The following is a 112,335-nucleotide window of genomic DNA, read 5'->3' as shown; positions in this document are numbered from 1 at the left end:
TATCTAGTGCACAGCATGACCCCTTCTTATTTCTGGTCCCCAGAATGGCTCCCTTATCTCTTATCTGGTCCCCTGCATGGCTCCCTTATCTCTTATCTGGTCCCCTGCATGGCTCCCTTATCTCTTATCTGGTCCCCAGCATGGCTCCCTTATCTCTTATCTGGTCCCCAGAATGGCTCCCTTATCTCTTATCTGATCCCCAGCATGGCTCCCTTATCTCTTATCTGGTCCCTAGCATGGCTCCCTCATCTCTTATCTGGTCCCCTGCATGGCTCCCTCATCTCTTATCTGGTCCCCTGCATGGTTCCTTTATTTCTTATCTGGTCCCCTGCATGGCTCCCTCATCTCTTATCTGGTCCCCAGCATGGCTCCCTTATCTCTTATCTGGTCCCCTGCATGGTTCCTTTATCTCTTATCTGGTTCCCTGCATGGCTCCCTCATCTCTTCTCTGGTCCCCAGCATGGCTCCCTTATCTCTTATCTGGTCCCCAGCATGGCTCCCTTATCTCTTATCTGGTCCCCTGCATGGTTCCTTTATCTCTTATCTGGTTCCCTGCATGGCTCCCTCATCTCTTGTCTGGTCCCCAGCATGGCTCCCTTATCTCTTATCTGGTCCCCTGCATGGTTCCTTTATCTCTTATCTGGTTCCCTGCATAGCTCCCTTATCTCTTATCTGATCCCCAGCATGGCTCCCTTATCTCTTATCTGGTCCCCAGCATGGCTCCCTTATCTCTTATCTGGTCGCCAGCATGGCTCCCTTATCTCTTATCTGGTCGCCAGCATGGCTCCCTTATCTCTTATCTGGTCCCCAGAATGGCTCCCTTATCTCTTATCTGATCCCCAGCATGGCTCCCTTATCTCTTATCTGGTCCCTAGCATGGCTCCCTCATCTCTTATCTGGTCCCCAGCATGGCTCCCTTATCTCTTATCTGGTCCCCAGAATGGCTCCCTTATCTCTTATCTGGTCCCCAGCATGGCTCCCTTATCTCTTATCTGGTCCCCAGCATGGCTCCCTTATCTCTTATCTGGTCCCCAGCATGGCTCCCTTATCTCTTATCTGGTCCCCAGCATGGCTCCCTCATCTCTTATCTGGTCCCCTGCATGGTTCCTTTATCTCTTATCTGGTCCCCTGCATGGTTCCCTCATCTCTTATCTGGTCCCCTGCATGGCTCCCTTATCTCTTATCTGGTCCCCAGCATGGCTCCCTTATCTCTTATCTGGTCCCCAGCATGGCTCCCTAATCTCTTATCTGGTCCCCTGCATGGTTCCTTTATCTCTTATCTGGTCCCCTGCATGGCTCCCTCATCTCTTATCTGGTCCCCAGCATGGCTCCCTTATCTCTTCTCTGGTGCCCAGCATGGCTCCCTTATCTCTTATCTGGTCCCCAGCATGGCTTCCTTATCTCTTATCTGGTCCTCTGCATGGCTCCCTTATCTCTTATCTGGTGCCCAGCATGGCTCCCTTATCTCTTATCTGGTCCCCAGCATGGCTTCCTTATCTCTTATCTGGTCCCCAGCATGGCTTCCTTATCTCTTATTTGGTCCCCAGCATGGCTCCCTTATCTCTTATCTGGTCCCCAGCATGGCTCCCTTATCTCTTATCTGGTCCCCAGCATGGCTCCCTTATCTCTTATCTGGTCCCCTGCATGGCTCCCTCATCTCTTATCTGGTCCCCTGCATGGCTCCCTTATCTCTTATCTGTTCCCCAGCATGGCTCCCTTATCTCTTATCTGGTCCCCAGCATGGCTCCCTTATCTCTTATCTGGTCCCCAGCATGGCTCCCTCATCTCTTATCTGGTCCCCTGCATGGTTCCTTTATCTCTTATCTGGTCCCCAGCATGGCTCCCTCATCTCTTATCTGGTCCCCTGCATGGCTCCCTCATCGCTTATCTGGTCCCCTGCATGGTTCCTTTATCTCTTATCTGGTCCCCAGCATGGCTCCCTTATCTCTTATCTGGTCCCCAGCATGGCTCCCTTATCTCTTCTCTGGTCCCCAGCATGGCTCCCTTATCTCTTATCTGGTCCCCAGCATGGCTCCCTTATCTCATATCCGGTCCCCAGCATGGCTCCCTTATCTCTTATCTGGTCCCCAGCATGGCTCCCTCATCTCTTATCTGGTCCCCTGCATGGCTCCCTTATCTCTTATCTGGTCCCCAGCATGGCTCCCTCATCTCTTATCTGGTCCCCAGCATGGCTCCCTCATCTCTTATCTGGTCCCCAGCATGGCTCCCTTATCTCTTATCTGGTCCCCAGCATGGCTCCCTTATCTCTTATCTGGTCCCCAGCATAGCTCCCTTATCTCTTATCTGGTCCCCAGCATGGCTCCCTTATCTCTTATCTGGTCCCCAGCATGGCTCCCTCATCTCTTATCTGGTCCCCAGCATGGCTCCCTTATCTCTTATCTGGTCCCCAGCATGGCTCCCTCATCTCTTATCTGGTCCCCAGCATGGCTCCCTTATCTCTTATCTGGTCCCCAGCATGGCTCCCTTATCTCTTATTTGGTCCCCAGCATGGTGTTGCACCCTGAGGAAGCATTTCTTTGGCGAAACGGTCGTTGGGGTTTGGTAGGTAAGGTCTGGCACCCTGAACACCATTTGGTTCCAGGCATCTGCACATAGGACTTGTGTTGTATCATGGTGTATGCCTCTTTTCTGGTAACAATCCTTAAATTACAGTCCATCTGCTGCTGATTTATATCCTACTGATCCAGTACTTCCAGCCATTTTATCTACCTGTCTGTTGTATTCTGGTGCCTTCTTTCCTTTTTTCATTTTTTCTGTAGATAACATTTATGACCACATCCCAGTACTGGGAGGTCATGAAATATTACATTACATTAGGAACATTTCCTTACAGAAGGACGAAACTCCTGAAAAGTCCCGACTGTTTCTCGTACGCCAGCGAGCGCTTCATCACTGCCCTAACGAAGGCGGCTCACAGCGGCTAGGAACGGACAGCCCCAGGAGGAGAGGAATATGTTCTAAGGATGCCGCATTGAGTATCATATCTGTGTTATTGCTGCATCGGGTGACTATATAGTTCCATGTCCTGCATATTATACTTTTCTACTAAGTGAATAAGTCTTTGGATAAAATGGACAAATAAACCCAATCCCTGTGAAAGTGTTGTTTTACCTACATGTGAATTGGTCTATAGAGCTGGGGAATACGGGGCCTCTAACTAAACACAAGGGGGTCACCTAAAGGTGCTTCGCACCTCCTGTCCCTCTGTACGTGATTGGATGTAACATCACATTCTCAGTAGCTTCTTGAAGGAGTTTACCGTATTATAGGATGTTGGTAGCATCGGGATTATCTGAAGAGCCGGAGGCACAGGAGGAGCACGGACAGCGAGGCCTAAAGAACAAGGAAGCCCTGAAGATGTATAATAAGGGGGAAGAATCTATACAGACATTAATATTGACTCGGATAAGTGCGAAGAAATGTCCTTGAACAAACAAACGTTTACTTCCAAATGGTTCCTAATTGTACCGACATTCATTCATGCCAAGCTAAGAAGACGTCAACACCTGCAAAATATCTAATGAATTAAAGAGGTTCAAGATATGTTCCAAGGAAAAATGAATGGACACTTCTTGTGTGGTCTCCAAACAAGATCATCTATTAATGTAGTCCCCCTTATGTACAAGAATATAACTACTATAATACTGCTCCTATATGCAAGAATATATCTACTATAATACTGCTCCTATATACAAGAATATAACTACTATAATACTGTTCCTATATACAAGAATATAACTACTATAATACTGCCCCTATATACAAGAATATAACTACTATAATACTGCTCCTATATACAAGAATATATCTACTAGAATACTGCTCCTATATACAAGAATATAACTACTATAATACTGCTCCTATATACAAGAATATAACTACTATAATACTGCTCCTATATACAAGAATATAACTACTATAATACTGCTCCTATATACAAGAATATATCTACTATAATACTGCTCCTATATGCAAGAATATATCTACTATAATACTGCTCCTATATACAAGAATATATCTACTATAATACTGTTCCTATATGCAAGAATATATCTACTATAATACTGCTCCTATATACAAGAATATAACTACTATAATACTGCTCCTATATACAAGAATATAACTACTATAATACTGCTCCTATATACAAGAATACAACTACTATAATACTGCTCCTATATACAAGAATATAACTACTATAATACTGCTCCTATATACAAGAATATATCTACTAGAATACTGCTCCTATATACAAGAATATAACTACTATAATACTGCTCCTATATGCAAGAATATAACTACTATAATACTGCTCCTATATGCAAGAATATATCTACTATAATACTGCTCCTATATGCAAGAATATATCTACTATAATACTGCTCCTATATACAAGAATATATCTACTATAATACTGCTCCTATATGCAAGAATATATCTACTATAATACTGCTCCTATATACAAGAATATAACTACTGTAATACTGCTCCTATATACAAGAATATAACTACTATAATACTGCTCCTATATGCAAGAATATATCTACTATAATACTGCTCCTATATACAAGAATATATCTACTAGAATACTGCTCCTATATACAAGAATATAACTACTATAATACTGCTCCTATATACAAGAATATAACTACTATAATACTGCTCCTATATACAAGAATATATCTACTATAATACTGCTCCTATATACAAGAATATAACTACTATAATACTGCTCCTATATACAAGAATATAACTACTATAATACTGCTCCTATATACAAGAATATAACTACTATAATACTGCTCCTATATACAAGAATATAACTACTATAATACTGCTCCTATATACAAGAATATAACTACTATAATACTGCTCCTATATACAAGAATATAACTACTATAATACTGCCTCCTATATACAAGAATATAACTACTATAATACTGCTCCTATATACAAGAATATAACTACTATAATACTGCTCCTATATACAAGAATATAACTGCTAGAATACTGCTCCTATATACAAGAATATAACTACTATAATACTGCTCCTATATACAAGAATATAACTACTATAATACTGCTCCTATATACAAGAATATAACTACTATAATACTGCTCCTATATACAAGGATATAACTACTATAATACTGCTCCTATATACAAGAATATAACTACTATAATACTGCTCCTATATACAAGAATATAACTACTATTATACTGCCTCCTATATACAAGAATATAGCTACTATAATACTGCTCCTATATACAAGAATATAACTACTATATTACTGCCCCTATATACAAGAATATAACTACTATAATACTGCCCCCTATATACAAGAATATAACTACAATAATACTGCTCCTATATACAAGAATATAACTACTATAATACTGCTCCTATATACAGGAATATAACTACTATAATACTGCCCCCTATATACAAGAATATAACTACTATAATACTGCTCCTATGTACAAGAATATAACTACTATAATACTGCTCCTATATACAAGAATATAACTACTATAATACTGCTCCTATATACAAGAATATAACTACTATAATACTGCTCCTATATACAAGAATATAACTACTATAATGCTGCTCCTATATACAAGAATATAACTACTATAATGCTGCTCCTATATACAAGAATATAACTACTATAATGCTGCTCCTATATACAAGAATATAACTACTATAATGCTGCTCCTATATACAAGAATATAACTACTATAATACTCCTCCTATATACAAGAATATAACTACTATAATACTGCTCCTATATACAAGAATATAACTACTATAATACTGCTCCCTATATACAAGAATATAACTACTATAATACTCCTCCTATATACAAGAATATAACTACTATAATACTCCTCCTATATACAAGAATATAACTACTATAATACTGCTCCCTATATACAAGAATATAACTACTATAATACTGACCCCTATATACAAGAATATAACTACTATAATACTGCCTCCTATATACAAGAATATAACTACTATAATACTGCTCCTATATACAAGAATATAACTACTATAATACTGCCCCTATATACAAGAATATAACTACTATAATACTGCTCCTATATACAAGAATATAACTACTATAATACTGCTCCTATATACAAGAATATAACTACTATAATACTGCTCCTATATACTAGAATATAACTACTATAATACTGCTCCTATATACAAGAATATAACTACTATAATACTGCTCCTATATACAAGAATATAACTACTATAATACTGCTCCTATATACAAGAATATACCTAAAAAAGACCCCAGCAATTTGAGTGTGGGCGAGAGAAGAGCACTAGACTGTCTCAAGAAAAGAAATGATATCGTTATAAAAAAAGCCGATAAAGGCGGTAATGTGGTCGTTATGACCACAGAATATTATAAAAACTAAGCTCTGAGGCAGCTGGGCAATTCTCTCACCTACACCAAATTGCATACGAATCCTGTCCCTAAAATTAGAGAGAATCTACAGGGTCTACTTAGAAAAGCAGTTGAAAACAATATTATTTCTAAAAAACGTGCTGAAAAATTGATTCCTTTGTTTCCTTCTAGCCCGCGATGGTACTTCCTGCCGAAGGTACATAAGACCTTGGAAGCCCCTCCCGGGAGACCTATTGTCTCAGGAAGGGGCTCAGTCACAGAACCATTGTCCAAATATCTGGAGTGGTTACTGCGACCCCTTCTGCAGGAAGTGCCATCGCTGGTAAAGGACACCAACCAATTTCTTTTGTTTTTACAGGATTTAGTATGGTCAGACAATATGCTGCTAGCCTCTATAGATATAGAGAATCTCTATACTAGCATTCCACAAGATAAAGGGGTGGAATGCATCAGGGAGATCTTATCGCACTCCGGAAAGTCTGATAAAGTGACCCAATTTATTTGTGAGTCCTTGGCATTTATATTAAAAAATAATGCATTTCTGTTCGACGAAGTGTGGTACAGACAGATCGGGGGTGTGGCCATGGGCACCCCCGTGGCCTGTACATTTGCAAATCTGTACGTCGCCTCATTCGAGGAAAAACATGTGTTCACCACCTCCAATCCTTTCCTGAAGTTCGTCCGGTGCTATCTCAGATTTGTCGATGACGTGTTCATCGCCTGGGATGGCACCGCGGCGAACTTCAGGGAATTTGTAGAATACCTTAACGAAAAAAATGATATGAATCTTAGATTCACTTACAAAGTTGATTCGAAAAAAATGGAATTCTTAGATGTTCTTATCGAAACTGAAGGAGGGGAACTTCGTACATCAGGTTACAGGAAGCCCACAGCCTCTAATTCTCTGCTTCAGTTCTCGAGCTACCATCCTCAACACACAAAAACCGCTTTACCTTATGGACAATTTTTGCGTTTGAGACGCATTAATGATACCGATGAAAAATTTATTTCTCAAGCCGAAGAACTGAAGCAGAGGTTATTGGCTCGTGGTTACCCTGTATTTATCATTAATACAGCATTAAAAAAAAGCCCTAGTACAGGATAGAAACAATTTACTTTCAATTAACAAAAACAAAAAAGCCAAAAAAGATATTAAAGTAAAATCCTCTGACAATCCAGCACCTAGGTTCTCCTTTTCCTTCAAATTTAGCCCCCTCGAAAAAGTTATAAGAAGAGCAGTACATAATAGTTGGTCCTTGATAAAAAGTGACACCGACCTTGGAAAACTGGTACATGATAGACCTCTAATCACATTCAAGCGGTGTAAAAACCTGAGGGATGCAGTCACCAGTAGTAACTTCTGTTCGAATCCAAAAACCTCTGACTGGCTCACAAAATCTGGCCCCACAGGGAACCACAAGTGTGGTACATGTATTTGGTGCCCCAATATGAAAATAGGAAAAAGCACCCTTATTGGGGGAGAAATTATACATGTTAACACCTTAATTACCTGTAGAACCCAGTGGGTTGTGTATGCGATGACCTGTTCATGTGGAAGGTTTTACATTGGTAGCACAAAACGTACCCTTAATACTAGATTCAGGGAACATGTTTATTCAGTTAAAACTAAAAAAGGTGCACCCCGTTTTATCGAACACATGAACAGTGAGCATAAAGGCATCTGTGATAACTTACTCTTTCAGGGACTCGAAGTTATCCGCAGCAAAGAAAATTCAGATAAAAGAAAACTTCTGTTACAAACAGAAGCCAAATGGATAATAAAACTTAATGCTGCCGGCAACCTAGGACTCAATGAAAGAGTGGACTACAGTGTCTTTTTGTAATTTATAATCCTGTGTTTCAGGTTAATGTACAACCCCTTTTTTCCTTATTCCTTTTTCCTCCCTTTCTTTTCTCTCTTCATAGATACATTTTTATAGAGAGAATAATTTTTGTAATTTTCGTAATTTTTGTACTTTTCTACATTTATACTATTGTGATAGAAATCTTTTATACTTGTAACAAATCCTTTTTCATTACGAGTTGTTATCTATTGTTTTTAATGTAACAGTTAGCACGCACCTGTTCCGGGTGCGTCACCCAGGGAGGTGTGCTCTTAAGGGTGACGCATCACGGAACAGGTAGGGTCTGAAGAAGCGTGATACGCACGCGCAACAGCTGTCACCCAGCTTTCCACTGATGAGCTAGTCCTACCTTCTGGCGTCCGTGCTCCATGTCTCTGCACCGTTGAATAGAAATAAAGAAAATTGCACCGTATTCTGGTGAGTGACGTCCCTCTCTTTCTCCTTTGTGCATAACTACTATAATACTGCTCCTATATACAAGAATATAACTACTATAATACTGCTCCTATATACAAGAATATAACTACTATAATACTGCTCCTATATACAAGAATATAACTACTATAATACTGCTCCTATATACAAGAATATAACTACTATAATACTCCTCCTATATACAAGAATATAACTACTATAATACTCCTCCTATATACAAGAATATAACTACTATAATACTGCTCCTATATACAAGAATATAACTACTATAATACTGCCCCCTATATACAAGAATATAACTACTATAATACTGCTCCTATATACAAGAATATAACTACTATAATACTGCTCCTATATACAAGAATATAACTACTATAATACTGCTCCTATATACAAGACTATAACTACTATAATACTGCTCCTATATACAAGAATATAACTACTATAATACTGCCTCCTATATACAAGAATATAACTACTATAATACTGCTCCTATATACAAGAATATAACTACTATATTACTGTCTCCTATATATAAGATTCATGCATCTGATCTGTGTACCTGCTATGTCCAATGGTGGCAGACACTGAAGATCATGTGACTGGGTAGATTTATTAAACCTTGTGCTCTCCAAAACTACAACTACAATCTCTTTAATGTGGTGTTATCCAGGAATCCAAAAACAGCACAACCGCTGTCTTCAGGTTGTGTGCGGTATTGCGACTTGGCTCCATTCGCTTCAACAGAACTGAGCTGCAATACCGTGTACAACCTGACACAGACTGCAGCATGGACGGCAGGAGGGTCTGTCAGCTTCCTCTCAAGAACAGGCAACAGATAGCTATTGGAGTTCTATACTCAGTCCATATCTTCTTTCTAGGTCAATTGACTTTAAAGGGGTACTCCGGAGGGAAAAAAATTATTCAAATCAACAGGTGCATGAAAGTTATACAGATTTGTAAATTACTTCTATATAAAAATCTTAATCCTTCCACTACTTATCAGCTGCTGTATGCTCCACAGGAAGTTGTGTAGATCTTTTCAGCCTGACTACAGTGCTCTCTGCTGCCACCTCTGTCCGTGTCAGGAACTGTCTGGAGCAGAAGCAAATCCCCATAGCAAACCTCTCCTGCTCTGGACAGTTCCTGACACGGACAGAGGTGTCAGCAGAGAGCACCGTGGTCAGACTGTAAAGAACTACACAACTCCCTGTGGAGCATAAAGCAGCTGATAAGTACTGGACGGATTAAGATATTTATATAGAAGTAATTTACAAATCTGTATATGGAGTCATGCACTGCCCACTCAGTCATGGAGTCATGCACTGCCCACTCAGTCATGGAGTCATGCACCGCCCACTCAGTCATGGAGTCATGCACCGCCCACTCAGTCAAGGAGTCATGCACCGCCCACTCAGTCATGGAGTCATGCACCGCCCACTCAGTCATGGAGTCATGCACCGCCCACTCAGTCAAGGAGTCATGCACCACCCACTCAGTCATGGAGTCATGCACCGCCCAATCAGTCATGGAGTCATGCACCGCCCACTCAGTCATGGAGTCATGCACCGCCCACTCAGTCAAGGAGTCATGCACCGCCCACTCAGTCATGGAGTAATGCACCGCCCACTCAGTCATGGAGTCATGCACCGCCCACTCAGTCAAGGAGTCATGCACCGCCCACTCAGTCATGGAGTAATGCACCGCCCACTCAGTCATGGAGTCATGCACCGCCCACTCAGTCATGGAGTAATGCACCGCCCAGTCAGTCAAGGAGTCATGCACCGCCCACTCAGTCATGGAGTCATGCACCGCCCACTCAGTTATGGAGTCATGCACCGCCCACTCAGTCAAGGAGTCATGCACCGCCCACTCAGCCATGGAGTCATGCACCGCCCACTCAGTCATGGAGTCATGTACCGCCCACTCAGTCATGGAGTCATGCACTGCCCACTCAGCCATGGAGTCATGCACCGCCCACTCAGTCATGGAGTAATGCACCGCCCAGTCAGTCAAGGAGTCATGCACCGCCCACTCAGTCATGGAGTCATGCACCGCCCACTCAGTCATGGAGTCATGCACCGCCCACTCAGTCAAGGAGTCATGCACCGCCCACTCAGCCATGGAGTCATGCACCGCCCACTCAGTCATGGAGTCATGTACCGCCCACTCAGTCATGGAGTCATGCACTGCCCACTCAGTCAAGGAGTCATGCACCGCCCACTCAGCCATAGAGTCATGCACCGCCCACTCAGTCATGGAGTCATGCACCGCCCACTCAGCCATAGAGTCATGCACCGCCCACTCAGTCATGGAGTCATGCACCGCCCACTCAGCCATAGAGTCATGCACCGCCCACTCAGCCATGGAGTCATGCACCGCCCACTCAGTCATGGAGTCATGCACCGCCCACTCAGTCATGGAGTCATGCACCGCCCACTCAGCCATGGAGTCATGCTCCGCCCACTCAGGCTCCACACTAGAAATTATGCAGTATATAGACATTATACTTAAAACTAAGAATATAAAAATCCCATAAAAGTCATGAGGTATAGCCTGGGGTGTCTGCACCGTACACGTTCTAGGAACAAGTTATTTTTGCGGCTTTCATTGGGGCGACACTGTTAAGATGCTCCCGCAATCCAAAGTTTTTTGCGTGTAAGAGCCGTGGTGGCGCTGTTGCATTGATTTCTATGGGAAAACAGTTGTCTCAGACATAGTGGTGAAAAAAGGGTACTGCACAAAAAACATTTCTTTCGTAAATGACAAAAACAAAACCCGATATTTTATCTTCAAGAAGTTCTTTTAGAACACGCGACAGTAATGTGTCGTAATAACAATTAGTAATAAATTAGGACACTTTCACTTTATTGACCCTGTGTTACAGATAGAGGTAATTTTACAAAAATAAGAAAAAAAAATGAATATTGCATGGACACGGGCAAATGACAAGTTTTTTTTTTTTGTTACATTTTTTGTTACAGTAAATTCTTACAGTATATTATCCATATTTTACAATTGTTAGACTTCCCAACCACTTAAAAACATGGGAATGATTAGAGTTATTTTTTTATTTATTTTAATAAGTGCAACAACTGGGAAAAAATATAAAATAATAATAATAATAATAATAATAAATGTTCCTTCTTTATTTAGATTTACACAACTATGCTGGGAGGGACGTTGACATTATTTTACTATTAATTGGATTTCCAGGGAACGTCCGTCTCTTGGTGAATTAGGAAATAAAGCTTATTATAAAATAGAGAATGCAAGAGAACAGCGCCCCCTATAGGGTTAGACTGATTAAGAATAAAATGCTATAACCGAAGCCAGTGTTTCCCAACCAGTGTGCCTTCAACTTCTGCAAAACTACAACTCCCAGCATGCCCGGACAGCCAAAGGCTGTCCGGGCATGCTGGGAGTTGTAGTTTTGCAACAGCTGGAGACACACGGGAATAAGGAGTGTAATGAAATGAGTAGTAGATAGAGTGGTGGAGTTACTGTATATTGTGTATACCGAGCTTATCAGTGAGAAGTGAGGAGCTGGAAAGTGTCTGTCAGCAATGACCAGAACAGTCTGAGAGGAGATGTAGGACAAGGACCTCGCAGAATGAAATGAAGATTTGAATGCCATTCATAATCCAAGGAAGATGCCAGGTTTTATGGGAACTGTAATAGGCGCCATAAGCGCTGCCGCCCAACATCTGATGCCTTCAGCTGTCCGGGCATGCTGGGTGTTGTAGTCTTGCAACAGCTGGGGGCACACTGGTTGGGGAACACTGGCTTAGGTTATGGAATTTTACTAGGTCTAGTAGAAAACCTCCGGCATAGATTGCACATGACACACACAGCGAGTCCGCCTAGGTACACAGGCTTGAGGGTAAGACGCTTGATGGAGCGGAGCCATAAATATTCATTCCCAGAGTTTTGGACTCGTCAGATCCAGCACCTAAAGTACAACATAGACACACGGGAACGCGTCAGCTTTTTGCTTTCCATGACTAACAGCACAAAGGATTGTGGGTAGGCATATGAGATCAAAACTACTAAGGAGACAGCTTGATGCTCGCCCACTCCCTCTGACACAACTGGCACCATTGCCTGGAGCCAAAGAAGAGCCAAACATAGAGTCTATCCAGCCAAACAACAAATGCGATGAGGGGGGGTGGGGTGATATACTCAGTGTTATTGCTACGGTACTGAGATGCAATATTTAATCCAGCGCCGCACCGAGAGCCCTTTTAAAGTGTGATGAGCAGCAATCGTATATTGGGGGTTCTTAGATTGCACCGTCTCACCGTTGCAAACTTCGGGAAAAAAAGTGCATGTAATTGGGGGATGACAACCGGCGGGGCTAAGGCTATTCCTGTATGACATGTGCAATAGTTCCCTGCAGAACAGGAAGTGCACGTAGAACAGGAAGTGCATGCAGAGTAAGAAGTGCATGTAGAACAGGAAGTGCATGTAGAACTAAAAGTGCATGTAGAACTAAAAGTGCACGTAGAACAGGAAGTGCATCCAGAACAGGAAAAGCAGAACAGGAAGTTTGGAAAATAGGCAGGGCTTGAACTTCTTGCTGGGATTGATGATAGAGAGGACCAGACTAAAAGGGGGGCCTTGATGCTGGATAATATTTCTGTTGAAATGTAACAAATGTCATGTGACCACAGCACCAATCCACCGCTGACTTAATAAACATATGTCAATTAAAGTGTACCTATTGTTACAAAAAAATAAAAAATAAATCTGTTGGGTGTTTTCCTTCCTCTGATAGTTTATGCACATTTTTTTTCCCTTTGTCCTTCCTAGGTAGGCGGAATCTTTCTTTGTGTGACGGGTGCTCTGACCAATCAGAAGTCTCCTTATTGCTATTTCACCTGTCTGAGATACTGCAGCTCCATCCCCTCCTCCCCCTCTTCTATGTGACATACTGCAGCTCCATCCCCTCCTCCCCCTCTTCTATGTGATATACTGCAGCTCCATCCCCTCCTCCCCCTCTTCTATGTGACATACTGCAGCTCCATCCCCTCCTCCCCCTCTTCTATGTGATATACTGCAGCTCCATCCCCTCCTCCCCCTCTTCTATGTGACATACTGCAGCTCCATCCCCTCCTCCCCCTCTTCTGTGTGACATACTGCAGCTCCATCCCCTCCTCCCCCTCTTCTATGTGATATACTGCAGCTCCATCCCCTCCTCCCCCTCTTCTATGTGACATACTGCAGCTCCATCCCCTCCTCCCCCTCTTCTATGTGACATACTGCAGCTCCATCCCCTCCTCCCCCTCTTCTATGTGACATACTGCAGCTCCATTCCCTCCTCCCCCTCTTCTATGTGACATACTGCAGCTCCATCCCCTCCTCCCCCTCTTCTATGTGACATACTGCAGCTCCATCCCCTCCTCCCCCTCTTCTATGTGACATACTGCAGCTCCCTCCCCTCCTCCCCCTCTTCTATGTGACATACTGCAGCTCCATCCCCTCCTCCCCCTCTTCTATGTGACATACTGCAGCTCCATCCCCTCCTCCCCCTCTTCTGTGTGACATGCTGCAGCTCCATCCCCTCCTCCCCCTCTTCTATGTGACATACTGCAGCTCCATCACCTCCTCCCCCTCTTCTATGTGATATACTGCAGCTCCATCCCCTCCTCCCTCTCTTCTATGTGACATACTGCAGCTCCATCCCCTCCTCCCCCTCTTCTGTGTGACATACTGCAGCTCCATCCCCTCCTCCCCCTCTTCTATGTGACATACTGCAGCTCCATCCCCTCCTCCCCCTCTTCTATGTGACATACTGCAGCTCCATCCCCTCCTCCCCCTCTTCTATGTGACATACTGCAGCTCCATCACCTCCTCCCCCTCTTCTGTGTGACATACTGCAGCTCCATCCCCTCCTCCCCCTCTTCTATGTGACATACTGCAGCTCCATCCCCTCCTCCCCCTGTTCTATGTGACATACTGCAGCTCCATCCCCTCCTCCCCCTCTTCTATGTGACATACTGCAGCTCCATCCCCTCCTCCCCCTCTTCTATGTGACATACTGCAGCTCCATCCCCTCCTCCCCCTCTTCTATGTGACATACTGCAGCTCCATCCCCTCCTCCCCCTCTTCTATGTGACATACTGCAGCTCCATCCCCTCCTCCCCCTCTTCTGTGTGACATACTGCAGCTCCATCCCCTCCTCCCCCTCTTCTGTGTGACATACTGCAGCTCCATCCCCTCCTCCCCCTCTTCTATGTGACATACTGCAGCTCCATCCCCTCCTCCCCCTCTTCTATGTGACATATTGCAGCTCCATCCCCTCCTCCCCCTCTTCTATGTGACATACTGCAGCTCCATCCCCTTCTCCCCCTCTTCTATGTGACATACTGCAGCTCCATCCCCTCCTCCCCCTCTTCTATGTGACATACTGCAGCTCCATCCCCTCCTCCCCCTCTTCTATGTGACATACTGCAGCTCCATCCCCTCCTCCCCCTCTTCTATGTGACATACTGCAGCTCCATCCCCTCCTCCCCCTCTTCTATGTGACATACTGCAGCTCCATCCCCTCCTCCCCCTCTTCTATGTGACATACTGCAGCTCCATCCCCTCCTCCCCCTCTTCTATGTGATATACTGCAGCTCCATCCCCTCCTCCCCCTCTTCTATGTGACTTACTGCAGCTCCATCCCCTCCTCCCCCTCTTCTATGTGACATACTGCAGCTCCATCCCCTCCTCCCCCTCTTCTATGTGATATACTGCAGCTCCATCCCCTCCTCCCCCTCTTCTATGTGACATACTGCAGCTCCATCCCCTTCTCCCCCTCTTCTATGTGACATACTGCAGCTCCATCCCCTCCTCCCCCTCTTCTATGTGACATACTGCAGCTCCATCCCCTCCTCCCCCTCTTCTATGTGACATACTGCAGCTCCATCCCCTCCTCCCCCTCTTCTATGTGATATACTGCAGCTCCATCCCCTCCTCCCCCTCTTCTATGTGACATACTGCAGCTCCATCCCCTCCTCCCCCTCTTCTATGTGACATACTGCAGCTCCATCCCCTCCTCCCCCTCTTCTATGTGACATACTGCAGCTCCATCCCCTCCTCCCCCTCTTCTATGTGATATACTGCAGCTCCATCCCCTCCTCCCCCTCTTCTATGTGACATACTGCAGCTCCATCCCCTCCTCCCCCTCTTCTATGTGACATACTGCAGCTCCATCCCCTCCTCCCCCTCTTCTATGTGAGGGGCTGCAGACAGGATAAGGATAGCCTACTGTAAGGTGAGTAAAAAGCTTCATACACTGATTCATGCCAAATAATGAATAATAGGTATAATAGATACACTTTAATAAACATGTCTATGTATATGACCAGGGGAATGTAATTGAATCCTTTTTTTTTTTGTCTTCGATCCTATAGAATATTGGCTGGAGATATAAGATGGAGGTCAGACAATGGGCCCAGTTGTGTTTGTGCTGTTAGATAAGTGGCCGTCATTTCACCCGGATTTCTGCGTATTCAGTCAGCTCCTCGGGGGAGGTGTAGATGTCCGTAACACTCTTCTTTGTAAAGTCAATGTTTGCATACTCAGAGTCCACAGTCACAGGTGTTTTCTGCCTCTTACTCAATAGTAGCCGTTCCGAAATACTGAGAAATTGGCTCTAGGGGCAAAATTAAAAAAATAAAAAGCGTATTAGAAATCATACAGTGGATATGATGCAAGCTGAATATACTATAGAAAAACAAGGTAAAGGACTACCTGGGATACGTGGACTTGAACCAAAATATATATCAATAGATCCCTTATATATACTAGTATATATATATATATATAATAGGTCCCTTATTGAGATATATATACACTAATGCAGGTACGTTCACATTACGGAATTTCCAAATGGAGAAATTCCGCCAGGAAATTCTGGTGCAGCAGCCTCCCATTGTAAAATTTCCCACTGCTTAATTACCATTTGCAGAATATTCCACCAAAGGAATTCAAGTTCCCGATCTCGTTCATTCTTTCAGCGGAATCCACTTGGATCTGCGTTGCCGTCTATGGAGATGGCGCGTGTCCTGGCGATCCTATCCCTGACTGATTCTGTCGTATCAGCAGACGTAATCTCCACCCAGAAATATTTCATAATGTGAACGTACCCCTGTTCTTAGGGAGGTGGTGCTCTCCACTGATGGTTCGGCTCGGCATGCTCGGCTCCCATAGACTTTATTATTTTTTTTATTTTTATAATTCTTTATTAATTTTACAGTCGCAATTTCCATCAGCTTATACATATTTCATAATTACAAAATGACAACCCCAATTACCCCCCCCCCCCCACCCCCCACCCCCCTCGGCCATTGAGAGAGAAAAAAAATGGGACCCACATCTATCCGATCCTTTAGATATGCTAATAATATTTGTAGTGGGGGAAACCCTTAAAAATATACACATTACGTATCACACATATTTTAGAACATGCACCAATGAGACAATGTGAGGCTGTTTTCACATAAATTCTGCAGAAGTTTTACCACATTTTAGAAACCAAGACCAACAAGACAACTTATTTCGGTAGAAAAAGCCCCCAACATACACGGAGAGAAGGAGAGATGGAGAGAAGCGATCGGAAGAGGAACTTTATTTAGGTGATAAATATTAAAGGGGTACTCCGCTGCTCAGCGTTTGGAACAAACTGCTCCGAACGCTGGAGCCGGGAGCGTGTGACGTCATAGCCCCGCCCCCTCATGACATCACACCCCGTCCCCTCAATGCAAGTCTATGGGAGGGGGCGTGACGGATGTCACGCCCCCTCCCATAGACTTGCATTGAGGGGGCGGGGTGTGACGTCATGAGGGGCGGGGCTATGACATCACAAGCTCTGGGCGCCGGCTCCAGTGTTTGGAACAGTTTGTTCCAAACGCTGAGCAGCGGAGTACCCCTTTAAGTTGGTGGCCATCTGACTACTGGATCTCTCACCCATCCTAAAAAGAAGGGACCCCATTTTCTAATAGTCCATAAAAACATTAAAGAGTACCTGTCATGATCTTGTTAAAATGTTATAATCCTCCCCGGTCACTGCCCCCATCATGATAAACCACCCCCGGCCTTTATTTTTATTATTTTTTAGTTTTCTACCTTGATATCGCTCTGTATTTTCTGCTCAGTCAGATTCACAGACTGGGAAGGGGGCGTTCCCCAGCAGGCGTGACATCATCTGAAGCCATACAGGGGAGAACTTCCTCCCTCACTCTGCTACACACAGCCCAGAGCAGTTCAGTGTTAGAGGAGCTATGATTGGCTAAGGCTGCACACCCCTAAACACCCCCGCCCCCACCCTCTTCAGCACTCCAGACTGCATTTCCTGATTTTGGACTTCTGCCAAGCCAGCAGGAGTCCAAAGTTTGTGCAAGAGATGGGGGGGGGGGGGAATGTGCTCTGGACAAGTGGGGAGACACCTAGTGGCAGCTTTTTTAAGCACAAATAAAACATAGAAAACTTTCTTTTATTTTCAAAACAAAGTACACTAGAAGATTTATTTTTTATTAACCACAAGGAGGGCAATAGCAAAAATTTGTTTTAATGACCGTGCCCATTTAAAGAACAGCTAAGCATGGTTACCAGTTATACCACTTGTGTGGAATATAATGGGCAGACATGTCATAGTCCATGCACCTTCTTCAGGGTCTATGAAGAGGTGTAGCCCAGCTGAGGTTGGATGGGCTGGTAGGAAGCAAAGTAGGCCTTATCCTACCAGTACCCTAACCAAAGAGTCAAAAGGTCCCTCTTCTTCTAAAATGGACATCTTGGTGGGGGTTAAAGGGGTACTTCGCTTCTCAGCGTTTGGAACAAAATGTTCCTAATGCTTAAAGCCGGCACTGGGAGCTTGTGATGTCATAGCCCCGCCCCCTCAATGCAAGTCTATGGGAGGGGGCGTGACAGCTGTCACGCCCCCTCCCATAGACTTGCATTGAGGGGGTGGGGCGTGATGTCATGAGGAGGCGGGACTATGACCTCACAAGCTCCCGGCTCCGGCTCTAAGCGTTTGGAACTCTAAGCGGAGTACCCCTTTAACAATGGGTTGGCCATCTTGGACAGATGGTATAGTGGCCCTATCTTCTCGAAGTTATTTCTATCGTCTATTTCCATTTCTGATTGCTTCTTCCATAGCTCATCATAAAGACGTAAAACGTACACAACAAAGTACTTACCTTATGGATCATTTTACCTCCACCGCACAGATCTCTCCTGACTGTTGAAGAAGGTATATTAGTGAGTGTTACATGGCGCTTCATGAGATTAGTTCATTGCACATGGCGGCTCGGGATGTTAGTGAACGGTCTCTGTTATATGGAACATGGTACATGCAGAAATGTTCCGAAAGTTGTGTGGTCCAGCCCGTAACTATTAAAGGGGGTCACCACCACATTCGTTCTATTATTTTCATCATATATTATTAGGTTTGGAATATGTTGCCGTTCAAGTAATAAAAAAAAAAAATAATAATAATAATAATAATATTAGTGAAGAATGACAGTTTTCTACTAGACATCTACCTGCGTTAGTAGGAATGCTATACATATCGTAACCACTGAACACTGAACGTGGTTGCCCAACTGGGTGTTTATGGAATTTTAAAGGGGTACTCCACACCCTTAGACATCTTATCCCCTATCCAAAGGATAGGGGATAAGATGTCAGATCATGGGGGCCCCGCTGCTGGGGACCCCCGGGATCTCGGCTGCAGCACCCACCTGTATGGCTTCCGGCAACGCTGGAGGCTTCGGATCCCGACCACAATGGCGGAAGAGCATGACGTCACGACTCCGACTCGTGTGACGTCGCGCCCCATCAATGCAAGTCTATGGGAGGTCCGCCATGCCCCCTCCCATAGACTTGCATTGAGGGGGCGGAGTCGTGCCATCACGCTCTTCCGCCATTGTGGTCGGCATCCGAAGCCTCCAGCGTTGCCGGAAGCTGTACAGGTGGGTGCTGCAGCCGAGATCCCAGGGGGTCCCCAGCAGGGGACCCTCGGGATAGGGGATAAGATGTCTAGGGGTGCGGAGTACCCCTTTAATGATATGAATAACAAAGAAGATTTTTGTTGTACTGAATTCAACTTCCAGCCAAATTACTATGCTTTATGGGAGGGATATTTATTTAAATGAGCACTGTCATTAAAACTAATTTTTGCTATTGCGCTCCTTATGGTAAATAAAAAATCTTTCTAATGTACTTTGTTTAAAAAAAATTAAGTTTTCTATGGTTTATTTTTGTTTAAAAAAGCTGCCACTAGATGTCTCCCTTCCTACTTGTCAGAGCACATTTCCCCCCCATCTTTTGCACGCAGACTTTGGACTCCTGGTGGCCTGACAGAAGTCCAAAATCAGGAAATGCTAAGAGGGGTGTGTGCAGCCTTAGCCAATCAAAGCTCATCTCACATTGAACTGCTCTGGGCTGTGTGTTGAAGAGTGAGGGAGGAAGTTCTCCCCTGTATGGCTTCAGATGATGTCCCGCCTGCTGGGGAACGCCCCTTCCCAGTCTGTGAATCTGACTGAGACTGAGCAGAAAATACAGAGTAATATCAAGGTAGAAAACTAAAAAATAATAAAAATAAAGGCAGGGGGTGGTTTATCATGATGGGGGAAGTGATCTGGGAGGATTATAACATTTAACAAGATCATGATGACTCTTAAACATTGTTATTAGAAGATCTTCTTTTGCTGTTACACTGCAGATTCAAATTTGAATTCAGGAAATGCCCTGCCTGGGAATGAGTTTCCTATCACTAAATGTGTTGGAACCTTCTGGAGTGAAGGCGGAGCTTAATTATAGCCCAGCCAATCCTCAGGAGGAAGTTGGTCAGAGTCAATATAGTTGAGAGTGTAGTGCGGGAGAGTGAGGAGCTGGGGAGCGTCTATTAGGAATGACAGGTACAGTCTGAGAGGACATGTAGGACAAGGACCTTGCAGCCCAGGACTAAGCTATAAGGCACAGGCCTGATTTGACACCCCAACAGACTACATAACATGGATGCATATATTGTTAAAGGGTACCTTTCATCAATAAAACCTTTGCTATATTATAGATTAATGTATGCAGAATAACTTTCCTATTGCATGTTAATAAAAAATATGCTTCTATCTATTTAATTTTTCACTTTGAAAAAATGACCACTAGAGGTCTCCTTACCAGTCTTGGCCGCAAGCCCTTTTTATAGATTTAGAGTCCTAAATCTCAGATTGCAGCCGGGACACAGTCAAGCTCAGTACTGCTCACTGCCTGTCAATCAGACAGGCAGGAGCCAGCACTGTGCTCATAGCACAGAAGGGCATACTCCTGACTCCTGACTCTTAGCTCCGATCTTTCTTCTCTCTGCACATGCAGTTGTAAACAGGGAGGAGAAGATTCAGAGCTGCCAACTGAGCTTGTCTGTGTCCCGGCTGCAGTCTGAGATTTAGGACTCTATCAAAAGTTTTTTTGATGAAAGGTACCCTTTAAGATCTGCAACCTGCAGCCAGGAATTGTAGTGCCTAGGTTTTTGCACCTGACAGCTGGATATTGCTCTATATTGAGACCAAATTAGAGAAATGCAGAGCCAATTGTCTACTAGCAGAGATCTACCGTATTTTTCGCCCTATAGGACGCACCGGCGCATAAGACGCACCCAATTTTTAGGTGCAAAATCTAAAAAATTTTATATTTTGAACCCAATAGTGGTCTTCAACCTGCAGAACTCCAGATGTTGCAAAACTACAACTCCCAGCATGCCCGGACAGCCGTTGGCTGTCCGGGCATGCTGGGAGTTGTAGTTTTGCAACATCTGGAGGTCCGCAGATTGAAGACCACTGCATAGGAGGTAATACTCGCGTGTCCCTGCCGCTCCGGACCCGTCACCGCTGCCCTGGATGTCGCTCCATCGCTGTCGCCGTGTCCCCGTCGCTCCGGAACGTCTCTCCTGCCGGCCGGGTATCCTCGCTCTCCGTCGCCCCCATCACGCCGTTACGCACGCCGACGCACGTACGCGACGACGTGATGACGAGGAAGGAGAGCGCCGGCCATACAGGGGATCCCTGAACGGAGAAGACACCGAGGAGGCAGGTAAGGTCCCTCCCGGTGTCCTGTAAGCACTAACCCGGCTATTCAGTCGGGCTGTTCGGGACCGCCGCGGTGAAATCGCGGCGGTCCCAAACAGCCGGGTTAGTGTCCCCTTCCCTTCGGACGCGGCGGTCAGCTTTGATCGCCGCGTCTGAGGGGTTAATACAGGGCATCACCGCGATCGGTGATGTCCTGTATTAGCCGCGGGTCCCGGCCGTTGATGGCCGCAGGGACCGCCGCGATGGGGGTGTATTCGCCGTATAAGACTCACCGACTTTTTCCCCCCAGTTTTGGGGAAGAAAAAGTGCGTCTTATACGGCGAAAAATACGGTAACTACTGAGGGCTAGAGAGAAACTGGATTTGGCTTTATTGGTTTTTCTCATGATCTTGTGCAATGTGCAAAGTCTGTGCAAGAGATTGGGGGGGAAATGTGCTCTGGACAAGTAGGGAGACACCTAGAGGCAGCTTTTTTTTTACACAAATAAAACATAGAAAACGTTTTTCTTTTTTTTTTCCAACAAAGTATATTAGAAAGATTTTTTATTTACCCTAAAAAATGTTTTAACGACAGTGCCCATTTAAAGGGGTACTCCGGCGCTAAGGCATCTTATCCCCTATCCAAAGGATAGGGGATAAGATGCCTGATCGCGGGGGTCCTGCCACTGGGGTCCCCCCGTGATCTTGCACACAGCACCCCGTTAGAATCAGTCCCTGGAGCACGTTCGCTCCGGGTCTGATTACTGTCGATCACGGCGGGCCGGAGCATTGTGACGTCACGGCCCCCCCCCCCACGTCACGTCACGCTCCGCCCCCTGAATGCAAGCCTATGGGAGGGGGCGTGACAGCTGTGATCGACAGTAATCAGACCCGGAGCGAACGTGCTCCAGGGACTGATTCTAACGGGGTGCTGTGTGCAAGATCACGCCACTGGGGACCCCCGTGATCAGGCATCTTATCCCCTATCCTTTAAGGATAAGATGCCTTAGCGCCGGAGTACCCCTTTAAACCATTATCAAGTTATTGATTATTAGCTACATATCCACAGGAAGTGCCGGCCCATGGAGTGTGTGGGGGGGGGGGGGTCTGCTGAAAGAACCCCGACCTCCGTGACCACTGTGACCAAACGGTGACTACAACCCTCATCCAAACACCAGCATCCTACAGGGCCTCCGCCTCCAACTCCTTCCCCTCAGCTGCTGCATATTCATTCTTAAAAGTCGGTTTTATTTAATAATTTCAAAAAATATCATAAGACATAGAAAAGAAAAATAGAATTTTGTCTCACCTCAATTTTTCCTAAATTTTTCTTGGAGGCGTCTCCACTATATGACGGTGAAGTCTCTGTCTGAATAAAGCTGGAACTTTCTGTCACATTTTTCCTTTGACAAACAAGAAAAAATTTAGATTAAATGTTTATCTAAAGACAGAAAAATGCAGAAATCTCTGCCGGGAGGGTGCGGTGTTTAGGGGAGCGCCGATGTTCCTTCATTCTTCAGACCGCAGGAGGTCTCCGATTACAGAACCCAATTAATAAAAATATCACATGAAAAGTATTTAGAAAAAGCTGAGAAAAGGTTAAACCACCAAGAAAGACCGAAATATTATGATTTAAAGTCACAGGCCCAAAGCCTGAGGCTGCACTACTGAAAGGATCTACAGACAACATTGTCATCTTTCCTGTGGGTGCCGTGTAGTCATGGCGACATCTTGTGGACGGAAATCAACACTCATATCAATATTCACAGGTATTTGCTGCCATTAAAGGGGTACTCCGGTGGAAAACTTTTTTTTTTTTTTTTATCAACTGGTGCCAGAAAGTTGAACAGATTTATAAATTATTTCTATTAAAAAATCTTAATCCTTCCAGTACTTATTAGCTGCTGAATACTACAGAGGAAATTATTTTCTTTTAGGAACACAGAGCTCTCTGCTGACATCATGACCACAGTGCTCTCTGCTGACATCTCTGTCCATTTTAGGAACTGTCCGGAGCAGCATATGTTTTCTATGGGGATTTTCTCCTACTCTGGACAGTTCTTAAAATGGAGAGAGGTGTCAGCAGAGAGCACTGTGGTCATGATGTCAGCAGAGAGCTCTGTGTTCCAAAAAGAAAAGAATTTCCTCAGTAGTATTCAGCAGCTAATAAGTACTGGAAGGGTTAAGATTTTTTAATAGAAGTAATTTAGAAATCTGTTTAACTTTCTGGCACCAGTTGATAAAAAAAAAAACTAAAAAAAAAGGTTTTCCACCGGAATACCCCTTTAAAGCCATTAAAAGGGAACTTATGATCACTTTAAAGGGTGCTCCATTGCTAGACAAAGGATAGGGGATAAGATTTCTGATCGCGGGGTCCGGCTGCTGATCCCTGTGCAGACACCCGGCGTTCTGCACATTGGGGGAGATTTATCAAAACCCGTCCAGAGGAAAAGTTGCACAGTTGCCCCTAGCAACCAATCAGATCACTGCTTTCATTTTTAACAAGGCCTCTGCAAAATGAAAGCAGCGATCTGATTGGTTGCTATGGGCAACTGAGCAACTTTTCCTCTGGACGGGTTTTGATAAATCTCCCACATTATGTTTAGAACGTTGGGTTCGGGAGGCCGTGTTCGTGACATCACGCCACGCCCCCTTCGTGATCTCACACCACGCCCTCTCCATTAATGTCTATGGGAGGGGGCGTGACTGTTGTCACGCCCCCTCCCACAGACATGAATGGAGAGGGCGTGGCGTGAGGTCACAACATCAGCCTCCCGAACCCAACGTTCTGAACATAGTGTGCAGAACACCGGGTGTCTAAACGGAGATCGCGGGGGTCCCCAGCGGCCAGACCTCCGTGATCAGACATCTTATCCCCCATCCTTTGGGGGTACCCTTTTAATGCAGCCGGAACTCTGAGTCATGGGGGCGGTTCCCAGAGTCTTCTCCCCGCCCCATTAGTCTTGATTGACAGATCAAGTACAGGAAGAGATCTAAGTAAGGCCGACGGGGCTGGAAGAAACCACAGAAGACGACTCTAACCACTCATGGTTCCCACTGTATATAGCAGCCGCTAAATTCTAGAAACATCCGGTTTACAGATCAGAAATCCTCCTTACTTTTCTCTGGTTTTAATCATGTAGCCACCGACCGCTACAAGGATGACAAAAACCACCACAGCCCCCACGGGACCGATTTTGGCCCATATTAAGGTGTCTGTGAGGAAAGAGAAGAAAGACAAAGATGAGTCAACTGTGGAAAATATATATATATATACTATCTATTATATAGAGTTCCCGGGGGTCGGAGACTATTTCTGATTTGAGGCAACGGGGCGGGTGCCCAGGCTCCTGCCATTGTGACACTGTCAACCCCTTCTGAAGTACTACAACTCCCAGCTGGCCCTTTCTCACATCTGCCATCTCCCTGTGGTCATCACATAGCCTCAACATGTGAACTGCCCTGTCAGGGGCGTAGCTATAGAGGTAGCAGTCGGGTCAGGGGCGTAGCTATAGAGGTAGCAGTCGGGTCAGGGGCGTAGCTATAGAGGTAGCAGTCGGGTCAGGGGTGTAGCTATAGAGGTAGCAGTCGGGTCAGGGGCGTAGCTATAGAGGTAGCAGTCGGGTCAGGGGCGTAGCTATAGAGGTAGCAGTCGGGTCAGGGGCGTAGCTATAGAGGTAGCAGTCGGGTCAGGGGCGTAGCTATAGAGGTAGCAGTCGGGTCAGGGGCGTAGCTATAGAGGTAGCAGTCGGGTCAGGGGCGTAGCTATAGAGGTAGCAGTCGGGTCAGGGGCGTAGCTATAGAGGTAGCAGTCGGGTCAGGGGCGTAGCTATAGAGGTAGCAGTCGGGTCAGGGGCGTAGCTATAGAGGTAGCAGTCGCACCGGGGCCCAGGCGCCTATGGAGGCCCCAAAAGCACATCTGCCCCATAAGAGACCAATATTATAATTGGCATATGGGGTCCTGTTGCAGATTTGTTTATCGGGGCCCAGAAGCTAAGAGCTACGTCTCTGAGTCCGGTCCACCATTTACAGGGCTGGGGCAAGGATTTTTGCTACCCTAGGCAAAAGCTAATTTTGCTGCCCCCTTGACTTTGCCCATTGGCTCGCCCCACCTTACTACTGGGGTGACACACTGTAACAAACCCCCACCTCATGTAATCACCTTACTACTGGGGTGACACATTGTAACAAACCTCCTCCCCATGTAATCACCTTACTACTGGGGTGACACATTGTAACAAACCTCCTCCTCATATAATCTCCTTACTACTGGGGTGACACATTGTAACAAACCTCCTCCTCATGTAATCTCCTTACTACTGGGGTGACACACTGTAACAAACCTCCTCCTCATGTAATCTCCTTACTACTGGGGTGACACACTGTAACAAACCTCCTCCTCATGTAATCTCCTTACTACTGGGGTGACACATTGTAAGAAACCTCCTCCTCATGTAATCTCTTTACTACTGGGGTGACACACTGTAACAAACCTCCTCCTCATGTAATCTCTTTACTACTGGGGTGACACACTGCAACAAACCTCCTCCCCATGTAACCTCCTTACTACTGAGGTGACACACTGTAACAAACCCCTTCCTCATGTAATCTCTTTACTACTGGGGTGACACACTGTAACAAACCTCCTCCTCATGTAATCTCCTTACTACTGGGGTGACACACTGTAACAAACCCCCTCCTCATGTAATCTCTTTACTACTGGGGTGACACACTGTAACAAACCTCCTCCTCATGTAATCTCATTACTACGGGGGTAACACACTGCAACAAACCCCCTCCTCATGTAATCTCCTTACTACTGGGGTGACACACTGTAACAAACCCCCTCCTCATGTAATCTCCTTACTACTGGGGTGACACACTGCAACAAACCTCCTCCTCATGTAATCTCCTTACTACTGAGGTGACACACTGTAACAAACCCCTTCCTCATGTAATCTCCTTACTACTGGGGTGACACACTGTAACAAACCCCCTCCTCATGTAATCTCATTACTCCTGGGGTGACACACTGTAACAAACCTCCTCCTCATGTAATCTCCTTACTACTGGGGTGACACACTGTAACAAACCCCCTCCTCATGTAATCTCATTACTCCTGGGGTGACACACTGTAACAAACCTCCTCCTCATGTAATCTCCTTACTACTGGGGTGACACACTGTAACAAACCCCCTCCTCATGTAATCTCATTACTCCTGGGGTGACACACTGTAACAAACCCCCTCCTCATGTAATCTCATTACTCCTGGGGTGACACACTGTAACAAACCCCCTCCTCATGTAATCTCATTACTCCTGGGGTGACACACTGTAACAAACCCCCTCCTCATGTAATCTCCTTACTCCTGGGGTGACACACATCAGAGGAGAGTTATGGTGTTGCTGCTGGCTGAGCTAAGTGGTTTAGATAGTGGCTGTATAACTTTCTTGTGGCGGGCAGAGCGGCGCCCCCATCAAGAGGACGCCCTAGGCTGCTGCCTATATTGCCTATAGGCTGAGGCGGCCCTGACCATTTATGAGCCAAAAGACAGTGGTCTCAAACTGTGGCCCTCCAGATGTTGCAAAACTTCAACTCCCAGCATGCCCGGACAGCCGTTGGCTGTCCGGGCATGCTGGGAGTTGAAGTTTTGCAACATCTGGAGGGCCACAGTTTAAGACCCCTGCTATTGGAGAACATGACTTACTTGTGTCCTGAAAGAAAAGCTCATGGACCTTCTTGCCATACAAGTTGCTTGCGGAGCACAGTACAACTTCCGGAAGCTTTGTCTCCTTCTGCAGGGTCAGGATGCTGCTGACCATGTAGCCGTTCCTCTGGGAGTGGACGTATTCCGCATTCAGCTCACTGACCGTGAGGTTCTTCTCGGGGATCTCAAACATGATGTAGGCATCTGGGTTGGACTTCACCGTGCACATACACTGGACGCTCTCCTTGGTCACCGTGCACTTGGATTCCGGCAGAACCAGCGGTGAAACTGGGGGGGAAAAAAAAGAAACATTATAGTAGAATAAGTGGAATTATTAAAGGCGTATTCCAGGAATAAAAAAAAACAGGCCCTTTTTTCTTTCAAAGACAGCGCCCTCCTTGTCTCCAGTTTGGCTGTGGTTCTGCAGCTCAGCTCCATTTAAGTGAATGGAGCCTAGTTGTAATACCACACCCAAAGTGGAGACAAGGAGGGCGCTGTCTTTGAAAGAAAAAAGGGCCTGTTTTTTTTTTTTTATTCCTGGAATACGCCTTTAAAGGGGTACTCCTCTGGAAAACTATTTATTTATTTATTTATTTTTTAAATCAACTGGTTCCAAAAAGTTTAACAGATTTGTAAATTACTTCTATTAAAAAAATCTTAATCCTTCCAGTACTTATTAGCTGCTGAATACTACAGAGGAAATTCTTTTCTTTTTGGAGCACAGTGCTCTCTGCTGACATCATGAGCACAGTGCTCTCTGCTGACACCTCTGTCCATTTCAGGAACTGTCCAGAGCAGCCCATGTTTTCTATGGGGATTTTCTCCTACTCTGGACAGTTCTTAAAATGGACAGAGGTGTCAGCAGAGAGCACTGTGTTCGTGATGTCAGCAGAGAGCTCTGTGTTGCAAAAAGAAAAGAATTTCCTCTGTAGTATTCAGCAGCTAATAAGTACTGGAAGGATTAAGATTTTAATTTACAAATCTAAACTGGAGTCACCATTCATGTTGCATTGGGTTCTCAAAAAAACACCCAAGTTTCTTACGGGCGTGATACATACATACAACAGTGAGGTTGAAGGAGCTATTGCTGTGCCCATACTGGTTCTCCGCCAGACACCAGTACTCGCCGTCGTGTTCATGGGTCACCGATGGGATCTCCAGCACCAGTTCATTCTGGAAGATGACCGAGTTCAGAACCTGTTTGTCCTTGATGATGGTGATGATGGGGTCGGGGTTACCCTGCGTGTTACACAAGATGGTGACCGGCTCTCCTTCTACCGCCACCATGGAGGCGTTCACCGAGGGTTTCCATGGAGGGTCTGGAAGACATCGGAAACGTCTTGTTATTTCACATTTCATCCAAATTCGAGGATTTTTTTTAATTTTTTTAAATTTTTTTGCTTTTTGGAATTTCAGCTGCAAATTTTTAAAACATTGTGCAAATCTTATTTTTCTTACCATTTTTATCATCTAGTGCAATGTTTCTCAAACAGGGAGCCTCCAGCTGTTGCTGTTGCAAAACTTCCAGCATGCCCGGACAGCCATAGGAGTCAGATGTGGGGGGGACATGAATGGTGCCCATTATAGTGCCCATAAAACCTGGCATCTTCCATGCATTATGAACGGCATTCAAATCTTCATTGTTCTTGAGCAGTGTTTGCCAACCAGTGTGCCTCCAGCTGTTGCAAAACTACAACTCCCAGCATGCCCGGACAGCCATAGGCATCAGATGTGGGGGTGACATGAATGGTGCCCATTATAGTGCCCATAAAACCTGGCATCTTCCATGCATTATGAACGGCATTCAAATCTTCATTGTTCTAGAGCAGTGTTTCCCAACCAGTGTGCCTCCAGCTGTTGCAAAACTACAACTCCCAGCCTGCCCGGACAGCCGATGGCTGTCCGGGCATGCTAGGAGTTGTAGTTTTGCAACAGCTGGAGGCACTCTGGTTGGGAAACACTGTAATCTAGTGCAATGAAGCCCAACCTTTGGCTCTCCAGCTATTGCAAAACTAAATCTCCCAGCATACTGGGAGTTGTAGTTTTGCGAAAGCTGAACAGCCGCAGGTTTGTTCTAGATATTCTAAATAAGAAGAGTTGCAATGTAAAGTATAGAGAAGGGACAAAGCAGAAGACAGGAGGTGTTCAGGCTCCCTCTGACTCCAAAAAACAATAATGCTGGATTTAATGTTTATAATATTTTTTAATATATATTATATGAAGACCTTAGTAAGTTAACAGAAATATATATATTTTTATTTTATTTTTTAATTGTTGTTAACTATGTATTATTATTTCATAGAATTTTTAAATATGCATGATTCATATTTTATCATAACTATCATTATTATTTAATATTTAATAATAATAATAACTATTTTTATTATTATTATTATTTATTGTTTAGTATGTATTATTTCATGCACCATATTATTGTTACATAGTATTGTTTAATATTAAAAAATAATAATAATAGTTATTATTATTATCATTATTGTTAAGTATGTATTATAATTAAATAAGTATTTATTATTATATAATGTTTAATAATATTATGGTTAAGTACGTATTATTATTATTATTCAATAAGTATTTAGTATTATATAATGTTTAATATTATTATGGTTAAGTATGTATTATTTTATAATATTTATTATTATTATTATTATTACTACTATTATTGTTAATAGTTTATTATTTTAAGCTTTAAAGGTTATAGTGAGACAAACGCTCCACAAACCACTACTGCCACCTAATGGTTACCACAGTAACAGCACTTTCTATAAGGTTTGAGTACAAGGTCGTGATGAAGACGACATCTGTGACAATTTGGTGAATACATTTAAGGCCCCCCATGCGCATAAGAACATGTTGGCCGAACCTGCTGATTTCGTCAGGACCAGGCGATCATCTACGGCATATGGGGGTCTCCCGACTTTCCCGCCTGAAGATAATGTTGGAGGACAGAGGGTTTGGGCATGTCGCATATCAATTGCCCTATCCCTTTGTTTTCAGCAAGAGAAGCCATCTTCAGAGGAGTCTATCAGTTGGGGGGGTCCTATCCCCTATCAACAGGATCAGGGGTCCAACCACAGGGACCCCCCTATGAGCTCCTGACCAGTGCCCCAGCATTCTTCGTGCAAAGAAAGGGGTTGACATACCCCCTTCAAGGATGCTCTATGAGAACTATGACACCGCAAAGAACCCCTCTAAAGGTGGCCTGAAAGGGGGCAATAGTGTTAGATGCACGGCCATATAAAAGGGTGCAGTGCATGAGTAAACCCTACTCCCTCCACATGCCATCTATTGTGGCATATTCTGTAAATCATCCCCCAGCACAGTGCTAACCTGTTCAGTGCACATTCACTACGTCATGACATAGCAGAGAGAAATGGTGTGTTTGGCCAGAGAAGTAAGGGAAAGGAAGTCAAAGTGTGAGTAGTACTGGCAACTGGCTCTGAGAAAGGGAAAAGAAGTCAATGTATGTAAAGTACTGGACTAGACAAGATGTGCCTCCATCTGTTGCAAAACTAAAACTCCCAGCATGCCTTCGGCTGTCCGGGCATGCTGGGAGTTATAGTTTTACAACAGCTGGAGGCCCATTGGCTGGGAAACCCCCTTCAGGTTGTGTGTGGTATTACAACTTGGCTCCAATTAGTTTAATGGAACAGAGCTACAAGGACAAACCTGAGGACAAATGTGATGCTGTGTTTGGTAGATTTTTCTCATCCCAGAGAGGAATGGTGTGTTTGGCCAGAGAAGTAAGGGAAAGGAAGTCAAAGTATGAGTAGTACTGGCAACTGGCTCTGGGAAAGGGAAAGGAACTCAATGTATGTAAAGTACTGGACTAGACAAGATGTTACGCCAGCTGTTGCAAAACTACAACTCCCAGCATGCCCGGACAGCCTTCGGCTGTCCGGGCATGCTGGGAGTTGTAGTTTTCAAGCAGCTGGAGGCACATTGGCTGGGAAACACTGGTATAGGATGTTAATTTTGCAGTCTATAGTGACAGCATGATTATTTGGACCACTGTATGCTAATGATATTTGGCCTGTGACTATAGCTTTTCCCCATGACAACACTTCCTGCCCCTAATCTGGGACACGTTGTACAATAAGAAATATATTTTCATTATTAAAAAATATATATCGAAAGGAACACTTACACATGACGGCCAGTCCTATGGATTTGTTGATGTGGCCATACTCGTTTTCGGCCGCGCACATGTAGACGCCGTCATGGTTGTAGGTGATATACTCCAGTTCCAGGGAAAGGTTCCCGCTATAATCTTCCTTTAGCAGTAAGTCATCCTTGAACCACATGACACGTGACACTGGGTTGCTATCGATCACACACAGGAAGACCACCTGGGTGCCCTCCGTCGTCTCGGTGGAGGAGTTAATGTCCACAATGCGAGGGGCATCTGGAATAGACAAAAACAGTCTGGTATCAGATTCATTAATCCTAACACATAGGTCCAAAGACTGACGTGCTTCTAGCAAGGAATGCTTAATCATGAGACTATGATGAAGAGCATACCTTTGCTAGAAACGTGTCAGTCTCTGGACCTAAGACTTCATTTTAATTGTCAAGAAATAAAAGATGTGGATTTTAATGAACTATCCAAGGACTATTCTTCTTTGTTCTCTAAAGAAATTGTAACAAAGCAAAGAAGTGCTCACCTAACCTCTGAATTCTTTAGTGCAGGTGTCCAGGAACTCACAAAGGGCATTGGCTCAAACGCAAAATCACAAGAGAATGAATAAGAATAGTCCTTGGACAGTTTCTTTAAGTCCACATCTTTTATTTCATGACAAATAAAATGTGTACAGATAGCAATTTTTAGGTCCAGAGACTGACGTGTTTCTAGAGAGGAATGCTTAATCATGAGACTATGATGAAGAGCATTCCTTGCTAGAAATGTGTCAGTCTCTGAACCTAAAAATTGCTATCTGTACACTTTTAATCTCCATGAAATAAAAATTGTTGATCATAAGGAACTATCCAAGGACTATTCTTGTTTGTTCTCTAAAGAAAATGTACAAAATATGATTCTGCCCTTAGGCATCATGGGAGAGTATAGATGCCTAAAAGTGTATATATCCAAATAGAGACAGCTGTTCATGGGTAACATACATCTTACATCCATCAACCTCTGAATTCTTTAGTGCAGGTGTCCAGAAACTTACAAGGGGCATTGGCTCAAATGCAAAGTCACAGGAGAACAAAGAATAGTCCTTGGATAGTTGGTACAGATAGCAATTCTTTGGGTCCGGAGACTGACGTGTTTCTAACAAGGAATGCTCAATCATAAGACTATGATTAAGACCAATCCTTGCTAGCAACGTGTCAGTGTCTGAACGTAAGAATTGTCATTTGTTCACATTTTAATTGTCATGAAATAAAAGATGTGGATTTTAAAGGGGTACTCCACTGGCCAGCGTTCAGAAGTAAAAGTAAATGTCGGCCACCCCCCTGATGACATCATGGCCATGCCCCCTCAATGCAAGTCTATGGGAGGGGGCATGACGTCCGTCACGCCCCCTCCCATTGTTTTGCATTGAAGGAGCGTGACCATGACGTCACGAGGGGCGTTGGCCACCCCCGCAGAGCGAAAACAGCGCTCGGAACATTTACTTCCGAACGCTGGCCAGTGGAGTACCCCTTTAAAATCCACATCTTTTATTTTATGACAATTAAGATGCTAACAAATGACAAAAATGTGAACAAATGACAAATGGGTAATCCATAAAGTTTCTCATGGGTAATCCATAAAGGGGCAGCTGTTCATGGGTAACCTACATCTTACATCAATCAACCTCTGAATGTTTTAGTGCAGGTGTCCAGGAACTCACAACGGGCATTGGCTCACTCACAAAGTCACAGGAGAGCAAAAAGGAATAGTCCTTGGATAGTCCTTAAAATCCACATCTTTTATTTCCTGATTATTTAAATGTGTACAGATGGCAATTCTTAGGTCCAGAGACTGACGTGTTTCTAACAAGGAATGCTTAATCATGAGACTATGATGAAGAGCATTCCTTTCTAGAAACATGTCAGTCTCTGAACCTAAGAATGCCCCCCCCCACTATAGAGTATAAATGCCTGAACGTGTATAAATCCATATAGAGCCAGTTGTGCATGGGTAACCTACATCTTACATCCATTGTGGCGAAACCTTTATACTCCAACTCAGAGTCCGGGAATGTGACCTTACAGCCCAGGCGCTGGCCGTGGTTTTTATAACTTGGAAGGAACCTCAGGGTAGATATTTGCTTCCAAGCGCCACTGTTTTCCTCCAGCCGGGCGTACACGGTATGATGTTCCAGCCCTTCAATATTCATCCAGGTGACCGTAGGCTTTAGGTCGGGGCAGTTATCGTCTACCAAACACGTGATCTCAGCTTCCGCCCCCGATACAATCTCTTGGGGCTGAACTACAAAGGGTTCATCTACGAACAAAACAGCAACGTTACCCAGGTAATGTAGAAATACACATAAAATACTATAAAGCGGTTATCTAAGAATAGAAAACAAAAAAAAAGAGATAATTTCTTCCAAAATCAGCACCAACCCTGTCTATGGGAACTCTGACAATGCTGAGAACCCCTTTAAAGGTGGCCTGAAAGGGGGCAAGAGTGTTAGATGCACGGCCATATAAAATGGTGCAGTGCATCAGTAACCCCTTCTCCCTCCACATGCCTTCTATTGTGGCGTATTCTGTAAATCATCCCCCATCATAGTGCTAACCTGTTCAGTGCACGTTCACTACGGCATGACATAGCAGAGAGAAATGGTGTGTTTGGCCAGAGAAGTAAGGGAAAGGAAGTCAAAGTTTGAGTAGTACTGGCAAATGGCTCTGGGAAAGGGAGAGGAAGTCAATGTATGTAAAAGACAAGATGTGCATCCAGCTGTTGTAAAACTACAACTCCCAGCATGCCCGGACAGCCTTCGGCTGTCCGGGCATGCTGGGAGTTGTAGTTTTACAACAGCTGGATGCACATTGGCTGGGAAACCCTATTCAGGTTGTGTGTGGTATTACAACTTGGCTCCAATTAGTTTAATGGAACAGAGCTACAAGGACAAATCTGAGGACAAATGTGGTGCGGTGTTTGGTAGGTTTTTCTCATCCCAGAGAGAAATGGTGTGTTTGGCCAGAGAAGTAAGGGAAAGGAAGTCAAAGTATGAGTAGTACTGGCAACTGGCTCTGGGTAAGGGAAAGGAAGTCAATGTATGTAAAGTACTGGACTAGACAAGATGTGCCTCCAGCTGTTGCAAAACTACAACTTCCAGCATGCCCAGACAGCTGAAGGCATGACCCCATCCCCCCAAAAAACAAAAACGTACCTAGTATATAAAGGTTGGCGTGTTCTGAGTAGGTATATTGATTGTAACCTCCCAAATCGGCCCGGAAGTAGTATTTCCCCTGAAGTTCGCTGGTGACTCTTTCAATCTGTATCGAGCAGTTTGACCCTGTCAGGTCCCCTATTATCTTCGTGCGGCCCATGTACATCTCATGCGCCGAGTTGGTTTTTGTATTCAGAACCACGGGAGGAAAGTTCCTGGGATAGGGGCTGTTAAAGTACCAGATACCATGTACTGCCGACGGCCGGACGTCATCGGGATAGTCAAAGGTGCACGGGATGGCAACGCAAGTCTCCTTGAAGGCCGAGATGGACGGGGGCATCCAAGCTGACCAGTGTCTACTCAGCGCACCTTAAATGGAGTCAATCATAGAGAGAAATCAATTATTATTTATGCTCCAAAAACATTTAAAGGGGTACTCCGCCCCTAGACATCTTTTCCCCTAGGGTATAAAATGTCTGATCGCGGGGGTCCGGTCGCTACGATGTCCAGCATTCTGAATATTATGTCGGGCAGCTGTGGTCATCAGGCCACACCCCCTCATGATGTCACGACACGCCCCCTCCATTCATGTCTATGGGAGGGGGCGTGATGACTGTCCATAGACATGAATGGAGGGGGCATGTCCTATCCTTTGCATAGGGGATAAGATGTCAAGGGGCCGAGTACCCCTTTAAAGGGGTACTCCGCTGCCCTTGACATCTTAAAGGGGTACTCCGCTGGAAAACTTTTTTTTTTTTTTTTTTTTATCAACTGGTGCCAGAAAATTAAACAGATTTGTAAATTACTTCTATTTAAAAATCTTAATCCTTCCAGTACTTATCAGCTGCTGTATGCTACAGACGAAGTTGTGTAGTTCTTTCTGGTCTGACCACAGTGCTCTCTGCTGACACCTCTGTCCATGTCAGGAACTGTACAAAGCAGGAGAGGTTTGCTATGGGGATTTGCTCCTGCTCTGTACAGTTCCTGACATGGACAGAGGTGTCAGCAGAGAGCACTGTGGTCAGAGAGAAAGGAAATTTAAAAAGAAAAGAACTTCCTCTGTAGTATACAGCAGCTGATAAGTACTGGAAGGATTTTTTTTTTTAAATAGAAGTAATTTACAAATCTGTTTAACTTTCTGGCACCAGTTGATTTAAGAAAAAAAAAAAGGTTTCCAGCGGAGTACCCCTTTACGCAAAAAAAAAAAAACATCCACTGAGGTTGTGTACATTTTGGTTACCGCATAAATGGATCCAGATGACTTTCCTGTACATAGGCCACATGTACCCTTTATTATTTTTTTTTACATGTCTTTGTTATATTTTTGTGCTATTTATGTGACAATTTAAAAAAGAAATGAATTTGGCCCCCTCTTTGCGGGCGCCCGCCAAAACCCCAGGAGCCGGCCAACTTGAACCGCCGCCATTGTTCTTGTTATTGATGCAGACAGATTCTTCTTGTATGTGTGGGCCGACATCACCACCTTAATCTGCATCGGGATTTGGGCTCTTAGTCATTTACTTCTAAGAAAGTCGAAAAATAGATAACAAAGAAAAAGGAAGAAAACCACACAACAGCGGGTGCAGGTAGGTAAACTCACGACTCCCCTCCTACCCAATAAATCTCCATAGTCAAGCATCTTATCTTTTTCAAAAAGTTTTTAAGATTTTTTTTAATTTTAGGTAATCTCAAGATTCTTCTTATATTTTTGAGGGTTTTCTGTGTGGAGTAGTATAGTGGCTCCTAAAAGATGTTTTTTTTTAAAGGGGTACACTCCCTTGCTCCAGCAATCGGAACATTTTGTTCCAAACACTTGGCGCGGGCACGGGGGTCGCGATGTCACACCGCGCACCCTCAATGTGAGTCTATGGGAGGGGGCGAGGCAGCTGCCTCGCCCCCTCCTATAGTCTCACATTGAGGGTGCCCGGTGTGACATCACAAGGGGCGTGGCCATGACATCACAACCCCTGCCGCCCGCACCCAGAGTTCTAAATGAATGCGGGTGCTGCACAGAGATCAGGGGGTCCCGGCGGCCGGACCCTCCCCAATCAGACATGTTATCCCCAAACAGATTTGTAAATTTCTTCTATTAAAAAATCTTAATCCTTCCAGTACTTATTAGCTGCTGAATACTACAGAGGAAATTATTTTCTTTTTGGAACACAGAGCTCTCTGCTGACATCGCGAGCACAGTGCTCTCTGCTGACATCTCTGTCCATTTTAGGAACTGTCCAGAGCAGCATATGTTTGCTATGGGGATTTTGTCCTACTCTGAACAGTAACTAAAATGGAAAGAGGTGTCAGCAGAGAGCACTGTGGTCATGATGTCAGCAGAGAGCTCTGTGTTCCAAAAAGAACAGAATTTCCTCTGTAGCATTCAGCAGCTAATAAGTACTGGAAGGATTAAGATTTTTTTAATAGTAGTAATTTACAAATCTGTTTAACTTTCTGGCACCAGTTGATAAAAAAAAAAAAAAAAAGTTTTCCTCCGGAGTACCCCTTTAATATTACACAAATTCCTGAGATAAGAGACCTCCGGCAGTCATGTCAGCTGAATGAGACCCCATCACTCCACGAAGGTCCTAATCAGTGAATGAAGGCATCATAGGGCAGGGGCATTAAAAGGGCAGGGGCTCAAGCCCCCTTTTTGCGTCCCTGGTATCAATATTACGGTTGTAGATTAGACATTGATTTTCAAGCTTTTTAGGTTGATCAGTTCTCTTACCGTCTAAAATAATTAATAGCAAAGGAAGAGATTTCCACCGCCATTCCATCTTCTTCTAAACCAGTAGGTATATTCTCTGTAAGAAAAAAGATATAATACACATGGAGTTAAAAAAACGTTATCATAGAAAGAACCAAAGACATAGTAGATATTATCTACTTATATAGACACTTTTTATCCCGTGCGACGAAATGTGCGACTTTTTATTAAAGGGGTAATCCGCTGTTCAGTGTTTGGAACAAACTGTTCCGAACGCTGCAGCGGGCGCCGGGAGCTCATGATGACATAGCCACGCCCCCTCATCACGTCCTGCCCCCTCAATGCAAGTCTATGGGAGGGGGCGTGACGACTGTCACGCCCCCTCCCATAGACTTGCATTGAGGGGGCGGGGCGTGACATCATGAGCAGGTGAGGCTATGACATCACGAGCTCACGTTGCCCGCTCCAGCGTTCGGAACAGTTTGTTCCAAACGCTGAACAGCGGAGTACCCCTTTAAAGGTGTTATCCAGGAAAAAACTTTTTTTATATATATCAACTGGCTCCAGAAAGTTAAACAGATTTGTAAATTACTTCTATTAAAAAAATCTTAATCCTTTCAGTACTTATGAGCTTCTGAAGTTAAGGTTGTTCTTTTCTGTCTAAGTGCTCTCTGATGACACGTGTCTCGGGAACCGCCCAGTTTAGAAAAGGTTTGCTATGGGGATTTGCTTCTAAACTGGGCGGTTCCCAAGACAGGTGTCACCAGAGAGCACTTAGACAGAAAAGAACAACCTTAAATTCAGAAGCTCATAAGTACTGAAAGGATTAAGATTTTTTAATAGAAGTAATATACAAATCTGTTTAACTTTCTGGAGCCAGTTGATATATAAAAAAAAAATAGTTTTTTTTTCTTGGATAACCCCTTTAATTCTGTTTGCAGTCAGTATGTGAGCCAAGTCATGGCTGGTGTAGATTTGCGCCTCAGTTGGCGCAGTTGCGACAAAAGATGCGACAAACTGAAAAGGCGTACATGATAGATAAATTCCTGACCACGGCCTGATATCAGCTGAAAACCTTCTAGGCAAAAGTCGCAATGAAAAGTCTAATGTCACACTTAGTAAAAATAAGTCTGGCACTATCAGGATATTATGGCGCAGTTCACATTGAGGGATAATGTAGCTGCCCGTCCGCTTACACCTATTACTACTTCTTGGTGGTGCTCAGCATAAAGTGGTATATTAGCAATGCATAAATAGAAAAAAGGCTAAAATGTCTTTATTTTCTTCGGTGCATATTCACATTTGCAGCGGGGAGGTGACGGTGTACGGGCAGGGGAGCTGCAATCAAAGTGACAGCTGTTTCAAGCGATCAAGATAGGGGATAACATGTCTGATCGCAGGGAGTCCAGCCGCTGGAAACTCTACACAATCAACGGTCCGGTTTTGTGGCTGTAACACTCACAGAGGTAGTAGATCCGCTGTATCTGTGTGGAAGATTATGTGGGCCGTACCAGGGAGCGGAGTCTAAGGTGCCGCTGGTTTTCACCAGAGCCCGCCGCAAAGCGGGATTAACTTGCTGCAGCAGGCGGCACCCAGGTCGCTACCCCTGGTGCGACTCGTCCCCACATGCGGCTGAGATGAAACGTAGCACAGGAAGGATGAGGCAACTCGTAGTCAGGACAAGCAGAAGGTCAGGGCTGGCGGCACAGATGCGTGGTCAGGAAACATAACAGGAGGTCAACAGGCAGGCAGCACAGAAGTAAGGTCAGGTCACGAAGAGGAAGGTCAGAACACAGGCTGGGCTAAACACAGTAACGCTTTTTCTTGGGCACTGGGCACACAAAGATCCGGCAAGGGGTTATGGGAGATGTAAATACTAATAGAGAAGGGACAGATGCAAACAATAATCAAGGGCGCACCGGCCCTTTAAATGACAGGATGCCAGCATGCGTGTGCCCTAGGAGGCGGGGGCGCGTGCACCGGGGAACAGAAGCAGCGGAGAAGCCAGCAGGAGCAAGGGGTAAGTGACGGCCCGAGATTCGCATGCAGGCACGTCCTGCAATGCGAATCCCAGACCCGCCGGGGGAAGGAGGAGGAGAGCGCTCACGGACAGAGCGAGTGGCCGGAGCACTCGCTGCAACTGCGGCGTTCATGAGCACGGAAGCCAGGGGCCACGCCCCCTCCATTCATATCTTTACACAGCCTTAACACCCCCTCCTATAGACATGAGTGGAGGGGGCGTGGCATGACGTCATGAACACGGAAGCCCCAGTCTTCCGTGTTCATAAACGCTGCAGTGCCGGAGCGAAAGCATCGAGAAATGTTTGCAGCATCTTGTAGAGAGTATAATGGGGGTCCAACCCGAGACTAGCAAGGTGTACCCAGTAAAGTGGCCAGTGAGTGTATATCAGGTTCCAGACCAGAGTCGGAGGGGATTACTTTGTGAGCCATGTACTAGAAATAGGAAAGGATTTCGGAAGTATACAGGATCGCTGGGCGCTGAATGGAACAAAAGAATCAGGACAACAGGACCTTCAGGTGAGTAACATTTAATCAAACAACATGCGTTTTGCTGCGCATGCGCAACTTCTCCAGGCAGGAGAAGATGCCTGTAAGAGCTGCGCATGCGCAGCGGAACTCATTGCATGCTGGTCGATTAAAAGTTACTCACCTGAAGGTCCCGCTGTCCTGATTCTTTTGTTCCATTCAGCGCCGAGCGATCTTGTATACTTCCCAAATCCTCTCCTATTTCTACACTTATCCACAGAAAGGCTGCGGATGGGACTTTCTTTGAATAGATGCTTTACATTTTTGCGCATCAGGCACATGACAGCGCATTTCCTCTTTCTTTTTTTTCAGCCATGTACTAGGACCCTGACACCACTAGACCCAGCACAGGGGCCCAGGACGATCTCCTCCCACTCATGAACTCTGACTCCATAATAAGGCAAATGATTTCGTAAGACGGTAACGATAGTCGCCAATAATACAAATCTATAATAGGAATTGGTGCCTATTTGGGATTACTCATGTGTGATGACATCTCGTAGGGCTGTGATGTGTGTAGGAGGAAAATGAAATCTATTAAACGTGAATTAAAATACATTCAGATTCCAGTCGTAGTAGATGTCAAGATATTTTAATGAGTAGGAAGACTACGGAGGCATCACACATATGACGTGATGGGGGGTGACAGCTTTCTGGCTTCCTAGAAATGAATGCACACATTGTATAGAGCAACATATGGTATATTACAAATCTGCACGCTTTCTCGTCACATTGGGTAGAGGGAAAAAAGAAAAACAAGAAGAGACTATATCTGCACCAGAAAGTAGGTGTTCTTCAAAAGTCCCATCTCCATAGATGATACATGGAGCGGGGGTCGAAACGGCTGCTTCCGAAAGACTGCCGGGGTCCCGTTCAGGAGATCATAGTGGGTCCCAACGGTTGGACCCCCCACGATCTATAACCTATCTATAGTTGCTCTTACAGTTAAGAATCCTCTTCTATGTTGGCATGGAGAGCTTCTTTCCTCTAAAGCAGTGGTCTCCAAACTGTGACCCTGAAGATGTTGCAAAACTACATCTCCCTGTATGCCCAGACAGCCCACGGCTGTCTGGGCATGCTGGGAGGTGAAGTTTTGCAATATCTGGATGGCCACGGATTGGAGATCAATGCTCTTGATGTAGAGCATTTCCAAAACTGTACACAATATTCCATGGGTGGTCTTACTACTGATCTGTAGAGTCGTAGAACGATGGACATGGCTGTATAGGGCTTTTGACCCTGAATCCGTACATACCTCACGCTAGTTAATTGACTCCCCCCCAGCGCAGAGATATTAGAGTTTAGAAAGAAATGCAAATTAGGCTTAGGAGCCCACTGGGCGTTTTCTTCAGCCACCAGAGCCCAGCATAGTTTGGCCCCTTTAATAGTTAGTCCCTCCCCTCTAGCAGCTGTTAGTCAGGAGGGGGTAGAGGAGGGGACCAGTGCACAGGGGGGGGTGACTAAGTGCTGAAGGGGGTGAAGTGGTTCTGGCCTCTAGAGGCTGAGGGCAACACCCACTGGGCTTCTAAGCCTAATTTGCATATCTGCTTAAACCCTGATATCTCGGTACTGGAGGGGTCGATTAATTAATTACGGATTCAGGGTCAAAAGCCCTATACAGACGTATTCTTACTTTATACCCCAAAAACCTGCTGCCACGCATCCCGATCCCTTTGTAGTAGGATATTGTCCTCTATTGACCCCTGACATTGTCCATTGTCGCCAGATACAGTGATATCATGCCGGACAGGACCGGATTACACTATAAAATCTTTGGTTTCGATATTAGGTTCCCTCTTAATAGCTGATAACAATAAGTCACAGTTCACATGTGTCAGAGAGCCAAGAGTCACCATGGCCCAATTGGAACTCTGGCCTCTATAACCCCATTAGTATTCAACTTATTTCGGGCCATGGTTGGTACAGAAATTATGTTAAACTTGATACCTATGACCTCTTTAACCCCATTGGTATTCAATTTATTTCAGGCAATGGTTGGTACAGAAAGTATGTTAAACCTGATACCTATGACCTCTATAACCCCATTGGTATTCAACTCATTTCAGGCCATGGTTGGTACAGAAAGTATGTTAAACCTGATACCTATGACCTCTTTAACCCCATTGGTATTCAATTTATTTCAGGCCATGGTTGGTACAGAAAGTATGTTAAACTTGATACCTATGACCTCTATAACCCCATTGGTATTCAACTTATTTTGGGCCATTGTTGTTACAAAAAGTATGTTAAACTTGATACACTTGATACCTATTAAGCCCCTCCTTCTTTATTTGAATATTGACTGATATAATCGTCTACTGGTCCCGCCTACCTATAGGCATTATGACGTTGAGGTTGCAAATATCAAACAGAACACGTCTCCCTGTACATTGTAATACCCAAGGTTGGGAGCACAAAAAAGGGTCTCCTCCCAGCCATCCCGACCTCCGGGCAGCGGGTCAGCCTCATCAGCACACAATGGCCTCTGTTTTATCGTGAGGCGTCCACAAGTAGCCATTGAATTCTCATCCATGGTACAAGAGGCTGTTTTGATCGCAACAATTTAGCGCAGGGCCCGCGGGTCGAGCCAATAATTGACTCACTTCCACATTCGAAGGGATCTGTGTGGGGGTGGACGAGGCTTGTCATCTGCTCGCTGCGGAGGTCTGGGACTTGTTTTCTTATGGATTAACACTTTCGCTGCCGGACCTTCCTGAGATGCTAATTGTAGATAGACGTGGCTGTGTGCATGGTGCAGAACTACAACTCCCAGCATTCAGCTTTGGCTGCCCTGGTATGCTGGTAGTTGTAGTTTGGCAACATCTGGACGAACACAGTTTGGAGACCACTGTAGTGTTCTTCACACAGTGTAACTACAGCTGTTGCACAACTACAACTCCCAGCATGCCCGGACAGCCGTTGGCTGTCTGGGCATGCTGGAAGTTGTAGTTTTGCAACAGCTGGAGACACACTGTTTGGGAAACACTGATCTATAAGATAAATGCGATGACAGTGCAAGTCCTGGCGGTATAAAGACGAAGGTATACTGTACGATTAATATTAGTTTTTTTGTATATTAAAAGGGGTAATGTTTTTATAAATGTTTTTTTTTTCCCACAAACAGCACCAACCCTTGTCTTCAGGTCATGTGTGGTATTACAGCTCAGTTCCATCAAAGTGTACGGAGCCAAGCTGTAATACCATATCCAACCTGAGGACAAAGGTGCCGCTGTTTTTTTTGGGGGGGGAAAATCTACTTTGTTTATCTAGTCCTGGATAACTTAAGGATCCATTCACACAGGCAAATTTTCTGTTTTTGCTACCATCGACTTCAATGGGTCAGCAGAAAATCTGCAAAAGGGTATGTTCATATGGACGGATTACTAGCGGGATTTCTGCAGTGTATTTGCTGCCGAAAATCCGCAGCAGATTTTGCTACCATTGACATTAATGGGTCAGTAGAAAATCTGCAATAGAGGCAGATTTGCAGATTTTCCCTAAGACCCATAGAAGTCAATGATAGCAAAATCTGCTGCGGAAATTCTGCAGGTAATCCACACGTGAACGGACCCTAATGTAAATGGAGAACTTATAACTTTCAACAACTGTACAGGTCAATTAATTTATCCACTGAACTTTTAAATTCTGCATTTATACACATGTGAAATGAGGGTTTAAAGGGGGGAAATGGTTAAAATTGATGGGAAAAAACGGCATGCCCTAAACTACCGACATATGCCGCTACCGGGAAGAAAAAAATCAGCAACTCGCCATGTGGTTCTATGGGGAGAATTTACTATGGTGGCCAGTCTTAAAGGAGATCTCAGGCAAATATTAACTCATCCCCTATTCATAGGATAGGGGATAAGCAGCTGATCACAGGGGGTCCGACCGCTGGGACCCCTACAATCTTTGAAATTCAACCCTGGCTCTCAGTGAGGAGCACGTGCTGCAGCCGAATACTGTACGTGAGAATAGACCATTAAAGTAAATTTTTTGCGTTGGCTCATTAAAGGGGTACTCCGCCCCCAGACATCTTATCCCCTATCCAAAGAATAGGAGATAAGATGTCTGATCACGGGGGTCCCCCACCGCTGTATTGGAGTAGCGTGATGGGCCATCACACCCCCTCCCATAGACTTGCATTGAGGGTTGTGTGGCCGTGACGTCACGAGCGGGGCGCGACTATGATGTCACGGGCCTCCGGCACTGAACCTGACGCTCTAAATGAATGTCGGGTGCAGCACAGAGATCGCGGGAGTCCCCAGTGGTGGGACCCCCACGATCAGACATCTTATTCCCTATCCTCTGGGGATAAGATGTCTGCAAAGGGGGACTCCGCTGCTAGGCATCTTATCCCCTATCCAAAGCATAAGATGTATGACCAAGGTGTTCAGAACTCCAGGTGCTGCGCGGAGATCACGGGGGTCCCAGTCACGGGACCCCAGCGATCAAACATCTTATCTTTTCTAGCGGCAGAGTACCCCTTTAAGGTTTTTAAGGGGGATGTATCTAAAGTGCCTCCAGCCATTCTTCCCCAGCTGTTGCAAAACTAAAACTCCCATCAAAGCCAAGGGTTGGGAAACACTGCCCCTCCAGAATCAGCGTATTTGGCTAAGATATGTATGGCCAGTTTACAAGGTTCAATGGTTTTCACACTTTAACCCCCAGAAATGGGAGAAGCCTGAGAGAACATTAAACCAAAGCCAATGAAAGCCAAGAGAACTCTACTAGTCATAGAGGGAGGCCATGAAAAGTCAAACATTCCAAGGTCAATTCTAAAGTAAACAGGAGAGTGTTAATCCAGAAGAATAGTCAAACAGAAGCCATGGCAAACAGGGTCACTTTCCAACAATACAGCAGCAGGTTGCAAACATTTTCCAACAATGCAGGAGCAGGTTGCAAACATAACTGAAACTGGTACCTATACTAGGGCATTTGAATAGAGCAACATGAGCCATGATTGGACGAGACCTCTGATTGGTTCACTGTACAGACCGCCTGATTGGCTGAACATCGAGCTTGGAGATTGGCTGGGGAGTCACATGACAGGTGATTACATTACTATAGGGCAGGGCTGGAAGAAGTAGCAAGAAGGGCCAGACCCTCATAGCCCAAGATGGTTCTAACCTTGCACTGCTATCCTCTCCGAGTTGTGTCCTCCACAGGCCTACGTTCTTGTGATTTCTCCATTGACATTGTCTTTTAATTTCCCACCTTCCATAATATAGATCAAGGTAATTCTCCCATAACAATAACAGATCATTTTCAAGTTTCAAGCGAGAGAGAGCAAAGGAGACTCTTTTTACATCTTTTACATAAATTACTTTTTGTGTATTTTATCACTTATTTTACTAAAAGCGCCGCCTTATCTCTCAGAATTCTAACGCCCACTCTGACCCTTGACCCCCTGAATGGCACCAAAATGCTTGTTATTTAAACTGGCACTGTATGTGCCAGATGATCATTTAGCAATTGATAAAGGGGAAATTTACCCTCGAAATGCATCTTGCACCCTGTTTAAAATACACTGTTACTTTTAACCTGCAGATCATCTTTTTCTAATAATATTTGCTTTCCTAAAAGATCACGGTTTCATTGGTTTATGGTTTATTACGAACCCATCTACCAGGGCCCATGTGAATGTAAACGCCATAGTCATAACGCTACCCCTGAGGGTCACACATCCCGCACTTTACGGAATAAGATCTTATATAATGAAGACAAGAACGTATGTTACGCCGAGCGCTCCGGGTCTCCGCTCCTCCCCGGAGCGCTCACGGCGTCTCTCTCCCTGCAGCGCCCCGGTCAGTCCCGCTGACCGGGAGCGCTGCACTGACATGGCCGTCGGGGATGCGATTCGCACAGCGGGACGCGCCCGCTCGCGAATCGCATCCCAAGTCACTTACCCGTCCCGGTCCCCTGCTGTCATGTGCTGGCGCGCGCGGCTCCGCTCCCTAGGGCGCGCGCGCGCCAGCTCTCTGAGACTTAAAGGGCCAGTGCACCAATGATTGGTGCCTGGCCCAATTAGCTTAATTAGCTTGCACCTGTGCACTCCCTACTTATACCTCACTTCCCCTGCACTCCCTCGCCGGATCTTGTTGCCATTGTGCCAGTGAAAGCCTTTCCTTGAGTGTTCCTGCCTGTGTTCCAGACCTCCTGCCGTTGCCCCTGACTACGATCCTTGCTGCCTGCCCTGACCTTCTGCTACGTCCGACCTTGCTCTTGCCTTATCCCTTGTACCGCGCTTATCTCAGCAGTCAGAGAGGTTGAGCCGTTGCCGGTGGATACGACCTGGTTGCTACCGCCGCTGCAAGACCATCCCGCTTTGCGGCGGGCTCTGGTGAATACCAGTAGCAACTTAGAACCGGTCCACCGACACGGTCCACGCCAATCCCTCTCTGACACAGAGGATCCACCTCCAGCCTGCCGAATCGTGACAGTAGATCCGGCGATGGATTCCGCTGAGGTGCCGCTGTCAAGTCTTGCCGACATTTCCACGGTGATTGCCCAGCAATCCCTAATGATCACCCAACGAAATCACCAGCTGGCATACTTGACCACCGTGACACAGCAACTTCAGTCACAGATACAGCAGCTGCTGCCGCAGATACAGCAACTTCAGTCACAGACACAGCAGCTGCAACAGCAACAACCATCTCCTCCGCCGGCTCCTGCAACTCCTCCGCAGCGACTCGCCGCTCCTAACCCCTGCTTGTCCCTGCCGGACAAATTTGATGGGGACTCTAGACTCTGCCGTGGTCTCCTGCCTGGGAAGGCCCTGCCATGTGCCACACCGCTCGGAGCACCTCTCTCACAGTATCCTTTGCAATCCACCCCTGTGCCTCCCGCCGAGGAGGCTATGCAAGTGGATCGGTCTCGCCTGACCCCTGAAGAGAGGACTCGCCGCAGAAAGAAAGAAGATTTACTTCTATACTGCACTGTGCGATTGAGCATGGAACTGTATCTCGAAAAAATTGAACTTTTTGTTTTGCCCAAATGCTCCTCTGAAGTCCTCCTCGGTCTGCCATGGCTCCAACGCCACTCCTCTACCCTTGTCTGAACCACCGGGGAGATCAAGAGCTGGGGTGCTTCTTGCCACAGAAAATGCCTCACGTCTGCTCCCAGTCCCGTCAGTCAAACCTCTGTGTCTCCTCCTTTACCTGGTCTCCCCAAGGCCTATCTGGACTATGCTGTGTCTCCTTCTCATAGCCCCTGTCCTGTTAACACTCTGCCCCGTGCCAAGCTTTACCCTCTTCCCTCCCTCCCCACTCCCACGCCTTCTTGTGTGCCCGCTGTTGATGAGGTTTCCCGGGGCTTCGCCACCGTCTGGAAAAAGACTCTAAAATTCCTCATACTAGCCTCATCCCGGGTGAAGAAGCTTGCCGGAAAAAAGAGAAGAGCTCCTCCTGTTTTTGTGTGGCTCTCCACCAAGTATATCCGCTTCCGTGTCCCCAGTTTTTATCTGGGACCACGTTATCTTGGACCCTTTGAAGTGAAATGCCTAGAGAAAGCTACTCCGGTCTCCGGGTCCTCAGACGTCTTCCGGATTAAAGAATTTTCAGGTCCCAAAAAGAGGGGGAGACCCAAGGGGGGGGGGGGGGGGGGGGTACTGTTACGCCGAGCGCTCCGGGTCCCCGCTCCTTCCCGGAGCGCTCACGGCGTCTCTCTCCCTGCAGCGCCCCGGTCAGTCCCGCTGACCGGGAGCGCTGCACTGACATGGCCGTCGGGGATGCGATTCGCACAGCGGCACGCGCCCGCTCGCAAATCGCATCCCAAGTCACTTACCCGTCCCGGTCCCCTGCTGTCATGTGCTGGCGCGCGCGGCTCCGCTCTCTAGGGCGCGCGCGCGCCAGCTCTCTGAGACTTAAAGGGCCAGTGCACCAATGATTGGTGCCTGGCCCAATTAGCTTAATTAGCTTGCACCTGTGCACTCCCTACTTATACCTCACTTCCCCTTCCCTTCCTTGCCGGATCTTGTTGCCATTGTGCCAGTGAAAGCGTTCCCTTGTGTGTTCCTAGCCTGTGTTCCAGACCTCCTGCCGTTGCCCCTGACTACGATCCTTGCTGCCTGCCCTGACCTTCTGCTACGTCCGACCTTGCTCTTGCCTTATCCCTTGTACCGCGCTTATCTCAGCAGTCAGAGAGGTTGAGCCGTTGCCGGTGGATACGACCTGGTTGCTACCGCCGCTGCAAGACCATCCCGCTTTGCGGCGGGCTCTGGTGAAAACCAGTAGCAACTTAGAACCGGTCCACCGGCACGGTCCACGCCAATCCCTCTCTGGCACAGAGGATCCACCTCCAGCCAGCCGAATCGTGACAACGTATTAAGAAAAACCAAGTTGTGCATAGGATTACAGGCCTAGAAAACGAAATACTTGAAATAAATAAAATATATAACAATAAAATATATAAGAATAAACTATATAAGAAAAAACTATATAAGAATAAACTATATAAGAATAAACTATATAAGAATAAACTATATAAGAATAAAATATATAAGAATAAAATGTATAAGAATAAATTATATAAGAATAAATTATATAAGAATAAATTATATAAGAATAAATTATATAAGAATAAAATATATAAGAATAAACTATATAAGAATAAAATGTATAAGAATAAATTATATAAGAATAACTGCTAAATGTCAAAAACTTAAAAAATGTAACTAATTCCTGTCCAAAGCCCAGGACAGATGTAAGTGTTAAAGGGCTTTCCCAGAACCTTAATGTTCCGCCTTTGGCATATTGGTAACTATATATGTTGCAGATTTCAGATGTGAATTCCCCTTATCCCAGCTGTTTAACCCCTCAGATGCCACAGTCAATAGCAAACACGGTATCTAAGGGGTAGGAGAAGTAGGGGCTTAACAATTTAGTGTTCTTGGGGGAGGTACTTAAATGTCCCAATTTTGGCTATAAAGCCAAAGGCTGTCCAGGCATGCTGGGAGGTGTAGTTTTCCAACTGTTTTCCAAAAGGAGGCACAATAGTTGGGAAACACTGATCTAGTGGGAATAATAAAATGTAAAAGCAATAAAATAGATGATAGATAGATAGAAAGAAAGAAAGAAAGAAAGATAGATAGACAGACAGATAGATATGAGATAGATAGATAGATATATATGAGATAGATAGATAGATAGATAGATAGATAGATAGATAGATAGATATGAGATAGATAGATTGATAGATATGAGATAGATAGATATGAGATATATAGATATGAGATAGATAGATTGATAGATATGAGATATATAGATATGAGATGGATAGATAGATAGATAGATAGATATGAGATAGATATGAGATAGATAGATAGATAGATAGATAGATATGAGATAGATAGATATGAGATAGATAGATATGAGATAGATATGAGATAGATAGATATGAGATAGATATATGATAGATATGAGATAGATAGATATGAGATAGATAGATATGAGATAGATATATGATAGATATGAGATAGATCGATATGAGATAGATATGAGATAGATAGATAGATAGATAGATATGAGATAGATATGAGATAGATAGATAGATAGATAGATAGATAGATATGAGATAGATAGATAGATATAAGATAGATAGATAGATAGACATCTCTGTTTTTTAGGAATAATATAAAACTATTTATTTAAAAATTTCACATTACTTCTATTACCGCAAGCACGATGACCCATATTATAAAAGTAACTCATAGTTTATCTCACCTGGTAAATATTGTAATAAAGTCAATGAATAATATATGTACCCCAAAAATCCATAAGCGCTACAACTTGTCCCCACAAAATAACATCCCTCTTGATGCTCCATTAAAAAATAAGGAAAGAAATTAAACTTATGGCTCTTAGTATATGGCAACACAAAACTTTTGTTTTGAAAAATGAATGTTTTTTTATTCCTAGTCCTGTCATAGACCTCAATGCTCTGCTGCCCCTAGTGGCTGGTTTCCCTTATTCTGTCATAGACCTCAATGCTCTGCTGCCCCTAGTGGCTGGTTTCCCTTATTCTGTCATAGACCTCAATGCTCTGCTGCCCCTAGTGGCTGGTTTCCCTTATTCTGTCATAGACCTCAATGCTCTGCTGCCCCTAGTGGCTGGTTTCCCTTATTCTGTCATAGACCTCAATGCTCTGCTGCCCCTAGTGGCTGGTTTCCCTTATTCTGTCATAGACCTCAATGCTCTGCTGCCCCTAGTGGCTGGTTTCCCTTATTCTGTCATAGACCTCAATGCTCTGCTGCCCCTAGTGGCTGGTTTCCCTTATTCTGTCATAGACCTCAATGCTCTGCTGCCCCTAGTGGCTGGTTTCCCTTATTCTGTCATAGACCTCAATGCTCTGCTGCCCCTAGTGGCTGGTTTCCCTTATTCTGTCATAGACCTCAATGCTCTGCTGCCCCTAGTGGCTGGTTTCAATTATTCTGTCATAGACCTCAATGCTCTGCTGCCCCTAGTGGCTGGTTTCCCTTATTCTGTCATAGACCTCAATGCTCTGCTGCCCCTAGTGGCTGGTTTCCCTTATTCTGTCATAGACCTCAATGCTCTGCTGCCCCTAGTGGCTGGTTTCCCTTATTCTGTCATAGACCTCAATGCTCTGCTGCCCCTAGTGGCTGGTTTCCCTTATTCTGTCATAGACCTCAATGCTCTGCTGCCCCTAGTGGCTGGTTTCCCTTATTCTGTCATAGACCTCAATGCTCTGCTGCCCCTAGTGGCTGGTTTCCCTTATTCTGTCATAGGCCTCAATGCTCTGCTGCCCCTAGTGGCTGGTTTCCCTTATTCTGTCATAGACCTCAATGCTCTGCTGCCCCTAGTGGCTGGTTTCCCTTATTCTGTCATAGACCTCAATGCTCTGCTGCCCCTAGTGGCTGGTTTCCCTTATTCTGTCATAGACCTCAATGCTCTGCTGCCCCTAGTGGCTGGTTTCCCTTATTCTGTCATAGGCCTCAATGCTCTGCTGCCCCTAGTGGCTGGTTTCCCTTATTCTGTCATAGACCTCAATGCTCTGCTGCCCCTAGTGGCTGGTTTCCCTTATTCTGTCATAGACCTCAATGCTCTGCTGCCCCTAGTGGCTGGTTTCCCTTATTAGGTCATAGACCTCAATGCTCTGCTGCCCCTAGAGGCTGGTTTCCCTTATTCTGTCATAGACCTCAATGCTCTGCTGCCCCTAGTGGCTGGTTTCCCTTATTCTGTCATAGACCTCAATGCTCTGCTGCCCCTAGTGGCTGGTTTCCCTTATTCTGTTATAGACCTCAATGCTCTGCTGCCCCTAGTGGTTGGTTTCCCTTATTCTGTCATAGACCTCAATGCTTTGCTGCCCCTAGTGGCTGGTTTCCCTTATTCTGTCATAGACCTCAATGCTCTGCTGCCCCTAGTGGCTGGTTTCCCTTATTCTGTCATAGACCTCAATGCTTTGCTGCCCCTAGAGGCTGGTTTCCCTTATTCTGTCATAGACCTCAATGCTCTGCTGCCCCTAGTGGCTGGTTTCCCTTATTCTGTCATAGACCTCAATGCTTTGCTGCCCCTAGTGGCTGGTTTCCCTTATTCTGTCATAGACCTCAATGCTCTGCTGCCCCTAGTGGCTGGTTTCCCTTATTCTGTCATAGACCTCAATGCTCTGCTGCCCCTAGTGGCTGGTTTCCCTTATTCTGTTATAGACCTCAATGCTCTGCTGCCCCTAGTGGCTGGTTTCCCTTATTCTGTCATAGACCTCAATGCTCTGCTGCCCCTAGTGGCTGGTTTCCCTTATTAGGTCATAGACCTCAATGCTCTGCTGCCCCTAGAGGCTGGTTTCCCTTATTCTGTCATAGACCTCAATGCTCTGCTGCCCCTAGTGGCTGGTTTCCCTTATTCTGTCATAGACCTCAATGCTCTGCTGCCCCTAGTGGCTGGTTTCCCTTATTCTGTTATAGACCTCAATGCTCTGCTGCCCCTAGTGGCTGGTTTCCCTTATTCTGTCATAGACCTCAATGCTCTGCTGCCCCTAGTGGCTGGTTTCCCTTATTAGGTCATAGACCTCAATGCTCTGCTGCCCCTAGAGGCTGGTTTCCCTTATTCTGTCATAGACCTCAATGCTCTGCTGCCCCTAGTGGCTGGTTTCCCTTATTAGGTCATAGACCTCAATGCTCTGCTGCCCCTAGAGGCTGGTTTCCCTTATTCTGTCATAGACCTCAATGCTTTGCTGCCCCTAGTGGCTGGTTTCCCTTATTCTGTCATAGACCTCAATGCTCTGCTGCCCCTAGTGGCTGGTTTCCCTTATTCTGTCATAGACCTCAATGCTCTGCTGCCCCTAGTGGCTGGTTTCCCTTATTCTGTCATAGACCTCAATGCTCTGCTGCCCCTAGTGGCTGGTTTCCCTTATTCTGTCATAGACCTCAATGCTTTGCTGCCCCTAGTGGCTGGTTTCCCTTATTCTGTCATTGACCTCAATGCTTTGCTGCCCCTAGTGGCTGGTTTCCCTTATTCTGTTATAGACCTCAATGCTCTGCTGCCCCTAGTGGCTGGTTTCCCTTATTCTGTCATAGACTTCAATGCTCTGCTGCCCCTAGTGGCTGGTTTCCTTCCCGATCCTGTTAAAGGGGTGCTCCACTGGAAAACATTTTGTTTTAAATCAACTGGTGCCAGAAAGTTAAACAGATTTGTAAATTACTTCTATTGAAAAATGTTAACCCTTCCAGTACTTATCAGCTGCTGTATGCTGCAAGGGAAGTTCTTTTCTTTTTGAATTTCTTTTCAGTCTGACAACAGTGCTCTCTGCTGCCACCTTTGTCCGTGTCAGGAACTGTCCAGATTAGGAGAAAATCCCCACAGCAAACCTCTCCTTTTCTGGACAGTTCCCGATATGGACAGAGGTGTCAGCAGAGAGCACTGTGGTCAGAAAGAAAGGAAATAAAAAAAAATGTTTCCCAGGGGAGTACCCCTTTAATAACCCCCGTGCGATTCCACAATGTGCAGCGTTCAGAGTGTCAGATAATAAAACTTCTTCCAAATCCCGTACATGCCTCCTGTCCCCACATTCTGGTCTGGAGATCATTACACTGGCGGCACAATATGGTGTTGTTATATTCTACCGTATTATGGAGATGAAGTCAGCGACAAGCAAAATAAACATATGAGGAACATATGATGGGAGCGCTGCGAGGAACCGGATGTGATACCGAATCAGACAATGGGGAAACCGCAACCGATGGACCGTACGCAGAGAAAGTGAACGCTGCGGTCCTGAACGCACATTCTGGCATCGACAGAAGACACAAAGCGATTGGTCACTGATTCCTACAAAGCAGCACAGTCCTCTCCTGAAATACTCTGTGCTGACAGGGGAAAAACCTGCCTCCTCCTATACCGAACCTTGTGACCTCCATCAAGATCAGCACAATCCTCTCCTAAAACACTCTGTGCTGCTGGAAAACCCTTCAATACCTCATCCTCTAACCTCTAGTAGGGTCAGTACCTAGGGGTCTTGTACATAGGGGAGCAGTATTGTAGTAGTTATATTCTTGTATATAGGAGCAGTGTTATAGTAGTTATATTCTTGTATATAGGGGCAGTATTATAGTAGTTATATTCTTGTATATAGGAGCAGTATTATAGTAGTTATATTCTTGTATGTAGGAGCAGTATTATAGTAGTTATATTCTTGTATATAGGAGCAGTATTATAGTAGTTATATTCTTGTATATAGGAGCAGTATTATAGTAGTTATATTCTTGTATATAGGGGCAGTATTACAGTAGTTATATTCTTGTATATAGGAGCAGTATTATAGTAGTTATATTCTTGTATATAGGAGCAGTATTATAGTAGGTATATTCTTGTATATAGGAGCAGTATTATAGTAGTTATATTCTTGTATGTAGGAGCAGTATTATAGTAGTTATATTCTTGTATATAGGAGCAGTATTATAGTAGGTATATTCTTGTATATAGGAGCAGTATTATAGTAGTTATATTCTTGTATATAGGAGCAGTATTATAGAAGGTATATTCTTGTATATAGGAGCAGTATTATAGTAGTTATATTCTTGTATATAGGAGGCAGTATTATAGTAGTTATATTCTTGTATATAGGAGCAGTATTATAGTAGTTGTATTCTTGTATATAGTAGCAGTATTATAGTAGTTATATTCTTGTACATAGGAGCAGTATTATAGTAGTTATATTCTTGTACATAGGAGCAGTATTATAGTAGTTATAGTCTTGTATATAGGAGGCAGTATTATAGTAGTTATATTCTTGTATATAGGAGGCAGTATTATAGTAGTTATATTATTGTATATAGGAGCAGTATTATAGTAGTTATATTCTTGTATATAGGAGGCAGTATTATAGTAGTTATATTCTTGTATATAGGAGCAGTATTATAGTAGTTATATTCTTGTACATAGGAGCAGTATTATAGTAGTTATATTCTTGTACATAGGAGCAGTATTATAGTAGTTATATTCTTGTATATAGGAGCAGTATTATAGTAGTTATATTCTTGTATATAGGAGCAGTATTATAGTAGTTATATTCTTGTATATAGGAGGCAGTATTATAGTAGTTATATTCTTGTATATAGGAGCAGTATTATAGTAGTTATAGTCTTGTATATAGGAGGCAGTATTATAGTAGTTATATTCTTGTATATAGGAGGCAGTATTATAGTAGTTATATTCTTGTATATAGGAGCAGTATTATAGTAATTATATTCTTGTATATAGGAGGCAGTATTATAGTAGTTATATTCTCGTATATAGGAGCAGTATTATAGTAGTTATATTCTTGTATATAGGAGCAGTATTATAGTAGTTATATTCTTGTATATAGGGGCAGTATTATAGTAGTTATATTCTTGTATATAGGAGCAGTATTATAGTAGTTATATTCTTGTATATAGGAGCAGTATTATAGTAGTTATATTCTTGTATATAGGAGCAGTATTATAGTAGTTATATTCTTGTATATAGGAGCAGTATTACAGTAGTTATATTCTTGTATATAGGGGGCAGTATTATAGTACTTATATTCTTGTATATAGGAGCAGTATTATAGTAGTTATATTCTGGTATATAGGAGGCAGTATTATAGTAGTTATATTCTTGTATATAGGAGCAGTATTATAGTAGTTATATTCTTGTATATAGGAGGCAGTATTATAGTAGTTATATTCTTGTATATAGGAGCAGTATTATAGTAGTTATATCCTATTAAATAGTACCCTACAATAGTAGTGCTATTATTTTATTTCTCATAGTAATAATTACATTTTTTGATCATATTGTCTACATTTTCGTAACCTTTTAGCTTTGTCTTTTCTTTTCTGTGTCACTTGTGACTAGAATTACTCTTATAATTTCCCACCAGTTCATTTCGCAGCACTAGATAATAAGTCAGTGGCGTCTTTGATGCCTATAGGCTCCGGCGCACCGCGGTTAGCGATTTATCTGTCCTGGTCGCTAGAGGAACATTCAGCCCACACAAGACCATTATAGATGAAAAGAGGATTTTTTTTATTTGATGTGTTTCCTTTTGGAGAATACCCTAAAGCTTTCTCTCTATTTTGCAGGGATGTTTTGTGTTATCTCTAAACTGTCTGATAACAAAGACTCGGTGGGAAGCAGCCGCGTCACCTAACAATAGAAATGATTATTAGAGTCAATTACCCCCATTCTAAAATAAATCTGTACGTTCTGAGCTGTACTTTTATTTCTGGAATCCGTAATAACCATTGTCTGTGTAATGTAGCGGAGCCGAGCTGAACATTACAGATACATCCCTACATTCAGATCTCTAAAGGCTTCACCTGCTGCTTCCTCCATCTATGAATGTGAATGAGAGTCTGAAGACATTATACAGCCACATAGAGGTGTATATATATATATATATATATATATATATATTAGAGCCTGCAGACATTATACAGCCACATAGAGGTGTGTGTATATATATATATATATATATATATATATATATACTAGAGCCTGCAGACATTATACAGCCACATAGAGGTGTATATATATATATATATATATATATATATACTAGAGCCTGCAGACATTATACAGCCACATAGAGGTGTGTATATATATATATATATATATATATATATATATATATATATATATATATATATATATTAGAGCCTGCAGACATTATACAGCCACATAGAGGTGTGTATATATATATATATATATATATATATATATATATATACTAGAGCCTGCAGACATTATACAGCCACATAGAGGTGTATATATGTATATATATATATATATATATATATATATATATATATATATACTAGAGCCTGCAGACATTATACAGCCACATAGAGGTGTGTATATATATATATATATATTAGAGCCTGCAGACATTATACGGCCACATAGAGGTGTGTGTATATATATATATATATTAGAGCCTGCAGACATTATACCAGCCACATAGAGGTGTGTATATATATATATATATTAGAGCCTGCAGACATTATACGGCCACATAGAGGTGTATATATATACTAGAGCCTGCAGACATTATACAGCCACATAGAGGTGTATATATATATATATACTAGAGCCTGCAGACATTATACAGCCACATAGAGGTGTATATATATATTAGAGCCTGCAGACATTATACAGCCACATAGAGGTGTATATATATATATATTAGAGCCTGCAAACATTATACAGCCACATAGAGGTGTATATATATATATATATATATATATATATATATATATATATATATTAGAGCCTGAAAACATTATACAGCCACATAGAGGTGTATATATATATATATATATATATATATATATATATATATATTAGAGCCTGCAGACATTATACAGCCACATAGAGGTGTATATATATATATACTAGAGCCTGCAGACATTATACAGCCACATAGAGGTGTATATATATATATATACTAGAGCCTGCAGACATTATACAGCCACATAGAGGTGTATATATATATTAGAGCCTGCAGACATTATACAGCCACATAGAGGTGTATATATATATATATTAGAGCCTGCAGACATTATACAGCCACATAGAGGTGTATATATATATATATATTAGAGCCTGCAGACATTATACAGCCACATAGAGGTGTATATATATATATATATATATATATATATATATATATATATTAGAGCCTGCAGACATTATACAGCCACATAGAGGTGTATATATATATATATATTAGAGCCTGCAGACATTATACAGCCACATAGAGGTATATATATATATATATATATATATATATATATATATATATATATATTAGAGCCTGCAGACATTATACAGCCACATAGAGGTGTATATATATATATATATATATATATATATATATATATACTAGAGCCTGCAGACATTATACAGCCACATAGAGGTGTATATATATATATTAGAGCCTGCAGACATTATACAGCCACATAGAGGTGTATATATATATTAGAGCCTGCAGACATTATACAGCCACATAGAGGTATATATATATATACTAGAGCCTGCAGACATTATACAGCCACATAGAGGTATATATATATATATTAGAGCCTGCAGACATTATACAGCCACATAGAGGTATATATATATATATTAGAGCCTGCAGACATTATACAGCCACATAGAGGTGTATATATATATATACTAGAGCCTGCAGACATTATACAGCCACATAGAGGTGTATATATATATATATATATATATATATATATATATATATATTAGAGCCTGCAGACATTATACAGCCACATAGAGGTGTATATATATATATATATATATATATATATATATATATATATATATATATATATATATATATATATTAGAGCCTGCAGACATTATACAGCCACATAGAGGTGTATATATATATATATATATATATATATATTAGAGCCTGCAGACATTATACAGCCACATAGAGGTGTATATATATATATATATATATATATATATATATATATATATATATATATATATATATATATTAGAGCCTGCAGACATTATACAGCCACATAGAGGTATATATATATATATTAGAGCCTGCAGACATTATACCAGCCACATAGAGGTGTGTATATATATATATATATATATATATATATATATATATATATATTAGAGCCTGCAGACATTATACCAGCCACATAGAGGTGTATATATATATATATATATTTATATATATATATCTTAGAGCCTGCAGACATTATACCAGCCACATAGAGGTGTATATATATATATATATATATATATATATATATATACAGATTTACATATGCTAATGAGTGGGTGGTGCCATATGGCATATATATATATATATATATATATATATATATATGCACATTTACATATGATTATAAGTAGGTGGTGCCATATGACGATAGTGATGGTATATGGAGCCGTTGCAATAATTGGCCCAGCAGATTTTTGTACACCCTATAGAACCCACATTCCTTTTTTGTGCTTTTCCGATGCCGTTGACTCTCCATGTGTGCTGGGAGTTGTAGTTCTGCAATGCTGGTCTAAAGCATTGAAACACTGGCACAAACCATGGAAGTGGAACAGTAGTGCCGACACATTTTGGATACTTCAAGATCCTTAATCATGGCATTTGTAAGGATTTTCCAGGATTTGAAATGCGTCAGAAGCACAAAAAGGAATGTGGGCTCTTATAGTCTAGTGGTCTCCAAACTGTGGACCTCCAGCTCTTGCAGAACTACAACTACAGAACTGCAATTCCCAGCTGTTGCAGAACAGTGGTCTCCAAATTGTGGACCTCCGGCTGTTGCAAAACTACAACTCCAGCTGTTACAGAACTATAACTCCCAGCGTACTGGGAGTTGCATTTCTGCAACAGCTCAGGGTCCATAGTTTGTAAACTACGGGTCTATAAGAGCCCACATAACTTTTTGTGTTTTCCGACACATTTCAAATCCTCCAAGATCCTTACTCATGCTATGATTAAAAATCTTGGAGGATCCGAAAAATGTCGGTGTTACTGTTCCAGCATGCGCTATCTTATGTTCTAATAAATTTGTTCCTGCTATTTTTGTAGTTCTGCAACAGCTGGAGGTCCATAGTTTGGAGACCACAGGTCTATAAGAGCCCACATTCCTTTTTGTACTCTCCAACGTATTTTGGATCCTCCTCCTTACTCATGCCATCATTAAGGATTTTGAAGGCTCTGAAATGCGTCTGCCTTATTGTTCCACCATGCTGTATCCCATGTGATGTTCTGTGGTATACAATATATACTACAGAGAGGGGTTTTGCCCTATTGTGGGCTCCAGGGGAGCCTTGCCTCACCCCATTACAGTTCCTACAAGGACTGTTACTCAGCTTTACCAGGAGCTGCCATTCAGAACAGAAAAGTTGGGTGAGAGCCATGACAGCAGACACATTACACATCACCCAGCTTTCCCAGAACTGATATAACTAAGAAACAGCAGGACTGAATGTATTAAAACTTGACATTAGCGAATGGGTTGAGGTCTTATATTTACCGCAGGTTTTTTTTGATCATTTTTTTTCCGGATTTCGGATTCAGCGAGTCGTCGGCGCGATTGTAAGGGATCAAAGGCGAACGTGACAGAATGTATCTCATTTACAGGAGGCATTGTTAGCGCAGAGCACAAGGTCCCTTCCCGTGTCATTGTATCACGCGACAGGCAGCGCGGAGCGCTGTAATGAACACGGTAATGAAAGCGGCGCCTGGTCCATGTGGAGGCATTCACTGACAACAATAGGATGGCGGAAAATTAAAGCCGCCACGCACTTACCTGCTCCGTGCAAATTTCCCCAGATATCTAAATATGGTTTGTTCTGGAAAAAAAAAAAAAAAGGAGAAAAAAAAATTATATAATATATATTAATATATATATAAATAAATTATTATAAAAATAATATAAAATATATGATAAATTGCCACAAATAGTAATAATCCGAGAACAGCAAAAACAAGAAATAATGGTGCGAATTGATAGAAATGATGACAAAAGCGAATATGGAGCAACTTTTCCCATTCACATGAGACTGTAGGTTGTCCAAATGTGTGGCTCTCCACTACAACTCCCAGCATGCCGTAAAAGCCAAAGGCTTGTTTTATTATGGACATTCTCTCTTGTTCGGTTGTCCTTTCAGCTCCATCAGTCAGAGACTGCTCTGTAGACCAGTGTTTTCCTACCAGGGTGCCTCCAGCTGTTGCAAATCTACATCTCCCAGTATGCTAGGAGTTGACTTTGGCTGTCCGGGCATTCTTGTAGTTTTGCAACAGCTGGAGGGCCACCGTTTTGGAGACCACTGTTCTACACAATGCATCTACACAGAGATTAACAGATAAATATATATGTATTTATTTATATCTATAATATTTTATATTATTTTTAATATTATATTTATTGTTATTATTATTATATATTGAGATTACTCTGTAGACCAGTGTTTTCCAAACAGTGTGTCTCCGACTGTTGCAAAACTACAACTCCCAGCATGCCTGGACAGCCTTCGGCTGTCCAGGCATGCTGGGAGTTGTAGTTTTGCAACAGCTGGAGGCACACCGTTTCGAAATCACTGCTGTAGACACAACAGCCTTCGGCTGTCCAGGCATGATGGGAGTTGTAGCATGCAACAGCTGGAGGCATGCCGTTTCGAAAACACTGCTGTAGACACAACAGCCTTCGGCTGTCCAGGCATGCTGGGAGTTGTAGTTTTGCAACAGCTGGAGGAACACCGTTTCTAAATCACTGCTGTAGACACAACAGCCTTCGGCTGTCCAGGCATGATGAGAGTTGTAGTATGCAACAGCTGGAGGCATGCCGTTTCGAAAACACTGCTGTAGACACAACAGACTTTGGCTGTCCAGGCATGCTGGGAGTTGTAGTTTTGCAACAGCTGGAGGCACACCGTTGGGAAAACACTGCTGCTGTAGACACAACTGATTCCTGTCCAAAATGAAAATTTGACGCCAAACTAACAGAAGGCTGTCAGGGCATGCTGGGAATTGTAGTCTTGCAACAGCTAGTGATCCACAGGTCGGAGAACGCAAGGGGAGCACCTGCGAGTTTGCCATTACTCATGTCATGATTAAGGATCTTGAAGGCTCTGAAACGCGTCATCGTTACTGTGCCACCATGTTGTATCCCATGTGAGGTTCTCATAAAGTGTTCCTGCTTTTCCTACACCTGCTGCGCTACGAACCCTTTCGTGAATTTGCATTTGTGGTATACAGTATATACTACAGAGAAAGGTTTTGGTCTATTGTAGGCTCCAGGGCAGCCTAGCCTCACCCCATTACAGTTCCTACAAGGATTGTTTACAAGGAGCTTTACCAAGAGCTGCCATTCAGAACAGAAAAGTTGGGTAAGAGCAGACACAGTACACATTATAACCCAACTTTCCCAGAACGGATATAACTAAGAAACAGCAGGACTGATTGTATTAAAATTTTACATTAGTGAAAAGGTCCAGGTTATCCCATTGAGGCTATGTTCACACAGCGCAATTTCCGTGCGGAATTCCGCATGTGAATTCTGCCGGTAATTCGCCAAAATGTGATTGCCTATGGGATTCTGCTGTCCCGTTCACACTGCTGAATTTCTGCAATTGCAATTCCGCATTCCGCAAAATTTTAAAGACCTGTTTTTAATTTTGCGGAATCCCTTTGAGGTCAATGGGGGCTTTGAATTTCAGCAGAATTCTGTGTTTCCAGAACACAGACTTTCGCCATATAAATTCCGTAGAAATTCTGCCAAAATTCGGTCGGAATTCCGCCATTTCGTTCACCAAACTTTGCTGAACGGAATTTGTGCGGATATTCCGCTGTGTGAACAATAACCCTTCTCTATTAGAAATTCGCAGATGCCATTGCAACTACGTTATCATCAATCTGACCACCTCCCCCTTTGCACCCCCCACCCCACCCCCACCCCCCATTAATTGCACTTGTATATAATGTCTAATGGGCGACGCATCTCATTCTTTTTTATTCTATTAGAACTTCATTGCTACTTTGTTGCAGCCGACACTCTCCATAGACAGATTTGTATCGGAACAAATATACCCTAAATATGCAGACGGGTGATAGAAATACAGCATATCAATAGGAGCCCCATTCTGGTAGTGGGGTCATTTCACCATATACCCCTTCTCCCAGTGTATTCCAAACAGTGTGCCTTCAGCTGTTGCAAAACTACAATTCCCAGCATGTCCGGGCATGCTGAGAGTTGAAGTTTTTCAACAGCTGGAGGCACACTATTTGGAAAACACTGCCCCTAGAACAGTTGTTTTTTTAGTTTTCTTTGAAAAGTGCCCACCTTATTTTGAGATAGACATTTGGGCTGGACAGGGGGTGTCAGGGGTGACATAGGGCAACCTGATATGAAGGCCCCATAGGGGGTATTTCTATGGTCACATCATTTAAAGAGATTACAAAAATACAAAAACAGGATAGAAAAATATTTGCAGCTGCAGATGTCTCTTATATGTATACATGATTCTACACCAGTGGTCTCCAAACTGTGGCCCTCCAGCTGTTGCGAAACTACAACTCCCAGCATGAGATATATATATATATATATATATATATATATATATATATATATATATATATGTGTGTGTGTGTGTAATTATTATTATACTATATTAAGTATGATATTTTATATTATTTTAATATTTTTTATGTTTAATATAATAATAATAATTGTTATTGTTTTTGTAATAATTGTTATTGTTTTGCTAATATAATCTTTTTCTAACATGAAGGGATACATATTCCTAGTCCGAGAAAGGAACACAATACATTCAGCTGTTGCAAAACTACAACTCCCAGCATGCCCGAACTGCCAACAGCTGGAGGGACACAGTTGAGAGACCACTGTCCTACACCACACATGTATCTATATACGATACAGAGGTCAAGTCCTGAAAAAAAAAGTGAAGGAACTCACCCATGATTTCCACTCAAGATCTGGTCCTGCTAATAGGAATGGTGCTCCTGCTTTGGAAAAAGTGCAGGAACTCAGTTCCCACATGTTCCTGCAGGACTTGACCCCTGATACTATATGTGTGTGTGTGTGTGTATATATATATATATATATATATATATATATATATATATATATACACACACACATATATACTGGTATATATATATATATATATATATATATATATATATATATATACACACTTATATATACTATACTATACTTTTACTGACATGAAGGGATACATGGTTGTATTCCTCATCCGGAACACAATCCGTCCAGCTGTTGCAAAACTACAGCTCCCAGCATGCCCGGACAGCCGTTGGCTGTCCGGGCATGCTGGAAGTTGTAGTTTTGCAACAGCTGGAGGGCCACTGTTTGGAGACATTATTGTATTCTCAGTACAGGGAAGGGAACCTCAATGCATGCAGATAGATTGTGGCAAAACTTTGCAAGAATGATATTACTGTATTATAATCCTCGGCCCATAATAAACCAAAAGAAACTCCTAAAAATATTCTAGAATTGTGCCCATCCATGGTTCCGGCTGCCATCAAGCTGAATTCTTGGCATCTCTATGGGCGCCATGAGAAGCCAAGTAACACAGTCTGCAAATACAGTGATAAATCACTCACCTAGATGTGGTGCCCCTCAGATGCCAAGCCCCATAACGTGCTACCCTGGCACCGTTTATATATAATGCCCTTGAGATGGGTATTGTCTGGTGCTGAATAATGTCAATGAATTCAATACAGCTTGGTATAATGCCAGCAAGTCGGGCACAGTCTCTTGTATAGCAATGTTGCTGAGACTGGAAGAGTCTTATTCCAGAAGTATGCCACAGAGCTGGTCACTGTATTGTATAATGGCACTGAACTGGGCACAGTCTTCTCTAATGGACCATAACAAGTGGCCTCCAGAATAATACCAATGAGCCAGGTACAGTTTTCTCCAGAATAATGCCAGTGAAGCAGGCACTAATGCCAATGAATTGGACTGGGTCTTCCTCAGGACCAAACACAGAGCTGGGCACAGTCTTCTCTAGGGCGATGACAATGAGCCGGGCACAGTCTTCTCTGGGGCGATGACAATGAGTTGGGCACAGTCTTCTCTGGGGCGATGACAATGAGCCGGGCACAGTCTTCTCTGGGGTGATGACAATGAGTCGGGCACAGTCTTCTCTGGGGTGATGACAATGAGTCGGGCACAGTCTTCTCTGGGGTGATGGCAATGAGCCGGGCACAGTCTTCTCTGGGGCGATGGCAATGAACCGGCACTGTCTTCTCTGGGGCGATGGCAATGAACCGGCACTGTCTTCTCTGGGGCGATGACAATGAGCCGGGCACAGTCTTCTCTGGGATGATGACCATGAGCTAGGCACAGTCTTCTCTGGGGTGATGACAATGAGTCGGGCACAGTCTTCTCTGGGGCGATGACAATGAGCCGGGCACAGTCTTCTCTGGGATGATGACCATGAGCTAGGCACAGTCTTCTCTGGGGTGATGACAATGAGCCAGGCACAGTCTTCTCTGGGGCGATGACAATAAGTCGGGCACAGTCTTCTCTGGGGTGATGACAATGAGTCGGGCACAGTCTTCTCTGGGGCGATGACAATGAGTCGGGCACAGTCTTCTCTGGGGTGATAACAATGAGCTGGGCACAGTCTTCTCTGGGGTGATGACAATGAGCTGGGCACAGTCTTCTTTGGGGCAATGCCAATGAGCTGGGCACAGTCTTCTCTGGGGCAATGACAATGAGCTGGGCACAGTCTTCTCTGGGGCGATGCCAATGAGCCGGGCACAGTCTTCTCTAGGGCGATGACAATGAGCCGGGCACAGTCTTCTCCAGAGCGATGATAACGGGCTCGGTTTTCTAGTAGGAGTTTTGCAATGCACTTTCTCTACATTTCCATCAAAGCTTGTACCCACACACACATTCCTACGAGCTGCAGCGCAGACCTCCCTCCCTGTGAGCTGGTGAAGAACCAAGTGTATGAAGATGGCACGCTACATGTTACTAAGTGTTCAGCTGGTGTCTGTCTGCCTCTGTGTAGGTGTGTAGGTGGGAGGACAATCTGTGCATGTCCTGGCAGCCAACGAGATCAGCATCACTCATATTCTATAGGACGGGCACAGAGCTCTGACCAGATTGGCACATGTTACGCATTGATACATTGTGGCAGTATCCTCCCCCCCCCCCCCCCCCTCCCCCCACAGCTCCGCAGGTCCTGGAATATAGTAAAGTCACATTTCTGTCCTCTCCTTTATAGTCGGAGCAGCCGCTATTCATAAGTTCTATTATGTGATTCTGCTAACAGTCCTTATGGCTGCTTATGATTGTAACTAGAGATGAGCGAATTTTTGAAAAATTCGATTCGGCAGATTTGCCGAATTTTCGGAAAAAATTTGGTTCGACCCAAATATATTCGGGGAGAATTACTATTAACAGCTATTTCCGGGCTACAGAGAGCCTCAGTGTAGAACACTTTGCCTTGTTGTAACACTCATAGGGAGTGTTCTGTGTAGTGAAATAATACTGTTATTAAGTATGACATGTAGATAACAGGCATAGCACAGTGCACAGCGGCACAATGACAGAGCATGGTATTTGGAATGAGCAAACTTTAAATCCTTTTTTGAGGACCCATTGGAGGGTAAGTCTGGTGCCAGCAGCCATGGTAATTCCAGCTCCAATAGTGTATAATTGCTGCAGTGTAAACTAAGGAAAAGCTCCTAGTTGTATCTTAAAATTGAGATGGCAGTCCGCCGCGAGGCTGGCTACTGCCTGTCCCAGCCCCTGCCTTTAACCTCCCCCCCCCCCCCCCCCCATGTGTCCTGGGTGCCCGAAGCGTTTACTTTGAAAAAATAGTGTCAAACTATAAGATCAAATAACAAGGAGATCACATGGCGGCACAATGACAGAGCCTAGAGGTGGCAGCAGTATGATGAGACCATAGGGCGGCACAATGACACAGTCTGGAGGTGGTGGCAGCCTATGTAGGCCGCAGAGCTGCACAATTTTTGAGTAGTGTGTCAGTTTGTACTCCCTCTCAGTGGGGCAGGCCTGAACCGGGAGGGCTACTGGGTGGATCCTTGACAGTATCAAATGCTTTCGATAGATATCAAGCCATGCACGTGTAAGTAAGCACGGCTGGTACTGCGAAACTGCATATCACACTTTGAATGTTTCATTTAATCAGTTATGGTTTAATTTTCTCGCTCCAACCTGTTGATTTGGATTCTTGTGATAATTCCAAAGATAACATATGAGGACTAACAATGATCACATTTTTTTAAATTTTAATTTGTCCCATTAGCAGAATTTTCAGAAAAAAATTTAGTTTGATATGAATTTATTTTGGTCGAAAAGCTATAGAAAACTGACATGAGCTAGTGGAGACCAAATGGCGGCAGAATGACACAGCCTGGAGGTGGTGGCAGCATGAGCAGACCATATAGTCGCTGAAAGACACAGCGTGGAGGTGGCGGCAGCATGAGGAGACCATATAGTGGCTGAATTACACAGCCTGGAGGTGGCGAAAGCATGAGGAGACCATATAGTGGCTGAATGACTGACACAGCCTGGAGTTGGCAGCAGCGTATAGTGGCTGAATGACACAGCCTAGAGGTGGCAAAAGCATGAGGAGACCATATAGTGGCTGAATTACACGGCGTGGAGGTGGTGGCAGCATGAGGAGACCATATAGTGGCTGAATGGCACAGCCTAGAGGTAGCGGAAGCATTAGGAGACCATATAGTGGCTGAATGACACTGGCTGTCCGGGCATGCTGGGAGTTGTAGTTTAGCAACAGCTGGAGGGCTGCAGCCGCAGCTATCACCCTAGATGTATAAACGATATGGGAGCATGGGATATATCAATTCACAACTAGGTATATTTGCCATTTAGGAAACAGGGAAAGCTGGATGACAACCCCAGCAGAAGCAGTTCTCTTTAGCTCTGGGTATTGATTACCTGCAGAGTCTTTGCTGCCGGCCATGCAAGTTGCTGCTTTTTCCTTACTCCATGCTTTACTCTGCAGCTTTGCTTGACTAAAAGGGGTATTCCAGGAAAAACTTTTTTTATATATATCAACTGGCTCCAGAATGTTAAATAGATTTGTAAATTACTTCTATAAAAAAAAATCCTTCCAGTACTTATGAGCTGCTGAAGTTGAGTTGTTCTTTTCTGTCTAAGTGCTCTCTGATGACACGTGTCTCGGGAACCGCCCAGTTTAGAAGCAAATCCCCATAGCAAACCTCTTCTACTCTGTGCAGTTCCCGAGACAAGCAGAGATGTCAGCAGAGAGCACTATGGCCAGACAGAAAACAACAACTCAACTTCAGCAACTGATAATTATTGAAAGGATTAAGATTTTTTAATAGAAGTAATTTACAAATCTGTTTAACTTTCTGAAACCAGTTGATATAAAAAAAATATATATATTTTTTTTTTTTTTCCTGGAATACCCCTTTAACTGGCATTCTTCCCTGTTGGTTGCTGACTGTGCTAGTATGGCAGAGCTATAGCTAGTGACTTCAGCTCAGCTACATTACCCAGTAAAGACTCCTTTCTAATTATGTAAGGGTTAAATGGGCACTGTCAGATATAAAAACTTTTATATGTTGTATATCTTGGCAAAATAATAGTTTTTCTAATATACTTCTTTAAAAAAAAAAAAAAAAAAAAAAATATCACATTTTATTATAGAAAACTGCCTTCGAACATCCCACCACTAGGGGTCCCCATACTTCTTGGGACACTGATGAGTCCCACAGCAGCATGAGCGTGTCCAAAGGTCATGGACACAAGATGGCTGATTGACACGGCTTCAGGAGGAACACAGCCTGCAGCAACACTGCTATAACACAGGGTTTTAGCAAACATGTGCCTCCAGCTGTTGCAAAACTAAAACTCCAAGCATGCCTGGACAGTCAAAGGATGTCTGGGCATGCTTGGAGTTGTAGTTTTGCAAAAGCTGTAGGCACACAGCTAAAGGAAACACTGCTACAAAAAAGAGTTATCCAAACACTGTACCTCCAACTATTCCAAAACTACAAGTCCCAGCATTACAAGACTGGCAAAGGACGATAACATGCTGGCACTAGGACCGCACGGCTGAGCTATCTGTAAACCATATATCTACTGTATACTGTGAACTGTTTATCTACCGTTTACTGTGAACAATATATTCACCGTATACTGTGAACCACATATCTACCGAATACTGTGAAATGTATAATCACGGTATATATATATATTTTTAACAGTATTTAACCCCTTAAGGACTCAGGGTTTTTCCGTTTTTGCACTTTCGTTTTTCCTCCTTACCTTTTAAAAATCATAATCCTTTCAATTTTCCACCTAAAAATCCATATTATGGCTTATTTTTTGCATCGCCAATTCTACTTTGCAGTGACATTAGTCATTTTACTCAAAAATGCACGGCGAAACGGAAAAAAAAATCATTGTGCGACAAAATCGAAAAAAAAACGCCATTTTGTAACTTTTGGGGGCTTCCGTTTCTACACAGTGCATATTTCGGTAAAAATTACACCTTATCATTATTCTGTAGGTCTATACGGTTAAAATGATCCCCTACTTATATAGGTTGGATTTTGTCGCACTTCTGGAAAAAATCATAACTACATGCAGGAAAATTTATACGTTTAAAAATGTAATCTTCTGACCCCTATAACTTTTTTATTTTTCCACGTACAGGGCGGTATGAGGGCTCATTTTTTGCGCCGTGATCTGAAGTTTTTATTGGTATGATTTTTGTTTTCATCGGACTTTTTGATCACTTTTTATTAATTTTTTAATGGTATAAAAAGTGACCAAAATACGCTTTTTTGGACTTTGGAATTTTTTTGCGCGTGCGCCATTGACCGTGCGGTTTAATTAATGATATATTTTATAGTTCGGACATTTACACACGCGGCGATACCACATATGTTTATTTACTTTTTTTTTTACACTGTTTTATTTTTTTATGGGAAAAGGGGGGTGATTCAAACTTTTATTAGGGAAGGGGTTAAATGACCTTTATTAACATTTTTTTTTTACATTTTTTTTGCAGTGTTATAGGTCCCATAGGGACCTATAACACTGCACACACTGATCATTGTTATCCCATAGGGACCTATAACACTGCACACACTGATCATTTTTATCCCATAGGGACCTATAACACTGCACACACTGATCTCTTATACTGATCATTGTCATCCCATAGGGACCTATAACACTGCACACACTGATCTTTTACACAGATCACAGGCGTGTATTAACACGCCTGTGATCAGCATTATCGGCGCTTGACTGCTCCTGCCTGGATCTCAGGCACGGAGCAGTCATTCGCCGATCGGCCACCGAGGAGGCAGGTAAGGGCCCTCCCGGTGTCCGGTCAGCTGTTCGGGACGCCGCGATTTCACCGCGGCGGTCCCGAACAGCCCGACTGAGCAGCCGGGTCACTTTCAGTTTCACTTTAGAAGCGGCGGTCAGCTTTGACCGCCGCTTCTAAAGGGTTAATACCGCACATCGCCGCGATCGGCGATGTGTGATATTAGCCGCGGGTCCCGGCCTTGATGAGCGTCGGGACCGACGCGATATGATGCAGGATCGCGCCGCGATCCCGCTTCATATCGCGGGAGCCGGCGCAGGACGTAAATATACGTCCTGCGTCGTTAAGGGGTTAAAGAGTACCTGTCACCAAATAAACTGTTCTTAAGTAACTTAGGCTATGTTCCCTAACTACTCCTAACACCCCTCCAGCCCTTAAAAAAATGTCAGAGCTTTAAAAAGCTGTGTATCTTACCGTTCTTCATGCTCACATAGTGCAATTTCCCAGCAGGAGAAAGTGGGCATTTCCCAGCAGGCATGACATCACTGAAGCCTGCTGGAGGACCACTTCCGCCCTCACATGATTGCAATGCTGTAATGAATAGAAGACCTAACGCTCTGTGCATGTTTTAGTCTGTGCAGCTTTCTGTGAGAATCTGTGGATCTTTCACTTTCTGTGCAGCTGTCAATAAAGCTCCGTGCAGAGAAACACTTCCTGAGTTTGGTCTCCTGGCAGGCCAGGAGGAGACCGAACTCACTGTATTAAAAGGGGTACTCCACTGGAAAACATTTTCTTTCAAATCAACTGGTACCAAAAAGTTAAACAGATTTGTAAATTACTTCTATTAAAAAAATCCCAATCCTTCCAGTACTTATCAGCTGCTGTACACTACAGAGGAAGTACTATTCTTTTTTAATTTACTTTCTGCCTGACCACAAGTGCTCTCTGCTGACACCTCTGTCCATGTCAGAAACTGTCCAGAGCAGGAGAGGTTTGCAATGGGGATTTGCTTCTACTCTAGACAGTTCCTGACATGGACAGAGGTGTCAGCAGAGAGCACTGTGGTCAGACTGAAAGGAAATTCAAAAATGAAAAGAACTTCCTCTGTAGTATACAGCAGCTGATAAGTACTGGAAGGATTAATATTTTTACATTGGAGTAATTTACAAATCTGTTTAACTTTCTGGCACCACTTGATTAAAAAAAAAAAATGTTTTCCAGTGGAGTACCCCTTAAATTGTGACAGGGAACAGAACAGAGCCACCTAGTGGCTGTTTTTTATATTACATTTTAAACATATTTCTGTTGACAATTTTAAAAGCAAGTGAATGGCAAAGTGTCTAATTACACAAGGAACACTATATTAAAAGTTTTATTTGGTGACAGGTACTCTTTCATTTTTTTATTTTTAATATTAGAGCAGGTGGTAGCTTCAGAATAGTAATACAGAACTAAAGGGGTACTCCGCCCCTGGCATCTGGATAGGGGATAAGATGTTAGATCGCAGTGGTCTTGCTGCTGGGGACCCCGGGGATCGCTGCTGCAGCACCCCGCCATCATTACTGTACAGAACGAGTTCGCTCTGTGCATAATGACGGGCGATACAGGGGCCGGAGCATTGTTATGTCATGGCTCCGCCCCTCATGACATCACGGCCCGTCCCCTTAATGCAAGTCTATGGCAGGGGGCGTGACGACAGCCACGCCCCCTCCCATAGACTTGTATTGACGGGGGCGGGCCGTGACATCACGAGGGGCGGAGCTGTGGTGTAACGATGCTCCGGCCCCTGTATTGCCCGTCATTACGTGCAGAGCGATCTCGCTCTGCGCAGTAATGATAGCAGGGTGCTGCAGCAGCGATCCCCGGGGTCCCCAGCAGCGGGACCACTGCGATCTAACATCTTATCCCCTATCCTTTGGATAGGGGATAAGATGTCTAGGGGAGGAGTACCCCTTTAAGTTAAGGCTATGTTCACATGTCTGCATGGAAAATCTCAGTGTGAACATTCAGCAGACTGCAGGCGCCGGCATAACATGCTGGTGCTAGGACCGCACAGTAGTGCATTAGAGTCCTCAGAAAGAATGGACACGGAATTTCCACACCAGAAACATCTGGAAATTCCACCATATTTCGAAATTCCGCCGTATGCACAGTGCAGCAGAATCCTAGTGAACACAATGGGACTCTGCTGCTGCTGAATCTCCATGCAGAATTCCAATGCAGAATTCTGCATGGAAATTCCGACGTGTGAACATAGCCTAACTCTATTCACTTCAATGGAACCGAGCTGCAATACCACAACCAACCTGAAGACGGGGAAGGCGCTGTTTTTCAAATTCTGTATAACATATATAGGATAGTGATTCTATGGTCTCTGCTCGCCGGCCACATGGGTCGACCCCAATTCGACCAGACTTCTAATATTTTCCCAAATAAACTTTTCGCTTTTCAGAATCCTTTCTATTTTAGTGGCATTTTTTGTCCTATTTCCAATGTTGGCGGCTAATTATTATTTCCCATTATGTTTTCGGAGCCTCCGGTGTTGACACAAATTCGCCCCCAAATTGGAAACAAGTTGGATGGACAATATGTCAACCTGTTTCTGGAGAGAGGGGGGGGGGGGAAGAAATCTGACATGCTGTCGCCATGACAACATGACCGCTGGCAGCGAGGTCCCGGTTCTCTGTCCAGCGAGGCGCTGACAGGCCGGAGTGTGAACAGCGCCCTCATTAACTGGTAATGAGCTGAGATCTCTGCCAGGGACGCTCGGCCTGTAGCGGGCGCAGGTTTTTCGCCGTATTTTTGGGTTTTACTTGTAGATGATGTTGTTGTTGTTTTTTCTCCACCTCACATCTAATATCCGCCGGTGCCAGGGCTGACATGGAGGGTGGTATTAAGTGCGGTGGAGCTGTCGGCTCGTGGGTGAGAATGCTTATTTGGCGCTATCTTTGGCCCGCCGCTGCATTTCTGGAGAAAACAAGATATAGACTGGACGGGAAAAAAACAACATTACCGAAATTTGATGCAAAAATTTAAAGTGACGCTTCTCCATTATTGAAGTCAGGGTGTGTGAGATCATGTGTCTGTCATGTATCCTTAGACTAGGACAGTGTTTCCCAACCAGGGTGCCTCCAGCTGTTGCAAACCTACAACTCTCAGCATGCTGGAAGTTGTAGTTTGGCAACAGCTGGAGGCACACTGGATGGGAAACTGGTTTCAGGCAATTCTACAGTGCATTAAAGCAGTCTTTCCCAATCAGTGTGCCCCCAGCTATTGCAAAACTACAACTCCCAGCATGCCTGGACAGCCTTTGGCTGTCCAGGCATGCTGGGAGTTGTAGTTTTGCAAGACAAAGGCACACTGGTTGGTAAACACCGGAGCAGTGTTTTGCCAACCAGGGTGCCTCCAGCTGTTGCATAACTACAACTCCCAGAATACCTGGACAGCCAAAGGCTTTCCAGGCATGCTGGGAGTTGTAGTTTTGCCTGGAATTGTAGAATTGTCTGTAACGGGTGTTTTACAACCAGTGTATCTTTGTCTTGCCAAAGGCTGTCCAGGCATGCTGGGAGTTGTAGTTTTGCAATAGCTGGAGGCACACTGGTTGTGAAACACTGCTCTAATGCACCGTAGAATTGCCTGAAACCAGTGATTTCCATCCAGTGTGCCCCCAGCTGTTGCAAAACTACAATTCCCAGCATGCTGGGAGTTGTAGATTTGCAACAGCTGGAGGCACCCTGGTTGGGAAACACTGCTCTAATGCCCTGTAGAATTGTCTGCAACCAGTGTTTTCCAACCAGTGTGCCTTTGTCTTGCAAAACTGCAACTCCCAGCCATTGGCTGTCCGGGAATGCTGGGAGTTGTAGTTTTGCAACATCTGGAGGTCTGCAGGTTGGAGACCACTGCATTAGGGGGACCCGGCAGTATCCTTTGTGCAAAGGGTCCGTTCGGCAAAATGGGAAGTGTGAACGAGCCCTAAGTTACCATAAATGGGAATAATAGTTGAAAATTGGGTTAAAGGGGTATTCCAGGAAAAACTTTTTTTTATATACATCAACTGGTTCCAGAAAGTTAAACAGATTTGTAAATTATTTCTATAAAAAAAATCTTAATCCTTTCAGTACTTATGAGCTTCTGAAGTTAAGGTTGTTCTTTTCTGTCTAAGTGCTCTCTGATGACACGTGTCTCGGGAACCGCCCAGTTTAGAAGAGGTTTGCTATGGGGATTTGCTTCTAAACTGGGCGTTTCCCGAGACACATGTCATCAGAGAAGACTTAGACAGAAAAGAACAACCTTAACTTCAGAAGCTCATAAGTACTGAAAGGATTAAGATTTTTTAATAGAAGTAATTTACAAATCGGTTTAACCTTCTGGAGCCAGTTGATATATAGATATAAAAGTTTTTTCCTGGAATACCCCTTTAAAGATGGGTGACGGCTAAGATGGCTGTCATTGAATGTGGCAAAACAGCTGCCACTAAGCTTTTCTAGACTCCTGAATGGCACATTGAATCTACCAGCAATATGGAACCTTACAATGTATTTCTGACCCAGTCAGGGGGATGGTCATGAACTACATCACTGGCCAATTGTTTTACTTCACAGGGAACATGAATTTAGAATCTATGGAGAATCCGATACGACAATTCTCCACGGCGTCCAACACACATTCATGTCATTGTGTGCCCCACAGGTTAAGGTCATTGACAAAATTCCGCCCCCGGGCACCACCACACATAATGCATCCCGGGACAATGGCGGACAATGCTAAGGGACAATTCTGTGTGTTTTTGTGAAACGTCGCCATGTCAGCTCCACCGCGTCCGTTCGCCGGCGCAGAATAGGGCTTTACACTGGGCGGCATTCTCTGCATTCCTGATGAGCATTCCCAGCACACGTCACACCTACACTCATGGAAAACAAGTGTGACAAGGGCCGGACACACAAAAGATCAGTGTGCTGCGCCAAAAGATTATTCTGCTGACCTCCTGAGCCAGACCTAATAATGAGGACACAAAGAGACACTTAAAGGCGAACTCCATAGTAACACCGCACTCAGGGCTGGGGCAAGGATTTTTGCCACCCTAGGCAAAAGCTAACTTTTTCCTGGACTCTGCCCATTTGTCCGCCCTTTGACACCCCTCACCTTACTACTGGGGTAACACACTGTAACAAACCCACTCCCCATGTAATCTCCTTACTACTGGGGTGACACACTGTAACAAACCTCCTCCTCATGTAATCTCCTTACTACTGGGGTGACACACTGTAACAAACCTCTTCCAAATGTAATCTCCTTACTACTGAGGTGACACACTGTAACAAACCTCCTCCCCATGTAATCTCCTTACTACTGGGGTGACACACTGTAACAAACCCACTCCCCATGTAATCTCCTTACTACTGGGGTGACACACTGTAACAAACCTCCTCCTCATGTAATCACCTTACTAATGGGGTGACACACTGTAACAAAGCTCCTCCTCATGTAATCTCCTTACTACTGGGGTGACACACTGTAACAAACCTCCTCCTCATATAATCTCCTTACTACTGGGGTGACACACTGTAACAAACCTCCTCCTCATGTAATCACCTTACTAATGGGGTGACACACTGTAACAAACCCCCTCCTCATGTAATCTCCTTACTACTGGGGTGACACACTGTAACAAACCTCCTCCTCATGTAATCACCTTACTAATGGGGTGACACACTGTAACAAACCCCCGCCTCATGTAATCTCCTTACTACTGGGGTGACACACTGTAACAAACCTCCTCCTCATGTAATCTCCTTACTACTGGGGCGAGAGACTGTAACAAACCTCCTCCTCATGTAATCACCTTACTAATGGGGTGACACACTGTAACAAACCCCCTCCTCATGTAATCTCCTTACTACTGGGGTGACACACTGTAACAAACCTCCTCCTCATGTAATCTCCTTACTACTGGGGCGAGAGACTGTAACAAACCTCCTCCTCATGTAATCTCCTTACTACTGGGGTGACACACTGTAACAAACCTCCTCCTCATGTAATTTCCTTACTACTGGGGTGACACACAGTAACAAACCTCCTCCTCATGTAATCTCCTTACTACTGGGGTGACACACTGTAACAAAGCTCCTCCTCATGTAATCTCCTTACTACTGGGGTGACACACTGTAACAAACCTCCTCCTCATGTAATCTCCTTACTACTGGGGCGAGAGACTGTAACAAACCTCCTCCTCATGTAATCTCCTTACTACTGGGGTGACACACTGTAACAAACCTCCTCCTCATGTAATTTCCGTACTACTGGGGTGACACACAGTAACAAACCTCCTCCTCATGTAATCTCCTTACTACTGGGGTGACACACTGTAACAAACCTCCTCCTCATGTAATCTCCTTACTACTGGGGTGACACACTGTAACAAACCTCCTTGTCATGTAATCTCCTTACTACTGGGGTGACACACTGTAACAAACCTCCTCCCCATGTAATCTCCTTACTACTGGGGTGACACACTGTAACAAACCTCCTCCTCATGTAATCTCCTTACTACTGGGGTGACACACTGTAACAAACCTCCTCCCCATGTAATCTCCTTACTACTGGGGTGACACACTGTAACAAACCTCCTCCCCATGTAATCTCCTTACTACTGGGGTGACACACTGTAACAAACCTCCTCTTCATGTAATCTCCTTACTAATGGAGTGACACACTGTAACAAACCTCCTCCTCATGTAATCTCCTTACTACTGGGGTGACACACTGTAACAAACCTCCTCCTCATGTAATCTCCTTACTACTGGGGTGACACACTGTAACAAACCTCTTCCAAATGTAATCTCCTTACTACTGAGGTGACACACTGTAACAAACCTCCTCCCCATGTAATCTCCTTACTACTGGGGTGACACACTGTAACAAACCCACTCCCCATGTAATCTCCTTACTACTGGGGTGACACACTGTAACAAACCTCCTCCTCATGTAATCACCTTACTAATGGGGTGACACACTGTAACAAAGCTCCTCCTCATGTAATCTCCTTACTACTGGGGTGACACACTGTAACAAACCTCCTCCTCATATAATCTCCTTACTACTGGGGTGACACACTGTAACAAACCTCCTCCTCATGTAATCACCTTACTAATGGGGTGACACACTGTAACAAACCCCCTCCTCATGTAATCTCCTTACTACTGGGGTGACACACTGTAACAAACCTCCTCCTCATGTAATCACCTTACTAATGGGGTGACACACTGTAACAAACCCCCTCCTCATGTAATCTCCTTACTACTGGGGTGACACACTGTAACAAACCTCCTCCTCATGTAATCTCCTTACTACTGGGGCGAGAGACTGTAACAAACCTCCTCCTCATGTAATCTCCTTACTACTGGGGTGACACACTGTAACAAACCTCCTCCTCATGTAATTTCCTTACTACTGGGGTGACACACAGTAACAAACCTTTTCCTCATGTAATCTCCTTACTACTGGGGTGACACACTGTAACAAACCTCCTCCTCATGTAATCACCTTACTACTGGGGTGACACACTGTAACAAACCTCCTCCTCATGTAATCTCCTTACTCCTGGGATGACACACTGTAACAAACCTCGTCCTCATGTAATCTCCTTCCTACTGGGGTGACACACTGTAACAAACCTCCTCCCCATGTAATCTCTTTACCACTGGGGTGACACACTGTAACAAACCTCCTCCCCATGTAATCTCCTTACTACTGGGGTGAAACACCAGCTTTATGGTGCAATTTTCAGGAATTCTGGCGTATTTGCAAAAGTAAATCTGCATTGTGCGCAAAAAGATGTTTCCCTTTTCATTCGCCATTACCTGGGAGCAGTGCATTCTGGGGTCTTTTTTTTTTTCTGTCTAAACTAAACCATGGTGGGAAAGAAAGGTCAGGTGATATATTTGCCGCGCCATTTCTGTAGATTACATTACGGCTACAGATACATGGGGGAAGATTTATCAAAACCTGTGCAGAAGCAAAGTTGCCCAGTTGCCCATAGCAACCAATCAGATCGCTACTTTCATTTTCCAGAGGCCTTGTTGAAAATGAAAGAAGCGATCTGATTGGTTGCTATGGGCAACTGGGCAAATTTGCCTCTGCACAGGTTTTGATAACTCTCCCCCATGGTTACTATGGCCGCAGCACATTGCCACATATCGCAGCGTCATTTCTCGGCATCCGTGTGGCTTTCTGGCAGCTGTTGGGTCCCGTTTGCGGCAACTTACGCGTTACAACACGACTACCGACGCCACCAAAGCCTTTTATGATACAGATGCATAAAATCGCAGCGAATGAGCATGGCCTATGGCCGTCATCTCCAACCTGCGGCTCCGCAGCCTTTGCGGAACTACAACTCCCAGCATGCTCTGGCAGGCAAATGTAGTTTTGCAGCAGCTGGGGAGCCGTAGATGGGAGAACACCGCCCTTTGGCACGTTTCCATCTCACACCACCTGCATCATGTTCACCATCAGGGGGCAGCAGCGGAGCGGAAACGAAACGCAGTCACCTGTAAAGTGTAGCGGAAATAATTTGCTATTATCTTTACACATCAGAATTATTACAGCTTTACTCCTGGTTTTTATTTCTGGCACATACAAAGATGTATACTGTAAATAAATATATATAAAAATAATAATAAAAAAAATATATATATATATATACACAGTGGTCCCTCAAGTTACAATATTAATTGGTTCCAGGACGACCATTGTATGTTGAAACCATTGTATGTTGAGACCATAACTCTATGGAAACCTGGTAATTGGTTCTGAAGCCACCAAAATGTCATCCAAAAATAGGAAAAAGTCAGGATTAAACAAAAATAAGTAGATAACTAATAGAGATAAAGCAAATCCTTCCATATAAAAGTAAGAAAGATCTGCTGGGAGCTGTAAATCATTGTCTATGTCAGTGTTTCCCAACCAGGGTGCCTCCAGCTGTTGCAAAACTACAACTCTCAGCATGCCCGGACAGCCAAAGGCTGTCCGGGCATGTTGAGAGTTGTAGTTTTGCAACAGCTGGAGGCACCTTGGTTGGGAAACACTGATCTATGTAGAGGACAGGAGCTTCTTCAGGGTTCTGTACAGAATACACAATGTCCTAAAAAAGTAATGGAGCCGCCCTCACCTGGTGTCCAAAGGAGCAGGTAACCCTGGTACAGGTAAAGTGTACAGAACATGTAATACCTCCCTGTACTGTAGGGGGCTCTACCAGACACCAGTCAGTGCATGCACTTCAGTAATACAGGTAAAGAGTACAGAACATGTAATACCTCCCTGTACTGTAGGGGGCGCTACCAGACACCAGTCACTGCATACACTTCAGTAATACAGGTAAAGAGTACAAAACATGTAATACCTCCCTGTACTGTAGGGGGCGCTACCAGACACCAGTCAGTGCATTCACTTCAGTAATACAGGTAAAGAGTACAGAACATGTAATACCTCCCTGTACTGTAGGGGGCACTACCAGACACCAGTCACTGCATACACTTCAGTAATACAGGTAAAGAGTACAGAACATGTAATACCTCCCTGTACTGTAGGGGGGGTTACCAGACACCAGTCAGTGCATGCACTTCAGTAATACTGGTAAAGACTACAGAACATGTAATACCTCCCTGTACTGTAGGGGGCGCTACCAGACACCAGTCAGTGCATACACTTCAGTAATACAGGTAAAGAGTATACAGAACATGTAATACCTCCCTGTATTGTAGGGGGCTCTACCAGACATCAGTCAGTACATACACTTCAGTAATACAGGTAAAGAGTACAGAACATGTAATACCTCCCTGTACTGTAGGGGGTGCTACCAGACACCAGTCAGTGCATACACTTCAGTAATACAGGTAAAGAGTACAGAACATGTAATACCTCCCTGTACTGTAGGGGGCACTACCAGACACCAGTCAGAGCTAACACTTCAGTAATACAGGTAAAGAGTATACAGAACATGTAATACCTCCCTGTACTGTAGGGGGCGCTACCAGACACCAGTCAGTGCATACACTTCAGTAACACAGGTGTTTTATCAGTGAATGCCCATTCTGATTGGTCAGTTCTTCCGGCCATTGACACGTTTCACAGATCTGGACTGTCTGTACATATATATATATATCTTCCCTACGGCTTAGGGCGCAGCCATACCGAGCTGTATTCACTGGTTAATGATTTCTGAAGTGTATTTGCCTGAGATAACATAGAAAGATTTCCTTCTGGTCACAAATACAAGTAGCTGATCACTAAATCTACAATGGTCTTATTTTATCTTTCTAAGGCCGCATTCAAATCTCGTTTTTGCAATACGGTTCCCGTATCAGGTTTTTTGAAAATAAAAACGTATGTCCCAAAACTGGACCGGACCATATACCTCTGTACAGTTTTAAACTGTATATGGTTTGAAAACGGATGTCTGGTTGCATACGGTTTAATATGTTTATTTTTTATATTTTTTATAACGGATACGGTTTTATGTTTGTCCTTAATTAAATAAAGTTCTTCTTGTTCTATTTGTGGGAAGAACTTTCGGCGTGCACTGCGCATGTGCAAACTGCAAAACCGTATTGTGCAAACCGGATGGAACTGTACGCACACCCGGACATAAAACCGTAGTAGACAACGGTTTTGTGTACGGGAAAAAAACGGATAAAACCGTAAATGATGCAAAACGTACACAACCGGATGCTACATTTGGCGTACGGTTTACAATGACGTGTCTATACATACGGTTTGCAATACGGTTCCATGCAGTTTTCACACTGAAACCGGATACGGGAACCGTATTGCAATAATGAGATGTGAATGCAGCCTAAGGCTAGGTCGGTGTTTTCCAACCAGGGTGCCTCCAGCTGTTGCAAAACTACAACTCCCAGCATGCCCGGACATTGTGAATCCCGTATAAAGGATCTGTCAGACAGGCGGCCTGCAGAGCGGGCGCAGAGGAGACGTCATGTGGCTGTAAGCGTATGGAGCGGGCACCCGCCGAGGGTTGGCAGCAATTGTCAGGACAGAGATCGATATGTGCCGGCTATGTTAACCATTTAGATGCCGCTGTCAATACTGACAGTGGCATTTAAACTGTTATAATGTGCATCACTGTGGTATAGTGGCACCTAGCCGATCCGTTGTCAACAACAACCCCCCCCCCCAACCCATCGTCATGTGAAGAAATGTCAGAACGATTAAAGGGCTACTCTGCTACCCAGCGTCTGGAACATTGAATTCCGAACGCTGTGCGTGGGCATACGTGTTCATGCCCGCCCCCTCGTGACGTCACGCCGTCGCGCCCCCTTCCCATAGACTTTCATTGAGAGGGCAGGCTGTGACTTCACTAGGGGCCGAGCGTGAACATGGAAGCCCGCACACAGCGTTCGGAACTCAATGTTCCGGACGCTGGGGAGGGGAGTAGCCCTTTAAAATAAACCCAGTGTACGGAAAAAGGCTTCCCAACCGACCAGCAACGCGTCCATCATAACAGTGATATCTGGGGGAGTCGGCCCGTTTGTCAAAGAGAAGGCCTCTAGTCCTGTTATGTCATTGAATGTGTTTCCCAACCAGTGTGCCTCCAGCTGTTGCAAAACTACAACTCCCAGCATGCCCGGACAGCTGGAGGCACCCTGGTTGGGGAACACTGGGCTAGGTTCACACATAAGGGGAAATTTATCAAAACCCGTACAGAGGAAAAGTTGCCCAGTTGCCCACAGCAACCAATCAGATCGATTCTTTTGTTTTTAACAAGGCCTCTGCAAAATGAAAGAAGCGATCTGATTGGTTGCTATGGGCAACTCAGCGACTTTTCCTTTACACAGGTTTTGATAAATCTCCCCCATTATATTGGAAGTAGGAGAAGGTGCAAACTAGAAAGGTAGAGTACAAAAAGGTGACAATGATAAATTCCCCCAATTGAGTTTTCTTAATGTAATGTTTGTACACAGTGACCTCACCAGCAGAATAGTGAGTACAGCTCTGGGGTATAATACAGGATATAACTCAGGATCAGTACAGGATAAGTAATGTAATGTATGTACACAGTGACCTCACCAGCAGAATAGTGAGTACAGCTCTGGGGTATAATACAGGATATAACTCAGGATCAGTACAGGATAAGTAATGTAATGTATGTACACAGTGATCTCACCAGCAGAATAGTGAGTACAGCTCTGGGATATAATACAGGATATAACTCAGGATCAGTACAGGATAAGTAATGTAATGTGTGTACACAGTGACCTCACCAGCAGAATAGTGAGTACAGCTCTGGAGTATAATACAGGATATAACTCAGGATCAGTACAGGATAAGTAATGTAATGTATGTACACAGTGACCTCACCAGCAGAATAGTGAGTACAGCTCTGGAGTATAATACAGGATATAACTCAGGATCAGTACAGGATAAGTAATGTAATGTGTGTACACAGTGACCTCACCAGCAGAATAGTGAGTACAGCTCTGGGGTATAATACAGGATATAACTCAGGATCAGTACAGGATAAGTAATGTAATGTATGTACACAGTGACCTCACCAGCAGAATAGTGAGTACAGCTCTGGGGTATAATACAGGATATAACTCAGGATCAGTACAGGATAAGTAATGTAATGTATGTACACAGTGACCTCACCAGCAGAATAGTGAGTACAGCTCTGGAGTATAATACAGGATATAACTCAGGATCAGTACAGGATAAGTAATGTAATGTATGTACACAGTGACCTCACCAGCAGAATAGTGAGTACAGCTCTGGGGTATAATACAGGATATAACTCAGGATCAGTACAGGATAAGTAATGTAATGTATGTACACAGTGACCTCACCAGCAGAATAGTGAGTACAGCTCTGGAGTATAATACAGGATATAACTCAGGATCAGTACAGGATAAGTAATGTAATGTGTGTACACAGTGACCTCACCAGCAGAATAGTGAGTACAGCTCTGGGGTATAATACAGGATATAACTCAGGATCAGTACAGGATAAGTAATGTAATGTATGTACACAGTGACCTCACCAGCAGAATAGTGAGTACAGCTCTGGGGTATAATACAGGATATAACTCAGGATCAGTACAGGATAAGTAATGTAATGTATGTACACAGTGACCTCACCAGCAGAATAGAGAGTACAGCTCTGGAGTATAATACAGGATATAACTCAGGATCAGTACAGGATAAGTAATGTAATGTATGTACACAGTGACCTCACCAGCAGAATAGTGAGTGCAGCTCTGGAGTATAATACAATTCTATATATAAACATGTGTGGTCAGAGGTGGAGACACCTTTGGGCCTTAGTGTTTCCCTCCCTGCCCCATGGATACATTAATATGACAGGAGGCGTCATGTACAATTAATGAGCGCCATCTTGTAGGATTTCGCGCTGTCACTGGCATGTGTGGCTGGCAGACGTTCAGCGCCTGCAGAGCTGTTTATTCCACCAGCAAGAAGAATCTTTATCTGTTCATTTGGAGATAAATCATCTTTAAATGTAAATTAGGGTAAAATTCTGAAATTACAACATGAACGCAAACTGTCAATAGTCTACAAACATTTACAGCATTTCCTTATTTTACAAAAATAGCGATAAAGGAAACGAAAGAATTTCCCAATGAAAGGAGAAGTACAGTTCTCTGTAATGTAATAATATTCATTGTACTGGAGTCGGAAGGAGTTTTTACCTCTAGTGTGAGGGGTTTTGTCTCCTCTGGATCAGTAGGGACTCATTAGGGATATAGGTTGGACTTGATGGACTCCGGTCTTTTTTCAACCTTATGAACTATGTTACTATTATAGAGCAGTGCTAAACAACGTGCCTTCAGCTGTTGCAAAACTATAACTCCAAGCATGCCCAGATAGCAGTTTGCTGGAGTTTTTGTTTAGCAACTGCTGGAGACACACTGTTTGGAAAACACTGATACAGATACATATTTAATATCTACATGATAAATAGATAGATAGATAGATAGATAGATATGAGATATATAGATAGATATGTGATAGATAGATATGAGATAGATAGATAGATATGAGACAGATAGATAGATATGAGATGGATAGATAGATATGAGACAGATAGATAGATATGAGATGGATAGATAGATATGAAATAGATTGATGAGATAGATAGATAGATAGATAGATAGATAGATAGATAGATAGATAGATAGATATGAGATAGATAGATAGATATGAAATAGATAGATATGAGATAGATAGATATGAGATAGATAGATAGATAGATATGAGATAGATATGAGATAGATAGATAGATATGAGATAGATAGATATGAGATAGATAGATAGATATGAGATAGATAGATATGAGATAGATAGATATGAGATAGATAGATGAGATAGATATGAGACAGATAGATAGATATGAGATAGATAGATAGATATGAAATAGATTGATGAGATAGATAGATAGATATGAGATAGATAGATAGATAGATAGATATGAAATAGATAGATATGAGATAGATAGATATGAGACAGATAGATATGAGATAGATAGATAGATAGATAGATAGATAGATAGATAGATAGATAGATATGAGACAGATAGATGTGAGACAGATAGATATGAGATAGATAAATAGACCCACCCAAGTTAAGAATGTTATGCTCAGTCTTTCCTGCAGGGGGCGCACAGGACTCAGGAGATGAATAGAAGGATTTCTCAGTCATTCACCCAAAATGAAAATTTACTAACAAGATTTGAGCTCATTGAGATCATGCAGTACTGGGGTGACAGTCAGTGGGTCAGAAGCCATAGGGGCCCCAGTTATCTTCTTGGAGAGTGCACGGCTTATCCTACTAGACTGCCAAAGACTAATAGACCCCAGGACGGTCTCCGTCCACCCCAGATAACCAGTAGTGACTACAATACATCAGTGAACTGTTCTCTGTTATCAGCCACAACCTCCAGCAGATGACTAAGTGGTCAGTGGGTTCTGATATGAAAGCTGCTGGCACAGCAGGGTGATAATATACAGGTAGAATCTGCTGAGCTGTAATCTCCACATTATACTTATCACAAGACGGTTCATCATCATCCGCCGACATGTCCCATCACGAGATATCATGTCCAAGTATGTGGAGTATTCAACCGCAGAGGAGACTGGATCAGGATGTTCTGCTCAATGCCAGGACTATGGTGGCTCAGCTGTACCGGTGCAAAAGTTTGATAGGGACGTCATTGCAGTCCACATATATATATATATATATATATATATATACACAGTATATAAATAATACTGCCATGTATATAACAGTGCTGTACAATACCTACATAGAAGTAGTATACAGTAAACCAGTGGTCCCTTATTGGGATGCCAGGAGAACCTGCCAGGGATTCTGCCTCATTTCCAGGTACAAAATGGCGACAGGACGCACTGGGTTGCCTAAGGCTTTGCACGACCACAGCCGACCCCTAGGCCACAGGCAGCATAATGCCTGCAGCTACAAAAGCAAGAGGCTGGGAGAGTCTCTTCGGGAACACAATGAGTGACGTCATTGTGCACAACCTGAAGGTAGAGAAGCTCCCGGCCTCTAGTGGCTGCAGGAAGAAGCTGCCTGCAGCCCATAAGCTGGAGCAAAAGAAGCCACAAAAGGTGAGTATGTTGTTGTTGTTGTTGTTTTTTTTTTTTTTTTTTTTTTTTTTGTACGCTTTTAAAACTTGGAGATGGGGTCCTAAAACAGGAAGAAGATTATTTTCACAGGCAAATCACCTTCAAGGGGGGGGGGGGGGTCCTAGCTACATTGAGCAAGCTACCTTCAGGGGGGGTACAACCTAGAGCAGGCTAACTTCAGGAGGTCCCACATACCGGAGGCAGACTACCTTCCGGGGGTCCTACTTACAGGGAGAAAACTACCTTTGGGGGGGGGGTCCTACTTACAGGGAGAAAACTACCTTTGGGGGGGGGGTCCTACTTACAGGGAGAAAACTATCTTTGGGGGGGGGTCCTACATCCAGGGAGAAAACTACCTTTGGGGGGGGGGGTCCTACTTACAGGAGGCAAACGACCTTCAGGGGGTCCTACCTATATGGGGAAAACTACCTTCAGGGGAACCTACCTATATGGAGAAAACTACCTTCAGGGGGTCCTACCTATATGGGGAAAACTACCTTCAGGGGAACCTACCTATATGGGGAAAACTATCTTCAGGGGGTCCTACCTATATAGGGGGGGGAAACTATCTTCAGGGGGTCCTACCTATATGGGCAAAACTACCTTCAGGGGGTCCTACCTATATGGGGGGGAACTATCTTCAGGGGGTCCTACCTATATGGGCAAAACTACCTTCAGGGGGTCCTACCTATATGGGAAAAACTACCTTCAGGGGGTCCTACCTATATGGGGAAAACTACCTTCAGGGGAACCTACCTATATGGGGAAAACTGACTTCAGGGGTTCTACCTATATGGGGAAAACTACCTTCAGGGGAACCTACCTATATGGGGAAAACTACCTTCCGGGAAACCTACCTATATGGGGAAAACTACCTTCAGGGGATCCTACTTATATAGGGAAAACTACCTTCAGGGGGTCCTACCTATATGGGGAAAACTACCTTCAGGGGGTCCTACCTATATGTTGAAAACTACCTTCAGGGGGTCCTAACTACAGAGGGAAAACGACCTTGTTTTTAGCCGTGTTTTTTCTCTTTTGTAGACAATTATTTGGTAGGGGTGCAAATGTCTTCAAACTGTGGACCTCCAGCTGTTGCAAAACTACAACTCCCAGCATGCCCGGACAGCCAACGGCTGTACGGGCATGCTGGGAGTTGTAGATTTGCGACAGCTGGAGGTCCACAGTTTGGAGACCACTATTATACAAGTTTATTATTGACTTAAATGTACAAACGGTATGCAGTAAGCTCCTTATCTCCCCCTAGTGGTGGGTAGTGAAATCCAAAATGTGTCTACATCTCTGCAGGGGGTTTAGAATTCTGTATAATAAAGATACATTAATATTTACAAAATATTTGGACCTATTTAGGTTAAAATAGCTGTTTTAGCTGCCTGCAGCCACCGACCATCAAAATATTATGCAGGTCTAAGGAGAGTATATAGGCTCCGGTTGGCATTTAAAGGGGTGATCCACTGGAAAATATTTTTTTATATATGTTTTTTTTTTTTTTTTTTAAATCAACTGGTGCCGGGAAGTTATACAGATTTGTAAATGACTTCTATTTAAAAATCTTAACCCTTCCAGTACTTATCAGCTGCTGTATGCTCCACGGGAAGTTCTTTTCTTTTTGAATTTCCTTTTATGTCTGACCACAGTGCTCTCTGCTGACACCTCTGTCATTTTAAAGGGGTTCTCCGGTCACGCCTCGTGATGTCACGCCTCCGCCCCCGTGTGACGTCACACTCCGCCCCTCAATGCAAGCCTACGGGAGGGGCGTGATAGCTGTCACGCCCCCTCCCGTAGGCTTGAATTGAGGGGCGGAGAGTGACGTCACACACCGCCGGCCCAGTGGTCGCCTATAATCAGACCAGGAGTGACCACGCTCCGGGGACTGATTACAAACGGGGTGCCGGGTGCAAGATCACAGGGGTCCCCAGCGGCGGGACTCGCGCGATCAGGACTCTTATCCCCTATCCTTTGGATAGGGAAAAAGATGTGTAGGCACCGGAGTACCCCTTTAAGGACCTGTCCAGAGTAGGAGCAAATCCCCATAGCAAACCTCTCCTGCTCTGGACAGTTCCTAAAATGGACAGAGGTGTCAGTAGAGAGCACTGTGGTCAGATATAAAAGAAATTCAAAAAGAAAAGAACTTCCTGTGGAGCATTCAGCAGCGGATAAGTACTGGAAGGATTAAGATTTTTAAAATAGAAGTAATTTACAAATCTGTTTGAAAAAAAAAAAAGGTTTTCCAGGGGAGTACCCCTTTATTAGTAGCATGGCCGCTGGTTATAATGTTAATAGTAATGTAGCTGCTGGTTGTCATGTACATGGTAATAGCTGCAATCTTGGAAGGTCCCCTGTGATGACGGCGCAGATGTCCCAGGGCCCGTGGAGACTTCCGCCCGTAAATAGATAGTATTGTTTACAGGTGATGACTGGCCCGGCAGGTATGGTTAGTTTCACTTTCAGCCACGAAAAAGTTTCACCGAGAGCAGACCTATGTGTGTGTCACTGCCCCATTGGCACAAAACCTCACCTCTGTGTAATACCGGATACTGCACCATTAGAAACACAATCCTCTCCAGACTGATACATTTCGCCTGCACTGATACATTGTAACAAACGATTTTAGTGCTGCTGGGATGTCTACTTTAAGGGTACGTTCACACGAGCGGATATTTTTGCGGGTTTTCCGCTGCGTATTTGAAAGTGGGCGGGCTCTTCTTGGCAGTCCGCAGCAGATTTTCCGCAGTGGAATTTACGCTGCGGATTTTCCGCAGCGTAAATTTTTTACCGTGGAAAATCTGCTGCGGACAGCCGAGAAGAGCCCGCCCACTTTCAAATACGCAGCGGAAAACCCGCAAAAATATCCGCTCGTGTGAACGTACCCTAAGTCTGGATACATTTGTAACAAACCCTCAGCTGTGAGAAATATTAGACCTGGGGCGGGTTTCAAATGAAAAAATTGCTCCCTTTCACTGACAGCAAGCAGAGCACTTAAAAATGGTGATTCTTCACTAGAAATCCATGGCTTTTTTTATTTATTTATTTTTATTTATTTTTTTTGGAATGAAAAAAAAAATTCATAAAAAGTCACCTACACCCAATAACACCCCACTGTGAGTGTCCCAGAGCTCCCCCACTTGTGCAATGGTCTGATCCCCAATATGTCACCTGACCCATAATTCTTCCAATTGACTCAAGTGAAAATGTTTTACAACACATGCATCATTAATAACATTGCCCTTTTATGGACGAATACATATTCATTTGTTCTATATTACATTCCAAATTCATTGTTGAAATATTACTTTTGATTAATTCTTTGGAAAAAAAAACTATAAAAATCACATAAATCGGAAAAATATTATTATGTTATCCCCCCCCCCCCCCCCCTTATACAACGGTTCAAATGGTACAGTCCACACTTGCTGGGCTTTATACCATATTAAACATTGTTTATGGGAGACTCTATGAGCCATAATGCGGGGTGCAGCTATAGTGTCACCCCCCCCCCTGTAATTTCTTCCAAAAATAGCGCCACCCCTGTCCTCAGGTTGTGCAAGGTATTACAACTTGGCTACATTAGCTTTTTATGGAATGGAACTGAGCTGCAATACCACACACAACCTGATGACAAGGGTGGCGCAGTTTTCGGAAAAAAAAAATCAGCTCTGTTTTTTTAATCCTGGATAACCCCTTGCAAAACTACAACTCCCAGCATGCCCGGACAGCCTTCGGCTGTCCGGGCATGCTGGGAGTTGTAGTTTTGCGACAGCCGGAGAGCCACAGGTTGGGGGTTACTGCTCTACAAGATGCATAGAATGCTGCAATGCCAAGCTACCGGCTGATAACAGAGAACAATAAATAGATTATCTTTACCAATCCTACAGTCAGCCTAAAACAGATAACAAAAGACAATAGATCCCATTCACCTGCCCTGTATATATGACTGATAACAGGGAACAATAGCTCAGTTGTATTCAACTAACGTAACAGAAACAGATGGGATTGGGAGGGTTCTTAAAGGGACAGTGACCCTATTGTCTTTACATTATTGTATCAATGCTATACGCAAAGAATACTCAACATCGTGTATATTTTGTGATACACAGGATTAGATCTGACATTTAAAGTTCCATTTCCCACGAGATGTCACTCCACAAACATAAGATGCGGCCAAGAAAAAAAAAAGAACCCTGGATACTGGGAGCGCGACGCTCTGCGTGCCAGGATCCTCAGCCTCCGTTATTTGTACGCAGCTCATCGACAGTCACACAGATTGGAAGCCTTGAAAATGATTAAGATACAATCTGTGCAAATTGTATCATTACTAATAATTACCGTCCATAATGCGTAAGAGAGAGCTGCAGGGCCCCATAGCAACAGGTGGGATAGGCTCCTCCCCCTCAGCTGTGGGACGAGGGGACAAGCACCCATCCACTATGTAGGGGGGTCAACAATCATAAATGCTATTAGGGTATGGTCAGGGCTCAAGTCCTGCAGGAACACGTGGGAACTGAGTTCCTGCACTTTTTCCACACCAGGAACCCCATTCCCATTTGCTGGAGTCCTGCAGGACCAGCCCTTGAGTGGAGATCTTGGGTGAGTTCCCTCACTTTATTTTCCAGGACTTGACCCCTGGGTATGGTCACATATAGCTTCATTTCTGCAGATTTTTGGAGGATTTTCACTTCCCAATAGTAATCAATAGGGATGTCCTGATATCACAATTTGTAAAACAAAGTATGAGTACTGATAATTTTATCAAGTACTTACCAATACCAATTACCGATTTTTTTTTTTTTTACTGTCATGTGACAGCAGTGGCGGCTCTAGACTTTGTAAAGCATTAGGCAACACTTGAACATGAGGCCCTCACTGACACTCATAGATAAAGGGTATTCCATGAAATGTATATACATATATATATATATATATATATATATATATATATATATATATATATCTCAACTGGCTCCAGAAATGTAAACAGATTTGTAAATTAGTTCTATTAACAAATCTTAATCCTTCCAGTACTTATCAGCTTCTGAAGTTGAGTTGTTCTTTTCTGTCTGGCAACAGTGCTCTCTGCTGACACCTCTGTCTGTTTCGGGAACTGCACAGAGTAGAAGAGGTTTGCTATGGGGATTTGTTTCTACTCTGGACAGCTCCCAAGACAGGTGTCATCGGAGAGCACTTATACAGAAAAGAACAACTCAACTTCAGCAGCTCATAAGTACTGAAAGGATTAAGATTTTTTAATAGAAGTTACAAATCTGTTTATCTTTCTGGAGCCAGTTGATATATTAAAAAAAAAGTTTTTTCCACCAGAACCCCTTTAAGATATGTCCACAATAGTAAGGTCGGGAATCCCCCCTATTAGGAAGATTCCCCCAGTAGGTCGGGAATCCCCCAGATGCCCCCAGTAGGTAGGTGAGATTTTGTAAAATCTGTAGGTTAGACAATCCTTTGTGAGCTGAACAGCCCTAAAGGTGCGTTCACACTACGGAATTGCCGCAGAATTTCCGTCCGGAATTCCGCGGGCGCAATTCCGCGGTGTGAACTTTAACATTAGTGTGAACGGGTTTCCGCGAGACCCGTTCACACTGCGGAATTTCAGCGGCGGACATTTCCGCGAGCGGACCATAGCCGTCAATGGTGACGTTTCAGTGCCCCGCGGCCCTAGTGCCGAAACACCATCGGTGGCGGCCGCCAGGCGGAATCTCCACTCGCGTAATTCAGCCACGAGAATTCCGTAGTGTGAACGCACCCTAAGACTCACACTCTCTCCCTGCACTGATACATTGCAGCAAACTATCAGGACTGGAGGGAGGTTTGTGCTGCTGATATATTTAAAGGGGCACTGTCAGTATCAACATAACATCCAGAACATAATCCTTCCCGCCTGCAGCATCCTCTTTTGTCCCAGCTGAAGCACAAGCAGGGACAAAGTCCAGTAGTTGAGGGTGCGACTAGAACTCCTCTGTGCTCACTCCTGTCCTATCAGAGTGCAGCATGAAACCAGAGAATAGGGGGTTACAGAGCAGCCTGCAGTAATTGGATGAAGAAACCCAGCACAGCACAGCAGACCCAGGGAGGAAGTGAATGCATGGTGTGCTCACTCCTGTCCTATCAGAGTGCAGCATGAAAACAGAGAATAGGGGATTACAGAGCAGCCTGTAGTAATTGGATGAAGAAACCAAGCACAGCACAGCAGACCCAGGGAGGAAGTGAATGCATGGTGAGTGAGGGCGGGCTCAGTGCTTGCCTCAGACATGCCTCTTGCTGAGCAGTGGATGTCAGAATGGGTAAGCAGCAGAATAGAGGGATTTGTGAATACAGAAGCTAGACACATGAAGCAGGCTTGTAAAGTATCTGCATGACCTAGTGAGGAACATATAGAAGCATTATTTTTTTTCTATGCTGTGACATGTACACTGTTAAAGGGGTACTCCGCTGGAATTGTTTTTTTTTTTTGTTTGTTTTTTTTTTTTTATAAATCTACTGGTGACAGAAAGTTAAGTAGATTTGTAAATTACTTCTATTAAAAAATCTTAACCCTTCCAGTACTTATTAGCTGCTGAATACTACAGAGGAAATTCTTTTCTTTTTGGAACTCAGTGCTCTCTGCTGACATCACAAGCACAGTGTTCTCTGCTGACATCTCTGTCCATTTTAAGAACTGTCCAGAGTAGGAGAAAATCCCCATAGCAAACATATGCTGCTCTGGACAGTTCCTAAAATGGACAGAGATGTCAGCAGAGAGCACTGTGCTCGTGATGTCAGCAGAGAGCTCTGTGTTCCAAAAAGAATTTCCTCTGCAGTATTCAGTAGCTGATGAGTACTGGAAGGATTAAGATTGTTTAATGGAAGTAATTTACAAATCTGTTTAACTTTCAGGCACCAGTTGATTTAAAAAAAAAAAAAAAGTTTTCCATCGGAGTACCCCTTTAAGTGGAATACCTAGAGTGGATACAATTGTAGCAAACCCTCAAGAAAGAGAACTATGCTGCTATATTGAGTTAACAAGGGGTTGTCTTGATTGGGAACAATTGTAACAAACCCTCAGCTCCGAGAACTTTCTGAAATAGAAAAAAGAAATGTGCTGCTCCTATATTTAGTCCTCAAGGGATTAGATACAATTGTAGCAAACCCTCAGCCCTGAGAACTTTCTACAAAGGTAAAAGATTTGTGCTGCTATATTTAGTCCACAAAAAGGCTTGTCTGGACTTGATCCAACTGTAACAAACCCTCATCTGTGAGAAGTTTTAGGCCTGTACTGGCTGCCCCCTTCTGAACTCACTGACAAGGTGGATGAATACAGTATATTAGAAAGTGACACAATGTTTCGGCTTTATTTACAAAATGCTGAAATCCCTAGAAGCCAAAACTTCCTGATACAACCGCCTGTCCTGTCTGCATTAATGCTGCTAAACAGGTAGAGTCGGTATCTAGGCAGCACAGTGTAACCAGATGACACTCGTATCATTGTGAGTCAGGAACGTATAGGAAACGTGACCGCAACGTAGAGAGCGCGAGAAATACGGTATAGACGTTAGAGCTGCCGAAAGGACGAGCAATCTATCACTGCTGGGGTTTCTGGAGACTGGAAAAGCTGGGTGGCAGGCAGTTTGCCTGAAGAGTTCTCATGAAGAGCTCTAATATTACTGCTTTACCAAACAGATATTCTATTCAGGAGACTGGGAGAGCTGGGTGGCAGGCAGTACGCAGTGCAGGGCTCACAGTATTCCCCCAGCTTTTTCAGTCTCCTGAAGAAATTTTCTGTCTGGTAAGCAGACATATGGAGACTACAACTCCCAGCACGCCTGTACATAGAGTTACATGCACAATCTATGGCAGTGTTTCCCAACCAGGGTGCCTCCAGCTGTTGCAAAACTACAACTCCCAGCATGCCCGGACAGCCAACGGCTGTCCGGGCATGCTAGGAGTTGTAGTTTTGCATCAGCTGGAGGCAACCTGGTTGGGAAACACTGTTATAGACGGTGCATGGTGCGCCCTGTCCTGGCATGCTGGGAGTTGTAGTTTTGCAACAGCTGGAGGCACCCTGGTTGGGAAACACTGTTATAGACGGTGCATGGTGCGCCCTGTCCTGGCATGCTGGGAGTTGTAGTTTTGCAACAGCTGGAGGCACCCTGGTTGGGAAACACTGCTATAGACAGTGCATGGAGCGTGCTGTCCAGGCATGCTGGGAGTTGTAGTTTTGCAACAGCTGGAGGCGCCCTGGTTGGGATACACTGCTATAGACAGTGCACGGAGCACGCTGTCCTGGCATGCTGGGAGTTGTAGTTTTGCAACAGCTGGAGGCACCCTGGTTGGGAAACACTGTTATAGACGGTGCATGGAGCGTGCTGTCCAGGCATGCTGGGAGTTGTAGTTTTGCAACAGCTGGAGGCGCCCTGGTTGGGATACACTGCTATAGACAGTGCATGGAGCACGCTGTCCTGGCATGCTGGGAGTTGTAGTTTTGCAACAGCTGGAGGCGCCCTGGTTGGGAGACACTGCTATAGACAGTGCACGGAGCACGCTGTCCTGGCATGCTGGGAGTTGTAGTTTTGCAACAGCTGGAGGCACCCTGGTTGGGAAACACTGCTATAGACAGTGCATGGAGCGTGCTGTACTCGCATGCTGGGAGTTGTAGTTTTGCAACAGCTGGAGGCATCCTGGTTGGGAGACACTGCTATAGACAGTGCATGGAGCACGCTGTCCTGGCATTCTGGAAGTTGTAGTTTTGCAACAGCTGGAGGCACCCTGGTTGGGAAACACTGCTATAGACGTGGTGCGCACTGTCCAAAAATCAGTGATAGTAGAAACCGACACCAGCTTGAAGCTAGATGTAGATTCCAGCATGAACAGTAAAAAAAAAAAAATGCGCCATATTTATTAAAGGGTTACTGTGGTGGGGAAAAAACTGTTTGCAAATCAACTGGTGCCAGAAAGTTAAACAGATTTGTAAATTACTTTTATATAAAAATCTTAATCCTTCCAGTACTTATCAGCTGCTGTATGCTCCAGAGGAAGTTGTGTAGTTCTTTCCAGTCTGACCACAGTGCTCTCTGCTGCCACTTCTGTTCGTGTCAGGAACTGTCCAGAGAAGGAGAGATTTGCTATCGGGGTTTGCTCCACGGACAGAGGTGGCAGCAGAGAGCACTGTGGTCAAACTGGAAAGAACTACACAACTTCCTGTGGAGCATACAGCAGCTGATAAGTACTGGAAGGATTAAGACTTTTATATAGAAGAAGTTTACAAATCTGTTTAGCTTTATGGCACCAGTTGAGTTTAAAACATTTACCCCTTTAACTGATTCCTCCCATAAACACATTTTACAATTCTGACCAACATGACGTTCCTCACTCCACCTTCAAGTTGATCAATCAATTATCAGACTTTATAATTTATTATAATTTATGTCAGATCACAAGATACCGGTAAACAAAAGTGATCATTGCTGAAACACAGAATAATAAAAAAAAATAGCAGTAGCAATGATAATCCTGAAAAACTATTTGAATCATATGGATGGTAACATTAATGATGATGATAATTGTTATATTATTATTAATAATAATAAATGTTATGAACGACAAAAATAGTAAATATTATAAAAAATAATAATTATATTAATAATGATGATAATAGTTATAATAGCAATAATGAAAATTATGAAAATTAATATTAATAGCAAATATTCTAAACAATAATACTGAATATTATACATAATAATACTAATGGTAAATATTCTGAACAATAATACTGAATATTATACATAATAATACTAATGGTAAATATTCTGAACAATAATAATTATTAATATTATTATGAATTGAATAACACTTGTATATATTTTGAACAATAATGATAAATATAATGTGCAATTATAATAATATTAATAACAAAAATAATCATTCTGAATAATAATAATACTAACTTTATTATTACTACAAGAAAACGAAACAAGTGATAACCAACTAAGAAGAAATAATACCAATAGTAAAAATAATTACATTTACTTAAATAGTGTGAAAAGACAATGATACTACAACTAATAATAATAATAATAATAATATAAATTTATATTTTTATTATGTTTTGGTAGCGGTATGTAATCAGCCCTGCAGCAGATGAACAATACATTATTATTATTATTATTATTACTTTTTTCTTGTTTGTAGAAGGACTCACCAGTCAGTCGGTCAGCCGGTCAGGGAGGCTTGTCATATCCAGTAGAGATGTGCTGCTGTGTGTGTCATGCCCGGTTGGCGCACCGACAGTACCAAGTGATACCACCCTCTGTATAAAACAAAGGACAAATAAGCCCAGAGCTACAAGGATTGTCCCACTGGTCCGGGCCCGGACCCGCACAAGAAGGGCATTGTTGAGCTGCACTTGGTTCCTTTAACCCTTGGCATGTCCAGCAGATGAAGGGTTATATCTCGTATCTATGTGAGGACGGAGTAAGAATGTTCAACAAACAAGTTTAGTGCAATTACAAAATACAAAACATTCAGAAAGTCTTCATACCCTTTTACTGTTGTAACATTTTGTTATGTTGCTCCTTGTGTTCCCCATTATTTTGTGAGAACAGAATGTTATAAATCTTTACTGATTTATTAAAAAGAAAAAAAAATACTATAATCTTGCAGTGACATAAGTATTCATACCCTTTCCTCAGGACTTAGGTGAAGCCCCTTTGGCAGTGATTCCGGCCTCCAGTCTTCTTGGGGATGAGGCCACAAGGTTTACACTCCTGGATTTGGGGATTTTCAGCCCATTCTTCTCTGTAGATCCTCTCAGCTCTGTCAGGTTGGATGGGGACGGTCGGTAGAAGCCATTTTAAGGTCTCTCCAGAGATGGTTTATTGGGTTTGGGGTCTGGCTGGGTCACTCAAGGACATTTACAGAGTTGTCCCTAAGCCGCTCCTGTGTTGTCCTGGCCGTGTGCTTAGGGTCATTGTCTTGTAGGAAAGTGAATCTTCAGTCCAGGCTGAGGTCCAGAGCTCTGGATCAGGTTTTATTAAGAATTTCTCTGTACAGTAACCCCCCTGACATGCGATGGCCCCGACATATGATAAAATCGACATACGATGCTTTTATATGTCGGGGTCATCGCATTAACTGCTATCCGACAACGCAAAATGCTTAAGCTGCTGTCGGATAGCAGTTTAAGCATCCCGGACAGGTTTGCTTACCTATCCCCGCTGCTCCGGGTCCACGTCACGATCCTCCGGCGTCTTCTGCATCTTTTTCCGGGGTCCGGGCCTCGCTTTCCGGCGTTGTTATTACGTCACTATGCACGCCGCACCGGCACAGCAACGTAATAACGTCACCAGAAAGCGAGGCCCGGACCCTGCAGAAGATGCGGAAGACACCGCAGGATCCCCAAGAAGACACCGGAGCAGCGGGACAGCATCAGGAGCCCCTGGGACAGCATCGGGAGTGGTGAGGACGCGGTCCGGAGCGGCGGGGACAGGGGAGTATAACTTCCTATACTTTACATTGCACGGATCCCTCAACATATGATGGATTCGACAAACGATGGGTCGTTTGGAAAGAATTACCATCGTATGTTGGGGGACCACTGTACCTATCTCCATTCAACTTTCTTCCAGACATGATGCTGCCCCCACCAGGATCACTGTAGGGATGGTATTGGGCAGGTGATGGGCAGTGCCTGGTTTCCTCCAGACATGATGCTGCCCCCACCATGATCACTGTAGGGATGGTATTGGGCAGGTGATGGGCAGTACCTGGTTTCCCCCAGACATGATGCTGCCCCCACCATGATCACTGTAGGGATGGTATTGGGCAGGTGATGGGCAGTGCCTGGTTTCCTCCAGACATGATGCTGCCCCCACCATGATCACTGTAGGGATGGTATTGGGCAGGTGATGGGCAGTGCCTGGTTTCCTCCAGACATGATGCTGCCCCCCCCCCCCCACCATGATCACTGTAGGGATGGTATTGGGCAGGTGATGGGCAGTACCTGGTTTCCCCCAGACATGATGCTGCCCCCACCATGATCACTGTAGGGATGGTATTGGGCAGGTGATGGGCAGTACCTGGTTTCCTCCAGACATGATGCTGCCCCCACCATGATCACTGTAGGGATGGTATTGGGCAGGTGATGGGCAGTACATGGTTTCCTCCAGACATGATGCTGCCCCCACCATGATCACTGTAGGGATGGTATTGGGCAGGTGATGGGCAGTGCCTGGTTTCCTCCAGACATGATGCTGCCCCCACCATGATCACTGTAGGGATGGTATTGGGCAGGTGATGGGCAGTACATGGTTTCCTCCAGACATGATGCTGCCCCCACCATGATCACTGTAGGGATGGTATTGGGCAGGTGATGGGCAGTGCCTGGTTTCCTCCAGACATGATGCTGCCCCCACCATGATCACTGTAGGGATGGTATTGGGCAGGTGATGGGCAGTACATGGTTTCCCCCAGACATGATGCTGCCCCCACCATGATCACTGTAGGGATGGTATTGGGCAGGTGATGGGCAGTGCCTGGTTTCCCCCAGACATGATGCTGCCCCCACCATGATCACTGTAGGGATGGTATTGGGCAGGTGATGGGCAGTGCCTGGTTTCCTCTATACATGATGCTGCCCACACCATGATCACTGTAGGGATGGTATTGGGCAGGTGATGGGCAGTGCCTGGTTTCCTCCAGACATGATGCTGCCCCCACCATGATCACTGTAGGGATGGTATTGGGCAGGTGATGGGCAGTGCCTGGTTTCCTCCAGACATGATGCTGCCCCCACCATGATGTTTGCTCTGATATACATTGTCATCTGTGAGACCTTATATAAACAGGGCTGTGTCTGAGCTCTACAGGCAGTTCTTTCCTTCTCATGGCTTGGTGTCTGTTCTGATATACATTGTCAGCTGTGAGACCTTATATAGACAGGGCTGTGTCTGAGCTCTACAGGCAGTTCTTTCCCCCCTCATGGCTTGGTGTTTGCTCTGATATACACTGTCAGCTGTGAGACCTTATATAGACAGGGCTGTGTCTGAGCTCTACAGGCAGTTCTTTCCCCCTCATGGCTTGGTGTTTGCTCTGATATACATTGTCATCTGTGAGACCTTATATAGACAGGGCTGTATCTGAGCTCTACGGGCAGTTCTTTCCTCCTCATGGCTTGTTATTTGCTCTGATATACACTGTCAGCTGTGAGACCTTATATAGACAGGGCTGTATCTGAGCTCTACAGGCAGTTCTTTCCCCCTCATGGCTTGGTGTTTGCTCTGATATACACTGTCAGCTGTGAGACCTTATATAGACAGGGCTGTGTCTGAGCTATACAGGCAGTTCTTTCCCCCTCATGGCTTGGTGTTTGCTCTGATATACACTGTCAGCTGTGAGACCTTATATAGACAGGGCTGTGCCTTCCCAAATCCTGTCCAATCAGATGAATTTACCCCCAGGTGACTCTGATCAAGGTGGAGAAACATCTCAGAGATAATCAAAAGAAATGGGAGGAGCCAGAGCTAAATGTCACAGCAAAGGATCTTTTTTTTTTTTTTTGCCGGAAATTCAGTAATGTTGGCGGGCCATAACTCCATTTTTATTTTTTTTGTTAATTGTCTGAAACTATAGAGAGATGTATTAGTGTATTATGTATTTATTTATTAATGTATGATGTGTTTATGTACAATTATATATGTATGATGACACATTTCTCTGATGTCACTGTATAAAGCAGTATTGCCACTCAGGACTGTAGGAAAGTTGTTCTATAATATAAGTTGTTCTGTTTTGCGAAGAATTGCCTTTCAGGACTGTAGGAAAGCTGAGTGAACACCTCCGGGGAAGCTCTAGGAGTTCTATAATAATAGTTGTTCTGTTTGTGCACAGAATTGTCACTCAGGACTGTAGGAAAGCTGTTCTGTAATATAAGTTGTTCTGTTTGTGAGCAGAATTGCCTCTTGGGGCTGTAGGAAAGCTGGGTGAACACTTCCATAGAAGCTCTAAGAGTGCTATAATATCAGTTGTTCTGTTTGTGTGCAGAATTGCTTTTCATGACTGTAGGAAAGCTGGGTGGACACCTCCATGGAAGCTCTAAGATTTCCAAAATATAAGTTGTTCTGTTTGTGCACAGAATTGCTTCTCAGGACTGTAGGAAAGCTGGGTAGACGCATCCGTGGAAGCTCTAAGAGTTCTATAATATAAGTTGCTCTTTTTGTGCACAGAATTACCTCTCGGGACTGTAGGAAAGCTGTTCTACAATATAAGTTGTTCTGTTTGTGTGCAGAATTGCCTCGCGGGACCATGGGAAAGCTGGGTGATCGCCTCCATGGGAGCTCTAAGAGTTCTATAATACAAGTTCTGTTTGTGAACAGAATCACCTCCCAAGACTGTAGGAAAGCGGGGTGGACTCCTTCAGCGAATCTGGAACAGTTCTATAATAAAAGTTGTTCTGTTTGTGCACAGGATTGCTTCTCGGGAATGTAGGAAAGCTGGGTGGACACCTCCATGGAGGCTCTAAGAGTTTTATAATATAAGTTCTTCTGTTTGTGTACAGAATCGCCTCTCAAAACTGTAGGAAAGCTGGGTGGACGCCTTCAAGGAAGCTGGAACAGTTCTATAAGTTGTTCTGTTTGTGCACAGGATTGCCTCTCGGGACTGTAGGAAAGCTGGGTGGACGCCTCCATGGAAGCAGTTTGTGCCTGTGACACTGCGTCAGGTTCCTGTGTCCTGGTTGTGTCTGTCACAGCCGGGACCACCGGGGCGAGTGTGGAAATCACCTAAACAAAGGGTGGGATTATATGTACAGGGCTATGAGTCACGGCCATTGCTCATTGTGAGAAGAGAGGCGCGGGGACATCATCAATGGACTGTACGATACACACAGCCGGGCGCCACAACGACTCATTGTCCGCCAACGTGCGCCAAACCTGCTGTGGGGCCAATGACATCTCCAGCAGTTAGCACTAGATCTACATACAAAGTAGTGGTCTCCAAACTGTGGGCCTCCAGCTGTTGCAAAACTACAACTCCCAGCATGCCCGGACAGCCAACGGCTGTCCGGGCATGCTGGGAGTTGTACTTTTGCAACAGCCGGAGGTCCACAGTTTGGAGACCACTGCTGTATGACCTATCAGCTTCAGGGAAAGTTGGGTGAAAACCAATACAATTGCCGTTACCGACTTTCTCAGGCTTTTTCTTAAAGGGTTACTCCGGTGGAAATTTTTTTTTTTTTTTTAGGTCTTTATAAGTCAACTGGTGCCAGAAAGTTAAACAGATTTGTAAATTACTTCTATTGTAAAAAAAAATCTTTACCCTTCCAGTACTTTTTAGCAGCTGTATGCTACAGAGGAAATTCTGTTCTTTTTTCATTTCTTTTTCGTCTTGTCCGCAGTGCTCTCTGCTGACACCTCAGGAACTGTCCAGAGCAGCATAGGTTTGCTATGAGGATTTTCTCTTGCTCTGGACAGTTCCTGATACGGACAGAGGTGTCAACAGAGAGCACTGTGGACAAGACAAAAAAGAAATTCAAAAAGAAAAGGATTTCCTCTGTAGTATACAGCTGCTAAAAAGCACTGGAAGGGTAAAGATTTTTTAATAGGAGTCATTTACAAATCTGTTTAACTTTCTGGCACCAGTTCATAAAAAATAAAACGTTTCCACCGGAGTACCCCTTTAATGCCTAATCTGTCTAGGTCCAGGGTTCTGGATAAGGTGTTGGTTTTTTTTTTTTCGGAGGGAGGGGGAGATCTGCCTGGACAAAGTATCAGTTTCCACAATTTATTGTCGACCCATGAATAATGCAACAATATGCAGACACATGATCCCGCCAGACCGCGGCGCCAATGTCAGCAGCTATATCCGATACATATATGGTGCCTGACTAATCCCGGGCACATCCCAGTGTTAGGTCTGGAGCACCGCAGCCTAAAGTGTTCACATTTTTATAAAACACCTCAATTATGAATATAGGTCAAATCGCTTTCGCCTCATGGCGGTATTTCTCTAAAAAAATAAAAATAAAAACACTATATAGGGGGAGATATATCAAAACCCGTCCAGAGGAAAAGTTGCTGGGTTGCCCATAGCAACCAATCAGATCGCTGCTTTTATTTTTAATAAGGCCTATGGAAAATGAAAGCAGCCATCTGATTGGTTGCTATGGGTTACCCAGCAACTTTCCCTCTGGACAGGTTTTGATATATCTTTCCCCTTATGATAAGATGTGTAATGGCGGGAGTCCCGCCGCTGGGGACCCCCGCCACCTCCGCAATTAGACATCTTATCCCCTATCCTTTGGATATCCAATAATTTTTTGGGGAATAAAATGTTATAAAAAAGCAGCTATTTTGGACTTTTTATTTTTATTTTTACATTCTCGCCGTTCACCGTACGGTATCATTAACATTTTATTTTGATAGTTCAATAGGTGAAATAGGGAAAATTGGACAGTTTACGTTTTTATTGGGGGAGGGGGGTTTTCACATTTTTTTTTACTTTTTTTACTTTTATTTTTACACTTTAATAGTTCCCATAGGGGACTATTTATAGCAATCATTCGATTGCTAATACTGTTCAGTGCTATGCATAGGACATAGCACTGATCAGTGTTATCGGTCATCTTCTGCTCTGGTCTGCGGGAAGGCAGATCAGAGCAGAAGACGCCGGGAAGGCAGCCGAGGCAGATGAGGGGACCTCCGTCTGCCGTGCTGGATGATCGGATCACTGCTGCAGCACTGCGGGCAATCCGATCATTTTAGTGACCGCGATGCTGCAGATGCCGTGATCTGTATTGACCACGGCATCTGAGGGGTTAATGGCAGACATCCGAAGGATCGCGGATGTCCGCCATTACCAGCGGGTCCCTGGCTGCGATCAGCAGCCGGGACCTGCCGTGCATGATCCGGGCATCGCTCCTATAAACGCGGTTATGCTTAGGACGTAAATGTACGTCCTGGTGGGTTAAGTACCAGCGCACCAGGACGTACATTTACGTCCTGCGTCGTTTAAGGGGTACACCGGTGGAAAACATTTTTTTATTTTTTTTTAAATCAACTGATGCCAGAAAGTTAAACAGATTTGTAAAAAATCTTTACCCTTCTAGTACTTTTTAGCAGCTGTATGCTACAGAGAAAATTCTTTTCTTTTTTTCATTTCTTTTTTCTCTTGTCCACAGTGCTCTCTGCTGACACCTGATGCCCGTATCAGGAACTGTCCAGAGCAGGAGAAAATCCCCATAGCAAACCTATGCTGCTCTGGACTGTTCCTGACTACGGACAGAGGTGTCAGCAGAGAGCACTATGGACAAGACAAAAAAGAAATTCAAAAAGTAAAGAATTTCCTCTTAGACATACAGCTGCTTAAAAGTACTGGAAGGATAAAGATTTTTTAATAGAAGTAATTTACAAATCTGTTTAACTTTCTGGCACCAGTTGATTAAAAAAATAAAATAAAAAAAATAAAAGTGTTTTCCACCGGAGTACCCCTTTAAAGGAGTACTCTAGTGCAGAGTATTCCTGCTCCGGGCTGCAAAATAAATGAAAATGAACCATCACTCACCTTCCTGGGTTCCTGCAGAGCGCCACTACAGCTGATCGGTCCTCCGGTCCATCTCCTTCATACTTACGGGTGTAACGAAGCGTCACATGGCTCTCAGCCTATCGCCGGCCGCCGCGATGTTCTGCCTCGGCCGGCGACATTTAGATGTAACATCCTTTGCAAATTTACGTTTCAATATATCTTTATAGTGCACCGAGGTCCATTATTATTATTTTTTTCTGACACAGAGCTCCAAATCCTCTGCATTTCGAGGTAGGATCACACTACGGAATGCATGAATCTACCATTATATTTTTGTACTGCACTCATTTTTATTATTATTTGTATTATTATTATGTCTTACTTTTTGTAATTGTTGTTGTATTTAGGTCAGTTTTCTTTTGCAAGATAAATGATTAAAGTTTATTCCGGACTCCATTTGCCTTTTTTGTACAACATTTTGGCTGCTGCCTGAAGTCGTTACTATAGAAAACATATGATCACATTCCCCGCCGCCACTCCTCTCTGCGGAGTTCCCAAGCTTCTCCTCGCCTCCGCACCCAGTATCCTTTCCATTAGCATCTTCCTCCTGCTGGGACCTCTCCTGCTGTAAGGAATGCATGCTGCTGAACTACTGATCCCCCATCATATGACCTTTAACCCCAGACTATTTAAAGGGGTACTCCGGTGGAAAACTTTTTTTTTTTTATCAACTGGTGCCAGAAAGTTAAACAGATTTGTAAATTATTTCTATTAAAAAATCTTAATCCTAATGAGGGGATTCCCTACATCAGTGGTCTTTAACCTGCGGACCTCCAGATGTTGCAAAACTACAACTCCCAGCATGCCCGGACAGCCATTGGCTGTCCGGGCATGCTGGGAGTTGTAGTTTTGCAACATCTTGAGGTCCACAGGTTGGAGACCACTGCCCTACATACTGGGGGCTTCTACCTAATAGGGGGGATTCCCTACTTACTGGGGGCTTCTACCTAAATGGGGGATTCCCGACCTTACTATTGTTGACATATCTTAAAGGGGTTATCCTGGAAATTATTTTCTTTTGAAATATATATATATATATATATATATATATATATATATATGTATATATATATCCATTCACTTAGGGGTTTGTGTATAAAGCCAAAGTCACTTTCTTCTCTATATATTGCAGCTAATGCCCATTAGTAATTTTTTTTTTTTTTGCCAGAGTGTGCCTTTAAAGGGGTACTCCGGTGGAAAACTTTTTTTTTTTTTAATCAACTGGTGCCAGAAAGTTAAACAGATTTGTAAATTACTTCTATTAAAAAAAAACCTTAATCCTTCCAGTACTTAATAGCTGCTGAATACTACAGAGGAAATTCTTTTCTTTTTGGAACACAGAGCTCTCTGCTGACATCATGACCACAGTGCTCTCTGCTGACATCTCTGTCCATTTTTAGGAACTGTCCAGAGCAGCATATGTTTTCTATGGGGATTTTCTCCTACTCTGGACAGTTCTTAAAATGGACAGAGGTGTCAGCAGAGAGCACTGTGATCATGATGTCAGCAGAGAGCTCTGTGTTCCAAAAAGAAAAGAATTTCCTCTGTAGTATTCAGCAGCTAATAAGTAATGGAAGGATTAAGATTTTTTTTAATAGAAGTAATTTACAAATCTGTTTAACGTTCTGGCACCAGTTGATTTAAAAAAAAAAAAAAAAAAGTTTTCCACCGGAGTGTACCCCTTTAAGGGCACACTCAGGCAAAAAAAAAATCATTACTAATCGGCATTAGCTGCAATATATGTGAAGAAAGTGACTTTGGCTTTATACACAAACCCCTGTGTGAATGGAGTTATCACTCTGCAGAGCAACAGGTCGGAACAACTCCCGTCGTTCTGGCCTGATTGGCGACTCCGTATAGAGGAGTCCTTCGGCAATGTGAACGAGCCCTTAAAGGGTCGAAACCAGGGGGCCCTTAGACTCTTAATGCTATGTCTAGGCAGTAAGACGACTACTCCTGTTGAAAGGTATGGGGACTCAATGGGCCCCATGGGAAACCAATGGGCCTCATGTATACACTCTAGTGTCCATAAATACTGGGCTGGTTACCAACCAGATTCCAGAGATTCTTCCGTTTGCATCGGTTGCCCAATGGGTGCACAATATGGCAGTCTCTGTAAACGTAGCGACAGTCCCCCCCCCCCCCCCCTTGAAGTTAAAGGCCACTATACCTGTGCAACACCTATATTCCTTTCTCATGGAACACCGAACATAAAATATCGTGAAAAACTCTGAAGCTAGATTTTCAGGTTTTATTGATGGTATACAGGAAGATACTCCCCGTTGGATGGTCCTAACCATCTGTATAGTCGGTGGCCTGGCTGGACTGGAACACGCTTAGGACAAAAAGGGCCACAAAGAAAATAGATATACCAATCATAGTGTACTCCCCCATAGTAAACTGTTGGGGTTTTGATGTGTCCTCAATTTTAGGAAACATCACATGGAATTCCCCGACCATCCTATGGTCGACGTAACATTTGTAGGTGCCCTCATCGGATTTATTGAGGATCGGAATAAACAAGGAGCCCCCTCCGGTCTTCTTGTCCAGGATATATGATGCGTTGTTCATCAGTTGCTGTAAGTGGGTGAAAGTCCTGTTTCCACGTTCCCAGTAAAGGGGTCTGTAGATAAAAAAAAGGAGACAGCCTTTTGGGTGATTTTTCCTTCAGTCATCAAGCTGATGGCTTCTTTCTTCTAAAAACAGCGCCCCACCTATCCACAGGTTATATATGGTATTGCAGCACAGAATCATTCACTTCAAAGGAGCTGAGCAGCAATACCATATACAAGGCATAAACCAGTGTTTTCCAACCAGGGTGCTCCAGCTGATGCAAAACTACAACTCCCAACTCCAGTTGTAGTTTTGCATCAGCTGGAGCACCCTGTTTGAGAAGCATTGCCCTACACAGTGGTGGAGCTGTTTTTGCAAGAAAGCCGCCATGTTTTTCTACCATGTGGATTAGATGGTACCAGATTATAGACCACCACCAATGGAATCTTCTGACTGGTCTTTCTAGAAGACATCAAATGGTGGTATAGATGGTACCAGATCATGGACCACCACCAATGGTATCTTCTGACTGGTCTTTCCTGAAGACATATAATGGTGGAATAGATGGTACCAGCTCATGGACCACCACCAATGGTATGTTCTGACTGGTCTTTCCAGAAGACATCTAATGGTGGAATAGATGGTACCAGATCATGGACCACCACCAGTGGTATGTTCTGACTGGTCTTTCCTGAAGACATCTAATCGTGGAATAGATGGTACCAGATCATGGACCACCACTAATGGTATCTTCTGACCTGTCTTTCCAGAAGACATCTAATGGTGGAATACATGGTACCAGATCATGGACCTCCACCAATGATATCTTCTGACTGGTCTTTCAAGGAGACATCTAAAAAAAAAACTTACATCTACTTCTATACGTCTTACTTACTTGTAGATCAAAGATATGGGACACTCTAACAAGGCATCGGCATGGAGATAAGTGCGATAGTTCACCATGAGAATGATGAGATCATTTGTAGATGCGACTTCAGTACAAGCCCCGATACACGTCTCAATCCTCAGCTCCGGTGTGCTATTGAGTTGAATTTGACTAAATCTGGATTGTATCAGCCCACACGGCTGGGGCTCCTCCATACCTGCAGAATTTCTAGCAACCATACCGTAGCAAAACCCAAGCTTCTTTCTTTCACCCATCACCCCACACCGATCACATGCCTGCCAGTCCTGCCATACGGTGAACACCTCCACAGATCTCTCCAGGCCAAAGTCTACAGTAGCGTTAGGTCGGACTTTGTGGTCCAAACTGGCATGTGAGACGTAAATGTTCTCAGAGTCCTGGAAATCAATTTTGTAATAGGCCAAATGTTTCCCCCCATCCCAACAGGTGTAGATTCCCGTGTCCTGCACCCTCGGAGACAGAAGTTTTAGGTTTCCGGATAGTAGTTCAACTCTTGACATCAGATCCAACACTTTCAAGTATTCTTGGCTGTCGAGATCCTCATCTTGGGACACTGATCCCCCACTTTGTATAAGGGTCAGCGCCCGAGCATGGGGCTGAGAGACATCAAGGTATTGCCAATACACATGAACATTTTTGGGCCCACCTTCACATTTTAGAGTTACGGGATTCCGAGAAGCTAAAGCGATTGTACAAGGCCGAAGAGCCGGACAGGACAAAGTTATGGAGTCTTCAAACAAGGCAAATGTGGACTTATGAACTAGGATCCCCAAAAAAATAGCGATGGACACCAGACTCATTGGTCTCCACATGTGCTGGACTGATGGTCTCCTCTTGTTCCAGAGACAATACAGAATGAATGAAATATCTATTTTTTGCTAAATTCCTGTTCTGAGTATCCCTCCCATCATGATTTGGCACAAAGCTTGCATATTATACTCTTTTTTTTTACCTTAGGAGGAGCTATAATATTTATTACGTGTCAATGCTGACCTGTGATTGGTTGGGGCCAGTCTATAGGGAGACATTGCTTAGAAACCTGCATCATAGTGGTTGCTAGGCAATAAAAAAAAAACTGCCAAAAATGGCTGCACATTGAGACTACCTTGACACTGAACTGAGAAAGGGAAATCAACATGTACGCCCGATGTGCACTGAAACATATGGAGAAGGCTCAGGAGCTGGAACCCATATATATGTGGCAGCTGCTATGAGCTGTAGACAGGGATCGGGGATATTATATACTGTCTCTTATAAGAGGGGAGCCGTATGGTATACACAACTTATAATACTATAAATGGAGAGCATATATATATATATATATATATGTGTGTGTGTGTGTGTGTGTACTTTGGCAGCCCATTACCCTAAGCGTGCATACTGCAGATAGCATCCATATACCATCCTTATTTCCAAAACATCCATGGTCCTTCCGAACTTATCTTACATCTCCATAGATCACAGGGAGATGGTTCTTTCTCTAGACACTAGAAAGAAAAAACAAGTTATCTGGTCTCCAAAGGTGGGATGAGGGGTCTAAGTCATCTGTGAAGACCATAGCAAGGAACAATGCAAGACACAGATAGAGGTGGGTGAAAGTGGAGAAGAGATGAATGGTGGGTCAGGATAGCAGGATACAGAGAAGTCACTGACAGGTAATATCCAGAGGTAAAAAGGTCACATAAAACAATGACAGATACAGAGGAACAAAACATGTAGGACAGATGTAAAAGGACAGGATCCCAAGGATCAGAACAGGTCACATGTATAAGTACAGGTCCAGGACAGAACCATCTGAATCAGGAAAATCAGAACAGACATATGAGAACAGGTCCATCTGAATCAGAGCAGGTGTATGAGGACAGGTCCATTTGGATCAGGTGTATGAGGACAGGACCATCCGAACCGGACAGGTGTATAAGGACAGGCCCACCTGGATCAGAAAAGATGTATAAGGATAGGACCATGTGGATCAGGACAGGACTATCCAAATCAGAACAGGTGTATGAGGACAACTCTATATGGATCAGGACAGGTGTATGAGGACAATTCCATGTAGATCAGGTGTATAAGGACAGGTCCATGTGGATCATGTGTATGAGGACGGGACCAGCCAGATCAGGTGTATGAGGACAGGACCATCTGGATCAGGTGTATGAGGACGGGACCATCCGAACCGGACAGGTGTATAAGGACAGGCCCACCTGGATCAGAAAAGATGTATAAGGATAGGACCATGTGGATCAGGACAGGACTATCCAAATCAGAACAGGATCAAGTGTATGAGGACGGGACCCTCCGGATCAGGTGTATGAGGACAGGACCCTCCGGATCAGGTGTATGAGGACGGGACCCTCCGGATCAGGTGTATGAGGACGGGACCCTCCGGATCAGGTGTATGAGGACAGGACCCTCCGGATCAGGTGTATGAGGACAGGACCCTCAGGATCAAGTGTATGAGGACAGGACCCTCCGGATCAGGTGTATGAGGACAGGACCATCAGGATCAGGTGTATGAGGACGGGACCCTCAGGATCAAGTGTATGAGGACAGGACCCTCCGGATCAGGTGTATGAGGACAGGACCATCAGGATCAGGTATATGAGGACAGGACCAATCGGATCAAGTGTATGAGGACGGGACCCTCCGGATCAGGTGTATGAGGACGGGACCATCAGGATCAGGTGTATGAGGACGGGACCCTCCGGATCAGGTGTATGAGGACGGGACCCTCCGGATCAGGTGTATGAGGACAGGACCATCAGGATCAGGTGTATGAGGACAGGACCATCAGGATCAGGTGTATGAGGACAGGACCCTCCGGATCAGGTGTATGAGGACGGGACCATCAGGATCAGGTGTATGAGGACAGGACCCTCCGGATCAGGTGTATGAGGACGGGACCCTCCGGATCAGGTGTATGAGGACGGGACCATAAGGATCAGGTGTATGAGGACAGGACCCTCCGGATCAGGTGTATGAGGACGGGACCATAAGGATCAGGTGTATGAGGACAGGACCCTCCGGATCAGGTGTATGAGGACAGGACCCTCCGGATCAGGTGTATGAGGACGGGACCCTCCGGATCAGGTGTATGAGGACGGGACCCTCCGGATCAGGTGTATGAGGACGGGACCCTCCGGATCAGGTGTATGAGGACAGGACCTTCAGGATCAGGTGTATGAGGACGGGACCCTCAGGATCAGGTGTATGAGGACGGGACCATCCGGATCAGGTGTATGAGGACGGGACCTTCCGGATCAGGTGTATGAGGACGGGACCCTCCGGATCAGGTGTATGAGGACGGGACCCTCCGGATCAGGTGTATGAGGACGGGACCCTCCGGATCAGGTGTATGAGGACGGGACCTTCCGGATCAGGTGTATGAGGACGGGACCCTCCGGATCAGGTGTATGAGGACGGGACCCTCCGGATCAGGTGTATGAGGACGGGACCCTCCGGATCAGGTGTATGAGGACGGGACCATCAGGATCAGGTGTATGAGGACGGGACCATCAGGATCAGGTGTATGAGGACGGGACCATCAGGATCAGGTGTATGAAGACAGGACCATCCGGATCAGGTGTATGAGGACGGGACCCTCCGGATCAGGTGTATGAGGACAGGTCCATTTGGATCAGGTGTATGAGGACAGGACCATCCGAACCGGACAGGTGTATAAGGACAGGCCCACCTGGATCAGAAAAGATGTATAAGGATAGGACCATGTGGATCAGGACAGGACTATCCAAATCAGAACAGGTGTATGAGGACAACTCTATATGGATCAGGACAGGTGTATGAGGACAATTCCATGTAGATCAGGTGTATAAGGACAGGTCCATGTGGATCATGTGTATGAGGACGGGACCAGCCAGATCAGGTGTATGAGGACAGGACCATCTGGATCAGGTGTATGAGGACGGGACCATCCGAACCGGACAGGTGTATAAGGACAGGCCCACCTGGATCAGAAAAGATGTATAAGGATAGGACCATGTGGATCAGGACAGGACTATCCAAATCAGAACAGGATCAAGTGTATGAGGACGGGACCCTCCGGATCAGGTGTATGAGGACAGGACCCTCCGGATCAGGTGTATGAGGACGGGACCCTCCGGATCAGGTGTATGAGGACGGGACCCTCCGGATCAGGTGTATGAGGACAGGACCCTCCGGATCAGGTGTATGAGGACAGGACCCTCAGGATCAAGTGTATGAGGACAGGACCCTCCGGATCAGGTGTATGAGGACAGGACCATCAGGATCAGGTGTATGAGGACGGGACCCTCAGGATCAAGTGTATGAGGACAGGACCCTCCGGATCAGGTGTATGAGGACAGGACCATCAGGATCAGGTATATGAGGACAGGACCAATCGGATCAAGTGTATGAGGACGGGACCCTCCGGATCAGGTGTATGAGGACGGGACCATCAGGATCAGGTGTATGAGGACGGGACCCTCCGGATCAGGTGTATGAGGACGGGACCCTCCGGATCAGGTGTATGAGGACAGGACCATCAGGATCAGGTGTATGAGGACAGGACCATCAGGATCAGGTGTATGAGGACAGGACCCTCCGGATCAGGTGTATGAGGACGGGACCATCAGGATCAGGTGTATGAGGACAGGACCCTCCGGATCAGGTGTATGAGGACGGGACCCTCCGGATCAGGTGTATGAGGACGGGACCATAAGGATCAGGTGTATGAGGACAGGACCCTCCGGATCAGGTGTATGAGGACGGGACCATAAGGATCAGGTGTATGAGGACAGGACCCTCCGGATCAGGTGTATGAGGACAGGACCCTCCGGATCAGGTGTATGAGGACGGGACCCTCCGGATCAGGTGTATGAGGACGGGACCCTCCGGATCAGGTGTATGAGGACGGGACCCTCCGGATCAGGTGTATGAGGACAGGACCTTCAGGATCAGGTGTATGAGGACGGGACCCTCAGGATCAGGTGTATGAGGACGGGACCATCCGGATCAGGTGTATGAGGACGGGACCTTCCGGATCAGGTGTATGAGGACGGGACCCTCCGGATCAGGTGTATGAGGACGGGACCCTCCGGATCAGGTGTATGAGGACGGGACCCTCCGGATCAGGTGTATGAGGACGGGACCTTCCGGATCAGGTGTATGAGGACGGGACCCTCCGGATCAGGTGTATGAGGACGGGACCCTCCGGATCAGGTGTATGAGGACGGGACCCTCCGGATCAGGTGTATGAGGACGGGACCATCAGGATCAGGTGTATGAGGACGGGACCATCAGGATCAGGTGTATGAGGACGGGACCATCAGGATCAGGTGTATGAAGACAGGACCATCCGGATCAGGTGTATGAGGACGGGACCCTCAGGATCAGGTGTATGAGGACGGGACCATCAGGATCAGGTGTATGAGGACGGGACCCTCCGGATCAGGTGTATGAGGACGGGACCCTCCGGATCAGGTGTATGAGGACGGGACCATCAGGATCAGGTGTATGAGGACAGGACCATCAGGATCAGGTGTATGAGGACAGGACCATCAGGATCAGGTGTATGAGGACAGGACCATCAGGATCAGGTGTATGAGGACGGGACCCTCAGGATCAGGTGTATGAGGACGGGACCCTCCGGATCAGGTGTATGAGGACGGGACCATCAGGATCAGGTGTATGAGGACGGGACCATCAGGATCAGGTGTATGAGGACGGGACCATCAGGATCAGGTGTATGAGGACGGGACCCTCCGGATCAGGTGTATGAGGACAGGACCATCAGGATCAGGTGTATGAGGACAGGACCATCAGGATCAGGTGTATGAGGACAGGACCATCAGGATCAGGTGTATGAGGACAGGACCCTCCGGATCAGGTGTATGAGGACAGGACCATCAGGATCAGGTGTATGAGGACGGGACCCTCCGGATCAGGTGTATGAGGACGGGACCATCAGGATCAGGTGTATGAGGACAGGACCCTCCGGATCAGGTGTATGAGGACAGGACCATCAGGATCAGGTGTATGAGGACAGGACCATCAGGATCAGGTGTATGAGGACGGGACCATCAGGATCAGGTGTATGAGGACGGGACCCTCCGGATCAGGTGTATGAGGACAGGACCATCAGGATCAGGTGTATAAGGACGGGACCATCAGGATCAGGTGTATGAGG

The 112,335-nt window shown here is 44.4% G+C and overlaps 2 protein-coding genes across 7 annotated transcripts; both read right to left on the bottom strand.

Annotated features, from left to right (window-relative positions):
• Window positions 1-15,912: 15,912 nt before the first annotated feature.
• Window positions 15,913-95,385, bottom strand: MAG (myelin associated glycoprotein). 6 transcript variants are annotated; one of them, XM_056543862.1, is made up of 12 exons: window positions 95,316-95,385; window positions 59,895-59,937; window positions 37,583-37,658; window positions 34,858-35,226; window positions 33,666-33,962; window positions 31,677-31,934; window positions 28,570-28,830; window positions 27,512-27,799; window positions 24,923-25,019; window positions 23,113-23,206; window positions 18,940-18,980; window positions 16,257-16,394 (listed from the first exon to the last, which is right to left on the bottom strand). In XM_056543862.1, the coding sequence occupies exons 3-11, from the start codon at window positions 37,629-37,631 to the stop codon at window positions 18,948-18,950; spliced, it is 1,746 nt and encodes a 581-aa protein (XP_056399837.1). In that variant the 5' UTR covers window positions 37,632-37,658; window positions 59,895-59,937; window positions 95,316-95,385; the 3' UTR covers window positions 16,257-16,394; window positions 18,940-18,947. The 6 variants fall into 6 exon arrangements, with proteins under 6 accessions (XP_056399831.1, XP_056399834.1, XP_056399833.1 ...); XM_056543856.1 differs by lacking the exon at window positions 18,940-18,980 and having other exon boundaries at window positions 15,913-16,394; XM_056543859.1 differs by lacking the exons at window positions 18,940-18,980; window positions 95,316-95,385 and adding an exon at window positions 77,298-77,414 and having other exon boundaries at window positions 15,913-16,394.
• A 9,555-nt stretch (window positions 95,386-104,940) lies between these two features.
• FAM187B (family with sequence similarity 187 member B) lies at window positions 104,941-107,437 on the bottom strand. The gene is made up of 2 exons (XM_056543877.1): window positions 106,140-107,437; window positions 104,941-105,314 (listed from the first exon to the last, which is right to left on the bottom strand). Exons 1-2 carry the CDS (start codon window positions 106,979-106,981, stop codon window positions 104,984-104,986), a joined length of 1,173 nt encoding a protein of 390 aa, XP_056399852.1. The 5' UTR covers window positions 106,982-107,437; the 3' UTR covers window positions 104,941-104,983.
• Window positions 107,438-112,335: the final 4,898 nt, after the last annotated feature.

The sequence above is a fragment of the Hyla sarda genome, chromosome 10 (assembly GCF_029499605.1).
Source record: "Hyla sarda isolate aHylSar1 chromosome 10, aHylSar1.hap1, whole genome shotgun sequence".
In the NCBI taxonomy this organism is placed as follows: Eukaryota; Metazoa; Chordata; class Amphibia; order Anura; family Hylidae; genus Hyla; species Hyla sarda.
The sequence above is the reverse complement of the archived record's forward strand: the minus strand, read 5'-3'. Positions and strand labels throughout refer to the sequence as shown.

Coding starts and splice junctions, on each gene's coding strand:
- MAG (XM_056543856.1), bottom strand. CDS start 37,631: ATGGAATGGCGGTGGAAATCTCTTCCTTTGCTATTAATTATTTTAGAC. Junction 25,020..27,511: donor GCTTTTCTTTCAGGACACAA/GTAAGTCATGTT, acceptor CTTTCCTCACAG/ACACCTTAATATGGGCCAAA. Junction 16,395..23,112: donor AAAATTTAGGAAAAATTGAG/GTGAGACAAAAT, acceptor TTTTGCCCCTAG/AGCCAATTTCTCAGTATTTC.
- FAM187B (XM_056543877.1), bottom strand. CDS start 106,981: ATGTGGAGACCAATGAGTCTGGTGTCCATCGCTATTTTTTTGGGGATC. Junction 105,315..106,139: donor CCCATATCTTTGATCTACAA/GTAAGTAAGACG, acceptor TTTTATCTACAG/ACCCCTTTACTGGGAACGTG.